At 54.6% G+C, this 132,418-nt stretch overlaps 3 protein-coding genes across 8 annotated transcripts; 1 reads left to right on the top strand and 2 right to left on the bottom strand.

Moving 5' to 3' along the window:
- The first annotated feature begins 24,922 nt into the window (after positions 1–24,922).
- On the top strand, positions 24,923–27,789 carry PHOX2B (paired like homeobox 2B). The gene is given in 4 exon segments (XM_029076376.1): positions 24,923–25,163; positions 25,981–26,168; positions 27,209–27,520; positions 27,523–27,789. Coding segments are annotated over 4 exon segments (1,008 nt in total).
- Positions 27,790–49,915: 22,126 nt separating this feature from the next.
- Positions 49,916–125,497, bottom strand: LIMCH1 (LIM and calponin homology domains 1). Of its 6 annotated transcripts, none has more exons than XM_029076717.1 (27): positions 125,281–125,497; positions 103,946–104,016; positions 100,480–100,549; positions 93,747–93,853; positions 93,335–93,365; positions 92,728–92,829; positions 87,898–88,093; positions 87,518–87,776; positions 79,140–79,175; positions 77,303–77,438; positions 75,283–75,440; positions 73,166–73,628; positions 70,939–71,301; positions 69,091–69,184; positions 68,084–68,256; positions 66,914–67,019; positions 66,229–66,347; positions 64,642–64,725; positions 63,893–63,985; positions 63,581–63,688; positions 62,638–62,765; positions 61,629–61,750; positions 61,310–61,412; positions 60,920–60,997; positions 57,995–58,103; positions 56,173–56,275; positions 49,916–51,789 (listed from the first exon to the last, which is right to left on the bottom strand). In XM_029076717.1, the coding sequence occupies exons 1-27, from the start codon at positions 125,350–125,352 to the stop codon at positions 51,764–51,766; spliced, it is 3,510 nt and encodes a 1,169-aa protein (XP_028932550.1). In that variant the 5' UTR covers positions 125,353–125,497; the 3' UTR covers positions 49,916–51,763. The 6 variants fall into 6 exon arrangements, with proteins under 6 accessions (XP_028932550.1, XP_039769628.1, XP_039769630.1 ...); XM_039913694.1 differs by having other exon boundaries at positions 61,629–61,747; XM_039913696.1 differs by having other exon boundaries at positions 66,229–66,260.
- On the bottom strand, positions 82,415–87,227 carry LOC120638726. Its single transcript, XM_039913698.1, has 3 exons — positions 86,314–87,227; positions 83,095–83,313; positions 82,415–82,869 (listed from the first exon to the last, which is right to left on the bottom strand). The coding sequence occupies exons 1-3, from the start codon at positions 86,529–86,531 to the stop codon at positions 82,482–82,484; spliced, it is 825 nt and encodes a 274-aa protein (XP_039769632.1). The 5' UTR covers positions 86,532–87,227; the 3' UTR covers positions 82,415–82,481.
- Positions 125,498–132,418: the final 6,921 nt, after the last annotated feature.

Genomic DNA, 132,418 nt, shown 5'->3' with positions numbered 1-132,418 from the left:
TCGGGATTTCGGAGGGCCACTCTGGAGACCAAATGATTCTCAGTTTTGGGAGAAGCAGGAGGGGTCCCTCTGGAAAGATGGCCTAAGTTTTTTGAGTCATGCTCGTGGAAGGTGTCAAAGAGAAGCCCCGGTCTTGGGGCTCCCTGGGAGCCCTGTATGACATTGGCTGCAGGGCCCAGCTGCCCTGCTTCCCCAACCCCCAACAAGGGAAGAATCTTCACCCCCGAGTCCATCAGATCACTGACTTCCCACAGTCAGACCATCTGTGGCCATTATAACGGGGAACTGCTCACAGAGGAAATGAACGTTAGGGTGACTGTCCGCCTTCTGCTGTCCCAGCATCATCGCCAGTAGTATGTACTGAGCATCTAAAGTGGGCAGAGTGCTGTACTGGGTGATTACTGGGAGCAGAGTGCTGTACTGAGAGCTTACTATGTGCAGAGCTCTGTCCTGAACACCTTCTGTTTGTGTGCAGAGCACTGTGCTGGATGCTTTGGAGAGTGCAGTAGAGCTAAAGGACATGTACCCTGCCATCAAGGAGTTGTCAGTGTAATGGAGAGACAAGACACTAACCTCTTTTAAGGTGCCACTAGAGAAACCCCCTGGAATGTTATTTCTAGTTGGGTGGCCAGAGAGAAGAAAGGGCAGCCCTGCAGATGCCCTGTAGGGCTGAACCCCGAACAGTGATGACATCAACATTCCCTTCGATCCTGGCTGGATTAATTTCTACCTCACGGGCCCGAGAGTGCTCACTAAAGTCCTTGCCCAGACCCAGGAGCCAGGAGGTGAATTCGTCCCAGTTCCTTCCAGCTTAAAGCATGACCTTGAGCCCTTTTTGGCTAGTTCACGAAACAGCTGAATGAAAAGCTCCAGCCCAAATCGCGGCCCCCATAATTTGATCAGCCTCCAGATGTCCCGCCCAAGACCATCTGCTGAGAGCAGCAACTCATCATGTGTGCGGGCTTGAGTGCGTGCAGGGGGATGCATGTGTGTGTGTGTGATATGTGTACGTGTGTATGTGTGTGTGTGTGCATGCACACATGAGCCTCAAAGCATATAAAGTGACCAGCTCTTTTCAAATTGATAACAGACCAGTGTGAAAGTCAATCAGTGGTTTCATACTGAGCACTTACTGTGTGCCAGTCACTGTACTAGATGACAGTAGCTTCAAACTGTCTGGATCCCATCCAGAGAGTTCAGAGAAACAACGATCCTCTTGGGTAGGAGGCCGGGTTTACCAAGCTGCTGAGAAGCCATTCCAGTGTGGAGCCATGACTGGTTTTGCGGCAAATTCAGTTGCTGGTAAATTCTTTGAGGGCAAGGGCCATACATAGTTACTCTACTGGACTTTCCCAAACGCTTAATACCAGGCTCTGCACACACCAAGCACTCAATAAACACCATCATTGATTGAGTCACTGAAAGAATCCTAGATTTTCCCCACGTCCAGCAGCTCTCTGGACAAGGCGGAGAAAGTTCTCAGCAATCCACAGCAACTACATTTGGACAGTGTGTTGGATGGGTGAGAATTATGAGGTGGGGGCCTGATTCTGTCCCCAGCCACTCACTGGGACCTGCTATATCCATTAGGTAGTAGCAGTGCTATTTACTGAAGGCCCACTGGGTGCAGTGCACTGGACTGAGAATTTGGGAATTACAAAATATAGAAAAGGCACATTCCTTATCCTCAAGGAGCTTACACTTTGGAGGGGGAGATAGAGGTATATTATATGTCTTTTCACTCCAATAGGAGTTAGTGAATGTAACTTAGGGTGAGAATGGGGGTTAGGCTGTGGCATCCCTTTGTCGGGGGGCATAAGGAAGAGATGATCCAGTCCACTGTACACTCTGCTAACTAGATGATACCAGTGCCTGCAGTGAATCATCTCAACCACTTCATCCAACATCCCATAGTTGCTAAATGTCATCCTTTGGGTCAGGGCCTGGGTCTTTCCAGCTGAAGAGCTATGGGAATAGGGTAATAATAATAATAATAATAATGAATAAATAATGACTGTGCCATTTCTTAAGCCCTTACTATGTGCCAGACACTATACTAAGCACTGGGGTGGATACAAGCAAGTCCCTGGCCCACGTGGGTCTCACAAGCTGAATCCCCATTTTACAGATGAGCTGAGGCCCAGAGAAGTGAAGTGACTTGCCCAAGATCACACAGCAGGCAAGTGGCGGAGCCAGTATTAGAACCAGGGTAGTCTAGTGGAAAGAGCCTTGGGACTGGGAGTCAGGAGACTCAGCTCCTAGTCCTGGCTCTGTCACTGGCCTTCTGGACAAGTCACTTGCCTCGGTAGAGCCTCGATGAATGCCGTGGCATGTCACCTCTCTGGGCCTCAGTTTCTGGATCTGTAAAATGGGAGTGATAATCCCTGCCTCTCCCCATTCCACAAAACCTTTGGAAAGAAGAAAAGTGATCATCAGATAGAAGTTATTTGGGAAGATAAACTGGCCATCCAGATTCAAGGCATTATCATTTTCATACTTGGGATGAACTGGAAATGAGAAAGTAATATTGATTGGATTATGAAACAGAACAAAAAAACACTGCAAACCTACAATTCATCTTGACTGGACTTTACTGAACTGGCTCCCCTTACAAGCCACAGCTTAAAACTATTTTGAACCAAGATCCATCACCTCCACCCACTCCATTCAATGTGTGTGTGTGTGTGTGTATGTGTGTGTGAGTGCATTCAGGCTCTGTTGTATGTACTCTCCCAAGCACTTAGCACAGTACTCTGCACACAGTAAGCACATACCACTGATGGGTGATGATTCAGGCATCTACTTTCATGAACCCAGTTGACTCTTGGAGGGGAATTATGGAGCTGGGTCACTTAGCGGCACTGCATTGGTTTCAGGGGCTGGGGGGATAAGATGCAGTAGGAAAAGATCTAGTAGGAGATCATTTTTTGAGCCAAGAAGACTGGAAGTTTGATTACTAGCCACATGTGGGGTTCAGTTTGTATTTTTCTCTACCCTCCCTTCTCCCTCAGTTTTGCATGGGATAATGCAGTTACCCTGCCCGGTAATGGGCTGTTTTGGGAGATGAAGACAAACTGCTTAGACCCTGAAAAACACATGGGCCACTCGGCTCGATGGCATCGGAGTGGACGGCCAACTCCCTCCACATTCTATAGGGAAAAACAGAACCAGGTGCGTTGCTGCCGAAATCCAATTAGCTGCAAGATGCCACATCCAATTGTAGCAAATTGATGTGAGAGTTTGTGATGTCTGTAGCAGATCTTACAACAAAGGTCAGTGGGTGGGGGGGGGTGGGGAGGTGCAGGCGGGGCAGAGACGACAGGCTAGGATGCAGAAACGTAGAGAGGAGTGGCTCACACAAGGCCTGGGAAGAGAGAAAATGCAATCAGAACTTGCAGAAGTTCAGGGTTTTTAACATGTGGTAGGTTGGGAGGGCTGTTCATTCATTCTTTCAGTTGTATTTATTGAGTGCTTACCGTGTGCGGAGCACTGTATTAAGCACTTGGGAGAGTACAATATAACAACAATCAGACATTCCCTGCCCACAACGAACTTACAGTTTAGAAAGGGAGACAGACATTAATATAAATAAATAAATTACAGATATGTACATAAATGCCATGGGGCTAGAAAGGGAAGGATAAATGAAGGGAGCAAGTCAGTGTGATACAGAGGGGAGAGGGATAAGAGGAAAGGAAGGCTTAGTCGGGGAAGGCCTCTTGGAGGAGATGTGCTTTCAATAAAACTTTGAAGGGGGAGAGTAATTGTCTGTTGGAATTGAGGAGGGGGGTGTTCGAGGTCAGAGATAAGGGCGAGGGCAAGAGATCGATGATGAGTAGATGAGATCGAGGCACAGTGAGAAAGTTATCACTAGAGGAACGAAGTATGTGGGCTGAGTTGTAGTAGGAGAATAGCGAGGTGACGTAGAAGGGGCAAGGTTGTTGAGTGCTTTAAAGCTAATGGTGAGGAGTTTTTGCTTGAGGTGGAGATGGGTGGATAATCACTGGAGGGTCTTGAGGAGTAGGGAAACATGGCCTGAACATTTTTATAGAAAAAAGGTGATCTGGGCTCTCTTTGCCATCTCCAAAGATGTCAACATGGAACTAGCATTCATTGAAAAGTCCATACTTGTCGACAGCAAATTATCTCAGTTCCCCAAACCACACATCCAAAGTCAGAATTCCATCCCCATTTGGACCATCTCTTTAACCCACCTGTTTGTTTATCATTTACTGCTCTATCGCTAGCTTTTGGAGGGCAGAGATCGTGTCTACTAATTCTACTGTACTCTCCCAAGAACTTAATACAGTCCTCTGTCCACAGTAGATGCTCAGAAAAATCTAGTGATTGATTGACTGATCGAGAAAAATTAACCCAGAGGTGGATGACTATGCCCTCTTCTTGGTTGTGGTGTTTAACTATCACCCTTGACTTTGAGTTCATGTTGCGTTCTTTGACAATCCATTCATCATAGGTTATTTCATTCGTCATTCAGTGATAAGAATTGAGTGCTTCCTGTGGTCCAAGTACTGTTCTAATGTTCACTGTACTTGATATTCAGCCCCCTCAGCCCCAAGGCACTCATATACATATCCAAACCTTATTTATATTAATATCTGTCTCCCCAACTAGACTATAAGCTCACTGTGGGCAGTGAACCTGTCTACCAACTCTGTTGCATTGTACTTTCCCAAGTGTTTAGTGCAGTGCTCTGTGCACAGTAAATACCACTGATTGATTGATACTAAATGCTGGGGAAGACTACAACTGAGGAGAAATAAAACGCAGTCCCTGGCCCTCAGCTATTTCATGTCCGCTAAAAGACATCTGCAACAAACTAAGAGTTTTCTGGAATAGGGTGAACAGCAGACAGTTGTGAGGTATGTACTTTAGTGGGTGCATTGAGCTGTACAGGGCTTATGTCTCAGCACAGGGAACAGGGTGATTGATGGCTATTCAGTGTCCCTTGATTCTGAATAGACCGAGAAGTCCATCCTGCCTGACGAATGGAAACATTTGGAGAGCTGTCCCTTTCACAGGTCCAGGACCCCCCATCCCTTGCCTAAATAATATGCTTTATGCAGCTCTCTAGCCCCTCCTTCAAAGCCTTCCTAAAAAACCTCATCCTCCTTCAGGAAGCCTTCCCTGATTAATCATCACCCACCAACCTGTCATGCCATCAGCCATTTCAGTCAGCCCACCTGCATTTATCTGCTTATTGAACGATTGCTGTATTTGTCTTCTTGGGTCTATTATGGATATCTACTCTCCCTCTTAATCAATCAATCGATGGTATTTATTGTGCTCTTACTGTGTGCTGAGCATGGTACTAAGCATCTGTACAATCGAGTTGGTAGATATGATCCCTGTCCTCAAGGAGCTTACAATCCACCAGAAGAAGAGGCAGACGTTAAAATAAATTATGGATTGGGGAAGCAGCAGAGTATAACAATAAGCAGATAGATACCATGGGGGTGAGAGTAGGGTGAATATCAAAGGCTTAAGGGGTAGGGACTTAAGTATATACATGATGATGCAGAAGGGAAGGAGATAGAGTGGAGAGGTGAGAGGTTAGTGAGGGAAGGCTTTCTGGAGGAGCTACAAACTTAGTATAGATTTTAAGATAGGGAGAGTGGTGGTCTGTCAGATGGTGTTCTGTCTGTTGAGGGAGTTTTAAGCAAGAAGGAGTGCAGTGGATAAGTGATCACAAACTGATGACTATCCAATAGGTAAAAAAAGGAAATACCAAGTGAATCAGTATTCAATAAATCACTACCAAATCAATAAAAAAGACAAATATACTAATGCTGAGGAAATAGCACCCATATTCCTATTTAAATCACACAGATTGAAAGCTCCTTAAGGACCGGGACCTGGGTCTTACTTCTGTTGTACTTTCCCTACACTCAGTGCAATGCTTTACCCTCAGAAAGAGTTCAGTAAATACCACTGATCAACTGACCGCACTCAGTACAGTGCCCTACCACAGTAGTTGCCCAGTACAGCACTCTGAATACAGTACTCCTCAGCGACACCCTGAAGCCATGCCCACAGGAAGTCCTACTCCTAAGGGACCCATTTTGGCTAGGCCAAGACATTCCCTCTCCCATCCCGCTTCCTCGATAGGTGACTGGCCCAGGTTCCACAGAGAAGGATAAGGGCCAGGAGCTTCCCGGCAGCCCTGAAATGGAAGAACCGCAGATGCAAGGCTGTGGCATCCCTGCAAGGTGACTGTGGTGACCATGGCTCGTATAGTGGCTAGAGCATGGGCCTGAGAGTCAGAACATCATGGGTTCTAATCCCAGCTCTGCCACCTTTGTGTTGTGTGACCTTGGGCAGGTCATTTCACTTCTCTGAGCACCAGTTACCTTATCTGTAAAGTGGGGATTGAGACTGTGAGTCCCACATGGGGCGATTGGCTTGTATCTACCCCAGCCCTTAGTACAGGGCCTGAAACATGGTAAGCACTACACAAATACCATTATTATTATTATTATGGCGGCTGACAAAGGCTGATAATAGCTGACCCTGGCCAACTACCACCTTCATTCTGGAGGGACAGACAGGAGGGGTGGGGGATAGCAGGGAAGAGGCCACCCCCTCCCTGGAGAAGGTTGCAGGTACCCCAAAACCCAGAAGCAGATGCCAAGAGGTGCGGGGAGGGGGTTGGGGCTTGGGCTTCTGGGTCCCAGCTGGCCTCTCCTCCTCGGTCGGTGGTGCTTTGGCCTCTACAGTGTACCTAGGACGGAGCGGGTGGATGGGAGGAGCGCTCCCCCGGCCGGAAGGAAAATGGGAAATTCTGGTTCCGCAGAGTCGAGGCGGGTGGCTAATGTCCCCCTTTGGAAGTCGCACGGCTGAGACTCCCGGTGCAATTACCCCGCTTGGTGGCTGACAATCGCCCCTTGTGCTGACCTGCTCCTGATCAAGCGGGGTATTGTGGGGGCGCGCGGACGGAGCAGGGCTATGAATTGCATTTTTGCTGGGCTCTGGGAAGCATCTGGGCACCCTGTCAAGCCCTGCCCCCAGGAAACCCCTGGACCTGGTGGCTGAGGGCGAGACCTGCCATTGGCTGGGTGGGCTCTGGTCCTGGCTGTGCCTGGGGGCGAATGGGGGGCGTCTGGTGGGGGCGCCAAGCCGTTTCCCTCCCGAGTCCGGCCCCAGAATTCGGCTGTGTTTCTGGAAATAGTGGGATGTCTCGTGCTGGCAGAAAAGCTTCCACACATCACCGCTCCCACGTCCAGTTATTCAGGAAGCTACAACAAAAGGCCAAATGCCGTGGTCCCCATTTCTCCCATCCTGGTGAGGGCAGGCAGTGAGGAGCCCCCCAACCCTCTCCCCTGCCAGCATTTCACTCAAAATCCACCTCTTTGCCTTCCAGACGGAAGCGAGTGCTGATTGTTCCCAAATTTCTGGTGAGCTTCGAGCTCCTGCTCACTCTGGTGACACTGTCCCACCCGGCTCCCTGGCCTTGCCTCAGACAAGCGGCATCGGGCCTACCGTTTCCCCATCCCCACTGGTGTGGCTTGGGCCTAAACTGGCTTCAAGGGAAGAAGGCACCCAACCCTCAGGCTCCAGTGTTTCCCATGGAGTAGTTCACTCATCTCACCACTCCGCAGGGATGGCCCCCGACTACGAGAAAACACGTTTGGCCTTTTCCAAATGGCTTAGCCACCCGTTCTCGCTTCCAGACTCTCTTCTCTGTTGGTCGCCGGGAGCCTGGCCGGGGCCGGGGGGGCCGCCGTCCGGAGGAGATCAGAGCGCCGCCCTCTAAGGAAATGCTTCCTTGCAGCTTTTTAGATTTCCTCTTAAGTAAAACGTCCCCCACTTCATCTAAATTCAACTTCCCTGACGATTTACATTAGACAACACGCTCCATCAATAAAACCATCAAAATGATCGACTGCGCCGTAGACAAAAGTTATTGTGTCAAGTTGACACTAATCGGCTAATTCCAGTAAGACCTTCAGATAAACAAAAGCTTGTTGTCTATGACTGATGGGCGAGGACTAGGCCCCTGGCGTCCCGGAGCTGTGCGCACCGAAGGAGATGGATCTGGTGGGTACTTGGCCTGAGGGGTCTGTATGTAAACCAGGACAGGATCTATAGTTAATGATGTTGACCCTGATTCTCCCTACAGGGACCGGATTCAGGCCTCATAATATCTCCGCAGCTGATATGGATACGGCGCTAATAATGATATCAATTACTTACGCCCGGGTTAGCGCCGCCACAGAGACTCCGTTCTCTTCCCCCGAGGAGCCGATCCCGGCTTGGGCTCTTTCGCAGACGACTGCGAGCCCCCGTCTTCCCGGGAAGGGGCAGGTGGGATCTCTGCCATGGAAAGGGGAGCGGGGGGGGGGGACTGAGGGGTTGAGGGGGAAGCAGCCGGCTGGGCTGGGCCGGGGGCCGTAGGGAGGGCGAGCTGGAGGCTGTGTGTGAGGCTGAGATGGGGGAAAGGCAAGAGGGGGTTCCAACTAGCTACCCCTTGGGCGGCCTGGCCTGGCAGGGAAGCGAGTGACCGTCCACCCCCACTTGGGGCCTCCTCCCTGTGCCCTCTACGCCCATGGCCACTGGAAGGGAAGGCTTGGATGGGCGAGGCCTAGGGCGGGCTCTCGGATAGAGGGGGAGCCGGGGGGGCGAGACGATGACAGGGTCCACGAGTCAAAATTAAATCCTGCCGCATTTTGGGGACAATTCTTGCGAGTCACATTCGTGAAGAAGAGCGCGAGATTGAATGATCGCGTATTTTTGATCTTATTTCCCCCTCGGTCGATGGCAATTCTTTTCTGTTAATGTCGACTTAGAGCTCAGAGTAATTTAGTAATTGATTCTCGGGCCCGGCAGCTCGCCAGCAGCGGCCTTTGGAGGGGGAGGGGTGGAGGGGAGGGAATCTGCTAATTTTGTCCATCAGAATGAGATTACCATGCTAATCCCCCAGCCCCCTGCCCCGGTGCCCTGCTCATCTGGACCTGCTGATGCCACTGACGTCTCTGCCCATTTCCGGGTTGGGGGCGGGGGCAGGATCAACACCACGGCTTGTATCCAGCCGGCTGCCCCTCCCAGACCGCTGCCCACCCCCAAGATCCCTGCCCCTCCCAGGCCCCTGCACCTGCCTTCCTAGGCCCCTACCCACCCCCAGACCCCTGCACCTGCCTCCCCAGGCCCCTGCCTCCCCAGGCCCTTACCTCCCCAGGCCCTTACCTCCCTGGGCCCCTGCCTCCCCAGGCCCCTGTCTCCCCATATCATTACCTCTCCAGGTTCCTGCCCCTGTCTCCCCAGATCCTTGCCTTCGAAGGCCTTGCCCCTCCCTTTCCCAGACCCTGAATCCCCAGGCCCCTGCCTCTCCAGGTCCCTGCTTCCCCTGGGCCCTGTTCCCAATACCACAAGGTAAAATCCTAAGCATCAAACTCCCAAACTGGAAGGCACAGTCCAGTGAGAAGGAGAAAGACAGCAGCAAACCTGGAAGAAGTAGATAGCAGGGCACAGCCTGGGAGGGATAAGAAGAACTAAGGTGGAAGAGGCTGGCAAAGGCCTGAGCTATAAATGGAATCTGGCATTTCCCGAGCCAGGGGACCTGGGAACCTCAAGGGCAGAGAAGGTCCAGGAATAGATGCAGCAGCAGCAGCGGAGAGTCGATTGGCTATGGTGGGGGAGGGCCTGGGTTGCAGTGGGTCCACACAAAGGGGCATTGTGCTCCGGACAGGACAGGGGCCAGCTCGGTCTCTTCATGGCCCCTCGGCCCACGCAGCCTCCGTGGTCCCCACACCCCTTATTCCTGGACTGACCGGTAATGGTCAGCACAGGCTAGAGATCTAGTAGGAGGAAAACTCAAAATCATGAGAACTTGGGGTGGGGCTTGTGGCAGGGAGGGGAGGGAGGGTAGACTCTAGCAGGGATCGGGGTAGAGGCTGTGGGCAGAAAGAGGGGTTTTCTGGTATTTTTAAAGCACTTACTATATGCCAGACACTGTACTAAGTGCTGGGATAGATAGTAGATCATCAATTTGGGCACACTCCAAGTTCCACTTTGGATTCACAGTCTTAATCCCCATTTTACAGATGAGGAAACTGAGACTCAGAGCAGTCAAGTTTTTGCTTAAGGTCACATAGTAGGCAAATGGGGGAGCCAGAATTAGAGTTCAGGTCCTTTGCTTCCTAGGCCCAGACTCTTTCCACTAGACCATGCTACTTCCCAGGAAAATAACTATCCCAGCACACAATAATAATGATTTTATAGACTGTGAGCTCACTGTGGGCAGGGAATACGTTGAGTAGCGTGGCTTAGTGGAAAGAGCACGGGCCTGGGAGTCAGAGGTCATGGGTTCTAAGCCCGGCTCTGCCACTTGTCAGCTGTGTGTCTTTGGGCAAGTCACTTCACTTCTCTGTGCCTCAGTTACCTCATCTGTAATATGGGGATTAAGACTGTGAGCCCCACGTGGGACAATCTAATTACCTTGTATCTACCCCAGGGCTTAGAACAGTGCTCGGCACAAAGTAAATGCTTAACAAACACCAGCATTATTATTATCATTATCTTGGACTCTCCCAAGCACTTAGTATAGTGCTCTGCACTCAGTAAGTGCTCAATAAACATGATTGAATGAATAATTTAGTGCTTGCACTGTGCCAAGAGCTGTTCTGCATGGTAGGGTAGATACTGAAAAACCAGGTGATCCACAATTCCTTTACCACACGGACTCACATTCTAAGGGGGAATGGGAAGAGTTACTTTATTCCCATTTTATAGAGGAGGACAATGAGACCCAAAGAAGGTAGGTGACTTACCCGAAGCCACAGAGCAGGTTGGAATAGAACTGGGACTAGAAAGGAGGTCTCCTGATTCCCATCCCATGCTCTTTCCTCTAGGCCATACTGCCTCCAAGCGTCACCCCGTTGCCGCTGAGGGAGTCCTGGGCCGGATGGATCGTGAGGCTGAGCCAGTAATGACCAGCTGCAAAAAAAAATAAAAATCGTAATACTGATAATTGTCTGGCAGGAGCTGGCCTACCTCCCAGAACGAAGAGAAGCTTCCATTCTGGACTTTTAAAATTAGGCAGAGCAAAACTCCATGTGATGCATTCATCTTTATTACATTTTCATTTCTCAGGTTATTCCAGTGTTCACACACTAACAGCCGGAGCATTAGCCAAAGACAGAATAATCAGCTGTTGTTGACATTACAAGACATCTCCAGTTTATGGGCCAGGTATCCAGTCGAATCATTTTCTGAGTCTGATTTGCATGTTGAATGTCCAGTTGCGTAGCCCGTGGACAGCAGCGGCCACCCTGCTGGCTGCAGCCCCGGTTGGGATGGAGCATTTTACAAGATGTCCTGTAGCACTCTGGAGAAAGGTGAAACTCAGCACCTGCCCTCAAGGTGCTGGGATATTTGGGGAGGTGAGGCTTCCCTTCTGCACCTCCTAGGCCCCAAGGCAGTATTGGACTCAACCTTAATAATGTAATAATAATAAATAATTACGGTATTTGTTAAGCGCTTACTATGTGCCAAGCACCGTTCTAAGCACTGGCTAAGTCAATCAGGTTGGACACAATCTCCGTTCCACATGGGGTTCATATTATTTATCCCCATTTTACAGATGAGGTGACTGAAGCCCAAAGAAGTTAAGTGACTTTTCCCAAGGTCCTCTTCCCAACCTTCATCCCTACTTTTATTCTGTTCCTCTCCAAGACCCACAAGTTCAACTGAGCCCCCTCAAATGAAGACACTTGGATTTTATGATGCCTCCTTTAGTAGCAGACACTTCTGAATCAAAAAATAATTAATTCTTCTGGCTTTTAAAGACTTCCAGTGTGCCAAGCTTGATGCTAAGTTCTAGGGTAGATTTGAGATCATCCCATTGGACACAGTCCTCATACCATATGGGGCTCACAGTTGAAGGGGGTGGGGGAAGCAGACATTATTATCGACATTTTACCGAGGAGGAAACTGGGCCCAGAGAGCTCTAATGACTTGTCCAAGGCCACAGAGCAGATCAAGGTAAAGCTGGGAGTAGAATCCAAAGCTCAAGACTTGCAGTCCCAAGGCCTCTTCACCAGGCCATGCTGTGTCCGTACACCTTCCTTTCCACAGGCCCACGTGTGTGGTTGGCCTCTGGGCACTATTTTTTTTAAATGTTATTTGTTAAGTGCTTACTCTGTTCCAAGCACCATACTAAGCACTGGTGTACACACAAGGAACTCAGGTTGGACGCAGTCCCTGTCCCACAGAGGGCTCCGAGGCTTAACCCCTGTTTTACAGATGAGGTAACTGAGGTCCAGAGAAAATAAGTGACTTGCTCGAGGTCACACAGTGGACAAGTGGTGGAGGCCATGGCTGTCGTGGACTTCCCGCCAGGGCCGGGACTGGAAGGCAAACGATCTCAGCTGTAGTATGCTGGATGAGGTGAGGACAGGGATATGAGGACAGAGGATCCCTGTCTCTGCTTAACTCTATGGAGAAAAGTAGCATGGCCTGATGGAAAGGGCATGAGACTGGGAGCCAGAGAACCTGGGATCTAATTCCAGCTCTGCCACTTACCTGTTGTGTGGCCTTGGCAAGTCACTTAATTTCTCTGTGTCTCAGTTTCTTCATCTATAAAATGGGTACTTGATTTCCATTCTCCTTCCCCTTTAGACTGTGAGTTCTGTCGGGGGGCAGGTACTCCCTTCCTCCTCTCTCGCCCCGCTCCGGTCTATTCTTCACTCCGCTGCCCGGCTCATCTTCCCGCAGAAACGATCTGGGCATGTCACTCCCCTTCTTAGACAACTCCAGTGGTTGCCTATCGACCTCCGCTCCAAACAAAAACTCCTCACTCTAGGCTTCAAGGCTCTCCATCACCTTGCCCCTTCCTACCTCTCCTCCCTTCTCTCTTTCTACCGCCCACCCCGCACGCTCCGCTCCTCCGCCGCCCACCTCCTCGCCGTCCCTCGGTCTCGCCCATCCCGCCGTCGACCCCTGGGTCACGTCCTCCCGCGGTCCCGGAACGCCCTCCCTCCTCACCTCCGCCAAACTGATTCTCTTTCCCTCTTCAAAACCTTACTTAAAAATCACCTCCTCCAAGAGGCGTTCCCAGACTGAGCTCCTCTTCCCCCTCTACTCCCTCTGCCATCCCCCCTTTACCTCTCCGCAGCTTAAGCCTCATTTTCCCCTTTTCCCTCTGCTCCTCCACCTCTCCCTTCCCATCCCCACAGCACTGTACTCGTCCGCTCAACTGTATATATTTTCGTTACCCTATTTATTTTGTTAATGAATTGTACATCGCCTTGATTCTATTTAGTTGCCATCGGTTTTTACGAGATGTTCTTCCCCTTGACGCTGTTTAGTGCCATTGTTCTCGTCTGTCCGTCTCCCCCGATTAGACTGTAAGCCCGTCAAACGGCAGGGACTGTCTCTATCTGTTGCCGACTTGTTCATCCCAAGCGCTTAGTACAGTGCTCTGCACATAGTAAGCGCTCAATAAATACTATTGAATGAATACTGGATCAGATTGTACTGTACCTCCCTAAGCACTTAGCACAGTGCTTCGTACACTACAAAAACCACAGTTATAATTATTATTGCATTTCCCCAGTGCTTAGTGCAGTGCTCTGCACACACTAGACATTCAGTAATACCACTGAGTGATTGAGATGAGAGAAGAGAATAGGGATAAAAAGAGAAGGGACAGAGAGAATGAGAGAGTAACCTATCAACCAATAGAGTTTACAGTGTAGAGGGGGAGATAGGCAAGAATATGAGACAGTAACCTATCAACCAATAGAGTTTACAGTGTAGAGGGGGAGACAGGCATTAAAATAAATTATGGATATGTACAGCAGTGCTATGGGGCTGAGGGTGGGGAGATGGGTGGAAAGGGGAAAGCAGGAGAGAGTGGGGGAGGAAGAGGGTTTGAGCCCAATTCCAGCGGCTCCCATTAGCAAAGGTCTGGCTGTCTCACGGCCCAACACTTCTGTGGTGTTTCCATCATTTGGCTCATTTCTACTTCTAATCGTTCCCTCGGACATTAGTCAGCGGGTCGCTGGGGGCCAGTGGTCTTCACATCCTTCTGCCAACGTGGCACCAGGCTGGCAGGAGCTCTGCCCTCCATTTCAGCTTCCCACATCTCGATGTGTCTGGTGTCATCCCTCTACTCCGAAAGTGGCCTGTTGGCTACTGGCCTGTTTTCTTTCCCCTTATTTCTTTCCCCTTTCCCTGATAGCCAAATCCATTTTCTCCTACTGTGTGTGCAAACACAAATTTACGTGTGTGCATGCAAGAGTGTGCACGCACATAACCACACACGCACCCCAGATCATGGTGGGCAGGTAACCAATTAGGAAAAACAGACAATTACTTTCGCTGTCTTCAAAACCTAATTGAGAGCACATCTCCTCCAGAGGTCTTCTCTAAGCCCTCCTTTCCTCTTCTCCCACTTCCTACTGCATCACCCTGACTTGCTCCCTTTGTTCATCCCTCCCTCCCAGCTCCACAACACTTATGTACCTATCTGTAATTTATTTATTCATGTTAATGTCTGTCTCCTCTCCCCTCTAGATTGTAAACTCGTTGTGGGCAGGGCATGTGTCTGTTTATTGTTATATTCTCCCAAGAGCTTAGTACAGTGCTCTGCACACAGTAAATACTCAATAAATACAATTAAATGAATGAAATAAATAAATGAAAGGCAACTCCTCAAGGACCCAGCACTGATGGAACATATTTCTTTGTCATTATCAGAGACCTAGATGAGGATCAGTGTTGTCAACAGTATTTATTGAGCACCTACTGTGTGCAGAGTGATGTACTGGGAGTCTATTGTGTGCAGAGCACTATACTGGGTGCCTCTTGTGTATGAAACACTATTTTGGGAGCCTCCTGTGTGCAGAATGCAACTGAACTACGAACCTACTCTATGTAACTGGAAACCTGATGGACTTTCCTGTCAAATGATGAACGGACCTCGGTCCCACCACAAAGACTGGGACTGAGACCCTGCACGGAGGAGTTGATTCTAGTGCTATTGGCTTGCCCAGCATCCCCCAGTAGGAATGTTCCCTACTGGGGCGGGGAGTGCAGCGAGGAAGTAGGCTGGCAGGGGGAAGCACACGGCAAAATACACTGCACTCCCCAACCACGATGCAGTGGAGCCAGACTTTGGTCGAAGCCAGGGGGACCAAATTGGGAAGGCTGGGAACATACAATAAAAGGAAAAGATGTGATCCCGGCCCTCAACTACTTTAAAATAAAGTACCAGGCTACCAGCCACTCTTCTGATTAACGTTGTGAGGATGGCTACTAGCCCTGGTTGTGAAGCACCCAGGAGTTTGGAAGCTCCTTTTGGGCAGTTACTGTTCTCATGCTTCTGTTGTAACTTCCCAAGAGCTAAGTAAATACATCGCACCTGTGGGTGCTCAGTAAACCATAACTACTTCTACTACCACCTGCTGGAACTTTTATTTTCCCAGTGATATAAAAAAAAAAAACTTCAATACTAAGTCATCCACGATTCCACCTAGACCTCACTCTTCCTGATGATATTTCCCCTAACACCTCCTTACACCTATTTAATAAAAGACCTGAAAATTCTTGTTCTTTGTGCCAGATCTGGGAAGAGGAGGGGGAGGAGGGGAATGGAGAGAGAAAACAGGATCTTCTTCTTCAAACAGCTCTCTCCCTATTTATCCACTCTCCTCTCCCATGATGCCCCAGCTCGTACTCTCCTCCTCTGGAGCCAACCTTCTCACTGTCTCTCATTCTTCTCTCTCACCACTGATGGCAGATCTCTGCTATCCCCATCTTCAAAGCCCTTTTAAGATCACATTTCCTCCAAGAGGATTTCCCTAATTAATGTCTTATCTAGCCTTTCTATTTTCCCCTCAGCACATCCACACATACAGCACTTAGGTACCTATTTTGTAACTCGGTTGCTCCACCCTACCGGAAATTTATTTTAAATTCTGTCTCCCCAGCTAGACAGCCAGCTCCTTGAGGACTGGGGATCATGTCTACTAAGCGTATTGTCCTCTCCCAAGTGCTTAGTACAGTGCTCTACACAGTGTTCAATAAATACTATTTTTTATGGCATTTGTTAAGCACTTACTATATGCCAGGCACTGTATTAAGCATCTATTAAGGAATAGATACAAGATAATCAGGTTGGACACAGCTCATGTCCCACAAAGGGCTTACAGTCTTAATCCACATTTTACAGATGAGGTACCTGAGGTAAAGAGAAGTTAAGTGATTTGCCCAAGGTCACACAGCAGACACTTGGCAGAGCCAGGATTAGAACACAGGTCTTTCTGACTCCTTAACCCGTGCTCTGTCCACTAGACTACACTGCTTCTCCGAGGATGCAACTATTAACTGGGGTTGGGAGAGGATGGGAGGCATAGGGGGGTTGGGAGCTTCTTCCTTTACCTGATCTCTTCCTGAACTCAGAAACAACAGAGTCTGTTGATAGGTTGGAGTTGTGAACCGCCACCTGGGGTCAAGCTCATCTTCAAGGTCAGGTAAGAGGCAGAGGGGGTTAATACCACTTCCTCCACACCCCAACCCTGGAATTCCAGGACATGGGAAAGCATTTCCCTCACAGCCAGGACAGGCCTGGACTTTGGAAAAGGGCGGGTGACCAGAAGATGGGCTGGAAGATAGAGTGAAGGAAAAGGCTGGGGGCCGGGGTTGGGGGAGAGGAAGATGGGAAAGGAAGAAGAGGAAAGGGTGGGGAAAGAAGAGGGAGAAGGTTGGAGGGGGTGTGGGAGAACCCCTCCAGTCCTCTGGCATTTCAGGAGCTCCTAGGACACTGTGGGGAAAATACTTCAGTTTGCTTTTTCTGTTTGTTAAACAGGTGGATCTTTTGGCAGCAGGGGAGCAGTGGGGCTCCCATCCCCGTGCTGACACAAGTGCCCACAAACACTTATTGTTCTTACTGGTGCCAATAGCCAGCGACCCCTCAATTCTCTCTGCTTCAACCTCTGATCAGATCCTCACTCCGCTGCAATCATAAGGTGAAAAAAATCCAGGTTCCCCACTCCTTCATTCATTCATTTAATTGTATTTATTGAGCACTTACTGTGTGCAAAGCACTGTACTATGTACTTGGGAGAGTACAGTACCACAATAAACAGACACATCCCCTGCCCACAACGAGCTTATAGTTTCCTGCCTGTAACCCAAATCCAATGGCTTCTACTCCATCCTAATCCTCCTTGACATCTCACTTCCCCTCCCCATTGTCCCCACTTGCTCCCTCTGCTCTACCCCCCTCTCTGCCCCACAGCACTTGTGTGTAAATATATATATATATATTTATAATTCTATTTATTTTATTAATGATGTATATATATATATAATTCTATTAATTTATATTGATGCCACTGATGCCAGTTTTGATGTGTGTCTCCCCCTTCTAGACTGTGAGCCCATTGTGGGCGGGGATTGTCTTTATTTGTTGCTGAATTGTACTTTCCAAGCACTAGTACAGTGCTCTGCACACAATAATTGCTCAATAAATATGATTGAATAAATGGATGAATGAATATCCACTAGGCCATGTTGTTTCCCAAGGCTTTGGGCACCCAAGAGTCCAGTGGGATCGGGACCCTGAACCTCAGGAAATGGATCATGATCTCATTCAAGGTCGGATGAAGCAGTCACGGGGAGGACTCACTGGATTTTTCACCAAGATCTTCCAGCAGCCCGTAGGGCTTTTGGGGGAGGGGCAGAGGGAGGGGAAGGTCATGCAGCCAAGAAAGAAAGATCACAAAAGGACTTTGTAGGGTTTTTGTAGAGTTTAGCAATCAATCAATCAATCAGTCCATCAATCAATGTTATTTTCTGAGCTCTTCCTAAATACAGATTTCTGTTGTCCCAAGTGCTTGGGATCAATCAATCAATCAATCATATTTATTCAGCGCTTACTGTGTGCTGAGCACTATACTAAGTGCTGGGGAGAGTACAATATAACAGAGTTGGTAGACACGTTCCCTGCCCACTACAAGCTTTCAGTCTAGAGGGGGAGACAGATATTAATATAAATAAATAAATTAGAATAATACAAACGAAGCCCAACACAGAGTCCTTGCCCTAGAGGCTTACAGTCCAAGAGGGGAGACAGCCAGAAATAGGGGAGACATACAGGTAGACAATGAGGGGAGATGGGCCGAAATGGGGGAGACAGGCAGCAATGGTGCTTTGTCCGGAAGTGGAAGCAGGAAGAAGGATGTAACCAGAAGTGGCAGGAGGACTTCCGTGACTTTGGGCTCAGCCTCTCCCCCAGCATCAGAACTGACATCTGCCAGTTTTTCTCAACCCCCCCCCCCTCCCCTTGTGTCTCCAGTTCAGCTTTCATCTTCATCCCTCCCAGATGCATATGGTCCAGCTGTGACCACGAGGATGGGTCCAGGAGGGCAGTCTGTCCACGACTCCTCCGTGCAGACCCCAGCCTCAGGGGATCCCAGCAGAAAAGCCCCTGTCTCGGCCCCTCCGACTGCTGGCTCCCCATCGTATCCCCCTGGAGGGCTCCCTCCTTTGTGACCTGGAGTGGGGAACCCCAGGACCATGTGGAGCACCCCACCGGGAATGTGAGAAGTAGCCTGGCCTAGTGGAAAGAGCACGGGCTTGGGAGTCAGAGGACCCGGGTTCTAATGCCGGCTCTGCCAATTGCTTGCTGTGTGACCTTGGGCAAGTCATTCTATTTCTCTGTGCCTCAGTTCTCCTTCTTACTTAGACTGTGAGCCCCGTTTGGAACATGAACCGTGTCCAACCTAAACTAACTTGTCTTTATCCCAGATCTTAAAACATTGTTTGATACATAGGGAGGGCTTAACAAATACCATATAGAAAAGCAAACAAACGTAAACAAAAAACAAATCCATTTCCCTTTCAAACTTCAGTCCCCCTGTGGTTGGGGGGGATTAAAGAGCTGGGACCCGGGGGGAGATTGGAAGGGGCCCAGGGACTCGAGGGGCTGGGCGATGGAGGGGCTGGGAGAGGCTGGAAGAAGAGCAGTGAGCGCTTCTTTGCCTGTCCCTTTTTTTTGTGTTCTGGGTGGCGGCAGACAGACAGCCATCCCTGGCTAATTGAATTTTTCTTTTCCTCCTTTGTCCCGGGCAGATGTCACGGCTACATCTGTGGGGCTCTCCGAGAGTCCCAGGCTCCCCCTACCCCCACTCTTACCCTCACTCTGCCCCCCACCCCCCACCCCAGCAGATGTTAGCTGAGTTAAGAAAATTCCGGCAGCGACAAGGTGAACCACGGTCGGGGGGACGCAGGGGGAACCTCACCGAGCCCATCCCCGCCCCTGCAACTGATCCGAATCCGGAGCCCGTCTCCCCGCCCCCCTCGAATCGAACCCGGCCCAACCTTCCCGCTCCATCGATCCGAATCCAGACCCAATCTCCCCGCCCTATCGATCCGGATCTAGTGCCAATCTCCCCGCCCCATCGATCCGGATCTAGAAAGACCTGCCCGGAGGCAGACCACAGAAACTCCAATGTCACCCACAAACTGGAAACCAAATCAAGTCCTTCCCGCTCCCCTCCCGTGTATCTGCCCCCAGTCCCGGTCACCCTAGACTCACACACACACACAGACACACACAGACACACACACACACACACACATACGCGCGCGCGCAAAGAGAACCACTCTGACATGCCCAGCCTCCGCCCGTTCCGGCTCCGGGGCTCTTCCCTCCCGTCGGTTTTCCAGCGTCACATTCCGTTTCCTCTGACACTCTCCTCCGCTCTACTCTCCCTCCCCACTTGCAAAACAAAAAAATGTCATCAGAAGAGGTCGGGGGACAAGGAGGCCCAGGGAATACGCCCCCACCACCTCCTCCATCCACCGCCCCTCTATCTAGGGCGCTGGCTCCTGGCTGCCCCAAGAGCAAGGGTCAGCGCTCTGCCCACAGCGGCTTAAGCCACACAGAAACCGCTGACCGCGTTGCCCCGGGCCGGTCCCACCCCCGTCGATCCGGAACCAGATACCACGGGGCGCCCGGGAATCGTCCCAGCTCCATTCCCACTCCATTTGAAGTCGAGGAAGGGGACGCTCGGGGACCCTGGCGGCTCCCACCGCCGCCCCCCCCCCCCCCGGCCTGTATTCCGGGCATGGTCAGGGGGAGCCAGGGGAATCGCAGCATGGCAGAGTGGGTGGAGCACAGGACCGGGAGTCAGAAGGTCATGGATTCTGATCCCGGATCCGCCACTCGTCTGCTGTGTGTCCTTGGGGAAGCCACTTCACTTCTCTGGGCCTCAATTACCTCATCTGTAAAATAGGGATTGAGACCGTGAGCCCCACGTGGGACAGGGACTGTGTCCAACCCGATTTGCCTGTATCCAACCCAGCGCTTAGTACAGTGCCTTCCACATAGTAAGCGCTTAACAGATACGCTAATTATTAATCGCGTTCGCGTCCCCTCTTCAGCGGGGTGTCCTGGGATTGTGTGCGTGGTGGGGGATGTCAGAGTTTATTCCTGGACGGGCCCAGTCCTAAGGGAACATCCACACCCACACCCACACGCACACACCCCACAATGGTGAGGAGATGGGACACCGGATCCTCGCCACCCGGCCCGCTGGGGCAGGTCCTGGAGAAGGGGCCGGGGGGCCGCAGCGACTAATTCTATTTGCGCCACTGGGAACCGGGCGGGTTTCACTTCCCGTCGGTTTGATTAAATTATCCCCGAGCTCTGATGCTCCTCCCCGCCCGGGCGCGTGGTGGAGGCTGCGGGAACAGTTGGGCCCGGGTTGGACTAATCGGATTAGCCATTTGGGACGCTTTGAGGGGAGAGAGCTCGCGTGCAGAAAGGACAACGGGAACAGCCCGGACCCGGGAGGGTGGGGCCGGGAGGGGGGGGGCGGGAAGGGGGCTGGGGCTGGGCTGGGGTTGGAGGTTGGGAGTGAGGTCGGGACTGGGACTGGGGGTGATGATGATGATGGTATTTGTTAAACGCTTACTCTGTGCCAGGCACTGTACTAAACCCTGGGGTGGATACAAGCAAATCGGGTTGGACACAGTCCCTGTCCCGTATGGGGCTCACAGACTCAATCCCCACTTTATAGATGAGGTAGCTGAGGCCCAGAGAAGTGAAGTGATTTACCCAAGGTCACACGCAGACAAGTGGTGGAGCTGGGATTAGAACCCTCTACCTTCTGACTCCCCAGGCCCAGACTCTATCAACTGGGTCATGCTGCTTGTTTGGGAGTGGGGTCGGGACTGGGACTGGGGTTGGGACTTGGCTGAGGGTAGGGATTGGATCAGGGTCTGGGAATGAGGTTGAGATTGGGGTTAGGCTTGGGGATTGGGGTTAGATCTAGGGCTGGGGTTGAATTAGAGTTTGGGTCTCGTGGTTGGAATTGGGACTGGGGATTAGAGATGGAGTTGGGGTTGCATCTAGGGGATGGGGTTGGGGTTCGGGCTGTGTCTGGGGTCAGGACTGGGCAGGGGGCTGGAAGTCAGAGCCAGGGCTGAGAATTGGGGCGGGGGTTGGGAGTTGGGGCCGGGGCAGGGCTGGGCTGGCCCGGAGGGCCGGGCAAGAGGCAGGGCTAAGGCCATCGATGCCTTTCATCTTCAGGACCGCGGAAAACGCGCCCCAAAGAGTGGGGGCAGGGGCAGAGGGGTTCACTGCAGAAATGAACCTCCCACGGACAAAGGGGAATGAAGTCCGGCGCGTTTGCTCGCTGGACCGTGGAGGTCAGAGGCGGCGAGACCCGCCCCGACTAGAGGAAAGAGCTCGGGCCCGAGCGGCCCGGGTCCGGGCAAAGTTGAGGCCGAGAAGGGGTGTCGGAGGGCAGTAGCGACCGGCTTTGGGGAGGAGTGGCCGGTGGAGCAGGGGGGCCGGGGGACGGGGCTCCGGGCTCTAGGACTGAAGAAGTAGGAGGAGGAAGAGGAGCAGAAGGCAGGCAGGGAAGGAGGTTTATGGGCAGGGTTGGTCCTGGGAAGGAGGGGAGGATTGGGAAAGGGTGCGCCCCTCACCTCCACACATCCCCAGGGACAGCAAACACACTCAGACTCACACAAACCCGTTGTGGGCAGGGATTGTCTCTCTTTATTGCTGGATTGTATTTTCCAAGCCCTTAGTACAGTCTTCTGCACCCAATAAACTCTCAATAATTACGACTGAATGAACAAGTACACACTGAAATATCCCAATACCCACACCCTCACACCTCCCTGTTTTGGAGAGAAGAAACTCCGAGCACAACACCCCCCCCCCCCAACACACAGCCCCATAAGAACCTGCCCCCCCAGCCCAACTCCCACCAGGATCCGGCATTCCCAGCCTGGCGTCAGGGAGAATGGGAAGGGAGAGGGACCGACGGGCGTCGGGGCCGGTGTTGGAGACGAGGATGCAAAGGAAACCAAGTAGGGATTAAATGGGGAATAAGACTGTGAGCCCCACGTGGGACCACCTGATTACCTTGTGCCTAGCCCAGCGCTTAGAACAGTGCTTTGCATATAGTAAGCGTTTAGCAAATTATTATTATCATTAAGTGTCTCCGCCCTGCCTGCTGCATCCCCGGGAAGCAGACTGGGTTGTCGCGGTGCCCCCTACCCCCAGCCCCAACTCGGGTTGGTTGGGATCGGGTCGGGCCGGGCCGAATTCTCGGTGGTGTTTTTCTCCTGCAAAAAAACCAAAAAAAAAACCCGCTTCCAGCGCTACGGTGGCTTCCTGGAACGAGGATGCTGTGGTCGCGTTGATTTTCGTTTCACCGGGACCGACGACCGGACCCGACCGGCGAGCGACTCCAGCAGGTGGACGACTACCCTGCAACTCCCCCCGGCCGGGGACCCCAAAACTCCCGTGCCCCACCCCCCAGAAATGGAAGGTCTCTTTGTCTCTGTGGAGCCGTCTCTGTTTCTGCGTCTTTCTGACTCTGCATCCGTCTCTGTCTCCGTTCTGTTTCTGTCTCTTTGTATCCGTTTATTTCTGTCTCTCTGCCTCTGTTCCTCTCTGGGGATTGGTGTCTCTGCATCCATCTTTTTGTCTCTGGGTCTCTGTCTCTGTGCCTGTGTCTCTGTCCCTTCTAGACTGTGAGCCCGTTGTTGGGTAGGGATTGTCTCTATCTGTTGCAGAATTGTACTTTCCAAGAGTTTAGTACAGTGCTCTGAACGCAGTAAGCGCTCAATACATACGATTGAATGAATGAATGAATGAAAGTCTCTTTGGATCCGTTCTGTTTCTATCTCTCGGTCTCCGTGGCTCTGTTTCTCTCTGTGGGATCTGTGTCTCTGCATCCATCTTTTTGCTACCGGGTCTCTGTCTCCGTGCCCCTGTCTCTGTCTCTTTGTATCCGTTCTGTTTCTATCGCTCTGTCTCTGCGAGTCTCTCTATCTCTTGGTTTTCGTGTCTCTGCCTCTCTGTATCTGTCTCATCTCTCAGTCTGTTCGTCTTTCCGCCTCGGTTTCTGTCTCTATCTCTCGGCCTCAATGAATTTTCTCTCTCGCTCTCCCTGAGAACGGCTCCCCCCTCCCATCGGGGAGCCCCGGACCCAGGAGCGAGGTCCCCCCCCCACCCCCCACCTGACCTCCCCTTCCCCCGGTCGCGAGAAGTGTCTTCTCTCGGTGAACGCTGGGGGCCTCGCTCGCCGCCCCCATAAAAGCTTTACGAGTTCGTTACTTTAATTACTGACTTGTTACAGAGCCCATAAAGGGGGGTAATGAATGTAATAAAGCTAATTAGCTACCCATTGAAATCATACCAAATATCTTTCAGACCACGCGCAGCGCCTCTCTCTCGCCGACCGGCTTCCACCAATTCGCCAGCCCCCCCGGGCTCCACACCCGCCTTGCACCCCCAAAACACAGCCTCCCCGATGAGACACAGAAGCTGCAGTTCCCCGCACCCTCCTCCGCCCCCATCTTCGAAAACATCTGGTTAGACTCCAGATGCTTCTCTCTCTCTCTCTCTTTTCAAAAGCAGTAGGACTCGCGGGGCCGCGGCCTGCCGGAATTTTTTCGGAAGGAAACAGCGATTTTTCGAATCGGTTTCTCTCTTTTCTCCCTCTCCCGCGCTCGGCCAGGTGTATTTTAAAGAAACCCTCTCCGTCTTCCAAGCGAGCCCCCGCTGGCTTCGCCAGCTCTATTTTACAGGGTGTCTGAGCCTCGTCAATGTCGCAACGCTTTATACCATTTCATGCACTTCGGGGGGGGAAGCTTGTTGTTAAATTGAGCGTGTAACGGCCTTACAAAACAGGTTCTCTATGACATCAACGTTTCTTCTTCCTAAGCGAGCATGGAAAGGCCCTTTTAGGGGAGGGGGCGGAAAGGGGCGGGGGCGGGAAGGGAGAGATGAAGGGGGCGGGGGGGGGGGCGGGGAGGGGGCAGGCACACCCACACACGCGCGCGCGCGCGCGCGCGCACACACACACACACACACACACACATACCCTATCTCAATTTATGCCTAAGGTATATGATCAGTTAAAAAGGCTTAAAAGCTCGGGGAAATTGGATCAGGGAAAATCGTCACCCAACTTTCATTATTTCCAAGGAGCGTGATTGAATTAAAGGGCAGGGAGCTGCTTAGGAGTGAGCGTCGGGGCTCGGTGCGTAATGGTGTGGTATTAAATTCTAATTAGAGATGCAGGAATCAATGATAGGGAGGTTAGACAGCTTAGGTTCCCCCCAGTGCCAGCCCAATAGACTGATGAGTTATTGTCATGTAAAAAGCGCCAGCAATAAGACCAACCGCTTTGCTATTGTCCAAGTGGAAAGAGCCGAGTTTATTATGAGGACTCTATGCTCCAGAGACCTGAGGCTAAGCTTCTCATAGGAGGTCTTTTCATAAAAACTAGGCTCTTCTGCTAGCGAGGAGGCCAGTTTGGAAGCGGGCGCGGAGCTGTACGCATCTCTCGCCACCACAGCCACCTTGCCCAGAGCCGTGCCGAATTTCCACCCCCACCCCCCTCGGCCGAGCCCTTTTCCCCGAGCCTTTTCAATGTATAAAATGGAATATTCTTACCTTAACTCCTCTGCCTACGAGTCCTGTATGGCCGGGATGGACACGTCGACGCTGGCTTCAGCCTACGCCGACTTCAGTTCCTGCAGCCAGGCGAGTGGTTTCCAGTATAACCCCATCAGGACCACGTTCGGGACCTCGTCCGCCTGTCCGTCCCTCACACCCGGGTCCTGCAGCCTGGGCAGCCTGCGCGACCACCAGAGCAGCCCCTACGCGGCAGGTAAGCGCTCCGGTTCCCTGCGCCGCCGAAGGCGCCGCGCCGCCGGTATATAGGAAGTCTTGATTGCATTTGAAAATGGAAATGTGTTTAGTATTTACCAAACGAAATTTGCTTACACAAATGAAAGAATTTATCACGTTAGAAGCGATTGCAGGGAGAGGTAATTCACTTATAGGGTTACACTATCCTAGTCACACCCGAACCGCCAACAAAATTATCTTAAGCTGCCAAAATGATAGGCATAATTTATTTACTTTGCGATGAGACGTAAAGCTTAGAAAATAATTAAATAACGAAGAGTAAAGCTCATTATGTCGCGGTCTTTAAACCGAAAGCCCGCCGCCGCCGCCGGCTACTCTTCTTCCTCGGCCCCTGCGCATTTGGCGATTTTTTTTTTCCTCCGCATTCTGGGGAGGGGGGCGGGAGCCTTGCCCCCCCTTTTTTTTCGCAGCACTCTCCCCAACTTCTGAGCGACGACAACTTCGGAGAACCGAAAAGTTGCCCGAGCATCAGGGGGTCTTCTCCCCGCCGGCCGGCCCGCCCCGCTCCGTGGAAGATGCGGGCTTTCCCACGCCTCTTCCCGCGCCTCCCGCTTTTTTCGGCCTTTCGGCTCGAGGCTCGTGGGTCCCTCCCGGGCCCCCGCAGCCGGTCGACGGGCGGGACGCGGGGTGCGGGACGCGGGGCGCGGCCCCCACCCGGCCCCGCGCGATTCCCCGCTCCCCGCCGTCTCCCCCGGGGACCGCTTCCCGGCCACCGGCCGCCCCCCGGGGCCAACGCGGAGCTCACCCGTCTGTTTCCCCTCCGCCCCGCCCCGCAGTCCCGTACAAGCTCTTCACCGACCACGGCGGCCTGAACGAGAAGCGCAAGCAGCGGCGGATCCGCACCACCTTCACCAGCGCGCAGCTCAAGGAGCTGGAGCGCGTCTTCGCCGAGACCCACTACCCGGACATCTACACCCGCGAGGAGCTCGCCCTGAAAATCGACCTCACCGAGGCCCGGGTCCAGGTAACGTGGACCGGAGGCGACCCCCGCCCTGCGGGACCCCCAACCTACCGGATCCCCCCTCCCCGCCCCTTCCCAGGCGGGTGCCCCCGCTCTGTCCCAGACCGGCCAGGCCCCGGAGTTCACGGAAAGGTCAATCCTCCGGCCCTGCACTTCCAGCGGGAGGGATCCGGCTGTGGCCGCGGGGATGGCCTGTCTTCCGGCTGGATGCGAATTCGACCCCCGCCCGGACCCTCCTGGGGAGAGGATCTCACCCCGCTCAGGGCATCCGCCTCCACTCAACATCCGAAATCTCCCTTCTCCCCGGGTTGAGCCGCCTCTCCACCCCGCTGTCCCTCTTCCCGCCGGCCTGTCCGTCCCCTAGTCCGACTAGGCCCAGGTGCGAGGGGATCTCTCCTCGCTCAGGGCACCTCCCCAACCCGAGAACTCCTTTCTCCCGGGCTGGGCCGCCCCTCCACCCCCCCAGTCCCTCTTCCCTCCGGCCCGTCCGACCCCTAGTCCATCCAGGCTGCTTGAGGCCGGCCGATGGGCGGACAGCTGGACGGACGTCCCTAAGGGAAGGGGACGTGGATTTCGGTTTCACCTGGGATGAGCGTTAACCTGGCCTTCGCTTTTTCTCTTGCCGGTCCTTGTCTCCCCCTAAATGTCCCCTCCCCACAAACTTCTGCTTCACCCCACCTCCTCCCCTATCTCATCTCTCTCGACCTCCACCTCATATCCCCCATCTCCTCTTTCCTGTCCCCTTCACCCGGCCTTCCTATCCGCGGCCCTTATCTACCTCCCTCTCCCTCCACATCTCCGACGGGCCTCGATATCTCCTCCATGACGCCATCCATCCCCGCATCCCTGCTCCCTAAATCCTCCGCCGCATCCTGCTCCTGTTGGTCCCCCGACACCCACGTTTTCCCGTGTCCTTCTCTATATCCCTCCCCCGGCCTCGACCCCATCCTCTCCCTCGTGTCTCTGTCCGGGTCCCTCCCTTGTCCCCCGGGTCCCTCCCTTGTCCCCTGTCCCCGTCGGTGTCCCCTGGCCGTGTCGTCCAGGTCTGGTTCCAGAACCGGCGGGCCAAGTTCCGCAAGCAGGAGCGGGCGGCGGCGGCGGCGGCGGCGGCGGCCAAGAGCGGTTCCTCGGGCAAGAAGTCGGACTCGGCCCGGGACGACGAAGGCAAGGACGCCAAGAGCACCGACCCCGACAGCACGGGCGGTCCCGGGCCCGGGCCCAACCCCAACCCCGGCAGCTGCGGGGGCGGCGGCGGGGGCGGCGGGGCGGAGGGGTCGGGGGAGGGGCGGCGGGGCGGCGGGGCCGGGGCGGGCGGGGGCCCGAGCCCGGCGGGCGGCCCGGGGGCGGCGGGGCCCGGGGCGGTCCGGGCCCGGAGCCGGGCAAGGGGGCGGGGGCGGCGGCGGCGGCAGCGGCGGCGGCAGCGGCGGCGGCAGCGGCAGCGGCGGCAGCGGCGGGCGGGCTGGCAGGGGCGGGCGCGGGAGGCCCCGGGCAGGGCTGGGCCCCGGGCCCCGGGCCCATCACCTCCATCCCGGATTCGCTCGGGGGCCCGTTCGCCAGCGTCCTGTCGTCGCTGCAGAGACCCGGCGGCGCCAAGGCTGCGCTCGTTAAGGGCACCATGTTCTGACCGGGCCCCGTCCGGCCCGGGCCCCCCTTCCCCCCTCCCCGCACCCCGCACCCCCCGGACTCCGACATTCTCGCTGTCCCGCACCCCTCCGGTCCCAATCACCGAGGCCCGGGGCCGCCTGGGGTCTGGGCATTCGGGTCCCGCAGCGGGGGCGCCTGGGCGGGGCGGGGGGAGAGGCCGGGGCGTCCCCGCAGGGGCGACCCCGAGGGCCGGTGAGCCGTGGCTGGTCCCGACGGGCGCACCGGCCTGGGTGCCAGCCTGGAACTCCGCGGAGGTGCCAGCCCGGATCTCCGCGGAGGTGCCAGCCTGGATGTCCGCGGCGGTGCCAGCCTGGAAGTCCGCGGGGGTGAGACGGGGCGGGAGAATGGGTGACCCCACGGGCCAGTGAACCGTTGTGTCCGCCGGGCGGACGCGGGCGCCGTGGCATCTCGGGGTGGGACCCTCTCTCCCACTCTCAGCGACCTTTGCCTGGCAGAGAAGGGTGTCCCGGGGTGGGTGGGCAAGGGTGGGGCGCCCAGAGGGGAGGGGGTGCCAGGGGGTGAGGGCCCCGAAGCCGGCTGGGCTGCGTAAGGTGCGCTTTCACCCGGGCGGACTCCGGGCTATACGGAGAGAGGGAGAGAGACCGCAGCCGAAACTACTCAGTGACTTTGCTTCAAACACAAACAAACAAACGAAAATCCCAAACCGGGCGGCCACTACAGGGACAGAGGAAACGAAAAGAGAGAAACAAAAAGGAATCCAAATCGACCTCCTGCGGCGAGGGCAAGCCGCCGCCGGATTTCTCCTCCGGGCCTTCGGCCTGGGACCCCGGCTCAGGGTCGCCAGGGGCAGCCTGGCCCTGGAGGGGCGGTGCGGGGCTCCCCCGCAGCTCCCCACCCCGACTCCTTCCCCGCTACATCCCACCCCGTCCCGCAGCGGCGACGCCCAGAGACTTGCACGGGTCCAAGGGTCTGCATCGCAACCGCTTGCCCGCCCGCCTCGCTGTACTGCGCCCAGTGACTCCGATGCTGCCACACCGCTTCTCGCGTTAAAACGAAAACACGAGCCCACGAAAGGAAACTCCCAACTCTTGCAGGCTCTTCCTGCTGGAAGATTGCTCAACAAACGATTTTTTTAAGGCCTTTCATCCGTATCGTCTGCAAAACCGTTTTTTTTTTCCAGGGTGTCTCTTATTCTGCAGGACCGTCTCTTCTTCCTACCTCCTTTCTTCTTTCCTTCGTCCCGTCCCTTCTTTTCCTTCCTTCCCTTTTCCTTCTTTTCATTTCCTTCCTTCCACCTTTCCTTCCTTCTTTCCTTCCGTTCTTTTTCCTTTCTCTTTTTTTTTTCTTCCTTTCGATTCCTTTTCTTCCTTTCCGTCACTCTGGCTTCAGCTCTCTACTTCTCGATCTCTGTCTCTCTTTAGCGCTCTCTGGAACACCCCCCTTCTTACCCCCCCAAGCCCGCTAGTCCTTTTCCTCTCCTGCCTCCTCCACCAGCTTTTACCGAACTTTTTAGCACTGATTTTATTTTTATTCGATTGCAGTCCGTGCAGCAGACTGTTGAGGAATATACACTGCGCAGGGACCGTGCACAAGGATGCGGGCTCTGTCCGAATTGTCCCTCTATGGACTTACATCCTTTATGGTGGATGGATTGTATATTTATTATTACCTGGTTCACGCAGTTTAGACCTCTCTGTTGGGATTTTTTTAATTTTAAAAGGCACAAAAATATAGATATTAGTTGAATGTTGATGCTTTAACTTTTTTCTGTGTCTTTCTACAACTGTGCTCTGTGACTCAATTGTATAAGTGTTGATATCAGTATCAGGACTGTCTACGCTAGTTGGTCGTATAATGTTTCTTCCTCCTCGTAGTCTATGGCGTGTCTTTATGGGATAACAACGATTCTCCCGAATTCGATTCCCTTGCGTTTCTAGAGACCATGGTTCAGACGATGGTATATATTTTTCTTATCCGTTGCATGTCTGTCTCTTTTTTTTTTCGTTCGTTTTTCACTTCTGTTGGACTATGTTCGTGAGCATAATCATCATAAATTACGTTCAGGGTTTTCAGGTTTATTTCTAGGTGGTTATAATGAATGCTTCTATTTAAAAGGGAAATATTTCTACATGTGCATATAGTTTTCCAAAAGTGTACCATTACCTTGATTGTTGATAATAAAAACGAAAAGCAAGACAGATCCCGCAGGTGCCGCGCCTTTTACCTATTTTTTCCCCCAAAGAACAAGGTAAGGAGTTCAGAAGCCGAACCAAGGAGCCGCAGCGGCAGCGCACGGTAGCGCTCACACACACGCACACGCACACACACTTATTCACCAACATATTCACAATTATTCGCACACAGCTCTGTATTCATTCACACAACCCACAAAAAATTCATTTCCCTACCCAAAAGTCATCCCACACGTACCTAATTTTTATATCCACACATACAGGTTCACATTAACAAGCGTACAGACACACATGCAATCACACCCAATCACAAGCCCTCACAAGCAGCCACACATTCACCCGCACGGAAAATCGCGCCCACAATCGCATTGCGGCACGAGGTCGGAGGCCGGAGCTGCCGAGATGCCGCCACTCCGGATTTCGGGTCCAACGAGGAGCGCAGCGACAGAACCCCCCTTCTGCCCTGCTGCTGCCCGGCTTTTGCCCCGTTCCTGCCCCGCTCCTTCCAGGTGCCGCCCGCTGCGGGTCACGGGCTTGCGAGTCAGAGGACGTGAGTTCCAAACCCGGCTCCGCCAGTAAGTCTGCCGTGTGACCTTGGGCAAGCCACTTAACTCCTCTGTGCCTCAGTTACCTCATCTGTAAAATGGGGATTAAAATTATGAGCCCCACCTGTACAGCCTGATTATACTGTATCTATTCCAGCGCTTAGAACAGTGCTTGGCACATAATAAGCGCATAACAAATACCATCATTGCTATTATTAGTGTTAGCTTTGGCCACTTGCAAACCCGGCAGAAGCTCCGAGGGCTCCGGATCCCTCGCCCCGCAGCCAGAGGAACCCGGCCGCCTCGAGAAGCAGCGGGAAAGGGAATCCCGACCTCACAACTGGACGGGTGGATGGATGGATGGATGGATGGATGGATGGATGGATGGATGGATGGATGGATGGATGGATGGATGGATGGACGGATGGATGAATTGATTGATTGACTGGAGCCCTCGACGGCGGAGCGGTAGCTGTCTTTGTTTCTGACTCTGCCCCAGTCTCTGCTTCTAGATCTCCGTGATTCTGTCTTTCTGCCCCCACCTCTGTCTCCATTTCTACCTCTATGTCTCTGTTTTTCCATCTCTCGAAATGTTTGCGCCCGTCTCTGAGTCTCTGTCTTTAGTCTTTCTGTCTGTCCCTTCGTCTCCTGGTTAATCCTGATCGGCCGTGCCACCTCCCCGAAAGAGGAGCGTAGCCTGGCGAGCGGGGGCCGGCCGTGCCCTCCTGCTCCGAAACCCAGGCCCTGCCCCTGCCCCTGCCCCACGGGACAATGTGGGTCCCCCTCCCGCCGGCGCCCGGGGTCGTGGAGGCAGTCGCCAGCCATCCTCGACTCAGTGTCTGAGCCCCGGGCCCGGCTTCCCCTGATCGGCGACCCTGCCCCAGCCAGACCCCTGCCCCCCGGGTGGTGGGGGGGGCCGGACACAGGGGTCCGCACAGCCCCTCCGGAAAGGACCGCGCACGTTCCTGCCGACGCCCCCCGCCCCCCACAATTTTCGTCTCCCGAGCCGAGGCCGGGGTCCAGGACGGAGGGGGATTTCCCTTAGTCTTTTTATAGAGAGCGAACCCGGGTGGGCCGCCGCCGCCCCCCGCCCCTTTGTCCTGGGACAATGAGGGGGCTTGTGTAGGGCCGCTTAGCGGGCTCTTTCCCCCCTCGGCCCCTCCAGGGCACAAGGACAGGGATGCCCGCTGCGTGGGGGGCCAAGAGCCGATGTCTCCCGGGTCCAGGGGTGGGGACGATGGGGCCCGGCCGGTGCCCAAGCGTTCCACTGTGGGGAGTGTAAGTCTTGTCTTCCCCCTTCTCCAGCCTTGCTCCCCCTGGGTCTCCCACCAGATCCGAGGAGAGTTTCGCAGAGGGCCGGGATGAACCCCAAATCCCTCCTGCCCTTGCCCGTCCCCCCCGCCCCACCTCCCAGACTGAAATGGGAATTCGGTCCTTCTGGCTGATGGCCCCCAGCCCTCCCGGGGTGGGGGGCAGCAGAGTCGGGGCCTGGCGGGGAGACGCTCCCACGGCCTCTGGCACAGACGATCTACCCTCGCCAATCCCGGAGAGGTCGCGGTCCTGTCGGCGACGATCTCAAACCCACCAGGTAAGGGAAGCGGAGCGAGGGTCGGAGGGAGCCCCCACCCCCTCAGAAACACCCTCTCCCAAGGGGGAAGAGCGGTGGATTCCTGCTGGGGAAAGAGACTCTCCAACACCACCCTCTTCCAGCCCCCATGGCTAGGCAGAGCTGGCACCCAACAGCCGGGAAGGGGGTGCCCAGGGAGGGCCAGGGTCCCAGGGCTCCGTGGGGCTGAGCAGTTGCGGGGAAGGGGCTACTTTTTCTTTCCAGTTGGGCTCCTGAGTGGTTTGAGAAAGAACTCACCACCCTATCCTGAGGCGGGTGGTACTTCCACTGCTTCTGAATCAACGGCAACTGCCTTCAGCTATTTTTAATCTGTTCCCTACAGTGCTCTCCCTTTTCCCCACGGTCCCTGTCCCACAGGGGTCTCCCAATCTAAGAGGAAGGGAGAACAAGTATTCTATCCCCATTTTACAGATGAGATTATAAACTTGTTGTGCTTAGTACAGTGCTCTGCACACAGTAAGTATCCAATAAATATTTGATTGACTGATGGAGAGATGGAGGAGACCCAAGGTCTCACAGCAGACCAGTGGCAAAGTTGGAACTAGAACTCAGGTCCTATGCTCTTTCCACTAGGTAACAGGGCTCCGACCCTTTCTTGCCCTTCCCTTTGGCCTGCGTGGAATGCCTTTTAAATTCTCCTGAAAAGCTACCTTCTCCAAAATACCTTCCCAGTTTGATCTCCCCAGCTTCCCCATCAAGCTGTCACATCAGTCATTTTAGCACTCTTGTGTATCTATTTATACGTTATTGATTTATGTAATCACTTTTATCTTTTTTATGGTATTTGCTAAGTGCTTACTATATGCCAGGCACTGTTCTAAGTGGTGGAGTAGATACAAAGTGTTCAGGTTGGACACGGTCCATGTCCCACTTGGGGCTCACAATCTTAATCCCCATTTTACAATTGAAGTAACTGAGGGCCAGAGAAGTTAAGTGACTTGTCCAAAGTCACACAGCAGATAAGAGACAGAGTCAGGATTAGAACCTATTATCTATTCTCTCACTCTTAATTATGGTATGCTTATCAAATACATCTACTCCAAATGAGCCTAGTCGGTGCTTTGCACACAACAGGGCATTCATTACAGCACACTGCACACAGGGAGCACCCAGTACAATGCTTTGCTCAGAAGAGGCATCTGGGATAGCACTTTGTATACAGTAGGACCCCAGTACAATGCTTTACAGAGAGGTGTCCAGCTTGGTGTTCCTTACACAAAAAGTGTTTTAAAAACAGTAGATACTCAACAAATACCAACAATGGTAATAGGTGAGGCCTACTGGAAAGAGCTCCCCTCTAAAGTTGGCACCTGGAGAGTTTCCAGAACTCTACCAGTCTTGGCTACAGGAGGGAGAGTCAAGCAGAGGCATACCCATTCCGTTCCTAGTCTGGGCAGTGGCTAGCAAGTGGGAGGCTGGACAGCAGCGGCATGGGAGGGAGTGGAGGGTGGAGACTCAAATTTGCTGCCTGGAAGAAGGCAGTGGTAATCCACTTTCCTATTTTTAACAAGAGAACTCTGTGGATACACAACCAGAACAATTGCAGACGGGGACTGGGGCACTCTGGGAGAGATGTGTCCATGGAGTCGCTATGGATTGGAAATGACTTGATAGCATAAGATAAGACAATGGTAAGAGCGTGGATTTAGGAGTCAGAAGACTTGAATACTAGGGCCAATTCTGCCATCGGGTGACCTTGGGCAAGTCACTTAACTTCTCTGTGCCTCAGTTACCTCATCTGTCAAATGGGGATTAAGGCTGTGAGCCCCATGTGGGACAACCTGATCCCCTTGTATCCCCCAGCACTTAGAACAGTGCTTTGCACATAGTAAGCGCTTAACAAATACCAAAATTTATAGGACTTCATGTACATCACTTACCCTCTCTGGACCTCAGTTTCCTCAACTGTAAAATGGGGAGTACAGTACTAACTTTTCCTGCCACTGCTCTGGGGTGTGGATGAAATGAGATCATCAATGCAAAAGTGTTCCAAGAACATAAAAGCACTAAGTAAGATATGATGATGATGGAGGAGCAGCATGGCCTAGTGGAAACATGCCGGGCCTGGAGTACCTGGACTCTAATTCTGGCTCAACCATATGCCTTCTGTGTAACCTTAGGCAAGGCACTTTATTTCTCTGTGTCGCAGTTATTTTATTTGTAAAATGGGGATTCAATCATGTTCTCCCTCCTACTTAGATTATGCACCCTGAGTGGTACATGGATTATATCCAACCTGATCATCCCTAGAGCTTAGAACAGTGTTTGTTAAGTAGTAAGGACTTAACAAATACTGCAGTTATTACTATTATTTTGATGGTGTTGATGATAATGCTCCTCCAAGACTCTGGGGTGAAAGAGAATTGCTCTGCATTGGCACAGAGCAGCCAGCTGGTGATAGCTTTCAATAAGCACTCACTATGTGCCAAGCACCATGTTATGTATACATTAGGGTAAATACAAGATAATCAGATTGGACACAGTCCCCGCACTGGGCTCCCTGCCTGAGAGGGAGGAAGAATAGGTATTTTATCTCCATTTTACAGAGAAGGAAACTGAGGTACAGGGAAGGTATATGACTTGCCATAGATCCTCCATCGGATCAGTGATGAAGGTGGAACTAGAACCTGAGTCTCCTGATTCCCAATACCATTATTGTTACTATTGTTAATTTATTCTTTCCTCTACATTGGCTGTGTGTTTTCTTTGTGTGGCTGTGGTCAGTCCCTTTGAGAATAGGAGGGCCCCACGGGCCAGAGGGATGTCTGAGACAGTGCTTTGAGCCTTCTTCACTGGACAGTACCCCCTGTAAATGTTAAACCAATGAACAAATAGACAGTGATGTGGATGACGACAATAATGTCAAAGACCATGATGACATAGACAACACCATTTAATTCTAAACTGGTTCTTTAATATAAGGTTGAGAGCCAGGTTGCTAAATGGATCAGTCAAGCCTATTTACTGAGCGCTTACTGTGTGGAAAGCACTATACACTGTGGAGAGTACAATATAACAGAGTTGGTAGACATGCTCTCCACCCACAAGGAGGTTACAGTCTAGAAGGGGAGACAGACATTAAAATAAATTATGGATATATACATAAGTGCTGCTGTTTGAATAAAGGGAACAAATTAAAGTGCCAAGTTTATCCCCCTAGGCTGTAACCTTATTGTGGGCAGGGAATGTGACTACCAACTCAGGTATATTGTACTCACCCAAGCGCTTAGTACAGTGGTGCTGTCAGGCAGGGCTGCTCCCAAGCCTCTGGGGTTGTTCCCAAGCCTGTGGGACTGTTCCCAAGCCTGTGAGACCTTAGCTGGGAGGAGGAGGAGAAGAAGGAGGAGGAGGAGGAGGAGAGTATCCTGGAACCTCGATCCCTGATTTACATTACCTGTCGCCCCAGGCCCACCCTCCTCTTTGAAGCAGCATGGCTTAGTGGTTAGACCCCTGGTCTAGGAGTCAGAAGGACGTACACCCAACTCCACCAACCGTCTATTGTGTGAACGTATGCGAGTCACTTCACTTCTTTGTGCCTCAGTTACTTTATCTGTAAAATGGGGATTGAGACTGTGAGCCCCACAGGGTACAAGGGCTATGTCCAACCCAATTTGCTTGTATCCACCCCAGGGCTTAGTACAGTGCCTGGCATATAGTAAGTGCTTAACGAATTCCACAATTATTATTATTATTACAGTGCTCTGCACATAATAAGTGCTGCTGCTTGCGAAATTATGCCTGTTAGTTGCTCTGCATGGCCAATGAGATGGATACATGATTTTATTCTTCAGAATAGTCAAACACCACACCTCACTTTTTAGGTTACATTTATACCCAAGCAATAGCCTCCTTCCCTCTCCCCCACTTCCCCTATATGCACATTTAAATCACTGACATAGGCATCTTGATTCTCAGCTACGGTTATCTTAAGCGCCTAACTCTCTTCCCCTCTTCAAAGTCCTACTGAGAGCTCACCTCCTCCAAGAGGCCTTCCCAGACTGAGGCCTCCCTTTCCCTCTGCTCCCCCTCTTCTCCCCCCCACCCTCTGTTCCTCCCCCTTCCCCTTAGCATTATGCTCATTTGTATATATTAATTACCCTATTTATTTTGTTAATGAGGTGTATATCCCCTTGATTCTATTTATCTTGATGATGTTGTCTTGTTTCTGTTTTGTTCTGTTTTCTGTCTCCCCCATTTAGACTGTGAGCCCATCACTGGGCAGGGATTGTCTCTATCTGTTGCCGAATTGTACATTCCAAGCGTTTAATACAGTGCTCTGCACATAGTAAGTGCTCAATAAATACTATTGAATGAATGAATGAAGCACCAGGGCTTCTTGACATGCTCTCAATGGTCAGCAGTAAAATTAAGCCACTACAAGGTTTCTCTGAACCAGATGGAATCTTTTCAACTTTTCGTATTAACATTTTAAAAGTTCTCTTCCCTGTTACTCAAAAAGGTGTTACTTCAGCTAAGGGCTATGTTTTCCATCGCTTTCCAAAGCACTAAATAAATACGATTGATTGATTGATTGATTGATTGATTCCCTTTCCTCCAACTTCCCCGATGGGGGAGCTCAGTCCTGCCTTGCCCAACCCTCAAGTCATGGGTCACAAACCCAACTTTAGGAACCCGAAGACACGTGCCCCGTCATGTGTTCCTCATGTCTGGGCTGCGAGCCTGGCTCCTCGTGGCCGACTGAGACAAGGTTCTGCTCTCTGTCTTTCCAGGCTTTGGATCACTCTCACTGTCCCGGGAACCTGACATTTCCCAGAACGCCCTGGCAGAAGCTGACTCTCCTAGAAGCCCCCTCAGTCCCAGAGGATCTCTTCCCACTCCTCCCTCCAGAATGGTTCTTCTCTCTGCATCCCTGGGGCCTCGGGACCCCCAAACTCATCACCTGCAAGCACCCAAATGGAATAATGATGTTCCAGTTTTCCAGTAACAAACCCATCTCCCTCATTAAACACCACATTATTCTTCTAGCCTGAGCTAGAGCCTAGCCTGAGCTAGGATTTCTGCTTATATTAAATTGTTGCTTAATAAATTAAAAACTCTCATGGTTATGAATAAACTAGGTCAATCGCATGCTTAGTAAATTAGTAGTTTCCTGTATTTACTCTCCCTTGGTCAAAGTTTAAGAGGGTGGTGGTGGGAGGTAAAATGATCTTTATTGTTTTATTGCTTTCGAGCACAGTGTTCTGCGTGTCACCCCCCCCCCCCCCAGAAATCAGAGAGTAACCAACCTCTCAGAGCCTTCAGGGTGGATGGAGCTCAGGGTGGGTGGAGCAGAGGCTGGGCAAATTTGGGGTCCTGAGCCCTGGGATTGAGGGGCACAGCATGGCCTAGTAGATAGATCTTCTGGAAGTCAGAAGATCATGAGTTCTATTCCCAATTCTGCCTCTTGTCTGCTGTGTGACCTTGGGCAAGTCACTTCACTTCTCTGTGCCTCAGTTACCTCATCTGTAAAGTGGGGATAAAGACTGTGAGCCCCATATTAGACACAGACTGTGTCCAACTTGAGTAAGCTGGTATTACCCTAGCTCTTAGTACAGTTCCTGTCACATAGTGTTCAATAAATACCCTCTAAAAAAACCAACAAAAAACCAAAACATGCTTGCTGGGACACCTGACTCCTCCACCTCTGGAGTTTGGAGCTTCTGAACAAATTGGCCTGGGAATGTCCACTGGGAAGAGTGTTGGCAGAAACTAGAGCAGAGGCCTATAGCAAGAGGGAAAGGTTAAACATCCCTTGAGTGGTTCTATGAATAGTTTTGGCCTGGAAGCTGGGAGATGTAGGGGCTGCCTGAGAGTGGTAATAGTAATATTTGTTGTATTTGTTAAGTGCTAACTCTGTACCAAGTGCTGGCATTGATTTGGGGTAATCAGATCAAACAAAGTCCCTGCCCCAAATGAAGCTCACAATCTAAGTGCGAGGGAGAACAGGGATCGAACCCCCCTTTTACAGAGGAGGTCGCTGAGGCACAGAGAAGTTGATGTTTCCAACCTCATATGGCAGTCAAGAGGTAGAGCTGGGCTCAGAACCCTGGTCTCCTGGCTCCCAGGCCCGTACTCTATCCACTAGGCCCTGCTTCCTCTCCAGGAGGTTCTGGGCCCCTTCTCCAAGCACCTGCTGGAGCTAGGATGCCCCAGGAGGAAGTAGCAAGTTTGTGGCCTACACTATTCGATTCTCTGTCCCAGATGGTGGCATCAGTCAACACTCAGGACGCCTCCCTACTTTACCTTGGCCTGGGCCACCCCAGGGAGGCCCCCTGCCTCTCCGGCAGCCCCCAACCTCCTTTTACTTTTCCAACAGATTGATTTTGGCCAGAAGCAATGTGCGTTTGCAATTTGAGCCCATTGATATTCTTCTCGTTAAAGTTCTTGGAATAATTGATTCCTCCCCGTGGCTGTGGCCCTGCAGTATCCGAGAACTCACAGCAGCCTTCCCCTCTCGTCTCAATCAACCCCCTCGCTGCCCTCTTCTCCCATCTCCATTTACTAAGGATAAAAATCCTCCCGTTTCCCTATGCTGCCATCTCCTCCTCCTCTCCCTTCCTATCTCTTTCCTTCCTTCCCTCCACCTCCTCTTCCTCCAATACCTTACCCTTCCTCCTCCTCCTCCTCCTTCTCCTTCCCCATCTCCAATCTCTCTCCCTTCCTCTCCCTCCTTCATCTCTTCTCTTTCTTCCCCCTTTCTTCCCTCTCCTTGCTTCTGTTCCTCCCCAACCCTCTCCTTTCCACAGATGAAGTGTTTCTAATTCATTCAATAAATCGTATTTATTGAGCACTGTGTGCAGAGCACTGTATTAAGTGCTTGGGAGAGTACAATAGAGTAATAAACAGACACATTCCCTGTCCACAATGAGTTTACAGTCTTGGGGCAGGGTATGATTTTGCTCCCTTTCCCTGCTTCATGGCAATTTGCTTCATGGTGGCAGTTTTAGTGCACGGGTCTCCAACTCTCTGCAAGGGTCAGGTCCCTCAGGGCTGGACCCCCTGTGGGTCACCCTTAAATCAGCTCCTGACCCAAAGTGAGGGGTCTTCACCAGCCCAGTCAATAGGTCAATTGTATTTATTGAGTGCTTACTGTGTGCAGTGCACTGTATTAAGCGCTTAGTAGCCCAATAATGGTGGCCACTGCTCAGTGACCCTGCCCTCTCTCTGACTGGTGGGCCTGGGCAGGGCTGGATGGGGAGTTTGCTGTTGTCACAGTCTCCCCCGTCCCCCAAACTGCAGCTATGTTTGTCTCCCTGCTGACTCAGCCAGTCACTTATTCAGAGATTATAATGATCCAGCTATTCAAACTGGGCTTGGGGGTAGGGGGTGGTAGCTGCTTCCACAATGGAGTTGGGAGCTGCCACCGGGTCACCAAGAGGATCCTCAGAAGAATGGGCACCCCGAGGCAGACGTGTGCCAGGACCCTGGGACACCTTCTCTATGAATGAACAGGAACGTGATGGGGTGTCCAAATTCAGTGTCCAGGGAATAGCTGACAGAACTTCTGGCTTCTGGATCCTTGCTCCAGGGGGAGGACCAAGAAGAGACTCCCTGGAACGGGGGAGGGCAGGCAGGCCTCTGCACACCCATGGCCCACCTGGGCAGGTGAAATTCACCTGTGGGGGGGTGTGGGGCTGAAAAGGCCGAAGTGGGACTCACACATTCACATCGTCTCTCTCTCTCTCATACACAAACACACACACACATATTCTGTCCCTTGTGCTGTCAGGTTTGTTGTTTGCAGCACCTGGTACTATCTGTGCTTGTGCCTCCTTGTCTCTTTATCTGTAAAAAGCTTCTGCTCGTAAAAAGTCGTTCTTTTCTGGATTGCAGAGGGTGGTGTTGCTGCTTGATTCCCTGCAGCCACTGTCTGGGTTTCAGACTCTGCCCGAGGCTCTGTTTTAAAACGTTTTCTGTCCCTTCTTTAAGCTTCCCAATTTTGTCTGTCTTACTGTAGTTTTTTGGGTATCCCACTGTCATCTACTCTTCCACTTTGTCCCACGCTGCCCTGCTGTGTTATGGGTGAGCATGGGTTCGATGTTAGAAGACTGACTTTGTTCTGAGACTCTGTGGTCCAGGATCCCATCCTACCATTTGATATTGAGCCTGGACAACAGCTACTGCTTTAGGAGCCAGATATTATGTGGTGCCTGTGTGTAGTTCTGGTCTCCCCAGATTGAGAGAACCTCTGGAGACCTTTCCTTAGCTCTGGAACCAGAGACCCTGCTGCTGCCTCTCTCAGACTGCCTCTCAACAGATGTGCTGGCCTTCTTGATTTAGTTTTCTACTTCTGTGTCTATCATTGTGCTGCTGATCAGTATGTCGCTTAGATAACGGAATTCAGTGACAGCATTTAGTTCCGTGCCACCGATATGGATTATTGGTCACAAGCGTGGCTTCCTTGGTGCAAGAGGATGCATTATCTTGGTTTTCTTTAGTCATGGTGTCCTCGTGAAATGCCTGGCTGACTTGGCAATGTGGCTTACAATCATCTGCAAGTCTTTTCTTGGGTGTGGGCCTCATTGGGTGGCTTACTGGGCTTAGTTGTCTTCTCTCCCACCTTCTTCAAATCTGCCGGATTTATCGATCAGTCAGTAAATCAGTAATGTTTATTGGGTACTCTACTAAGCATCTGGGAGAGTACAATTCAATAGAGGTGGTAGGCACGATCTCTGTCCACAAGAAGCTTACATATAACGCTCCCCAACCTCCAATCCCTCCTGAAATCGTACCTCCCCCAGGAGTCCTTCCCTAACATTTTTTTCTGATCACCAGGTCCTTTCCTTGCAACTTCTACCTCAGTATTTTTGTTCCACCTCCACATTCATTTACTTACAACCCCCCAAAACTCTCCTGGACAACTTAACTTGCAGATGCTACTCTCTCGGCACTTTATTCATGCACTAATCCAGCCTTACATTCTCTTCTACCTCCTGTCTGTAAATTACTTCACAACAGTCTCCCCTGCTAGATATTAAGTGAAGGGATCTTCTAACTCTTATTTGCAATAATATTTATTGAGGACCTTTTGTAGGCAGAGCACTGAATTAAACACTTGGGCTAATATAGTAGAGTTAGTAGGGAAGATCCCTGTCCTTGAGAGACTTATGATCCTGCTGGGGCAACAGACACAAAATTGTTTGCAAGCATTTAGTACAGTCTTCTGCACAGTGTAGACATTCAGTAAGTATTGTTGAAGGATTTGTAGAAGAGGCATTTGAGGGGAAGATGAAGAGCTCAGTTCTGGACATATTGAGATGCTAGCTGATCACCCATTTAGAGATATCCTGGAAGCTTGTGGAGAGGCAAGATTATAAAGGAGAAAGGTTGGGGCTGGAGAGGTAGATTTGGGAGTCATCAGTGTGGAGAAGCAGCCTGGCCAGTGGAAAGGTCACTGGCCTGGGACTCCACTGGGGGACTGTGGAATTCCATGGTGTGGAGAACCTGGGCGGATTGTGGAGTTTGGTGGGGAACTATGGGGTTCTGTTGTGAGGGGGGAACCTAGGGCATTGTGGGGTTCAATTGTGAGGGGGAGCTAGAGAATTGTATGGTATGGGAGATCCTGGGGAATTGTGAGTTTCCATGGTATGGGAGACCCTGGGGGGATGTGGGTTTCCTTGGTTAGGGTGATCCTGAGGGACTGTGAGGTTCTCTGGTGAGGGGGGACCTGAGGTACTATGGGTCTTTGTGGTGGGGTGTTGAGAGGGGCTGAAGGACTGTGCATTTCTGTGGTTAGCAGGGACTTGAGGGAATGAGGAAAGGCATTAGGGAATTGTGAGTTTGAAGTGAACCATTTTGGAATGTCATTTCAATCAGTCAATTAATGGTATTTATTCAACGCTTACTGTTCGCAGAACCCTTCAATGAGTGCTGGGAAGAGTACCATAGAATAAATAGCAATGATTCCTTCTCTCAACAAGTGTACAATCAAGTGGGAAGCAGATCCTCTAATCATTTACATATTGATGGATTAGAATCCAGATTTTCTAATTAATTAGAGTTCCTGAATTAGTGCACGAGTATGTATGTGAGTTATATCTGAGTATGTATATGAGTATATGCATGCGTTAGTGCTTATGTTATAATGTGCATAAGATACGTTAGTATGAAGAGAAGCAGCATGACTTGGGAGTCAAGAGATCTGAGTTCTAATCTTCCCCAGTTTCTGCATCTGCAAAATGGGGATAAAATGCCTGTTCCCTTCATTGGACAGGGAACTCTGTCCCATCTGCATATACCATATCTACCATTTCTGCACTTTGTATAGTGCTTGGCCAGTGGTAAGCATTTAACAAATGCTACAGTGGTAATTATTCTTTTCCGCAGAACTGCCACAGCCAGGTGTCAGTCTACCCTGACTTAGGACGCACTGAAGTGCTCCACTGGCAGCTGGGGGCTATAATCTGTGGAGATCAGCTATTCATCAGGGAGGAGTGATTGGAATGCCATTATGGAACTGTGAGGGAACTGGGGGTTGTGGGGTAGAGCTGGGATTAACATCCCCTGCATGTCCTCCTGACCAGGACTTCACCATACTGCTGTTCTAGGCTTTGAAGAATCGTTCTTGCCCCACGGTACCTCAGTTGCTGCTCCCCTTCAAAGCAAAGTGGCCAAGGGATTTCCACTCCTGCCCCAAACTGACTGGAGTTCAGTGGGGCCTGGTCCCCACTCTGTCTTCCTCGTAGTAGCCCTGGCAGCCTCAGCGGCCCAGATCCACAGCACCCTGCTGGGTAGCGGTGTCGATTCCTGGCATCAGCCGCGGAGTTTGGGCCCCTGCCCTGGCCCCGCCTCCACCTTGTGTAGGATAATTAGCAGGAACTCCTGCCCAGGCAGCAGTCTAAGAGGAAGCCAGGCAGACAGCCCTGTTAATTTAGCATAGAGGCTTGGAGGAAAGTCCGACATCCATCATCTCATCAAAATTCAATTAAAACTTGGGGCAGCAGCCAAGAAGGCCCAGTCAATTCGCTTCTGGACGAAGCGCGGCTGGAGACTCCAGCCTTCTCCAGCCCCCTCCAGCCCCCTCCCCAACCCTCTCCCTCAGGAGCCACTGCCAAGGAGGAGCCAGTCCTGGCCCCTGAGGCACTTTATGGAACAGTGGAACTGGAGCATGGGTGGTCCTACTGCTCACTGCCCCCTCTGCCCTCTGTTCTGCCTCTGTTTTGGCCCAAGTCAGTGGACAGAGAGGCTCCAGCTTGACTTAGGGTAGATGTTCTCGTCTTTTTTAAAAAATGACATTTGTTAAGTGCTTATTACGGGCCAGGCACTGTACTAAGCACTGTACAAGCTAATGAGGTAGGACACAGTCCCTGTACCTCATAGAGTTCACAGTCTCGACCCCCTTTTTTTACACATAACTGAGGCACAGAGTAGTTAAGTGACTTGCCCAAGGATACACAACTGGTAAGTGGCAGAGATGAGACCAGAACTCAGGTCCTTCTTACTCTGAGGTCCATGCTCCATCCACTAGGCCGAGCCACTTTTCGTTCAGACATTGGATCTCGGACAGGCTCCGGAGATGGGATGGCTGGAGCAGCCCACTGACCTCGAGAAAGGTGGGCATCTGCACCTACAGCTCAGCCCGGGGTTTGCGGGTGGGCAATCCACACTCGCCAGTCAGCCATTCTGTAGGAGGAAATAATTCATTGGATGATTTGCTGAGCTGAGACAACACATTCACCCTCTTAACCCACCTCCAGGGCTGGGGACTTCAGGACCCAGAAGATCAGCTGGGCTCAGATTTTGTTTTTTATGGTATTTTTTAGGTGCTTACTATGTGCCAGGCACTGTACTATGCACTGGAGTAGAAGAAAGCTAATCAGGTTGGACACAATCCATGTCGCACATCCCCACTTTACATATGACTTAACTGAGTCACACAGAAGTTGATTTGCCCAGGTTCACACAGCAAGCAAGTGGAGGAGCTGGGATTAGAACACAGGACCTTCTGACTCCCAGGCCCGGGCTCTTTCCCCTACCCCACTCTGCTGCTCAGAGTTTCCTCAGGGTTTTACCCTCAGTCACCTTGTGCCATTTTGCTGTTTCTCTCACACTGGTGCCGGGCTATGCTTGGCTGTGGCTTCTGGTCAGTTTGTACTGGAAATGCTGGGCCTCTGCAGCAAGCTGTGGCTGAAGCCACGGGGCACAGAGGACACCCCTGAAGGTCCTGTTTGCAGCATCCACCTCATAGGCCAGGCCAAGTCTAGCCTGGCTCACACTTTCCAGCCTTTCTGGTCTGCTTTTCTGCCTCCTTGTGTGCTGAGAAGTGCCTTCTAGACTATGAGCCCCTTGTTGGGTAAGGATTGTCTCTGTTGCTGAATTGTACTTTCCAAGCATTTAGTACAATGCTCTGCACAAAGTAAGTGCTCAATAAATACAATTGAATGAATGAATGCTTTGTAGGTACTCCCCAGCCAGCAGGGAATTCCGGGATCACAGCAGAGGATTCACCCAGAAAAATGAATCCACCCTAATTCCAGTTCCCCATCTTGGTACAGTATGGTGGGGAGGTGGGCCAGTAGTTGGAAGGGAGAGGAGAGGCAGAAACAGTGGTCCGAGAGTGAGGGCTTGCCGGGTCCCTACCCCGAAGGCCCCTGGCTTGTTCCCCTGCTACCCGAGGTTGAGGCGAGTCTGGCCAGAGCTTCTGCAACTGGTCCTCCTGCACTGCATGTGTGCTGGGAGTCCAGACGGCCAGTGCTGGACCAACAGCTTCCCTTGGCTGCCAGAACTGTGGTCCGTTCCTTGGTTGGGCCGGAACAAGGGTGGCCTACAGCTCCCGGCTCCGTGCACCCTTCCTAATCTTGCTCACCCCATCTTTCCAAATGATTTGCTGCCAGAGTTCTTCCACTCACCCCCGCCCCGCCCCTCCCACTGCTGACCGTGGCCAGCCTGGCTAGTCTGTCTGTACCGCTAGTCTCCCAGGCGTCCGCAGCTCTGTCGCCCTGCCCCACCCTGGGCATCTCCGGGCCCCAGACACACTTCTGTTCCCCCACTCCCCTGGGCCAGCTCGGCATCCTGAAGCCATCCTCTTCTGTACCCAGAACCTCCCCAGTGAGGCCTGGCAATGCCCACCAGGACCTTGTTGTGTGACCCTGTCCTGCCACTTGGCGATGCCACTGCTGATCTAGAGGTGAGGGGTGGGGGGCTCGGACACCACCTTGGTGTTCTTGACCTCTGGTTTAATCTGTAGCCAGGAGGGTGCCACTCTCTGCCAGGTGCTTGAAGGACTCACTCACCTTCCTGATCTGGCTTGGCCATGCTGGCCCATGGCTGGACCCTCGTCCTGCCCTTTTCCTGGATCATGGCCGCATTATCAGATAGTCGCTCGTGCCCTGTGGGATGTTGCTTCCCCCCACAGTTCCAGGATGCTGCCTCTATTTGAGTCCTTTCTGGGCTGGAGCAGGGGCCAACAGGAATCTGTCAGTCAGTCAGTCATATTTATCAAGCACTTACCGTGTACAGAGCACCTTAATGAGAGCTTGGGAGAGAACACTATAACAGACACATTCCCTGCCCACGAGCTTACAATCTAGAGGGAGAGACAGACATAAAGCAGCGTGGCTGAGTGGAAAGAGCCTGGGCTTCGGAGTCAGAGGTCATGGGTTTGACTTCCAGTTCTGCCACTTGTCAGCTGTGTGACTGTGGGCGAGTCACTTCATTTCTCTGTGCCTCAGTTACCTCATCTGTAAAATGGGGATTAACTGTGAGCCTCACGTGGGACAACTTGCTTACCCTGTATCTACCCCAGCGCTTAGAACAGTGCTCTGCACATAGTAAGCGCTTAATAAATACCAACATTAATAGAAAGACATAAATGACAGATATGTTCACAAGTGCTATCGGGCTGGGAGGGGGGATGAATAAAGGGAGCAATCAGGGTGCCGCAGAAGGGAGAGGAAGTTGAGGAAGGCCTTTTGGAGATGCACCTTCATTAAAGCTTTGAAGGCAGGGAGAGTAATTGTCTGTCAGAGAGAGGGAGGGAGGACATTCCAGGCCTGAGGCAGGTCATGAACAACAGTAGCTCCCCTTGGGGTGCCCTTTCCCACACCCAATCAGAGGAACAGTGCTTAGTGGGAGATTGATTCAAACTGAACCTCCTCACAATCGGCCTTAAAGCCTTTGATCACCTTGCCCTCTCCTACCTCACCTCTCTACTCTCTTACTCCAACCCAGCCCGCACACTTCATTCCTCTAATGCCAACCCACTCACTGTATCTCGATCTCATCTATCACACCATCGACATCTCCCCCACGTCTTGCCTCTGGCTTGGAATGCCCTCCCTCTTCATATCCGACAGACAACCACCTTTCCACCTTCAAAGCCTAATTGAAGGCACATCTCTTGCAAGAGACCTTCCTGGAGTAGTCCCTCATTTCCTCTTCTCCCACTCCTTTCTGCATCATCCTTGTACTTGGATTTGTACCCTTTATTCACCCCTCCCACAGCCCCATAGCACTTTAGTACATATCTGTAATTTATTTATTTGTATTATTGTCAGTCTCCCCCTCTAGACTGTAAGCTCATTGTGGACAGAGAATGTGTCTACCAACTCTGTTATACCGTACTTTCCCAAGGGCTCCAGCTCTCTGTATACAGTAAGCTCCCAATAAATACAATTGATTGATTGATTGATTGATTGGCTTGGAACCAAGGTCAGGTACTGTATTGTTACTAAAATCCCCCAGGACTCTGAACTCTGACCACCATAGATGAATGACTCATTTACTTTATTCTCTTTACATTGAGTCAGAGCCCACGCTAGAGTAGCCAACTCTACTACACTGTCACATCAACCCTCGCCGGTGACCCTGGCCAGTGATCAGGGACCCCACTCCCTGCCCCTCCTCCTTTCCCCACGGTGCCCCAAGCTCATGCCATAAAGGGGGCGGGCAATGTAAAAGATGAAAGCGGGGCCCTTTTTGACAAGTCTTAAGAGCCTTTTGCCATCAAGCGAAATATCTCTGAAGCCAAGGACACCTTTCTCTGTCTTAATTCCTTCGTCTTCAGGGAATGCATCTACCAACTCTGTTGTACTGTAGAGAAGCAGAGTGGCCTAGTGGATAGAGCATGGGCCTGGGTGTCAGAAGGACCTGGGGTTCTAATCCTGGCTCCGCCACCTGTCTGCTCTGTGACCTTGGGCAAATCACTTAACTTCTGTGGGCCTCAAGATATCTCATCTGTAAAATAGGGATTAAGACTGTGAGCCCCAAGTTGGACTGTGTCCAACTTGATTAGCTTGTATCTACCCAGAACTTAGAACAGTACTTGACACTTAGTAAGCACTTAACAAATACCATCATCATCATTATTATTATTAATGAGTGGAATCAACTGGACATTCAGTCATTTACAAGTAGCGGAAGCAGGGCAAATGACTGAATGTTCAGTTGACTCCTCACACAAACCCCAGTGCTAGTGGTATCGGTTGGGTTCTTATGGCTAGGGGTGGGGGCAGTTAACGCAAGGAAGGCTTGCTTAAGTAGCTGGGATTTTAGGAGGTCTTTGAAGACAGAGAAAGCTGATGACTGGTGTAATTTAGAGGAAGAGGATTCCAGGCTAGGGGAGCCCTTGGAGGTGAGGTTAGGAGGTGAGCTGGGGTGAAGCAAGTGAGGAGAGCTGGTGGAGGGCTTTGAAGCCAAAGGTCAGGATGAAGTACCATATTCACTTGCATAATCACCTCACTGCCAAATTCCTTTCTGAATTTTGAGAAATCAGTACAAGACTTAAAAAAAAAAGTGGTAGCCACACGTTCCCAGGAAATGGTAGGAAAAGGTAGGATCAGAATGGCCCGGCTACAGGCTCAGGCTTGAGCTCCTTTTCCTTCTCCTTTCTTTTCTGTCCCCCCACCCCCCACCCCACAACTTGCTTGGGTTAATTATCCACTCTGCTGCTGATTTTGTGTTAAAAAAAAGGGAGGTAATTATGCAGGTAAATACTGTAGCCAAATTGATAAGTGGGAGTGGGGGTGTGGGGATGTGGTTAACATGTCAGAGCTAACTGTGGGCCCAAGAATTATATTTTCAGCACTTAATATTATTATCAAATGTCACCGAGTTGTTTCCAATTCATAGTGACTCTATAAATTAATTTTCCCCAAAAAGTCCTATCTTCTGCCACAATTAGTAACCTTGCTAATGGTTCTTCGGCTATCACTGTTGTGGTTTCTATCCATCCAGCTGTTGGTCTGATTCTTGCACTTTTCCCCTGGACTTTTCCTAGCATTAGTGTCTTCTCCAAATAATTAGCCCTCCAGCACTTATACATGTGTATATTTTAATTTGTATATACAATTTTTCATCTATTTCATTCTGATGTTATCTTGTTCAATCAGTCTCTCAGTGGTATTTATAGAACACTTACTATGTGCAAAACACTTGGGAGAGTACAGTACACTAGAATTGGTAAATACAGTCTCTGCCCACAAGGAGCTGACAGTTTACATGGGGAGACAGACAATTTGCCTCTTGCTCCAACTCTCTTTTCCCATTAGATTTCAAGCTCCTTGAAGGCAGGGAGTGTGTATTTTGGTTCTGTGGTGCTCCCTCAAGGTTTCCGCACTTACAAAATATCATCGATGGAAGAAAGGGAGAGCTGGAGGCTGCAGATTTGGTAGAGGGAAAGATCAGAAGCAAGAGTATAAGACCAAGGAGGTGAACGTGGGAGGAGTCAAGAGGGTGAGCTGGGGGGTAATGGAAATTGTTATGGGAGCTGCTGCATAACATGGAAATAATAATAATAATGGGGGTATTTGTTAAGTGCTTACTATGTGCCAGGGACTACATGTATAAAGTATTGGGGTGGACACAAGCAAATTGGGTTTGACATAGTCCCTGTCCCACATGGGCCTGTCCCATATGGGGCTCACAGTTTCAATCCCCATTTTACGGATGAGGCCACTGAGAAATGAAGTGATTTGCCCAAGGTCACAGAGTAGACATGTGGCAGAGATGGCATTAGAACCCAGGTCTTTCTGACTCCGAGCCTGTGCTCTGTCCACTAGGCCATGAGGATTTGAAGCTGCCAAAGTGTTTTTTGTTTGCTACCAAGGGAGCCGGTTAGCTGTGGGAGAGTTTGGGAAAAGAAGAGATGTGTGCTAAGTGTCTTTTTGGAAATGAGCCAATGGGGAGAGCCTGGAGGCAGAGAGGCCAAAGCAGTAAGGAGATTCTGAAAATGTTTTGGAGGCAGAATCAGCAGGATTTATTGGTCATTTGGATTTGCTCCTGCCTGAAACCGTTTGTTAGTCTAGTTAAAGAGTAGCTCTTGGTTGGGAGGCTGAGGACCCGAGTTCTAGTTCTCATTCTGCTCCCACTTAGCTGTGTGACCTAAGGTGAGGCACTAAGCCTCTCTGTGTCCCTATGTCCTTTTGTGACCGGAGCTTGTGCCTCCATCCCTCCCAAGAGCAGCGGCTTGGAGGCCGAGCATGATGCTATTTGTGAGGTGGCTGGGAGAAAAGCTAGAGCTCCAACTCTATTTGTACCAAGCCTGGGTCAGAAGAAACTTGGGCTCAGGGGATGCAGGCATCCGAGAAGGTAAGGTGATAAATACCACTACTCAATTGACTGGCTGATGGCAGACCCCTCTGAGGCCTCCTTCCCGTCCCGTCCAGCACCTTGGTCCAGCAATGCCCACGCCCTCTCCCCATTGTTGAAACTAGGCATCCTGCACCCGCGCATCTTGCTGTTTAAGCTAAGGGTGAGGAGGTGGTGTCTCGGGACCCCGACCTTGGGCCCAGCCATCCAGGGACTTTCCCTGTGAGAAAAAGGAGCAAACAGGTCAGCCCAGCACCAAATCCACTGGCACTGTTTATTTATAAATGTACATGGACTAGAAAAGCGCTTGATTTTTTAGACAACTTTTTTCCTTTCATTCCAGAGGCATTTTAGAATAAATATTGTAAATGAAGGTTAGTGAAAAATGAGAAAATGCATCTCCCTGCCCACCGTTCCCCACCATGGCGTTTCCCCAAACGAGGCTCAGCCCTCACGGCTCCTGCAGATGGTTGCGGCTCCCTGGGTACCTAAAAGTGGGGGGTGGGTGGGAGGAGGAGAGCAGTCAGTTCTGGGGGTCTGAGGAGTGAGAGAGACACACAAGAACAGGAAACAATTCGCTTTTGGAACATCTGTGAAAACTCAGGCTTTGCAGGCCTGTGGAGCTGAGCCATGGTTCAGATGGTAGCAGTGTTGTGGCTCTGGGTGGGAAACGGGGTCCTTTTCCCCTCCCCTAAAGATGGGAGACAAGGAAGGGTCGAGAGGGGGTGTAGTCGCTCGGTGACAAACGGACACGGGGCAGGCCGGCATCCACCTGACCCCACGGGGCCGCCCACGCGGATCGGACAGAAGCGGTTGGCAATTAGAACATAGACCGTGCCAGCAGCAGGGGCTCCTAATAGCACACGTGTGTCTTGCTGCCTGAGGAGGCAACATTGTCGTTGGCTTCGCTCAGTGCCAGGGTGCGAGGGAGGGCGGCGGTGGGTTCTGTGCATTTTGGCACTGCTGTCTTCCCTCCTTGGCCCGCCGCCCATGTGTTCTAAGGCACAATTTTTGCGAGAGGACATAGAAGTCCCAGAGAGAAGCAGCACTGCTCCCCCAGGCCTGACCGCCCTGACCGTATAGCTGAACTCTCACTCCTCAATCCCTCTCTTACAAGAGATTGCTCAATTCACAAAGAAATCCCCCCAGGATTCCCATCCTCTCCCTTCCACCACAGCACCCCCAGCCAGGCCAAGGACTCCACCTTCTCTACAGGACCTCCTTGGCATTCAATTTGCTGGGGCTTCCAGACCCGGTAAACAGATTTCCTGTCCCTTTAAAGGAAGGGGTAGGGACAGGGCTGTGCTCTCTGACCCTGACACCCGCTTGCTCTCAGATGGCGGAACTCCATCCCGGGAACAGTCAGTGGAGTTGGCCGGATCCCTCTGGGAACGACAGGGAGATGGATAAAGTCCTTGTGGCTGGAACACTAAACAGGGAATGGCGTGGGACGGATCCCAAACCACTTCCCTGATGGCAGCCTGGGGGGAGGGGAGGAGTGAGGAAGGGAGGGAGGGTCTGCACCTCGTCTTCCCCAGCTTGGGGCTGCTGCTTTTCCCAGCTGACAAACATGGCTTTACTTCCCTCTCCTGGGCACGTGCCCGGGTTGGGGAGGGCAGCCGGTCGGCCCCTGGCCCAGCTCAGTTTTCTCTTTCTGCCCCCAGAGCCCTCTTGGAGTGGTAACATATCAGCAGGACATCTCCCCCTCTGAAGGGGAGGCGACTGTGGATGCGGGTGGATTCTCAGGCAGATTGCCAAAGCAGTGCCTTTGTGAAAAAAAAAAGCCAAGGGGGGCCACTTGGGGTCAGAGGTTGTCAGGTGGGACATTTAGTGTTTCACGGGCGTTAGTCTGATGCTCCTGGGATGCGAGGAGCTAGAACAGTTCTGTAAACGGAGTGGGTTTAGTGTCTAGAAATGTTAAAACTGAACGGCTTATTGCATCTTCGACCATGTTAACGATGACCCCTTCGATTCGAACCACACCGGCCCCGCAACTACCGGCCAGCAGAAATGTGCAGTCACAGGCATCGGGGCAGAGCTGGGCATCGAGCCCAGTAGGGAGGCCAGGAGTGGGAAGGGACCGTGTGCAGGCGGGGACTCGGGTCACAATGTTGTGGGCTGTCCGGCACCTAAGAGACAGAAAACCAGAGGTCCATTAGTGGGAGAGCCGAGCTCAGCCCTGCCCTTTGGGGAAGAATTTACACTTACCCCACGTGGGCCATGGCCTGCCTGGAAGAAGTCAGGGATGGAGAGGGGAGCTGCGGGAGGAGGGGTTGGCTCGTCTATCTCTGACCATGAAGGCGGGTGTCCAGGAGAGCAACTGGCACACAGACCCTCCTAGTGTACTGTGTGTCCCTTTTGGGGCAGCATTCCGGCTCGGGGAACTGACCCTTTCACTAATCTGATAGCAGGAAGGCTCACTGAGGACAAAGGTGTGAAAGAAACTGTGGATTGGAAGCATCCAAAGGAACCTCGGTATCCATCCCCTTTGGCAGGGCAACGTTGATTGAAGGTACCAGATGAGACGAGGGCCACGAATGGCCATTTTGGCTGAGGACGTACCCAGAGCTGCTGCAGGGGAGCTCAGCTCAGAGGAAAGGTCTTCCATATGGTGAGGCTATTAGGATTCCCAGTCTCTGATGCTGCCACTGGGAAAGGCCTGAAGTTTCTCCCCTCACCCTTGTCCTTTCCTCATTCTCATGGTCCTGCCCTGTGGGAACCAGCTGGATCTGTGGGCAATCCGGGCAGGGGCCGTGCCTTCCCCTTTGAATGGGGCCCCCAGGAGGTGCCCAGCAGCCTCCTGGTACCGAGGACAACGGTAGCGATGTCGGGTGCTCCGGGCGGTCCCGAAAGCCGGCAATCTGTGACTCTGGACAGCTAACGCTGCCTGGAGCTGACCTGCCGGCCAAAGACCCCACAGACCTGCAGCCACATGATGCATCCCTGCCCACCTGGTCACTCGTTGCACTCCATAGGAACACGCCGGGCAGGAGCGAGGGTGTGTGAGTGGTGCCGTGCAAAGCCCCAGGGCTAAAATCAGTTCCTCTGTTGCCAGACTCAGTCCTGGAGCTGAGTCGAGGCTAGTCAACCTTCCCCAAAGATCACTGGCTCTCCCTCTAAAGTCCAAGGAAACAGGTCTGTGGGATCACAGGGAAACGCCTCACCACGGGCCCTCAAGGCTGAGCTACCCTCCGATGTACCAGCCACAGAGCTGAATAAACGGGTAAATCCCCTGCTCCATCAGCACTCCATTGGGTCATCAAACCCTCTCTCTGGTGCAGCGCCCCTCACTGAGGGCCAGCAGGAAATCACTGCAGGGTAGGGGCCTGCAAGCATTTCTCACTCGCCCTCTGCAGGGAGGCTAGACAGCAGACTGGGTAGCTTCCCTGCTCCTGAAACTCCAAACCTCAACAAAACCCAGGGGTCCCAGGGGCCTCGGCCTTCTGTCGGCTACACAGCTGGAGCAGCAATGGACCCGTGCCCCTCCTCTGCAGCACCTGTCTGAGAGAAGATGGCAGAGAGGCTTTTTGGAACTCCTGAAGCTGCCGGTCCCGTCCTCAGTAGGTCAGCTGGGCCAGCCGCCTGTCTCGGGCCAGTGAGTGTCTGCTATTTCCTCTAGGGCCGGACATGCTATCACCCTCTGGTGAGGATGTGCCTGACCGTTTCTGCTGTCGCATCAGACGCCCTCAGTTTGGAAGCAGGAGGCTAATTTGTCTTCACCAAAGGGCAGGTTGCAGCTCAGAAAATGGGCATGAGCGGGCAGCGGCTGGGCAGCACCGCCCCCTGGTGGCAGATGCCAACAGGACTGGTCCCCCCTTAAGGTCAGTGAAGATGTGTAGAACACTGAGCTAAGTGTTCGGGGGAGTTCAATAGTTAGTAGACATACCCCCTGCCCTCAAGGGTCTTAGAGATCAGAGGGGGAGGACAGGCAGAAAATAAATTATAGGAAGGAAGAAAAAGTGTTCCATTTCTATAGACAGGGAGATAGGTTTGTACGAGGCTGCAAAAGTGTTGAGAGAAGGGAGACTGTGACCCAGGAGGAAGACAAATTAGTCTTAGAGGAGGTGGGATTTCAGAAGGCTTTGAAATCCAGGAGAGCTGTGCGTTGTCAGATTTGAACGGGAAGGGAGTTGCAGACAGGAGGAAGGGCGTTAGCAAAGGGGTTATATGTTGGGTAGAAGAGTGGAGAGAATGAGGCCCAAAGAGAAACGGAGCTTGGATGGAACACAGAGTTCAAGCTGGGGTGCTGTGGAGAAGAGGGTGGAAAGGTAAGAGGGAGAGAGCTGATGGGCTGCCTTGAACCCAAGGGCCCGGAATTTCTGTCTGACGCAAAAAAGAAAGGGCAACCACTGGAGGTTTTTAAGGAGTGGGGATACTGATGTTCAATGGCATTTTAGAAGGTTAATCTGAACAGCAAAGGGAAGTATGGACTGGAGGCTGGAAAACCAATGAGGAGGCTTGATACAGGAATCTCGCTTGACGAGGACAGGGGCCTGGACAGCGGGGAAGGCTGTTTGGATGAGGATGTAAAGGCAGATTTTGAAAATGGGGTGGAGGAGAAAGTGATGAGATTTAGCAACAGATCAAATATGGGAATTTTTTATCATGGTTGTTTAGTGCTTACTCTGTACCAGGCACTATATTAAGCACTGGAATAGATACAAGTCAATCAGGTTGGACACACCCATGGAGCTCACAGTTTTAATCCCCAATTTAAAGATGAGGGATCTGAGGCCCAGAGAAGCTGACTTGACCAAGGTCACACAGCACACAAGTAGCTGAGCTGGGATTAGAAACCAGGTCTTTCTGACTCCCAGGCCTGTGCTCTATCCATTAATAATAATAATAATAATGTTGGTATTTGTTAAGCGCTTACTATGTGCCGAGCACTGTTCTAAGCGCTGGGGTAGACATAGGGGAATCAGGTTGTCCCACGTGGGGCTCACAGTCTTAATCCCCATTTTACAGATGAGGGAACTGAGGCACAGAGAAGTTAAGTGACTTGCCCACAGTCACACAGCCAACAAGTGGCAGAGCTGGGATTTGAACTCATGAGCCCTGACTCCAAAGCCCATGCTCTTTCCACTGAGCCACGCTGCTGAAAGAAAAGTAGCAGTCGAAGATGATGCCAAGGTTGTGGACTTTGGAAACAGGGAGGATAGTGGTGGTGTCAACTGAGTTGGGAAAGTGAGGGGGAGGAGAGGATTTGGAAGGGAAGACGAGGGAGTTTAGTTTTTGACATATTGACCTTGAGATTGCTGATGGGACATGCACATGGAGATATCTGCAGGCAAGAGAAGTGTGAGATTGCAAATGGGGAAGAGAGGTTGGGATGAACAGGATATATTTGAGGTGTAGGTGAAACAATGGAAGTTAATACAAAATGAAAAGTTTAGGAGGTCCAAAACAGAGCCTTGAGGGACCTCCAGTTTGGGGTGAGAGGTAAAAGAAGAGCCTTCAGCAGAGGAAAAGGAGGTCAGAAGAGTGGGGTGTTATTGTTTTTTCAAGGGGAGAGGGTAGATTTTGAAAGCAGGCATTTCTTGAGAGTAATTTTAGTGACCAGAGGAAGTTGGGGAGGCCAAAGAACTTTAGGGAGTTTATTCCTCACGGTTTCAATGTTTTAATAGCTGGTAAGGTCAGACATTGGGGCCCTGGGAGTTAGAAGTCTGGCACAATTAATAGGAGCCTCCAAGGAAGAGAGGTAGTCTTGTTGCACTGAAGAGGGGGCAGGGGTTTAGCAAGGGAGGGTGAATCTGAGGACTCAACCCACTCTACTGCACAATCCTAAGTGCTTAGTACTGGACTTTGCATAATGAGTGCTCAATAAGTTCCTTTGATTGAAGTGGCTAATGTTGGCCAGCATCTAGATTTACACCAGCAGTGCTCTGAGCTTGAGCAGAAGAATCCTACTCAGGAGGTGATCCAGGACTGGAGAGAGTGAGTTGGGTTTAGTGGGTAGAATGGGGCTGAGGATGTGGAGTTGTGCAGCAAGCGGGAAGAGCGGATGAAGAAAATCTTGGGGGGCAAAGAGGAGGGAAGGTCTAAAGAGCAGGGGTATCTGTGGGGAGGAAGGACCTATGGGGCAGTTGGGTGACAAGGTTGTGATCAGAGAGTGGGATTTCAGAGTTGGTGAGGTTAGTGACTCGTGGGGAGCTGGATCCAGTGTGTGGAGCAGAAGCTTGCCAGAGTTGAGAAGGGAGAGGAAGTGGGTGGTTGAAGGAGAGAAGAAAGGAGACAGAAGCCAGGGAGCTGTAGACTAAGAGTCAGACCTGAGTGATAAAGGGTGGGAGACTAGGGATTCAAAAGAGGAGACGGGTTAAAAACCTGGGTCCGAGGGTCCACTGGGCCCTTCCCTCCCCTCTCAACCTCTTGCCCAGGGGAAGGGGTGGAAAAGCCAACTCTGCCCCTACTGCCGGGACACCCACGTGGGAAGCAACGCGAACAGGACAGCCTGCCACTGAAAGGTCAGAGCCAACAAAGCACCAAGCCCAGAGAGTCCCACGCTCACTCACTTCTGGAGCGGTTGTAGCAATCATTGCAGGTGAGAAGGCCGTTCCGGATTCGGACATCCGTCCCCTGCGCGGCATCGCCAAGCTGCCCCCTACACACTCCACACTGTGGGCAGAGAGACGGGAGACAGACAGGAAGTTTCTGAGAAACCTGGCCCCGGACCACTTCCCCACAGCTGAAGAGGGGGCTGGGCCCCAGAGATTCTGGGCTGTGAAAAGGGTGGGGGGAGGAACCAAACCTGGCTCCTTGTTGGTATTTCTATTCCATTACCCCCTGCCACATTGGCTCAGCCCGGGAAAGGGGATGGGGGACCTCTGGGAGGGCTGGTCCCCTCCTCCTCATCTCCTGGCTGTCTTGCTCATACTAGATGCCATTTCAGGGATTTTCACCTGGGAGGGGGAAGGGAGTATGTGAGGGGTGGGTCTGGACTCCCCATATTTTGCTGCTTCCCAATCCAACCCCCTCAGCTCTCCAACACGTCTAGTACGCTGTGGCCTTACTACCCCTAAGACACAGCAGGCACTCATAAACACCCTCCCCCAGGTCCCGATAAGCATCTCCAATGTGTGCTGGGAGAGAGAGTGCGGACGGCTCAGCGCAAGCCATCACCACGACCGCAAACCCAACTCAAGCCCTGGTTCCCCTGCCTGTGGGATACCCACCCCGTTCCCGTATGCAGAGTCCTCCAGGAGGAGGCAGTTCAGCGCCATGCAGCGGCACCCTGGATGTCTGAGCATCCCTGCTCACCCCAAGTGTGGAAGGAGACTAGAAAAGGAGAGCAGTGCAGTCTAGTGGATAGAGCATGAGCCGGGGAGCTAAAGGACCTGGATTCTAATCCCAGCTCTGTCACTTGCCTGCTGTGTGATCTTGGGAAAGTCACTTAACTTCTCTGTGCCTTAGTTTCCTCATCTGTAAAATGGGGCTCAAGATTGTGAGCCCCATTTGAGACAGGGACTGTGTCCAACCTGATTAATTTGTATCTACCCCAGTGCTTAGAACAGTACCTGGTACATAGTGGTTTAACAAATACCATAAAAAACAAAGTCTCTCTAAAAACCACCTGCCTCCCACAAACTTGACTGTCCAGGAGACGGGCACTGCTGAGCTACACACTTGTGGTAGGAAAAACAACCAGAAGAGAGACTGGCACTCAGGAAAGAATCATCAGTGCCTTGGATTGCCAGGATACTAGGTGAGGATGAAAATCGTTATCGGTCAACAAGGTGACCAGCTCTACTAGCGCATGACCCAGCAGGCGAGCGCAGTTCATGTCTCTGCCCCAAGGGAGCCCAGGCCACGAGCCCAGGGTATCGGGCGCGGGACAGTGCCCAGAAATGGCTCTCAGCAGGGGTTTGCTTTTAGAAAGGCGGGCACCAGCGTTGGGCTGGCCAAACTCCCCAGGGCCCTTGGAGACCAACTGGTGGTGCTACACCAGATCCTGACCTGTAAGTGTGTTGCCATCACCACACGCCTGTGTGAGCCCCTACAGAGGTGAAGAACGCTTCCACCGCTGCTGTTCAAGTGCCAACACTGGGCAGACCTAATTGAGAGTGCGCAATTTTGACCCCAAAATGGCAGTGATACCCCCACAGGCAACAAGGCATTGGCATGAGGAGCGCTGGCCCACCCCTGTGGAGAGGACATGACAAACCTCCTGCCTCCACCCAGATGGTATTGCCCGCACTGGTTGGGCACAAAACACTGGTAGCCCCATGCCACTCGAAGGCGGGCAAACCAGACATGCCTTATCTGGGGAAGAGCCCGGACCATTTTTGCCAGGGGAGTCCGAAGAGGGAGCCTGACCCTGGACCCATGCCCACGTACCCTGAAGCAGTGAAGATGGAAGTACAGGTGGAGCGTGTCGATGATCATGGCTGCCCCTTTGCCTAAGGGAAGGCCACACGCAGAGCACAGCTTCTTCCCACTGACCGACCTGATGGGGACAAACACATTAAAGGCTGTCAGGAGGCCAGTGAGCAGCAGGCCAAGGCAGTGGTCAAGGTGGGGTCTGACAGGTGTCTGCAGCAGGGTGAAGAGGAAGGAGAGGATCTGGGAAATGTGGAGGGAAACTGATGGGATTTAGCAACAGACTGGATGTGAGACTTAAAAGAGGGAGGAGTTGAGGATTATGCCAAGGCTCTGGGTTGAAGTGATGGACAGGAGGGTGGCAGGGGTGTTGACTGTGAGGTGGACAGGATGTGAAAAACTCCATAGTGCTCAGTGCCTAGCCTGTCGATGCCGAGGACCTTGCTCTGGCCCCTTGGAGGAAGAACTGGTTCTCCCTGCAGGTTTCTTGGCTAGTGTTGAGGGGGCATTATCCATCGTCCCAACCCCATCAGCGTCTTGTCCTGGCTGACTCCCTGCCAACGCCCAGGCTCCTCTCCTCTCTTCCTCCACAGTCACGTGGAGACTGGGGATGGGCAGGGCGCGGCTGTCTCGCCAGGAGAGGCGCCGACTGAATTACATTATTAGATTGTTGGTTCCAGCCATCGTAATCACCGCCCTGGCAGGAACACGGCCAGGCCGACGTGCAGGGCTTCACCCTGGTCTGGGCCTGGGCCTGGTCCAACTGAGGCCGAACTGGGTGGGCGGCAGTGGGAAAGGGAACGAGATGGCAAGGGAAAAACCAGTATTGATACTGGTGTCTCAGCCAACAATCTCTGCTCTGTTCTTTCCCCTCCTTCCCAACTGTTTCTCAAGAGATGTCCCGCTTGCCCTCTAAACTACTCTCACTGATATCTGTCCTAATGACCCTACCCTCTCTCACTTCCTAAACACATCTGCTCCCATACTCCTCCCTGGAACTCTCTCTTCCTTCACACCCGCCAGACCACAACTCTTCCCATCTTGGAAACCCTTCTGAAATTGCATCTCCTCCAGGAAGTCTCTTCCCTTATTAATCTTACATGTTGCCACCCCACCAACTAGCACTTGGATGCCCCTTTCTCTCTTCCCTTTTTCACATATTATATATGCTTCCTTCTACCCAAGCCTCACGAGGGACAGGGTCCGTTTCTAATTCCCACTTGTGCATTCTCATCCAGCACAGTATAGTGTTTCGCACACAGTAAGTGCTTAATAAATACTATTACTACCTGTAATTTATTTTAATCTTGGTCTCCCCATCTTGATTGTCAGCTCTTTGAGGGCAGGGACCATCTCTGTTGTCCTCTCCCAAGCGTAGTAGAGCACCCCACACATCATAGGTGCTTAATAAATAAGACATTTATCCTTTTCTCCTTCGCTTTCAACTGCTCCTTCTCTATGGCGTCTTCCCCTCTGCCTTCAAATATGCTCACATCTCCCCCACCCCATCTCCTACTGCCTAACTTTTCCCAACTTCTCCCTCATCAATTCCCTTGCCCATTGCCTCCACCAATTATTCCAGTCTTTTAACTCCCTTCTGAAGCTCCCTAGGGTCTCCTCCCTCCCTATCTGGGTCCCTGATGCCTTCACCAACTATTTTAACAAAATGAAAACCATCCAGGGTACCACCCCCACTTCCCTTGCCACCTCTCACTTTTCCCAGCCATCAGTCAGAGATTCTGAGGTCTGCTTTCAAAATCTACTCTCTCTCATCCTGTCCCCCCGTTTCTCTCCCTGCTCACCCTTTCAAAACACTTGCTCCCACTCTTCTTCCTCCTTCTATTTCCCTCCCTGCCATCCTCAACTGCTCACTTGCTGATGGCTCCTTCCCCTCTGCCCCACTCTCATCTCCCCTAGTTTACAAAGAGCTCTGAACCCCAATGCTCCACCCAGCTATTGCTTCATCTCCCTCTTCCCACTCCCTTCCACTCCTCCAACTGGTTGTAACACACCCGCTGCCTTGGAGGGGAGGAGTGGACTTCCTCCCCTCCAACTCCCTCCTTGACCCTCCACAATCCTGTTTCTCCCCTACTCCCACTGTCAGGAGCTCATCCATTCACAAGTCTTTACCAGCTCTAATATGGATGGCTCTCAAATCTACTTCTCCAGCACCAGACCCTAAACTCACCTTTCCTCTTATCTTTAGGAATGCTGTATGGACCATTTTCTTAAACTATCGCTTAGCATGCATCTCCCCACTCCTCACAACCAGCCAGCTACCAGGCTCTCCAACAGCTCTCCCCATCTTACGTCTCCATTCTCTTCACCCGCTCCTTTCCTCCCGCTGCTCCCGCTAATCTACCAGACCACAGTCTTCCCATCTTCAAAGCCCTCCTCCTCCTCCAACAAGCTTTTCCCAATTAATTCCCTATAGCCCAGCAGCCACTTTTCTAGTGCATCTGTGTTTATTGGGCACGGACTTGGGAGTCAGAGGTCGTTGATTCTATTTCCAGCTCTGCTATTTGGTCGGCTCTGTGATGGGCAAGTCACTTAACTTCTCTGTGCTTCAGTTACCTCATCTGTAAATGGGGATATAGTAAGCACTTAACAAATATCATCATCAACATTATTATTATTATCAATAGCATCATTATTATCTCCATCCTCGGCACCTGGATACATTCAATTGTGCAACCAGTTAGTTATCTGTTATGTTTTTATGCCTGTCTCCTTCATTAAAGTGGAAACTGTAGTGTGCCACATTTGGCGGGCGCTCAATATGTACCATGGCTACTACTTACCGTAAGCCTCCCAAAAGAGGCTGGGGCCCCAGAGGCCACAAATTGCCCCTGGTCCTATCTGACCTGCTGGGTTGGTTGGGGAGAGGGGAGCCTGGCTGTGGTAGGGTGAGTGGCTGCGTGTGTTTGTGTGTGTCTGTCTTACCTGCTGGGGGACTGGCCTGGGGGCGTGGGAGAATCTGGCGATGGCAGTCCAGCTCTAAGCCTTTCTCCGGGGTTCCTCCTGAAAAGGAAAGAAAGTGAATGTTTGACCCCTGCCTTTCATGGCCCGCACCCTACCAGAGCAAGCCAGTGGCTCATTTAAAAGGATGTGTCAGAAGGTGAGCTGGGGTCCCACCCTCCACCAGCAGGCTGCTTGGAGCAGGGACTTCAAAGGTGCAACCTCCCCTCAGTCCAAAATGATTCCCTTTTGTCCGAGCCAGTTTCCCTGAGCTCTGCCCGGAGTGGTAGCCCGGCAGCCCATTGGCTCTCCCCAAAGTTGCCTCCATCCCCTCTGCGCATCCCCCGCCGAGCTGTTGTCCACAGCCTCCCTCACCTCCTCGCTTCGCCAGGAGTGTTGGGCTGGTGGTTGTCTCCCATCTCCAGCAGAGCCCCTTCCAGTTTCCCAGTTGTGGCAGGTGGAAGAGTCCACATTACCTCTGAAGGCAAGGAAGGGGGCTCGGTCACCACGGTGTGAGGGAGAGCGGCCGTGGTCCACCTGCCCTCCCTCGGACATCACCATCCTGATGGCAGGACCCGGCTGTAGATGTCGTCCTCATCACATAAGAGATTTTTTACACCCACAGTGACTTGCCAAAGCCCCTTCCCAGGCCAGTGGGCCCCTGGGACCAAGGGGGAAAGAATGGCGTGTTTACCTGGGGGCAGTGGCATTGGGCCAGGGGATGTCCGCTCCGCTAGGGTTAAGCTGGGCTCCTGGAGACTCTCCTTGGGCAGAGGAGTCTGCAGTCCTGGGGAGTTGGTTCCTGTGGCCACCCTGCTGATCAATGGACCAGACTTAATTTTGGTTTTTGTTTTTATGGTGTTTATTAAGTGCTTACTATGTCCCAGGCACTGTACTAAGCACTGTGTTAGATACAACCTAATCAGGTTGGACACAGTCCATCTTCCTCGTGGGGCTCAGTCTTAATCCCCATTTTACAGATGAAGGAACCACGGTCCAGAGAAATGAAGTGACTTGTCGAAGCAGCATAGCTTAGTGGAAAGCACACGGGTTTGGGAGTCGGAGGATGTGGGTTCTAATCCCGGCTCTGCCGCTTGTCTGCTGTGTGACCTTGGGCAAGTCAGTTAACTTCTCTGTGCCTCACTTACCTCATCTGTAAAATGGGGATTAAGACTGTGAGCCCCATGTGGGACAATCTGATTACCTTGTATCTACCCCAGGGTTTACAACAGTACTTGACACATAGTAAGCGCTTAACAAATACCATTAAAAAAAAGAAAAAAGGTCACCCAGCAGACAAGTGGCAGAGTCGGGATTAGGACCCAGGTCCTCCTGACTCCCAGGCCAGTGCTCTATCCACTAAATCCATGCTGGTTCTCAGCCCCACCAGAGGGTAAAGTGCCAGAGAGGGTGACCTGGCAGGGGCAGAGCAGGTGCCACCCTAGCTGACCCTGCTGTGCCAAGCCAGCATCCACATCACCCCCTCAAACCCTCCAGAGGCTGAGATGCTCAACCTGGTGGCACTGCAACTGCTGCCCAGCAGAGGTTGCCCAGTGTGCTCAGTCCTCGGGCCTGCAGTGCTGCCAGCAGCATCACAACACTGCAGAGGACGTGGGGGAGAATGAAAGCTGGAGCCTGTTTTCGGCCAGACTCCTTTCCCGGGGGGTGCATACGACCCTGTCTCTCTCCAGCCCCGCACGAACCTCCGCTCTTTGCTCCCGGATTCCGCTGCTCCGTCTGATGGCAACAGTTCTGCCCCTTGCTGCTGCCGCCGCCCCCGGGCTTCACCTTCTTGCTCTTCCTCGGGCCAGCTTCCTGGCACTGCCTTGTCCTGGGGCAACAGAGTGGGGAGACTGAACTGGTGAGGGGCCAGGGAACCACAGTGGGGAGAGGGTTCTGTGATGACCTCCTCGGGTCCAGGCTGCTGAGCCATCAACATCTCCGACACGGACCAGATGGATTTCTCATTTGCCGCCTCCAAAACCAAATCAAACGGAAAATCCTACTACCACTACTATTACTAATTATTATTATTATTACAGCATTTATTAAGGGGGCAGATACAGGATAATCAGGTCCCACGTGGGGCTCACAGTCTGTAAGATAAGTTTGAACAGGATAAGTTTGAGCACAGGTATTAAATTCCCATTTTGCAGATAAAGGAACCGAGGCAAAGACAAGTTAAATGACTTGGCCAAGGTCACACAGCAGGTATGTGGTAGAGCTGGGGTTAGAACCCAGGTCCTGACTCCCAGGCCCAGGATCTTCCTACTAAGCCGTGCTGTTTCTAAGAACCCTCTCTCCAACCACTCTCAATTATGAGGGTTATGGCTTATCCAGGACCCTTGAACCCCCTGCCATGCAGAGAGGTGGGGAAGATGCACTGTCTCTCCCTGTGAAGGACAGGATAGTCCCTCCCGCAGAGGGCACCCATAATTCCTGCTTCCTGCTGGCACAGAGGGACTGTCCCGTCCACCAGAGGAAGACTACTGGTGATCCGGGGTTAAGACCCAGGCAGCGTAGCCCTCTCGCCTGCTCCTCCCTCACCACACACCCCTCCCACACCATCCTCCCCACTTTCGGCCAGCCCTGCTAGGCTCAGGTCCTGAAGCCCCAGTGCCTGCCCCAACAGATCCACTGTCTCACCCCGGTCCCGGGTCCCTCTGTCGCAGTGGATGAGGAGGAGGACAACTGATCCGCAGAGCTTGAGGACACCGACAACGGCACCACCGTGTCTTCGATTATCCTGCGCTCCTGGAGGCAGGAGTAGGATGAAAGAGTTGAATGCACCCCAGATCCCACAGTCCCAGAAAAGGGTCCCCCTCCCCAAGTGGGCAAGGGCCCGGGGGGCAGTGGGGGAGGGGAGGCCCACCATAGGTGGCTGGGGCAGATGATCTAGACGGCAGTGGTCATGGCCACCCTGGCTCTCCCTCCCACCGAACCCCAGCCTGCCTTTACCTCTTCATAGTATCTTTGCTCTTCCTCTTCCACCTCCCTCTGGGCCCGCTCCCACTCCTCTTTCAGCCTGTCCTGCTCCTTCTGGTACCGCTCCTGTAGGTCCAATAAAGCAATCAATCAATGATATGTACGAGTGCTTACTATGTGCAGAACTCTGTTAATAATAATAATAATAATGATTACGATGGCATTTAAGTGCTTACTATGTGCCAAGCTCTGTTCTAAGTGCTGGAGTACTTAATAATAAATATGTTGGTGTTTGTTAAGTGCTTACTATGTGCCAAGCACTGTTCTAAGCACTGGGGTAGATACAAGGTAAACAGGTTGCCCCACGTGGGGCTCACAGTTCTAATCCCCATTTGACAGATGATGTCACTGAGCCACAGAGAAGTGAAGTGACTTGCCCAAGGTCACACAGCTGACAAGTAGCAGAGGCGGGATTAGAACCCACGACCTCTGATTCCCAAGCCCGTGTTCTCACTAAGCCATGCTGCTTCTCCATGCTGTTCCAAGCACTTGGGAGAACAGAGTATGAGAGAAATTAGCAGACACGTTCCCTGCCTATAATGAGCTTACAGGTCAGACAGTCACATTTGCACTCGCTGCTCTGGACCAGAGGAGCCTCTCGGGGGCCCAGCCGGCCAAGACCCCTCCCCTTGCAGCATCACATTGAGACGCGGGGGCTGGAGGTGGGAGGTGAAGGGGAAATGTACCAGGTGTTCCCTGCCCCCAAGTCCCCCCAGCCCCACCTGCAAGCGGCGCTCCTGCTCCTGCTGCCAGCGCTCCTGCCGCCGCCGCTCTTCCTCAGGGTCCCACGGGCCGAAGCTGAAACGCTGGGGGGGGGGGGGGGAAATGGGTGGGAGGATTGGTCAGGCCATGGGAGGGCAAGCAGCTGACCGTGCCCAGCTGGCCCCATCCCTGGGTTCCCTCCTGCTGACTGGTGTGGGACCCTGAACCTAGGGACTGAGCTCCCTGGGTGGAGCAGGGACCTTGGTCTGGTCAGACTGGCCAGGGGTGGGTGCTGACTAGCATGGGGCTAGTGGCCTAGAGCCAACAGGGTAGGGACCCCCATTTGGGGGTCTTTCCACCCTCCTTCAGAAGCTCTCAGGTTCAGCTGGAGCCTTGGGGAATGAGTCTGAGAGCCAAAGCCTGAACAGCTGTTGGGGAACACTGAGCCCATCACCCACAACTGGGTGGCTGAGGACACCAGGCCCGCAGCGCCACAATTGGAATCTTGGGGCACCGGTCCCATTGCTCCCAAACACTCAGTCTGGTCCTGGTAGGATTAGCTCCATTCTCAAGAAGCTTCGGCTACCCAAGAGCAGATCCCAAGTGAAACTGGGTCGATCAGAATCAAAATCCCCAGAACCTTCAGCTCTCTTCCTCCTAGCTAAACACTTTCTTCTCCTACTGCACCCCAGCTCGTACTCTTGGTTCCTTTCAGACCAACCTATGCACTGTACTTTGTTCTCACCCCTCTCTCGACTGGTCTCTTGCCTATGACGTCCTCCTTTCTGGCTGGAACTCTCTCCCCACTTCACATCCAGTGGCAGACCATGGCAGACCACCCAGCTCTATCTCCAGGGCCCTCCCCTCCTGAAATCACAACAGCCCCAGGAGATCTGTCCTGATTAATCTGTTTCCCCACTACCAGCCAAGTTACCTAAGCACTTGGGTAAAACTCACCCCTCCCACTACCCTTCCACTCAGTTCTTTAAACTCTGTTGCTTCCCTCTACCTGTAATTTACTTTTGCAAACATGCCCCCCGCTAGATTGCAAACTGCTTGAGGGCGGGGATTTTGCCTTCCTACTTGGCTATTCTCTCTCAAGCGCTCGTTCCAGTTCTCTGCACACAGTCGATACTCAGCGACAACTAAGTCGGGTGAGATCAGGGCAGTGCTATTCTCGAGCCTGACCAGTAAAAAAGGGCTTCGAAAACTGGGCCACAGTATCTCTCTGCTGCAGCTCTAGAAACCATTGGGGGCGGTGGCCGCCTTACAGCCGGGGCTTTCAGGGCATCACAGCGTCCTGCCCAGGGTTGCTCCCCGACCAAACCCTCTATACAGTAGGTGTTCAGGACATAGCGGAAATGGTGGTTACTGTAAGGAGTAACGAAAAACCACCATCACCTTGTATAGCCAGTCACCATCCCAGCCAAGCAGGCAGGCTTCTAGCCGTCTCAAGCCTTCGGGATCCAGATGGCCTGGGGGTTTGGGGGTTTGGGGGTCTGGATTCCCCAGGGGTAGGTGGGCTGCACGGGCAACCGCTCACACACATCCCCCCCGGCCCCAGCTGGCCCGACCAGCTCCCGGCACAGTAGGGCAGAGTTACTCACTGGGGACTTCTCATCGCCACTGGGTTCCGCTGCTGGAAGATGGAGGGAGGAGATTTGTTCCATATCTCGGTTCATCTCGGAGGCTTCTGCCCCTTGGCTTGTCCTATGTAGGGAGGGCCCTGGGCCACAGGTAGCAAGGGGAGCCTTCACAGCCATGAGCACACCTGTCTCTCCCTCACCACCCGACTCGCCACAGGCCTATCTGGGTGACACCCCTTGGACACTGATGCCACCCCGTTCAGGACCCAGCATGCCTCGTAGCCTGATTTGTGGGGGCCTGGGTTGAGCTGCTTGACTGACTCGGGGAGAAGCTGATCCGGGGGCAGGCCTTGAGTACAGGCCTGTGAGTGTTCATGGGAGGGAGCTTGGCGGTCCCCTGAACACTTGGCTGGAGGGAAACTCCTTCACAGAGCCCCCCCCCACCTTCTATTTCTTAGGGTCCCAGAGGAAGGATGCTGTGGTGTCCAACTCAGGAGAGGGCTGCCCCCCGACCAAGCCTCTTGGTACCAACGAGGGGAGTCTTCTGGGAGAAAGTCCTCGCTATCCACCCCCCACCCCCGGGGCTCCCGGGAAATCTGGTGGAAAGAGGCCACCTTCCCCCAGACTCCACTGTCTCAGTTTCTGAGCAGAAGGAGCGAAAGCGATTTCCCAGAGCAGGTGTCTCCGTAACCAAGGCGTCTCTCACCATGCAGATCCAAATCGGGCAAAGTGAGCTGTGGTACGCCAGGCGCTCGGGGCGAAGACGGGAAGACCACGCTGGCTTTAGGTTCGGAGGACTTTGGAGCTGCCGCCTGTGGATTCAAGTCCAAACCCGGTGTGAGATCCACCCACCCAGGAAAGATGGGGTGCAGGGGGCTTTGGGGTGATTCTCTCCCAAACAGAACAGTCTCAGGACTTAGGGCACTGAGGAGTCACAGGTGGGTCCAAAGGCATGACCTCAAAATGGTCCCCCTCTGTGTCCCCTGTTTGTAGTACCTCACTCTCTCCACCACCCCCATTCTCATTCTCATTTTTTTCATTCAGCGCAGGCTGGGACAAGGCACTGCACCTCTCTGGGCCTCTACATGTGTAAGATGAGCCAGAGGATGGAGGGGTGAAAGTAGAGTTCTGGGCTGGCTCGCTCTGGGGGAGGCTGGTGCTCCCACTGTCCTAGGGCCATCACCCAATTGGGTTTGGATCCCGAGTTTTCCAGAGGTGCCAGAACATCCCAGCTGCCAGTTGGTGCTAGAGTTCAGGGTGCCAGAGTTCCCTAGAGCCAAGCCTACCTGCCTATAGTCCCTTGTTTCTGAACCTCCAGGGTCCCTGAAGCCCCTTCTCCAAACCCCTCTCCAGGGCCAGCTCAGGCCAGCAGAGGTGGAACCCCAGAGCCATTGGCGGGAGCCATCAGTGAAGCTGGGCCCCCCAAGCCACCCCTAGCTCCTGAGGCAGTATGGCCTCACCCAACAGCCTGGACTCTTAAAGGCCCCATCTATGGGCTTTTCACTGCACCAAACAGCCCGAGACACCTGGGAGACCAGGGAGACCTGAAAGCCCTCAGGGGAATGGTGCTCTGGGGGGCAAGGGAGACCAGGGATCAGGTCCTAAGGAGAATGGTGCAGAGGGATCAAGGGGCCTGAGAGCGGTGCTGGGAAAAAACAGGGGTCCAGCACTGCTCAGGCCTGCTACACAGACTCTGAGCCCCATTTTCGTGAGTGAAAGGCCAGCTTGTGGCACCAAGCCAGGTTCCAGAGACTAACCAATGCTGCCCGTGCCCAAGCCCACTGCTGGAAGGGCTGTTTCCTTGGAAGACAGCAGCAAGACTCGGTGCAGGAGCCTATCTCTTCAGGCCAAGCCCGCACCACCTCGAGTACGTTACCTTCTGCGACAGCACCAACTGGACTTGGCCGCAGGCTTCGGTGTCTGGTCCCCTGGCTGCATCTTGTCTTCCCACAGCGGTGGCAGCGTCCCGGGGTTGGCGGCGAGTGGAAAACTCCACCGAGGCCACGGTCGGGCTGGTGCATGTCACTGTTGTGACAAAGTGCTGGTGCTCTAAAATGGGCCCCGCAGGCAGACAGACCGACATTGGTGGGCACAGGCAGCCAGCGGCATCTCTGGGGTTCTGGCCTCCTCCTGCCCAGTTCTTCAAGGTGGCTCGGGGCAGGTTCCCGGGGAGGAAAGGTCTGTGTGATGTTCAAACCCAAGCGGACCTTCCCACCCTCGCTGCCGAGTTTGCCGGTGACAGAGACAACCGGCCCAAAGGCCCTTCAGATGCCCCAGACTGGCGCAGCATTATTGGCAGGGCCAACCTTCAGAAAACTCAAATGAGAATATTTGAATTGGGGGGGGGGAATTAAATACTAGTTTTCAAAGGATTTGGGTGATAGAAGTCGGGTCCACAAAGGCAAAAACCCTAAAGATCCAGCCTCTGCTGTAACAGCTTGCTTTTCTCTGAAACGCGGATGCAGAGGCCTCAGGGGAACCAGCAGGTGCCGTAACTAGCAGGGGATGCAGTGTGGGCTGCAGGCTGCCGGCTTACAGAGTGACAGTATTGGAACGAAGGCCAAATGACAGAACTGCCAGTGGGGCACCTGAAAGCTGGAAAAATGTTTCGAGAATATTTTTCTGGCTAAAGTCCTATCCTGGGAAGTGGAGTGAGTCTCTTAGGGAGGTGTGACCCACACAGGTTCGGAGAAGGAGATGGACAGACTATCCATCCACCAATCTATTGGGGAGACAGTAATGACTGGGCAGACAGTCCCCCAGGTCTATCCCACATAGGGTACATCATACCCTGGGGAGCCCTGGGCAGACCTGCCCACGGTGTGATGGACGTGGATACTTCCAGACAGCACACCCCACCCACCCTGGCAATGCAACACCAACCTGGAGAATTGGGTTTTGCCGTGGGCTCCCCTGCCAGTCTCCAACCTGTCTCATCCTCCTGCCCACTCGGTTTCACTTCTCTGGTGGTGGCAACCTGCAAGACAGATTGTTTTTGGTCAGGCCAGGCTGACAACAGCCTGCCAGCCCCACGGGCCGGTCTGGAATGGGGCTCGCATGGGCCAGTGGGTGGGAAGCAACCAGGCTGGAAGTGCTGAATGGTGCTACACACAAGGATGAACTGCTCCCATCCCCACAAGGATTTCCTACACTGACAGTCTGTGCCAGGCGCTGGGATGAACCGTGTGCTCGTTGCTCTCCTGGACGCCCACTCTTGTGGCTAGGGACAGGTCCACTAAAACTCCTAATTCTCCCTTCTCCATCCCCAACTCTCCCCCAGTGACCCTGCACAGACCATTCCACAGACCATTCCACATCCCTAACTCTTCCCTCTCCATCCCTGACTCTCCCCCGGTGACCCAGAACGGACCATCGCACACTCCTGACTCTTCCCTCTCCATCTCCGACTCTCCCCCAGTGATCTAGCACGGCCCAACCAACACCCTTGACTCTCCCCTTCCATCCCCAACTCTCCCCCAGTGACCCAGCATGGACCATCCCACACTTCTGACTCTTCCCACAGAGGCCCAGCAAGGACACTCTTCCAGGGATGTCTCCAGACTGGAGGAACCCAAGGTCGGGCAGATTCTGGCTCTACGCCACCCCCTCACCCCATTCGCCAGCCCCAGTGCTATGGTCAGTGGCAACTACTCCCCTCTCACCAAGGAATGGTGACATTTCAGGGGCGGGGGAGGAGAGGCAGCATTCAGGCCAGAGGACAGTGCTTCCTTTGAGGGCCAGGCAGAACCAGCCCAGTGGGCTGCCAAGGAGAATGGATCGGGCCTTCCTGCACTCCCTATCTATGGGTGGGTGGAGGGTTCGGGGGAGAAGTCCCACGGCAATGGCAGCAAGAGACAGGCAGGGTCAGCAGCTCCAAGGGTCGATAGGAGCCACAGACACGGGACCGCTGATCTGAGGGGTGGGTTTCTGGCCCCCGCCTCAGGCCACAGCTTCTCCCAGCTGTGCAGGGGGCTCCCGATCTGCAACACAGAGAACTGGGGCTCCCGGCACCTGGGAGAGCCACCCGCTTCCCTGCCAGCCTGGCTCCGAGGTAGCGCCGTGCCACACTGCCAGGGTGTGTCCACCCACACAGAGTGCTGCACACAGTTAGTGCCTAGTACAGCACTGTGCATACAGTAGGGGTCCAATACTGCTAACTGCCTAGTAGGTGTCCTGTACTGCACTCTGCATTCAATAACAGGAGCCCCAAAACAGCGCTCTGCTTACAGTTAGAGCCCAGTACAATGTTTTGTCCCACAGCAAGTGATCGGAACCACTACCTGGAGCCCAGTCCAGCTAAAAATGCAGAACTTTATGCTAAATTAGGTGACAGTCCCAGGGCAGAATGGACAATGAAGGAGGGACCCAGGCCGGACAGACCATGGGGTATTAATGAACGAATGAATCAGTGGTATTTGTTGAGTGGTAAGCGCAGGGCTGGGGAGCAATCCGCTTACTGTGTGCAGGGGTCATGCCATGGTCTGCCAACACCTGCCAACACCTCCAGCCGCTACCCTGCTCTGTCGAGTCCGAGGGAGCCAGGCACCGGTCCTGGGCTGGCCACGCAGTGCTGGCTTCACCTTGCTTCCCATCCAGAGGAAATAGCCGTGGACCCGCCCTCCACCTCCATCCCAAGACCAGAATGACGCGTGCAAATCCCTTCCCTATTCCCGGGTCTCTTGACCCCCATGGTCTGTGCTGGAAAGGTTGTGAGCTGATGTAGGTTCTTACCGTTGGCTCTGGGGGAGCTCCACGGGAGTCTGGCCTCTCCTCAGAGATCTCAGGGGCTGCGGTGGGGTTCCTGGGGGGTGTGGCCGGCGTCTGAGATACAGTCAGAGGCAGGCATGGCCTTTCTGCAGAGATCTCAGGGGGTAGCGTGGGGTCCCCTGGGGATGTGGCCAGCGGCTGAGATATGGTCAGAGGGGGGCTTGGTCTCTCTGCGGAGATCTCAGGGGCTAGGGTAGGGTCCCCCGGAGATGTGGCCGGTGGCTGAGACACGCTCAGAGGTGGGCACGGCCTTTCCTCTGGACACTCTGGCTCCTCCTCTTCCACTCCGTTGATGGCTCCTCTGCCGGGGCCGGGCTTTGGCTCTTCCTGTGGGTGTGGGGACAATAGCAGACCTCCCACCAATGGGGAGGATGGGACAGACTTGCTGTAAGGCTTAAAGTCTTATTAAAATCCCATCTCCTCCAAGAGGCCTTCCCCAACTAAGCCCTCATTTCCCCTACTCCCTCTTCTTTGCCTTTGGATCTGTGCCCTTTATTCACCCCACCCTCAGCCCCACAGCACTCGTGCACATATCCAGAAATTTATTTTAAGGTCTGTCTCCCCCTCTAGCCTGTAAATTCCTTGCGGGCAGAGGACGCATCTACCTACTCTGTTGTTCTGTACTCTCCGGAGCACTTAATATGGTGCTCCGCAAACAGTAAGCGCTCAAGAAATACCATTGATGGATTGAATGATTGCAAGGGATGGACCCCTGGAGTGGCATGACCCCTGCTGACCCTCCTTGGTTTGAGACAGGAAGGATGTTTAAGGTTCAACTGTAGGGCTAATCCATGCTACCACCTGCAGATTCACTTCCTTTAAATGAGCATTAACTCCTTCTTCCCCCTCCCCAAAAACACCCCCTGCAGGGTGCTTTTACTTCAATAACTCATTGGCGGCAGGGGCCGGGGTGGGGGGAGTTCGCTCCATGCTGGGATAATGGATTGGCTGAAGGGGGTCTGAATCTTGGCTGCACATCTGCCTTCAACTGTATAGTCTCATACTCAGTCCCCGCTACTGCTAAATAATGCAGTGCCTGTCACCCCTGCTATAGGGTGGGCACAGTCTGTATCTCATGTTTTTGTTGTATTTTCCTAAGCACTTAGTGCAGCATGTCACTCCCAGTGGGTGCTCAGTAAATACCCTTGATATTATTACATGCGTGTCATGAGGGAGGTTGCAAGGAGTCCAGCTCAGTGTGAGTCCCAGGGGGCCTCTGGTTACAACCTCTGCCCTCCCTGCCAGTGGGGATACGACCTGGTCTCCTGGGTCCTGCCAACTGACTCAGCCTGTGGCTCTGGGAGGCGAACGCAGGCCCAGTGGCCATAACAGTCCCCTGCCACCTTCCTGGCCCCTGTGCTATTGACAGGAGGCTGAGGCAGGGCAGTAGCGTCCCCTCACCTTCCCTACACCACTGACAAGAGGCCAAGGCAGCACAGGGGCCATGACAGCACTCTCTGCCCAGTCCACAGATTTCAGGGGTGAAGGGTCTCGTCCGGCTCCGGCTACCACTCAGAGCCCATCCATCCATTCCTACTGAAAAGCTCAGTTCCCCAGGCCTGGACTCTCCCAGTCTTGGTGATTGTGGTGTGGGGGCTGGATGGACGGGGCAGAGAGGTTCTTGGATGGCCAGAGTGATGCTGCTCCCTCAGACCAAGGCTCTTCCACTTGGTAACAGGCTCTGCAGCCACAACCCTGGGGGCCAGGAGGGGGCTGGGAACTGGACAGGGAGCTGGATGCTCAGATTTGCGCAGTGAAGCTGGGAGTCATGAGACTCACAGTGGTCAAGGTCCAGCCCAGCCCCTGACCTACTGGGCCTCAGTTTCCTTAGCAGTAAAATAGGTGTAAGATACTAGATCTCCCATGCTGCTGCCCACATTCTATGAGGATGAAATTAAACAATTCCGGGAAAGATAAAAGGGGTATTCACAAACGCTTGTGATTGTTGTTATTATCACTAATAGCAGTCACCCTGGGACAACCAATCTGTGTTCCTGAGAAACAGCCCCTTGCATCCCCTTTAGCACAAGCTCCTTTCTCTTGTCAGCTGGTCTGCCAGCAAACCAATGGGCGGAGAGCCCCGTGCTGAGCACTTGGGTGAGGGCCCCAGAAGCAAGACATGTGTGCTCCTCTACTGCCCCCCAACGCAGATGCCAGCTTCCCGGGAGAACTGGGCCCCGGCCCCTCCTACCTTACAGGTCTGGAGAGCCGGCCGTGGGGTGTAGGGCCGGGGGGTGTAAGGCCGGGGGGTCAGTGCCGACATCACTCCAGCTCCAGCCACTCCGCTGGGAGACCTGGGAGCTCCAGCGGTGCTGGGGGCTCCCGGGGCTGCGACCGTCGCCTGGACCGTGGCGGTGAAGCGTGGGGGAGGCAGGGACTGTTGGCGCAGGTACTTCCAAGGCCGGGGGTCCTCCAGGAGTGGTGAGCAGGGGGAGGAGGAAGGAGAGAAAGAGGGGGAGGGGAGGGGCGAGGGAAAGGGGGAGAGGCCGGGCTCTGTGGAGCGGCTGCGCTCCAAGAGGTGAGGCAGGTGCAGGTGCTCCAGGACGGCCTCGCTGACAGTAAACCGCTCGATGTACTGCTGCAGGATGCCCTCGGCCTCCTCGTGCGAGCCTGCATTCTTGTACGCCTCGTGCAGCTCCTTCTCTCTCCGCTCCCTGTAGGGCCAGGCGGTGGCAGACACAAGGTCACCTGGGCACGACTCTGTAAGTCCTCACCTGGGCCCGCTCTCCTCCTGCCCACAGGCCCAGCCCACACTACTCCACCGCACACCTTCTCACTGGCTGCTCCCTACTCTGGGAGTTCCAGGTGGGAAAGGCTGAGGGGAGGGAAGAGAAGGGGAGATGGGGGGACAAGGGAGGAGGAAGAATTGGGAAGGAGAAGCAAAGGAAGCAAGAAAGGGACCAGAGAGGAGAAGGAGGACAGGGAAGGGCACCAAGGGAGTTCTGAGGAGCAGCAAGGCCTAGTAGAGAGAACCTGGGCCTGGAAGTCAGAAGGCTTTCATTCATTCATTCATTCATTCAATTGTATTTACTGAACGCTTACTATGTGCAGAACATTGTTCTGTGTGCTTGGAAGAGTACAATATAACAATAAACAGACATTCCCTGCCCAAAGTGAGCATAGGTCTAGAGAGGGAGATGGACATTAATAGAAAAAAATAAATTACAGATACATACATAAGTTTTGTGGGGCTGGGAATGGAGATGAATAAAGGGAACAAGTTAGGGCAATGCAGAAGGGAGTGGGAGAAGAGGAAAGGAGGGCTTAGTCAGGAAAGGCCTCTTGGAGGAGATGTGCTTTCAGTAAGGCTTTGAAGCAGGAGAGAGTACTTGTCTGTTGGATTTGAGAAGGTAGGGCATTCCAGGCCAGAGGCAGGACGTGGGCGAGGGGTTGGCAGCGAGATAGATGAGATCGAGGTATAGTGAGAAGGTTAGCATTAGAGGAATGAAGGATGCAGGCCGAATTGTAGTAGGAGCGTAGTGAAGTGAGGTAGGAGGGGGCAAGGTGATTGAGTGCTTTGAAACCAATGGTGAGGAGTTTTGATTGATGTGGAGGTGAATGGGCAACCTCTGGAGTTTCCTCAGGAGTAGGGAAACATGTCCTAAACATTTCTGTAGAAAAATGATCTGGGCAGCAGAGTGAAGTATGGATTGGAGTGGGGAGAGACAGGAGGCTGGGCGGTAAGCAAGGAAGCCGATAGAGTAATCAAGATGAGACAGGATAAGTGATTGTTTTAAGGTGGTAGCAGTTTGGATGAAGAGGACTTGGACTTGTATTGTCAGCCCAGCTCCGCCAGTTGTTTGCTGGTTGACCTTGGGCAAATCATGTCACTTCTTTGGGCCTCAGCTTCCTCATGTGTAAAATGGGGATTCTATGCCTGTTCTCCCTCCTACTTAGACTGTGAGCCTCAAGTGGGCTAACCAAGCACTTAGAACAGTGCATGACGTATAGTAAGTGCTTCACAAAGATAATAATAATGATAGAAATAACAAAAACAATGAAGGGAAGGAGAGGCAGGAAAGGGGAATAAGGGATGAGGAGGGGAGGAGGAAAAGAAGGATAGAGAGCGGGGAAAGAGGGGAGGAGGGACGGGGAAAGGAATGTAAAAGGGATTGTAAAAGACTAAGAGGGGAGAGGAAGGAGGACTAAGAGAGGAGGATAAGGGATAGGGAGGAGAGGAGGGCCAGAGGAAGAGGGGAGGAGGGCAGGGGGAGTGGATTCCTGCCCACCCATCAAGGCTGGTGAGCAGTGCCCAGGCCCACCTAGGGCCCAAACCCATGGGGCTGGGGAGGCGGGCCTCAGACTCACTTTTCCTGCACAATCTCTCGGTACGTCTTGATGCTTTTTCTCCGCTCACTCGTCCTGTTCCCTTCGGCCAGTAACTTCTCCATTTTTTTCCTCTCTGCTTCCTTCTTGATGAGATCTTGGGAGGCATTTCTCCTGCGGCTCTTCCACCGTGCCAAGTCCTACAGGGATGGCGGGGGAGGAAGAGGGGGAAAGGCAGGAAGGGGGAGGGGGAGGAAGAGAGAGGAAGAGGGGAGAAGAGAGAGAGAGAAAGAAATAACTGTTTCCTTTCGATCCCGGATTCTCCCTCCAGGGAAGCAGCACAGACCATAAACCGCCCCCTCTAGATGGTAAGGCTTATTGTGAGCAGGGAATATGTCTCCCAATTCTGTTGTCCTCTTTCAACCGCTTACTTCAGTGCTGTGAACATAGAAAGTGCTCAGTAAATACACTGATTGATTGATCTGACATGCCTGACTCTCCCCTCTCCAGCCGACTCTCCCAAAGTGCTCCAGCACGGACCATCCAACACCCCGACTCTTCCCTCTCCATCCCTGACTCTCCCTCAGTGACCCAGGATGGACCATCCCTCACCCTTGACTCTTCCCTCTTTATTCTGGACTCCCCCACAACACCCCATGCCCAACACAGACCATTTGACACCCTTGAGTGTGTGTGAATGTACAAGCACGTTCAAGTGGATGTGACTAAATGAATGAGTGTACGCACTTGAAAGCTCTGTGGACGTCAATGAGAGAGGATGTGTGAGTGGCATCGTATCTGGAGGTGATTTCTGTTTATTCTGTGGGACTTTGTCAGGTGAAAAATGGAGGAAAAACTATACCGGCAACACCTCTAGGCCTACGTCGGTTTAAAAGAGAAGCCAGGGTGGAATGGAAAGAAGCTAGGTGAGAATGGAAAGCAGAACGGTAGAGATTATTTGGTATTTGTTAAGTGCTTACAATGTGCCAAGCACTGTTCTAAGCAATAAAATAAATAATGGTATTTGTTAAGCGCTTACTATGTGCAAAGCACTGTTCTTAGTGCTGGGGTAGATACAAGGTAATCAAGTTGTCCCACATGGGGCTCACAGTCCTAATGCCCATTTTACAGATGAGATAACTGAGGCACAGAGAAATTAAGTGACTTGCCCAAGGTCACCCAGCAGACAAGTGGTGGAGCCGGGATTAGAACCCACAACCTCTGACTCCCAAGACCATGATCTTGCCACTAAGACATGCAATGAGGGAAATACCATTTAATCAGGTCAGACACATTTTTGTGCCACATGGAGCTCAAGGTCTAAGTAGGAGGGAGAACCAGGTAGTGAACCCCCACGTGACAGTTGAGGAATGAAGCCCAGAGAAGTGAAGTGACTTCCCCAGGGTCACACAGCAGGCAACTGTCAGAGTCAAGTTGAGAAGCCAGGTCTTCTGAGTCCCAGGCCCAGGCTCTTTCCACGAGGCCCCGTTGCTCCTCCAATATTGGGAAGAGCCTGGGAGTGACAGTCAGGAGACCTGGGTTCAAGTCGTGGCTCCGGGACCTAGGGCCAAGTCACTTATCCTCTCTGAGCCCCAGTTCCCTCATCTGTAAAATCAGAATGAACTACCCAACCTCCCTTACTCTCAGACCGTGAGCTCTGGCGGGGCAAGGACTGGGCCTGATCTGATTATCTTACACCAGGACTCAGCACAGTACTTGGCACCAAGTGGTACTTAATCAGTACCCTGATCACTGGTGAGAGCACTAGCCCCCGGCCGGGTGGACTGGAAGCCCCTCGTGGCGAGGAAAGCCCCAGCTCGGTGCTCCATTTCCTCCCCAGGGAGGTGAACGGAAGGAGTGGGACCTGGTGCGGAGAGCACACAGAGCTTGATTCCGGCAGTTGGGAGACCTATGTCTCAGTGGCGGCTCTGCCCCGGCCTGCCCAGTGACCTTGGGGAAGTCGCCTCGGTCTCCCCATCTGTGAAATGGGGACAATTATGCCCAAGGACCTGCTCTGTGACCCCCCACCAGTCACACGGACCCCGGCCCGCTCCCCACTCACGTCCTGCCACTGGTGGTCCTCTTCCTTCAGCTGGGCGTTCATCTGCTGCAGCTTCTCCTGGTGAGCCCTGCTGTGGGGCTGCACAGCCGTAGCCGCAGTCGTCTCCTCGCTGCGCACGTCCAACATGCTCCTGCTCCTGGGGCCGGGGCAAGGGCCACCATTCAGCCCCCGGTCACACGGGGCATCCCTCATGCCTTTCCCGGGACACGGACACGGAGACACGCACGAACACGGACTTCCAGACGCAGGGGCACTCACAGACATCCAGGGACATGGACGCTCGGACACACAGTCTACCGACTGAGCCATTGTCCCCTTGGGCAACCTCAGGGACCCCGTGGTGAGATGGGCTCATACTCTCCAAACCGAGACTCGGCTTGTCTTCTAGGAGATCGAGGAGGTTACCATCACCGCCAACACGTGGCACTCGTGATAATGCCCCAGGGGGTGGAGGGGCAGGACAGACACACGGACGTCCGCAGTAAATGTTGGGAGTTTGGACTGAGACCCTCGTGCCGCATGAGCCGGTGACTCAAACCTGTTGTACCCTGGCTGGGTCCAGAGGGCCACCATCTGCCCCGATGCCCCCAAGGTGCTGGCTGAGTAAACGGAGAGGGGCGGAGGGGAGTGGCCGGGTCTGGGACTGGACCACTCAAAAGTTGTGGGCTCCTGGCAGCAGAGCTGGCTCAGGGTCCAGGTCTTCACCTCCTGTCAGGGAGGCCACTGGACTGGACCTCAGCATCTCCCCAAGGGGAGCCGAGGAGCCAGGCCCCCGAGGCGGAGGTTGCAGCGTGAGAAGCAGATGTTAGGGAAAACTGCCCCCCTCCCCCCCATGCAATCCCCACCCTTTCAAATGGAAGGTTTGGGACAAAGGGATCAGGGGCTCTGTCACCCTGGGAGAGGCTCCTGGGCCTCGATGGGATCTGCCCTGGACCTGGGTTCAGGTCCCAGTTCTGCCAGCAGCCTGCCAGGTAACCTTGAGAGAGTCTCAACCTCTTTGGGCCTCAGTTTCCTCCTCAATAGTCCCTGCCATTCCCTCCCCCGCCACCTCCCGGGGATCCAGCGTTAAGTACAGTGCCTGGCACATAGTAAGTGCTTAACAAATACCATTATTATTATGTTGAGAGACCAAATCAGACAGTTGAGGTGAACATGTCTTGGAAAGAAAAAAATGGCACCAAACTCACTGTGGTCTTGTTCTGGGGCCAGGGGCCAGGGGTCCCACTCACACCCTCCTGGGAGCTTACGGCTGGGGCCGAGACGCAAAAGTGTAGCCGAAATTACGAAGGGCGTGAGATAGACACACACACACACACACACACACATCCATAGACACCTTCACCTGACCAACACACGCACCTGTGCAGATATGCCCCTGGTAGAGATACAACTCCACATTCAGACATCCCTCCAAGCACACACACTCCCTCGCAGACACCTGCCTCACTCCCCCACTCCAAAAAGCATCATCCCCAGATTGTCCCCGGAGGGGAAAACTCATCCTGGGAGTTTACTTTTTCTGGTTAGAAGGTTTTCCCTTTTTGGATGGGGAGAGGGTCTGGTCCCCCCACAGGCCACAATCAGGCCACCCCAGACCAACTTGGAAGACACGCACACACCCCACCCCCTTGTAGCTCTCCCAGGCCCTGCAGGTGAGCACAGAGGCAGCGGCCGGTCAGTGTCATGCAGCAGTGCCCTGCCCCTCTCCCTGCTGCGGCAGACATCCGTGCAGGCCGGAAAGCGGCCGGGGCAGCCCCCGCCCCCTGCGTTTGCGGCAAGCTGTGGGCGCATGCCCCTCCGCCACCCTCCGGCCCCCACAGGCACCAAAACCACTTACTCTGCATCGGCAGGCCCAGCTGCCCCGGGGCTGTATCTGCGAGAGCAATTCCACAGTTAGAGGCCGGAGGCCAGAGGCTGGAGCCTGGAGCCCAGAGCCCGGGCAGGGCCCACGTTGCCCGCCCATGCCCGGTGGCATCCCAGCAAAAGAAGGAACTCACGGCACACACCACCATCAGGCTCTCTGGCCGGGGATGCCAGGGTAGGAAGGGGGTGGGAGGGGGCGGCGGGTCAGGGAGGCCTGCAAATCACTTGGGGTCCTGAGGCCTGCCCCATAAGGCCAAAGCCAACAGCTGGGTAACCTGGGGCACAGCACAGTCTAAGACAAAGCTGCGAGTCAGAAAGCCCAGGTTTGAGGCTCAGCTTCATCCTCGACCTGCTGTGTGAGCTCGGGGAAGTCTCGAGCACCCAAAGACCTGCCCAATCCCCCATGGCCCAGCCGAGCATTAGCTGCTCAGACAGCAGGAACCTGTCAGCACCGGGTGCTTGTCTGAGTTTCAGACCTTGAGCAGGGTCTCTGGACTCCAGTCTGGATAGACTCAGGGACAGAACCCACCTGGGTCCCCAGGGAAAGGCTCATCCGACCTCTATCTCCACCGGGTCTGCCCCCCCTCCCCTCAACCCTGCTGGCCAGGAGGGCCCTGAGGATACAGAAAAAGCCACCAGAGATGGATGAAATTGAAGGCACACATTGCCCCCTCTGCTCTAGGCCTCCCGGAAGCCATCGCTAGGGACGTGATATCGTGCTGAATACATTTCACAGAACTGGCCCAAGTTGCCACACGATCAACTTGCTTGCGTCTGCCTCACCGCTGATCCTGGCCCGAAACCCCCTCCCTTTCAAATATGGCAGACCATCTCTCTCCCCACTCTCAGAGCCCCCCTAAAATCCCATCCCCTCCAAGTGGCCATCCCAGACTAAACCATCATTTCCACTTTTTCCGCCTCCTGGCTCCAACCCCGTTCCAGCCTGGTTGTCTCCCTTCCCCGCCATGGTGCGGTCCGCCCTGGGGGATGTCGGCCAGACCGCACACATCACCCCAGCACACACTCGGGGTATCAGTGGTCCAGGGACCGTGAGCGTCGGAGCCGTTAGTAGCAGCAGTGCCGGGAGCAGGGGACTCCTCCCTGAGGGTAAGGGTCCACTTGCAGGGGTCCGGGGCGGGGCCAAATCCTCATCGGGGAAATGTCTTCCTAGCACTTAGTAAGGTAACCGCTTAACAGCTACAACTTCTACAGCTCCCCCCATCTTCCTTATCATGAAGACTGAATCAAACAGAACCCATGACTGCTCACATGCACAGACCAAAAGTCAGATTCCACAAGGAGCTGTGACTTCAGGCCTTCTGAGACCCTGGGGAAAGGGAGATGGAATGAGGGACCTTTTCCTGGGATTCTGAGAAGGGCCCCACTCTCCATACCCGCTTTCCAGAGAGGGCCACCCTAGGGTCCCGCCCCACCAAAAGCTAGCTCAGGTGTTAAACGCTCCCCCTGCTTCAAGCCCACCCAGTTTGGAGTCACACAGTGGGGCCCGGCGGGCAGCTCAGGAGGCAGCTCAAGGTGGCTGACTGTCGCCCCTGGGTCTTTCAGCTTCCTGCCTAACCTGGAAACCTCCTGCAACCTCTTCCTCCTGCTCCCGTAGTGGGGACTCAAGTGAGCAGGAGTCAGCACTGCCAAGTTCTCCCAACAGAGCTGTGGCTGCTGGGACCCTCTCAACCTCTGATAGCGCCACGCCGCTGGGGCCGTCCTGGTCAGGAAAGCCAGGAGCCCACAGGGCCTGGGGCATCTGGCCACCAGAGAGCTCCCTGCACCTGGAGACCCCCAACTCCTGGGTGTAAAATGGTGTAAAATATTGCTATTAAGTTGTCTTGTTTTTGTCCGTCTGTCTCCCTCGACTAGACTGTAAGCCCATCAGTGGGCAGGGATTATCTCTATCTCTTGCCGAATTGTACATTCCAAGCACTTAGTACAGTGCTCTGCACACAGTAAGCGCTCAATAAATACCACTGACTGAATGAATGAATGAATTAGGGAGGGGCCACGGGAGAATTTATCCAGCCCAAGGTGTGGGAAGGAATTGAATCTACCCACTCTACTGTATTGTATGTTTCCAAGGGCTAAGCACAGAGTTCTGCACACTATAAACGCTCAATAAATACCATTGACTGATTCCCTAGAACCAAGGGGCAGAAATGGTGTGTGGGTTTGCCCCACCTGATCCTGGGGTGTGGCCAGCCAAGCCAGCTGGCAGGAGGAGGAGTTGTGGTCACCTATGACTCCCAGAGTGAGTGACCCATGGCCAGGGCCACTCCACCACAGGAAGAGAAGCACATGTGCACGTGCATGCACGCACACACACACACACACACACACACACACACACACACACACACACCCACCCACAGTGGGAGCCCGCAGTTAGATCAAGCGGCAGCCAATGGCACGCGATCAGTGTCTGACCCAGAGGGGCCACCGAGCTCTCCGATACCTCGACTTCTCCAGAGAGGCGGCCGGGTCCTGGCCGTGCTGGGGGAAGATGGGACCCCCGGGGCCAGTCTGGGCTCGGCCCCCGCTGTGACCACCCGCCTCTCGCCCGACATCAGCGCCCGATGGCCCATCCTGGCCGGGGCTGAGTCTCCACCACCCGTCCCGGTCCGTGTCCGCCAGCAGCCCAGAGAACACGCACGCCCCTGTGGGGCCCGGGGCTTTGGTGCTGGCTCTGGCTCCGGCCCTGCGCCGGGCGAAGTCGTCCCGGAGAGCGACCGCCTTGGGGATGTCGGGGGTTGGGGACTGCGGGGTGGTGGCACTGTTTGGAGCAAAACCAGAAAGGAAGCAAGGCGACGGTGAGGGGAGAGGCAGGGATGGGAATGGTTCAGGGTGGAAAGTGAGGGATGGCAAGGCCAGGACCCGATCATGGAACACTAAGGCAGACGCGAAAGAAAGTCGTTTCCAGCCCAAAATACCTGCCGGCCCTTCAGAGCCATCTGGGGTGGGAGGGGGCTGGTCCCTTAGGGGCCACACCGGAGAATGGCCGGGCCCAGCCAACATTTGGCAGATTCCAGAGCTGGCCCAGGAAAGGCCATACTGATGATGGGTTTTTGGCGATCCAGACCCTGGAGTCAGATGATCGAGGTTCAAACCCTGGCTCTTACATGTCCCACTGTGTGACATGCGACCTGTCCCTTAACCTCTCTGGATTTCAGTTTCCTCCTCTGGAAGATGGGGAGAGCCGGGCAGAGGCAGGCACGCTCTTCCCCATTACGTGGCTAAGAAAACTGAGATCCAGAGAGGTTAAGGGACTTAGCTGAGGCCCCAAAGAATCCTGGTGGCAGGAGTAATGGGGTTAGAACCTGGGTCCCCTGCTTCCTCCCCATCCCATGCTCCCTCCACTGGACCACCCTGCCTTCCCTGCTCGTCCATCTTCGAGAGTTAAAACTCTTGCCCAGGCCTCCCCGACCCCGGCCCAGGGGCGGGGATGGCATGTGCCACACCTGGTCTCGGCGGACACCTGGAGCCTGTCCCACGTCTCCTGGTCGGCCGCGGTGATCTGCGCGGTGGCCGGCACGAAGCTCCAGGGAAGCCGCCGGCACCGCTGCTGCCCCTTGCGCTGGGCCATGTCATCTCTCTGCAGGTCGGGGCCCGGCCCAGCCTCCGCGCCATCCGGCTCCCGCTCCGGGGACCGTGCCCGTGGGCCTGCGGCCCCCACTGCTGGACCCCTGAGGAGTCTCCCACTTTGGAGAGGAGCAGGGGAGGGGCCGTAAGAGCACACTGAAGTCCTCATTCCCCCCACCCCTCTCCCAGGCGTAGCACCAGTTCTACCCTGGAACCACCATGGCCAGTGGACAACCGGCTCCAGGACGGCCTAGCCCTACGGGGGCTGGCATGCTGTTCCTCACCTCCCAGGAAGGGCCGGCCGATCCCAGGGGAGCCCCCGTGGACCGTGAGTTGATGCTGACCTGTGGGGCCCCAGCTGGCCCTGTGGGGGCTCTTCCGAGCTGGTCTGCCCGGAGTTGACCGGGCCATTGCCTCTGGACCCCCGACACATCCTGCGGATGGCGAAGTCATCTCTCTCTGGGTCAGGAGCCACGTGGGCACCACGGCCAGCCCCCTGCAGCAGGCTCTCTCCACGGAGCACTGTGTCTGTGGAGTCTGGATCTGTGCCCGCGGGCTTGGGGCTGCCAGAACATGAGGGATTGGAGCTGGGGGGCACCAAAGGAGACCCTTCCCTGCCCCACTACCCACCTGGAACCCCCAGAGCAGCACAGACCAAGGGTAGAGGGGATGGGAATGGGGTGAGGGGGAAGTCGCACGGTTTAAATTTCACATTCAGCCTGGCACGTGCTCCAAAGCATTAGTGCAGCCACTGCCCTCGTGCTCAGAATGGACCTGGCCCCTACTGAGTGCTGACCACTCTGCTGGGTGCCTGTTGTGTTCATAGAGGTAGCATGGCCTAGTGGACAGAGCACGAGCCTGGGAGTCAGAAGGACCTGGGTTCTAATCCTGGCTCTGCCACCTGTCTGTGGGTGACCTTGGGAAAGTCGCTTCACTTCTCTGTGCCACAGTTCCTTCACCTGTTAAATGGGGATTAAGACTGTGAGCCCCATGTGGGACACGGACTGTGTCCAACCTGATTATCTTGTATCTACCCTAGCGTTTAGTACAGGGCCTGGCACATAGGAAGCACTTAACAGATACCATAAAAAAAAAGTTAGAGAAAGAGAGAGAGCTGTGCTGGGAGCCTACTATGTGTCCTGGGAGCCCTGTGCTGATCAGAACAGTCCCCTGCATTCCGTGGGTGTTTGATCCCCGCTATTGATGAAGGTGATGAAGATAGGGAGGGGTGGAGGAGCAGGCCAGGGGCCGGAGACAGATGGGACAAACATCCTTGGGTGGCGGGACACCTTCAGGGGCTGGCGGGTGTCAGGTGGATTCGGGCCAGAAAGCCAACGGGTTTGGCCAAAGCTTTCAGGCTGGGGGGATGGAGGTTGGGGATTCAAGCACGAACCAGGGCAACCACAACAGGACTTTTCCAATGGTCACAAAGCCCTCAGACCCGACTCCCCACTCAGCTTAGCCAGGGCCCGCCTGCCACCGGGCAGAGGGAAGACATCACCCTACAACTAGGGAAGACTTCACCCCACAACTAGGGTGGGCCATTCATCTACCTCCTGGCCAGCCAAGGAAGCCATTGGAGTTTTACATCTACCGTACACCACCCCTGCCCCCGATCACAATCGCCCTCACCATCAGTGCCCCATTCGCTATTGCCCACTCCCGATCACTATGGTCACACTCTATCGCTGCTCACCATCACTGCCCAGATCACTAACATCACTCACCATAAATGTCCCAACCACTATGGCCACTCAAACTACCACCACCCATCACTACTACCAATGGCTACCATCGCCACCCCCATCACTATCTCTGCTCATCATCAGCATCTCAATCACTATCGATGTTAACTATCAGCATCCCAATCCCTATCACTGGTAACTAGCCGACCCCGATCGCTATTGTCATCCATTTATTCATTCAATCGTATTTATTGAGCGCTTACTGTGTGCAGAGCACTGTACTAAGGGCTTGGAAAGTACAGTTCAGCAATAAAGAGAGACAATCCCTGCCCACGAAGGGTTTCACTATCATTACCTCTACTGCTCTCTACGGCTGCTCTTCAGTGCTCACTATCACTGCCCAGATCATTATCACTGCTCAACATCAGTGCCCCAATTCACTCTTATCGCCACCCCTTCATTATTGCCACTCACTGCCCCCACCATTCCTGGTCACTACAGCCACCCTTCAGTGCGTGCTGCTCACTGTCACACCTCAATCACTATCGCCACTAACTCAGTCGCTAAAAGCCAATCACAGCCTTCACCATCTTGATCACTAACGTGGCTCAGTGGAAAGAGCCCGGGCTTGGGAGCCAGAGGTCATGGGTTCAAATCCCGGCTCTGTCACCTGTCAGCTGTGTGACTGTGGGCAAGTCATTTAACTTCTCTGTGCCTCAGTTACTTCATCTGTAAAATGGGGAATGAAGACTGTGAGCCTCATGTGGGACAACCTGATTACCCTGTCTCTACCCCAGCGCTTAGAACGGTGCTCAGCACATAGTAAGTGCTTAACAAATGCCAACATTATTATTATTATTATTATCACCATTGCCATTCACCACTGCTACCTTGATCACTATTGCTGCCCTCCGTCTTTGCTCCCTCTCACTGCCCCATTCACCACTCCTGCTCACCACCACTGCCCCCTCACTAGCACCTTCACCTAAAATCACCGTCACCATCCTCATCTCCCATCATTATTGTGGCTCACCACCGCTGCCATATTTACTCTCGTTGCTCATCCTGAGCACCCCAGACATTAAAACCAGTCATCACCATCTCCACCACCAGTCACTATCGCCAACCATCATCACCGCCACTATCGTTATTACTGTTCACCACTGCCACCCCCGGGGCTACTGCCGCTCTCCACCTTTACTTACTATCACTGCGACTCACCAATGTCCCATCTACTCACCATCAGCATCCCCAACACTATTGCTACTCACCATCAGCTTTCCCCATCACCATGGCTACTGACCCTCACTGCCCAGATCCCTATCACCATTCGGAATCATCATCCCCGATCACTATTGTGGCTCACCATCACCGCCCCAATCGCTGTCTCAGTTTATCATCTCCACCCTAACCACTATTGCCAAACACCGTTTTAGTGTCTACGTAGTGCTCCTGCTTACCCACAGCACCCCTGCTCCCCACTAATGTCCTCTAAAACACTCCATGCCCCATGCCCAGCACTGTGCAGAGCCAGGCAGGTTAGGCTGGAGCAGGTGTGGCTGCAATATGGGGGGTGAAGGGATGGGGAGGGGCACTAGCTGCTTTCCAGTGAGGCTGTGGTCGGGTCAGCTCCCAGGCCAGCTGCGAGCAGTGCCAAGCCCCCACTGGACAGCCAGCTGATCACACCAGCCCGCTTTTCAAACAGCCACACGACCCCGCACAGTTAGGCGGTGAGCCGAGGACACTGTAGCCCCCGGCAGGCACCAGCCAAAACAAGTTCCGAGCACCACCCCTGTGCTAGGGGCTCCGCCCTCACGCCTGGGGCCTGGCCCCGTCACACCGCATGCACTCATCCCATGGCTCGGCAGCCCCGCTCACCTGCAGAAACGCCGAGCTGCCGGCAACACCTCTATCCCAGCTTTCATGAGCCTCCGGAGCTTCTCGGCTCCCTCAGACTCTTCACCTCGTGGGCCAGAGACCGGGGCCCCGGGCTCTACCTCCGGGGGAAGGGCCGGGCCACCACTAGCGTTTCCCAGGGTCCGGACGAAGGCCTCAGTGGTGGAGGGAATCTCCCGGTTTGCCCGGCCACCCTCCATGGGCTCCTCGGCTATGGACTCCGGGGGGCTGGCGGGTCATACACCGGCTTACCTGGCTGCCCAGCCCCTCGGACGGCCACGCCACGCCGTGGCCCAGCCCAGCTTGTCCCCTTGGGAGCAAACTCCGGAAATCCCAGGTGTTGGGAGGGGAGCCATGCAAAAAGAGTCGGCGCCAACCCCCCAGCTATCATGGAGGCATGCAGTGGGGCAGGTGGTTACGGTTCTCTCTTGCGGCAAGGGCTCGGCTGATCGTCCAGCCGCTGGGAAGGTCAGATGACACACGGCACGAAGGGTGCTAGATTGGACCCCACCGTGAGTCCCCAGACCCCCCCAAGGCCGGTCTCTCCACACATTTGCTGGACCCTTGGTGGTCGACAGCCAGATCCTTGGCCCTGGGCAATCCCTGCGTGGCAGCTGAGCCCCTACCAGGCCCACAGAAGGCCTTCTGTCTGCCCCTACCCCTGGCTCTCCCACGCACCTTTCTGAGGCCTTCACCACCTCACAACCTTGGCCACCCAACGCTTAGAACGGTGCTTTGCACATAGTAAGTGCTTAACGAATATTATCATCACCATCATCATCACACCCCGTCGGCTATCTCCCATGGCTCAAATCCCCTGCTGTCCAGTCACACTGCCACGTCCAGCCCAGTGCACGGTTGGATGCCTGGCTTCCCCGCACCCCGATCTACCTTCCCCTCTCGTGGACCACCCAGGAGTTGATGGCACAGAGGAATGACCATCTCCCCTCCACCCACTTTCCCCCGTAGGGCCCCAGCACAGCCCCCTCCCCACTCAGTCCCCAAACCACAGAGAGGCCAATCAGAGAGGCTAGAGAAGAGAGCGGGATGGAAGGGTGTCTCTCCCAGCGGGGGGAACATGGCCGGGTTTGCACTCCACAGGTCCCAACCTACCGGGCATCCCCCTCCCGGCCCCGCTGGGGGCCGGCCCAGCCGGCTCCGAGTGGAACCCGGTCCCGGGGGTTACCTGAAGGGCCGTTCCGTGCCACGGGGGACGGCGGCGGCGGTGGTCCAGCTCCTGCGGAGCTCCTCACGCTCCGCTCGTCTCCTGCGCAGAGGGGCGGGTACGTAGGCAGTCTGGTTGCTCTTGTTGGGCAGGTACTGGTTGAAAGGCACCGCGGACTTGGGTTCGCCACCGTGGGCCGTCCTACGCGCGGACATGTCGTCCTTCCTTACGTCGGGCAACTTTCGGCGGGGCAGGTCCGGCTCCGAGTCGCTGCCGCGGCCTGAGGACGGTGAGGAGAGCGGAGGGCACTGGGAGGGTCCCCGGGCCCTCAGCCTCACCTGCCCCCCCGTGGTGGGAATGGAGCCCAGGGCTCGAGGCGGGAGGGGATCGACCGCACTTACCATCGCTACTGCCCCGCAGCACCACATCAGGGGAAGGCGTCTGCTGGGCGCGGGAGCCGAAGGAATCCAGGCTGTCGAAGGAGTCATCTCTGGTGTGCCGTGGGGGGGACAGAGAATCGCTGCACTCCGATTCCCAGCAGTCCACGTAGCCACTGTCCCGGACACTGCGCCTCGGGCTGTCCGGGCCGTCGGCTTCCTGCAAACACACAACCCCAATGCTCGGTACAGTGCTCTGCCCACAGTAAGCGCGTAATAAATACGACTGACTACCTGACAACCAACGATGGGTGGACCCAGAGGAGCCTCGGAAACGATGATCCCTGGGCAAGAGCCCCTTGGGCTGTGCCTCCTGGAGGGCAGAGTGCAGGGGTCAAGGGGCAGGGGACAGGGGCCCGGGCTCCACTTACATCCTTTTAATGCTACATCTTTGTATCGCAACTAGAGCTGGGGCCGAGTTACTTAGAGTGTTCTAAGAATCACCCACGGCGGGTGCCCAGCACACTGTTCTGCCTGTGGCTGGGCACTGGCACAAAGTTCTGCACACATTTGTAACTAGGGAACACGCACTAGTTGGGCACCGCAGTCTCTTGATGGGGGCCTGCCAGGTCACCCTGCAGCGGCTCTGAGCCAGCTGGGCTCTCTCACTCAGATCCACCACCACAGCCACCCAAAGAGAATAATAAGAATAATTACAGTATTTGTTAAGTGCTTACTATGTGCCAAGCACTGTTCTAAGAATTGGGGTAGATATAAAGTAATCAGGTTCCCACGTAGGGCTCACAGTCTTCATCCCCATTTTAAAGAGGAAGTAACTGAGGCCCAGAGAAATTAAGCGGCTTACCCTAGGTCACACAGCAGATACGTGGCAGAACCGGGATTAGAACCCACATCCTTTGACTCCCAAGCCTGTGTTCTTTCCACTAGGCCACACTGCCACTATTTCCCCCCACCTTGAGGAAGAGGAGCAATTCACATGGTGCCCACAAATCACAGAAGTTGCACAATTCATACAGTACCCGCAGTTCACAGCATTTACACAATTCATACAGCGCCTACAATTTAGATCACTTGCACAGTTCATATGGTGACCACAATTCACAGCAGTTGCACAATTCACACGGTGCCCACAATTCATTGGAATCACACAAATTCACACGGTGCCCGCAATTCACAGCAGTCACTCAATTCATACAGTTTCCACAGTTCCCGGTCGCACAGTTCATATGGTGCCCACAGTTCACAGCAGCTGAACAATTCACAAGTTGCCCAAAATTCACAGCAGTCGCACAGTTCACACGGGGCCCACAATTTACAGCAGTCACACTACTCACTCGATGTCTACAATTCACAGCAGCCACATTTCACAAGAGGCCCAAGATTCAAAGCAGTCACACATTTCTCAGAGGGTCCACCACTCGCAGAAGAAAACAATTCACAAGGTGCTCACAACCCGCAGCAGTCCGCAAAATTTACACAGTGCTCATAATTCACAGCAATTGACGAATCCCGCGATGCCTACGATTCACAGCAGTCACACAATTCACAGAGTTGCACGATTCACACGGCTCCCACGGTTCGCAGCAGTCGGACAATTCAGACGGGGCCTACAATTCACAGCATTCGCACATTTTAGAAGGTGCCCACAACTCGCAGCCGAAGACACAATTCGCCAGGGGCCCATCACTGAAGGCAAGTTGCACCATTCGCCCAGGAAACCAAATTCACAAAGTGTCCATCCAATTCACCGCTTTTAGACAGTAAAAGCCTAACCAGTGGACCTGGCAACCGACCCCGCAGCCCACCCCTCCAGGCATCCACACGCCACGGCTGAGTTCCCCTTGGCCCCACGGGCCCCAGACAGGCCGTTGGAAGCTGCACCTCGGAGCGCCGGTCCGAGTCCATCGCTCCCCGCGGGGTGGACAACTGGGCCCTCCTGGCTCCCGGGGCGCCCCGCAAGCTGCCGGCCCACGTCCCGCTGCTGCGGGGAGGAGGGCTGGAGAAGAGGTGCGGGGGTGCTTGGATTGGACTCCACGCCCTGTGGGGAGGGGAGGGGGAGAATGCGTCTTTGAGTGCCCGGCGACACTGCATTCTTTCCCGCAGCGCAGGCCCGGCGAGAGCTTGCAGCCGGGCAGGCACAATGCTGCCCTTGTCTTGGCCGCCGCGGGGCCCACAATGACTCCGGCCATTCACGGCTCGGCCTCCACGTCAGCGCTGCCCGCCTGGGCCGCCCCGGCCCCCGAGCCTCCGGCCCCCGCCCACTCAGCTCGGGGGCTGGCCGGTGGCCCTGCTCAATTTAGGGGCGCTGGCAGCCAGGAGGGGACTTGGCTTGAGGTTCTTTCGAGGTCACAGGTGCGCAAACATCCACGGGCAACACACGCACACACACACGTGTAGGCACTTACACACACACGCACCCACCGCTTTACAGAGAAGCAGACCCCGGCTGAGGGGAGCGCGGGGCTCGGACAACGCCCACTGCCATCCCTTTCCTGCTCGACAGCGGGCCGGACCGGTCAGCGTGGACCCACTGGTCTGGACCGCAGTTGCCAAGACTGTGGTCCCAACCCTCCCCCGACACAATCAAGCAAGCGATCGCATTTATCGAGCGCTTACTGTGTGCTGAGCACTGCACTAGGCACTTTGGAGAGGGCAATATAACAGGGTTGATAGCCTCGGTTCCCTGCCCTCGACAAGGGGGAGACAGACATTAATAGAAATAAATAATGGAGAGGGACAGAAGTGCTGCGGGGCTAAGGGGGGGTGAATAAAGGTTGCAAATCCAAATACAGTCAAATCCAATTCCCCACACACACCTCTGGGGGGGCACAGGTGTACGCCACCGTCCATAGCAGCACTGCCAATCCACCCCCGTCCCCCAAGTCCACCTGCCCCAGGGACCGGCCCCGACCCCTGACCCTCCAGAAGAAGCCCAAATTAGGGTGGGGAGGGGGATGGAGCTGGGCCACTTGGTCCCGATCAAGCCTTGCTTTTAGGAGCCACTACACATCGGGGCCACCCTAGTCTTCCCAGCTCGGCTGATTGATCAATCAATCGACTATTAACTGAGAACTAAACTCCACTTTTCTTCAGCTCCCACTCCCTTCCTCGTCACCCTGACTTGCTCCCTCTGCTCTTCCCCCTCTCCCAGTCCCACACAACTTATATATATATATATATATATATATATATATCTATCTGTCATTTTACTTATTAATATTGATGTCTTTATTTGTATTGATGTCTGTCGTCCCCACCAGATTGTGAACTTGTTGTGGGCAGGGATTGTCATTCTTTAGTGTTGTATTGTACTTTCCCAAGTGCTTAGTACAGTGGTCTGCACACAGTAAGTGCTTAATAAATATGATTGAATGAACGAATGACTGAGGAGCTGTGTTCAGCGCACTCATTTTCCTAGGCGCTGGTACAGTATAACAATCAATCAATGGTATTTATTAAGCAATTACTATGTGCAGACCACTTGTTCTAAGCGCTTGAACAGAGCCTGTAGGGACAATCTCTGCCCTCAAGGGGCTCATCTAAACTCGGCGAAGGGGCGGTGGGATGATTGACACTTCAAGTCCAGAGAGGAGGAAACAGGGCTGCATAAAAATAAGGAGTCTCTAAGTGATGGGGGGACGAGAGTTGAGATGGGGAGACTGGGGAGCAATCAGGGAAGGCTTCCCGGAGGAGTCTTAGAAGAATTTTGAAGATGGGGAGAGGGTCACCTCGGGTTAGTCCTCGTGGGTCCCAAAGGACAGCAGATCAGGGTGAACGGGGACAGGTGTCACCTCCCCACTCCTCACCTCCATTGGCTGTCCATTTCCCCCCACCCAATACACACACACACACACACACAGCAGAAACCTCTGAGACCTGGCCCCCAGGCTCTCTCCCTATCACTTTTTGTATCCTCTTCACCCCAGACTCCCAGCCCTCGTTCTACACTGCTCCGAGACCCTTCTCACCGCCCCTTGCTCTCCTAACTCTGGCCCTTCTTTCATGCCATTCCCTCAGCCCGCCTGGATCTGCCACACCACGGCTCTCTCTGACTTCAAAGCCTCCTGGACTCACCCCTTCTCCAAATGATTTCTGCCACAGCAGCCACCTTGGACTCTTATGCCCATATGAATGTGCATACTCAAATCTGAGGGCCACCGTCATCTTTCCCAGCTCTGTCCACTTTTCCTCTTTACTGTACATAATTTCTGTCAGCCTGTCTTCCCCATTAGACTGCAAGTACCTTGAGGGCAGGACCGTGGGTCTCGCCTCTGTTGTACACTCCCAGTCACTTCGTGCAGCACTAAGCACACAGTAGACGCTCAGTAAATACCACTGACAAATGGATTAGTCTGGGGGCCATCTGCGATGGAGTTTCAACTCCACAAAGGCAATTTCTCTCCCTACCAGGGTGGCCATCACTGTGGATGCCAGATCCCCTATGTCGCGAGTCCCAGCCCGGAGGAGCCTCCGGCCACCGGCCCCTCAGAAATGTTCTCCCAGAAAAATGTGCCCATTTCAGATTCCCAGTGTTCACCTGGGGCTGCAGCAAGACATCTGTGTCCTGCCCAGAACCATCACTGCCCAGTGGACAGAATCCTGGATGCCAGGTTCACGTGGAATTTTCACCAGAACTAACCACTGCCCTGCACCAGGCCCCGGGATCCTGCCCCTGTGAGAACACCCTAACACAATCTCTCACGCTCCACACACACAAACCCCACCTCCACCAGGGCCCAGCCCAGTTGAGCTCTGAATCTCGAAGCCAGCACCGTTTGCCTTCTCCCGTGGGCATCCGCCATTGAGGAGGAGGAGTCGCGCCATTTTTCTCACCTGGGCCAGCAACCCTTCAAATAACTTCAGGTCCAGCGCTGCTCCGCTGAAGGTGGGGCTGTTGCCGGCCGCCTTCCCCAGCCAGTAAATGGTCACCAGAACCTGCAGGGGTAGGACAGGGCAGGGCAGGTGCTGGCGTTAGTAATGTGGCTTTCCCTGCCAGCAGCTCTTAATAATCACCAACAAGAGCAGTGATCTCTCCCGTGAACCTCAACCACCCGTCCACTCCCCCAATCGCCTTCACTGGCTTCAGCGCATCCTTTCCCAGTCCTGGGTCACAGAGGAGGAAAGTGGAGATCCAGAGAGGTTCAGGGACTTGCCCTAAGTCACACAGCAGCCCAGGAGAAGAACTGGGACTGGAACTCAGGACTCCCGGTACCTACACTGGTGTTTAATTGCCCCCCTCAACCCGCAAACAGCAGGAGTCTCCCACCTCTGGCCAATGCCATCTCCCTTCCCGAGAGACCGTGTCCCATCGGGGTGCCCAGAAGGACTTGCCCAAGGGATGGACATACGCCAGCGCTGGCCATGCTGTCCAAACCTTAATGGCCAGCCCCCAATTCCACCGCCACTTCTGCGGGAGCAGAGGACTTGGGAAAACACTTACATTCTTCAGCTTCCTGCTGCAGTCGCTGTTCCTGGGTCACAAAAGAGAAAGAAAATTACCAGAAGGGACAAGTCTACTGGATCAGCTACTCACGGCCCCCACCCCTGCCCCTTTCTGGTGCTTCCAGAGCACCACGGTTGGGGTCACTCGATTGTCAGTGTCCCCGGGTTCCAGCTGTGGGTGCAATGAGGCCTGGGCTCTCTTGCTGATCACAACCCCTCTCTGCCTCTCCCCACCCCATCCCACCCTCTCCAGGGCCTTGCCAACAGCTCCAGCTGTGGTGCCCAAATCACCACCTATCTCCTGGAACCCCCACCTGCTTGGCTACTTCTCTTCCTTCTCCTCCCAAGTCTCAGCAGAAACAGTCCCAAGTCCTAAGAGCCAAGCACTAAGGGCCCAGGCTGCTACTTACGTGACTGTTAGTCTACTTGCTGGATCCTGGAGGTCCCCGGGATCGAAAAGTTGGGATTCCTTCAGCCCCACTTCTCTGCAGCCTCTCAAGAACAAGATGATATTGTCCTGGAAACCAAGGCAGCCCACTCAGCTCTTCCTCATCCACGGAGAGTCTCTCTGTAAATCAGACCCTTCCCCACAGGGATTCATCTCTGCCAAGATTTGCCAGAGATCAGCAATACTCCCGGGTTTGAGAGAGCACAGCCTTGGCCTCACTGGGCTGAGCCAAATAGGCTGGAGCCTCGGTCATTCCAGGATTGCTATTTCGGCCATGAACAGAATGGGAAAAAGGGATCCGTACTTAGATTTGGAAACATCTAACCCAGGTCCCGCTCTGTGCTGTCCGCCGCTATGTGGAATCCACCGGTCACCTGCTGGTGGTGTTATTGCCCTCAGTCGCATTTCGGACGTCCCAAATGGGGCCGGTTCATTGTGGGAAATCACTCCACCGCAGGACTGCACCCCAGCCCCACCACCCCGCCACCCAATCTTGCCCCTAGGAGGTTTGGGCCCTTTGCCAGCTTAGGCTGGGAAGTGGCCCGGGCCTGGGTCTCAGGGGCAGAGATCCTGCCCGACCTAGCAGGCATTTGGGCAAGAATCCCACCATCCCCCAAAGAGCAGCTGGGCATGAAGTCCCGCCCGCCTCCCCATGGGGACCCCCACCCACCCTGCTTCCATCTAAGACCCTGGAGCCTCTGGCTTGGGGAGTCTTCTCATGGCCAGCCTTGGTGGGGGCCACCGAGGGGCCGTGTTTGGGGAGGGAGAAAATGCAGGGGGCCATTTCGGCCCCCTCCGTTGAAGGGTGGGACTGGACCCCTCTCCCCGTCCGTTCCCCGCCCGCCCTGGCCCCGCCCACAATCTCCAGGGGTCCAGGAGGATGCCACCATTTTCATACTGAGCCTGTGGCCAGAGGGCAGGAGGGCTGAGTCTTGTCAGTCCCCGCATACCTGGTCTATTTTCTACCCGGTGACGGGCAGATCCAATTGGCAGTCACATGGGAACCAACCGGCGGACGGGGAACGAGACAGGCTGCACTCCGAGTGGTGTTACTCCCGGCCCCCTCCCCTGGCTATGCTCGCTCCCCGAGAGTCTCCGTCCACTGCTGGTCTATCCCTGCATCCTCCAGGTGCCACCACCCAGAACCGTTTGCATGAGCTAACCCAGAGCCCTGCCCGCCCATCCTGCCTCCCTTCCAACCCCTTAGCATCATTCTACCTCCTAGGACCATGGTGGGGCAGGGACTGAGCACGGCACCCCCATGACAGTCGTTTCCTACTCACCCTCCAGCACCATCCTGGTCACTTGGACCCTTCCATGGGCAGCCCGCCGGGCCACGAGCACCACTCAGAGGGCACCCCATTCAGAACAGGGGCCCCGTGGGCGTGGGCAGGCGCAACACCCTCTCAGAGTCTGGAGCTACCACTCCGAACGGGCGGTCCCCCAGCCCGGACAGACAGCAGCTGTGTGGCGTCTGCCCCCTCCCCTACCCGCCTTCAGAAACTCCTCCCCTTTCCCCAGTCCTTCTCCTCCTGCCCCCAAGGCGTCCTGGGGATGACAATTCCAAGCGTCCGAGATCTCGGCTCTGGGTCAGCACCAGCTGTGGCATCTCCAAGGTGTGAGCGTGTTTTCTGTTTGGAGGTCTTTGACGGGGTGGGGTGGGGCCCGAGGCAAACGGAGAAAATTACTCCTCCCCTCCCTCCCTTTCTCCCCACTGCCCTGAAAAGCACAGACAGTCCAAACCCCTCAACTCTCTGCGAGGCACTCTCCCCAACTGCCCCCATCTGCCCACTTACCCACCCACTTCGTCCCATCCCATTCCTGACTGGGCCCTCCCGGCCCCACTCTCCCTTCCCCAGGGCTCGTGGCCTAGTGGAAACAGCACGGGTCTGAGTTCCGATCTCGGCTCTGCCATTTGTCTGCTGGGTGATACCAAGAAAGTCATTTAACCTCTCTGTGCATCGGTTCTCTCCTCTGCGTAATGGGGATAAAATACCCGCTCTCCTTCCTACTTAGACTTGCGAGCCTGGTATGGAACAGGGTCTGCGTCGGACCTCATAAGCCACCGCACTCCTGGCTCTGGGGATGCTGGGGCACTGGGCACGACTGCTCACTGAGCGAGGATGGGGGTCTTAGGGCCCGGGAGAAGGGAGGGGCAAGGGAGAGAGAGAGGTGAACGGCTGGAGGATTGAATGGATAGACAGAAGGACAGAGGGACATTGTGTTTGGAAGGCCTGAGGATGGGGGCCCGCATGGGAAGACGGCTCAGACTCCCGTTTCCTTTTCACACAACACTTAAAGGGAATGCCGGGCCCCGGGGGACTGGCAGGACACTGACGTCACATTATGGACTCTGCCGAGGACTGTGGCAGACAAAAGATAAGGCAGAAACCCGGGGTTTCTTTCCTCTCTGAGAGACATTCTTCACAGGCAGGAAGGAACATCTAGAATACTTTTTAAGTTACGCCAACTCTCTTGCTGTCCCCAGACCCACACACTTATTCTCCCTCTGCCTGTGCACAAACACCCTCCACTCCTCCCAAGCTGACCCGAGCCGCTCCTCCTGCCTGACGTGCCATCTCTGACCCCTCACTCCCGCTCTTCCCGTCTGGGACCAATTCCCCCTTCAAATCCGCAAAGTCCTGGCCCTCCAAACCTTCAAGGCCCAGAAGGTCCACTCCTCCTCGGGAGAGCTTCCCTGAGTCCCGAGGCAGGCAACCAGTCGAGCTCTGCACCCAGATGACGCCGGCACCCGGCTCCCTACACAGTGGACACCCGATAAATACTCCTGACAACAGTGTGGTGAGGATGGTTTCCATCTGGTCTCATTCCTTCCGCCACCCGCAGCCACCCACTTTCCTGGGTTCCTGCACCACCCATCCCTCCTCTGAGCACTCCGCCACTGTTAAGAGAGCCTATGACTGTGGAAGGGTCCAGGCCACTGACTGAGATGATCAGGATCTGGGGAGAGAAAGGGACCAGCCAAGCTAGGGTACTAGGCCCCGAGGGCATTAACCTGAAAAATGATCCCCAGCCTATCTCTTCCCAGGTTCAGCGAGCCTTCGGGGGGATAATGCTCCTTGGGATGGGGATAACGGGATAATGCTCCTTGGGACTGGAATTCCCTTTTCTTTCTTTTCTTTTATGGCATTTAAGTGCTTACTTTGTGTCAAACACCCTTCAGAGGCCCCACTGTGATCCCTGGCCCCAGTCAAACTGGGGAGAGAACTGACTGCGGCCATTGCCGGGGTCTCTCCCTGGCCAACAGCCGGCCTGGCTTGGCCACAGCCTCCTGTGGCAGTGAGGAATGTGTCTGTTTACTGCTATATTGCACTCTCCAAAGTGCTTAGTACAGTGCTCTGCACACAGCAAGCGCTCAGTAAATACAATTGAATGAATTATTGGTGCTGAATTTGCTCAAAAGCTTCTCTGTACACATCAAGTTCCATAATAATTATGGTATTTGTTAAGCACTTACTAAATGGCAAGCACTAGATTAAGCTCTGGGATAGATACGAGGTAATCGATCAGTTGTATTAATTGAGCACTTACTATGTGCAGAGCACTGTACTAAGCACTTGGGAGAGTACAATACAACAGGTCGGACACAGCTGCAACTATTATTTAATTCATCTATGTAGCCAGTCCCCTCTTCATCTCTAAATTAGGTTATTAATGGTTTTCCCCACTAAACTGATTCCTTCCCTCAAGGACTTTTCACGTTTATTAACTCTACTGCACTCTCCCAAGTGCTCGGTACAGCCTTCTGCACACTACAGGTAGTCAGTCCATACCACTGATTGACAGGCTGGTAGAACACTGCAGGGCCAGGAAGGCTCGGTCAGGACACCGCACGGCAGGTTCAGGGAAGATCAACACCGGATATCCCCAAAGGCTTACAAAACCACAGGCTCTGAACACCCCTCGCCAGCTGTGTCCGCCGGGAGAAGCCCACGCTTCTCCCGAAGCCCCTGCCCACCCCTGAGAATTTGGCTGGCCGAGTCTGAGCTGCAGGGTCCGGCTTGACCTTTTCCCTCAGTTCTGGACACGGGAATCCCCGCCGTGCCCAGTCCGGTCCCACGGGCCGCCTGTCTTCTGCTGACGGCCGGGCTGTCCGTCGGCATGTTGTTCTGTTGAGCAAGACCTGACATCTGGCCCACTGTGACGGACTGCGGGGGTTGGGAGGGTTGGGACCCCTGGAGGGGGAGCTGAGAGGTCTGGGATTCGGTCAGGAGGACTGGGGTCTCGTGGGGAGAGCCGGGGTGGGGGAGGCTTGGCTCTGTGCTGGGAGCCGTAGCCTGAGGCCGTCCCTCTGTGGTCACAGCTAATAGCATCACAGACACCTAGAAAAGAATGCGACAGGTCCCGGCCCTCGGCCCAGCCCCATCCTCCCGCAACCCAACTACATCAGCTGTCAGCAACTGTTAGCGAAGAGACCCAGGCCCTTAACTCTGGGCTCCACTCTAGGTGCAGAACTGGAGCTCAACGACTTGGTCTTAACCCTGTCACCCCCACCAGTCACCCACCTCCGGGCCCGAGGGACTGAGATGCGCCCTTCTGCCCCACTGGACCTCGGCCGGATAAACGTTCCTGTTGCCCTCCATGGCCGGCTGCTGGGGCACCGGCCTGGAACGCGCTTGGCACCGCAGCTTCAGAACCCTCTGCTGGGAACTCTGCCATCTGTGCCCGCCACCCCTGTGGATTCCAGGGATGTTTGAGAGGGGACCGGGCACTGTGGACCAAGCACCGCCCTGTCTTCCTTCCCTCCCAACCCCCACATTCCGTCTGTTGACCGATCCTGTCAGCCCTTCCTCCACTATCCATCCCGCTTCCTCTCCTCCCCAACAGCCACCACTTCAGGCTGGGAGCTTGTGATATCCCGAATGAACTATTGCATCAGTCTTCTCTGGGACCTCCCTGATTCCAATCTCTCAGGTCCGGACTTCATCCTACTGCCCAGATCGTTCTTCTAAAGCATCAGTCTGCGCACATCTCCCTACTCCTTCAAAACCTCTAACAGCCACACATACTCTACAAAGCCCCTCACCATCGGCTTTAGGGCCCTCTGTCAGCTCTCACTCACCAGCTCTCTTCTCCCACTTCACCACACTCGCACAGAAGCGACTCTCCCGACCCTACCCCACACAGCCTCCGGACGGCCTCGGCATCGGGTGTGGGATTCCACGCTCCGCCGTCACGCTCCGGCCTGGAGGACTGAGCCTGCCCTACCCCCACTCCCTTGTCCTGCTCACTGTGGGGAGGGAATGTGTCTATTTATTGTTATATTGTACTCTCCTAAGCGCTTAGTTCAGTGCTCTTCACATGGTAAGTGCTCAATAAATGAATGAATGAATGGTTGAGACCTCCCATGTCACGGTCCTGGGGGCAGCTCAGTGAAATCTGGGCAGCTCAACAGAGAGTTGTGTATCCTCAGCCCACACCAGCCACCCGTAGCCTCTCTGTGCCCTTAGCACAAGCCAGTCACCTGCTGCCCCTCTGCACTCTTAGCTCATGGCAGCCATCTGCAGCCCCTCTGCACCCTTATGTCACACCTGACACCCACAGATCCTCTACCCTTATATCACACCAGACATCCGCAGCCCCTCTGAGCCCTCAGCGCACACCAGAAACCCGCAGCCCCTCTGTGCCCTTATGTCATGCCTGACACCCATATCCCCTCTGGACCCCTAGCACATGCCAGCCCCCCACAGCCCCTGCCCAACTTTAGTACACATCAGCCACTTGCATGTTCTGCATGGTTATATAGGAATTCCCCAGATTACGATGATTCAATAAATGCACTGGATTGCTTGGGACAAGGCCACCCCATGGAATGTTCATAACTGTAGATAACTGCATCATGTACATAACTGCAATTGATTTATTTATATTAATGTCTCTCTCCCCCTCTAGCTTGTAAACTGGTTGTGGGCAGGGAATGTGTCTATTATATTGTGTTGTATTCTCCCAAGCACTTAGTACAGTGCCCTGCACATAGTAAACACTCAATAAATACGATTGATTGATTGATTTACTGATGGAATCCCCACTTCCAAGTTCTTGGTTCTGGAAAGTCCTCAGCCATGGTCGGTCACTATCCCTGAGTAACTACTGTGGTTAGTTAGCTGTCATCCCCTGTTCCGCTCCACGCCATCCAGCTATGTGGAGGCCCAAACACAGGCAGACAGTCACAGGGGCCCCAAACGCCTCTGAGACGGGGTTGTTTCAGAAGAACCAACGAGGCGGACCGGGCCCGGGGCAGGCCGGCCCGCTGGTTCAGGCTAATGCAAACTAAAGTGACCCTTGCTCCTCCCCACTCCAACCTGACACGTCTTTGGCCACTAAACCATGGTGAAGGCGGGTCATCCCTACCTCAGAGAGACTCACCTACTGCTTCCCAGATGGGATTTAGGACAAAATCCCAGTCCCTGACTACACCCACACTTTCCCTTCTTTCATCAGTGTCTTCCTCTCCCTCCCCACTGGTCACCTGGTGGAAAAGCTGGGCAGACTGTTTCTCCACTGCTGGGGTCGGTCTCTGAGGGCTGGTGGGACCCTGATAGCAGGAAGTGTGGTGGCTGTGGACAGCTTTAGAGCCCACTGCCGCTCGTCCTGGTCAAGACCTTGGGGTGGGGCAAAGTGTGCAGAGCAGGGAGGGGGAGAGGACGACACGCATGATGATGCTAGGAACTCACCAGACCCGCGATGGGCGCTGCCAGCCTGTTGGTCTTCTTCACTAGACCTGGTTTTATGGCATTCAGCAACCTGGAAGGAGGAGGAGAAGAACCCTGCGTGAAAAGCTGCTGCTCACGGGCCATCAACTCCCCACATCCCAGCTAAAAACAGAGTGTGACCCCCAGTGGGGGCCTGGCTGGGAGGGGTGGGGGGACCTCCTGCAGAACTGGGAGGCTGCACACCTTGGACAGTGTGTAAGACAGGGAGGGGTTTCCCTGGGCGGGGACGTTACAAGTCCGATCCTCACCCCGCAATCCTGATTCCTGCACTGCCTTCCACCGGGGTCTTTCTGCCTCTACCTTCTCCCTGCCCCGTCACCCCTAGCTGTGGCAGCAGCACGGATTACAGCCCTACATGTACAGGCATAGACACCCCACTTCCCTCTCACCCCTCACCACACACACACACACAGACACACGCAACCCTAAGAAGCCCACAGTGAATCTCTAGCCTCTCCCACAGAGAACTGGCCCTCACTCTGTGTGGCCAGCGTGGCTCAGGAGAAGCAGCGTGGCTCAGTGGAAAGAGCACGGGCTTGGGAATCAGAGGTCATGCGTTCGAATCCCGGCTCGGCCACTTGTCGGCTGTGTGACCGTGGGCAAGTCACTTCACTTCTCTCTGCCTCAGTTCCCTCATCTGTAAAATGGGGATTAAGACTGTGAGCCCCCACGTGGGACAATCTAATTCCCCTGTGTCTCCCCCAGCGCTTAGAACAGTGCTCTGCACATAGTAAGCGCTTAACAAATACCAACTCTGGGCACCCTTCCTGGGCTCTCAGAGCTCAAAGGTCAACGGCCCCTGCTGTCACGGCATTGCCCCGAGCAGGAAATGGGGGTAGGGGAGCAGCCGAGATCCATTAAAAAAAGCTCTCTTGCAGCTGGCTCTGGGGTGTGCTGGTTCCCATGGCCTCAGCCAGTCCCAGCGCAGGCCGGGCTCAAACAGTAGCTCTATATGACACCATTCCAGGTGCTCATACAGGCCTTGTGGGTGAGTGAGCATGCCTGCAGCATTCTGGGCCAGCCGGGTGCATGGGATGACTTGGATCAATCGGGTCCAGGAAACACCTGGTTTGGGCCAGTTCTGGGCGATCCGGCTACAGGATGAAATGGCCCAAGACGGTGGAGAAATGACCCCTGTCAGAGAGGTCAGAGAGCCCAAATAAGGGGGGGGGGGGAGAGAAGAGTTTCCATCCCATGACGGCAAAGCACTCTTTCGCTAGCTCTCAGGGAAGGAGTTCGGTATTACCCACTTGCACACCCCCTAACAGCCCGGTGCTTAAAATCTTCCGGACCCACCCTGGGCTGCTCTGCCGCCCACCCACCCGCCATTGCCGGCCCTTGGCTCCGCCTGGCCCGGGCACCCTGCCCTGGGGAGGAGTGGAGGGTGGACACACACCAGGCTGCGCTGGGTACCCGCGGCGTCTGTGACGCTGGTCCAGGGCAGCGGGGCTGGCAGAGAATGAATCTATTCATCGGGGAGGGCGTAAACAAGTGTGGGCCGACGCCAATCTCCGCAGACAGTCCTGGACAGCCGCCATTAGAATTCCTGACCGGTGGGGTCAGCGCGAGCCCTGGCTGGGGACCTGGGGACTGGCTCTCGAGAGCCATGCCCACATTGCAGCACAGCGCTTAGTACAGTTCCCTGCACACAGTAAGCACTCAATAAATACTACTGATGAAGAAAAGGGGAGGAGCGGCTGTAGAGACACCAGGCCAAATATGGGGATCAGGTGCCTTGTGGGTGAGGGGAGAGAAGGGGTGAGGGGCCTTTGGAATATTACAGGAGTGGGGAGTTGGAGCTATCATGGTGAAAAAAAGACATTTGGGGTCTTTCCAGCCCAGCTTGGAAGTTCTCAGGTCTGGTCAGAGCCTCAGGGGGAGCTTGGTTGGTATTTCCGTCCAAATAGCTTTGAGAAGACAGTCAGTGGCTTTACCCCCCACAGCTGGGAACTGGGGCACCGGTCCCATTGCCCCCACGGAGCTAGTTCCCGAGAAGCCAAAGTCAATCCCTGTGGATGCCATGCCGTATGCCCCCTGGATGCCCACTGTTACCACCAACCACTATAATAATGCTTGGGGCCCACCAAGCCCTGTTTGGTTGGGAGGGAAACACTGCAGGGTCAACAGCCGCCCCACCCACCCTCCCATAACCCCATTCCACAGGCTGGAAGCCTGACACCCCCCATTTGCCCCTCTTCTCCCGGCCCTAGCCCAGCCTCCCCTTGCCCCGCATCACTCCTGTTCTGCTTGCCCTTCCCCATCTCTCCAAAACTGCCCACGATCCCTTTTGGGATAGTGTGACCCAGGGCCCAACCCAATGTGTCCACAACTGCCCCTAGGGCCCCATCCCACTGTGTCCACAACTGCCCCCAGGGTTCCGCAGCCCCCCAAGGGGTCCTGCTGCTTGAACAAGAAGAAGAAATCTTAAAGCCTGTTGACAGTGTGACAGTCCGCTTCCCCCTGCTAACAACACCCTCATTCTGGGAAACGCTGAAAGGCCGGGGGGTGGCCGGGGGTGTCCTCTAACCAAACCCCACCAGAGGTGTGGACTCACCGGCCAAGCTCTGTCCTGGCCACCTCGGGCCTCTGGACCCCAAAACCTAGCAGTAGGAAGACAGGCCCCAGTTCGATTCCCACAGAGGGGAGGGAAGGAGACAGTGGGCAGTGTCCAGCCTGGACAGAGCAGCAAGGGTCCGTGACTCCCCCTTCAGCCCCTGGGTTGGCCCATCCCGCTCCCTCCATCGCACCCCGGGATGAACTGCTTTCCTAAGCCCACCCTAGAAGCCCTCCTAAACATCCCCATCCCCACACGACACACACCGCCCACCCCATGCCCCACTTTGCGCATGCGGGTGTTGGCTTTCATTAGTCATCTGTTGCTTCTCTGTGTTATTAGTAGCGTCCCTATGCTTCCCCTCTGCTCCCGCTGTACGTCTCCCGCCCGCATATACATTACACGCGCAGCCCACAGACGCATGTGAACCGTCAGCTGACACCCCTCCAAGGCAGGGATCGGGGCTTTGACATTTTGGACACACTCCCAAACACCCAGTGCAATCCTCTGCCAACAACAGGTGCTCAGCACAGCACTCCACCCACAGCAAGTCCTAGCACCGCCCGCTGCCCACAGTGGGTGCCCAGCACTGCACTCTGAGCCCAGTGAACACCCAGCACCCAAATGCTCCCCTCACGGGCCTGGAGAAGATCTGTCGGTTCAGCTCCCTCCTGCTTCTTCGGAGCCTGACGGCTCTGGGCCAGGCCGACCTGGGCCAACGGGTGCAGAGAAGGCGTTGCCCTCAGCGATGGCTCTGCTGCCTCACCGGGGTGGCCCCAATCTGGGTTGTAGGGCGGATGGTCAGCCCAAGCCCCGAGCCAGGCCACCAGTGACCCGACCTTCAGGCCGCCCAGGTACCGAAATGGTACTTACTCACAAAGCAGGACGCCGTTCTCCAGTGCCGTCCGAAAATCCACATCTCCAAAACTCTTGCCCGTTACCTGCTGAAAAGGGAGGGAAAAGGGAGAGATTAGGGGAGAATCGAGGGAACGGGGGGGTAGGGGGAGGGACCCAGACGGGAAGAGAGAGAGAGGGATTGGGGGAAGGAAGAGGGGCAGGACGGAAGGGAGACCCCAGGTAGAGGATATCCAGGGGTCATCGTCAAGTATCCGAGCTCCCAACCCTATCCCTCACTTCCTCCTCCTCAACCCAATTTGCAGCACTTGTTTTCATTTCTCTAACAGTTTTTCCAGACAAGTTTTAAATTTCTAAATTTCATAAAGCCCAGGCAGCCTAGTGTCATGCACCAGTGAGAAGCAGTGTGCTTTAGTGGATAGAGCACGGGCCTGGGAATCAGGACCCGGGTTCTAATCCCTGCTCCACCACTTGTCTGCTGTGTGACCTTGGCAAGTCACTTCACTTCTCTGGGCCTGTTACCTCATCTGTAATATGAGGATTAAGACTGTGAGACCCATGTGGGACAGGGACTGTGTCCAACCTGATTAGGTTGTACCTACCCCAGTACTTAGTGCAGTGCCTGGCACAGAGCAAGAGCTTAACAAATACCATTGAAAAAATGCACTGAGTTAATCGCAAGCTACACCATTTGTGTTCCTAAATCCCACCAAGTAACTTCTACAACATGAGGCTCATCCCTGGTGGGCTCCTGCCGGCCCAGAAACCTGAGCCAGAGGCCCGTGCAATCGACTACAGGCTCTGGATCGGGCCCGGGAGGTCAGTGGTGACGCTTGAAGGCCGAAGGGCTCGCTACATCAGAGACACCAAGAGCCGGTATCGTGGCCGAGGGCCCAGGCAAACTCCCCTGAACTCAGCCACGTTAGAGGCGAGGGCCCGAGGGAGTTTCTTCCTTGTTGAACAGTTCCTCGTGGGCCCGATGCAGCATCAGATGGCACGACAGACCATGACCCTCTGGAACGGGGTCGGTCTCCTAGCACCAAGCTCTGCTCACTTCAACCCAGCTCCCTGGGGAGGAGAATGGGGGACAGCAGGAGACCCAAACAGCTGCTCTACGGAGAGCTCGAACAGGGAAACCCGAAGCCTGGAGGGCAATCGATCCATCAATCCTGTTTATTAAGCACTTTCTGTGCATAGAGCACTGTATTAAGAACCTGGAAAAGTACACCTTAGCAGTCATACTCAAATTCCCTGCCCTCAAAGAGCTCACAGTCTTAAAGGGGAGACAGACTCTCCCCTGCTTCCAAGTCTTTTTGAAGGCACATCTCCTCCAAGAAGCCTTCCCTGCCTAAGGCCCTCTTTCCTCTTCTCCCATTCCCTTCTGCGTTGCCCTGACTTTTTCCTTTGTTCACCCCACCTCCCAGCCCCACGGCACTTACGTCCATATCTGTAATTTATACTAATGTCAGTCTCTCTCTCTATACTGTGAGCACGCTGTGGGCAGGGAATCTATTTATTATTGCTGTATAGTGCTCTGCACACAGTAAGGGCTCAATAAATATGATTGAATGAATGATTGAACATTAAAATAAATGACAGAGATGGACATAAGTGCCGTGGAGCTGAGAGTGAGGTGAATAAAGGGTACACAGCCAAGCTTAAGGGCAGAGGAAGTGTTTCAAGGACTCAGTAAAATGAAACCTCAGACAATGCTGCATCCCAGCTAGAAGCGGGAGTCAATGGCTGAGGGCGGACCAGGCGGGAGCACTGCTGCCAGGACTGCTGGGTGGCCTTGGGCAAATCATTTCACTTCTCTGGGTCTCAGTTCCCTCATCTGCAAAATGGGCATTGAGCCCCACTTGGGACAGGGACTGTGTCCAACCCAGTTTGCGTGTATTGACCCCAGAGCTTAATACAGTACCTGGCACATAGTACATGCTAACAAATATGACACTCGGGAAAGGAGCAGCAAGCTCCCTTCGAGCAAAAGCGAAAGTACCTCCTACTTCCATTCTCACGACTTCGACAGTCATCTGCACCTGATGACTCCCAAAACTCCCTCTTCAGCCCTGGCTTCTCTGCGGTCTCTTGCCTTCTCCGGCCTCCAGGACATATCTATCCGATGTCCCACCGACACTTCAAGCTCAGCATGTCCAAAACTGAACTCTTCTCCTCTCCCCAGTCCTCTCCTCCTCCCTTTCCCATCCCTGTTGACCACACCAGCATTCTTCCCAACTCTCAAGCCCACAACTTTGGCATTAGCCTCCACTCCTCCTTCTCTATCACCCCCATATCCAGTCAGTCTTCAAATCCTGTCAGTTCTCCCTCTACACCACCTCCAGAAACCACTCCTTTCTCTCCACCCAACCTGCCTCTGTGCTGGCCCAAGCATGTGTCGTAGAGAAGCAGCATGACGGAGTGGATAGAGCACGGTCCTGGGAGTCAGAAGGTCATGGGTTCTAATCACGGCTCCGCCACTTGTCCGCTGTGTGACCTTGGGTAAGTCACTTCACTTCTCTGTGTCTCAGTTCCCACATCGGTAAAATGGGGATTGAGACTGTGAGCTCCAGGGGGGACAGGGACTGGGTCCAAACCTATTTGCTTGTATTCCCCACAGCACTAAGTTCAGTGTCAGGGTATTTAATTGTACTTAAATTACACAATTATTATTATTACTATATCCTGCCTCCCTGCTGTCCTTCATGCCTCCAGCCCCTGCCTTCTCCTGTCAGACTCCATTCCGCTGCCCGGATCCACTCTCTAGAACATCATTCTGCGCTCTGGCGGTGAAGCTCCCGTCGTCACCAGGGAGGCGGCCACTCCTGCCTCCCAGGAGCTCCGTGGAAGATACCGACTCAGACAGGGTTTCTCTTCCATGTTTTTGGTCCGAACCCCAAACCAGCGAACACACAGGAGTTGTATGAGCTCCACACCCTCAGTGGGGCTCCAGTCACCCCCTGGCAGAGCAATGACACCAGAAGGAAATGGAAAATTCTCCCCACGCCTGGCTGACATCTGTCCACAGTGACTTTTCAATCTATCCATGGCATTTCCTGGGTGCCTGCTATGTGCGGAGCACTGTAGGGGGTGCCTGCTGTGTGCAGAGTGCTGTGCTGGATGTCCCGGGGTCATTCACCATCCACGCGCCTCCCAGCCCTGGGAGCGGGGAGGGCTGCCGAGGTCCTGAGCTCTGCCAGACCCACCGCCCCGGCCCCTCCACCGCCCCACGGACCCTCCGCCCGGTCGCCCCTCCTCCCCACCAGCCAGGCCGCCCGCGGAGCTGAAGTGTTAGCCGGCTTTCCCTGGGCCCTGAAGCCTCTTGTAAAAAACGTTTATATGCGTGATATTCCGGTTATTAAGGTTTAACGTTCCACAAGGACTTATGACCACTCTGTGTCAGTGTGAGTGTGTGTGTGACTGTTTGAGTGACTTTGCCCTGGCAAAAGTCTGAGGGTCTGAGTTCCCAGAGACGTCTCTCCTCAAGGCAGCGCCAGCAGTGCTCTCCCACGACCTGCCCAATTCCTACCAGTACAGTGAGTGTTGGGTCCACCCACCCTAAGCCCTCACCACATACCTATACCACACAGCACACATACACCACACACACACACACACACCCCACATTCACCCATTCACCCACACTCTCCACATCCACAGCACAAACATACACACCTCACATCCACAAATCACCCATAGCGCACACACACCCTCAAACACACTATATACACACACAAACTATACACACACACTATATACATCCTCAAACATATCACATACACACACCCACAGTACACACACACTCTCAAACACACCACACAGTACACACACCCCACACAGCAGTCAGCCAAGTCACACCACAGTGTACATACACACCACACACATACTCTTCCCCCATCACCCACAGAGTTATCCTGTCCCTGTTCTCACTAGTCTGATCTGAACACTGATCAGGGATTCTCAAAAAAATGTATTCAGGAAAGTCCAGGGAAGATTGAAACATATGGAATTCCTCTCATCCTACCCAGATTAAAACACCCAAACAGAGGCCAGGAGACCTCGTGAGCCAACAGGGCCCCGACCCGTGTGTGTCTCAGGTTCCCCATTGGGGAACATCAATTCATCGCCCCCGGCCCAAAGCTCAACAGATCCAACAAATCAACAGAACCCAAGCCCCAGAGACATCCCCCCCACCCACCGCCGCCCAATAACCGGAGCAATCAACCAATCAATGGTATTGATTCTCACACAGTTGACTCAATGTTATTGCATCAAGCAATCAATCGATCATATTTATTGAGCACTTACTGTGTGCAGAGCACAGTACTAAACATGTGGGAGAGTAATAATAATAACAGTAGTATTTGTTAAGCGCTTACTATGTGTCAAGCACTGTTCTAAGCACTGGGGCAAATACAAGTTAATCAGGTTGGACACAGTCCCTGTCCCACAAGGGATTTACAGTCTTAATCCCCATTTTACAGATGAGATAACTGAGGCGCAGAGAAATTACATGACTGGCCCAAGGTCACACAGCAGATGAGTGGCTGAGTTGGGATTAGAACTCCGGTCCTTCTGGCTCCCAGGCCCGGATTCTTATCTACTGGGCCTTGCTGCTTCCGGGGAGTACAATATAGCACTATAACAGAGTTGGTAGACACAGTCCCTGCCCATAACGAGCTTGCAGTGTAGAGTGTAGCTTGTCACCGGTGTAAAGGAGTAGGCTCTCTGTCCTGGAGGAGGAGGGGTTCCCCAGCGGGGAGACGGGGCAAGCGGTGGTGCATGGTCCAGTGGCAAAACGACAGAGAGAGAGCGGACAGGTTGTCGGAGACGGGCCCGGGGGATGGAGTACGATCGGTACCCTGATTTCTAACTTGTTTCTGTCCTCCCGGGTTTCTGTCATTGTAGGTGTTGGGCTGATATCACTACCTAAACCCTTAAACTCCTCACCCTTAGCTTTAAAGCCCTCAATTACCTCACCCCTCCTATCTCTCACCTCACCACCCTCCTACTACAAACCCACCCGGCCCACACACTTCACTCCCTTAATGCCAATGATGCCAAATATTATCGTACCCCATCTCCTCTGTCTTGCCTCTGGCCTGAAATGCCCTCCCTGGTCATATCCGACAATCACTCTCCCGCCCCTTCAGAGCCTTACTGAAACCACAACTCCTCCAAGAAGCCTTCCCTGACTAAGCTCTGCTTTAATCTTCTCCCACTCCCCTTTGCGTCGCCCTGACTTGCTCCCTTTATTCATCCCCCCCCCGGCCCCACTGCCCTTGTGTACATATCTGTCATTTATTTATATTAACATCTATCCTCCCGCAACCAGAACATAAGCTCGTCGTGGGCAGATAATGTGTCTGTTTATTATCGTTTCACATTCTCCCAAGCGCTTAGCACAGTGGTCTGCATACAGTAAGTGCTCAATAAATATGATTGACCGAATGACATACGCATGCTTAAACTGTACCTACCCCAGTACACTGTACCTACTCCAATGCTCGGCACAGTCCTCGGCATATAGTGAGCACTTATTATTAGTAGTAAAATTATTAGTAAATAAGTTCCTTGAGGGCAGAGAACATGTCCATCAGTCAACCATTCCATGGTATTGAGGGCTTACGGTCTGCACATCACTATACTAAGCGTGTGGGCAACTGCAATACGAGTTGATAGACATGATCTCTGCCCGTAAGTGGCAAAGATTTATAGTCTGGGGGGGAGACAGATATGAAAATAAGTTAGAGATAGAGGAGTCCTCATAAGGGCTGGGGGGCTGAGGTCTGGGTGAATATCCAGTGCTTAAGGGATACAGGTAGGTATCGCAGAAGAGATAGGGCATAGGAGAGATGAGGGCTTAATTGAGGAAGGGCTCTTGGAAGAGATGTGACTTCAGTAAGGCTTTGAAGGAGGGGAGAGTGATTGTCGGGTATGAAATGAGAGAGAGTTCCAGGCCAGAGGCCCGACGTGGGCAAGGGAACGGCGGTGACATAGACGAGATCGAGGCACCGGTGCGTAGGCTGCCGTTAGAGGAGCAGAGTGTGTACGGGCTGGGTTTTAGTAGGGGATCGGCGAGGGGAGGTAGGAGTGGGAGAACTGATCGAGGACTTTAAAGCCGACGGTAAGGACTCTCTGTCAGACGTGGAGGTAAATGGGCAGGCACCGGAAGTTTCTGAGAAGTCCTGTTTCTCCTGCCCACTCCTCCAAGCTCACTTCACTGGTTGCACACAGTAGGCACCCAGGAGGCATGACTCGCTGACCGATCTGGGCGCCTCTTCTTCCCCAGTTGGCCTGGTACGCTGTTGGGGGTGGGAGAGTCTGAACTGATTTTCCTGGATTCATCCCGGTGCTCGGTATAGTGCCCTGTCAACATCAGTTGCTCAAGATAGCACTCTGCTCACAGTTGGGATCCAGCATAGTGCTCTACCCCAGAAGGTGTCCAGCACAGCCCTTTGCCATAGTGTTAACCCAGTACAGTGCTCTACCCACAGCAAGTGCCCAGCATGGTGCTTTGTCCACAATTGAAATCCAGTACAGTGTTCTGCCCACAGCAGGTGCCCAGCACAGTGCTCTACCTCCAACAGGTGCCCAGCCCAACGTTCCACCCACAGCAGGTGCCAGGCACAGTGCTCTATCCCCAACAGGCTCCCAACACAGTGCTCCACCCACAACAGGTGCCCAGCAGAGTGCTCTACCCCCAACAGGTGTCCAGCACAAAGCTCCGCCCGCAGCAGGCGCCCTGCAAATACTGACTGCGGCAGCCTGAGCAGAAGCCCCTTGGGGCCGAGCTGGCCAGAAAGCAGGCCCTAGAACAGAAGACTCTTGCAGGCCAACAGAAGGAATGCTTCAGACATCTGGGGGCAGCTGGCAACGGGCGCCTCCTTAGGAAAAGAAAACAGGAAGAGAAGCGGGCACGGCTCATGTCCGTGGACGCGGGACAGCTGTCCCGCTGTCAAACATCTCCCCGCCACCTCCCCGGGGACGGGGAGATGATCAATTCAGGGTGGGACCGCAGCCAAGGTGGGGAGCCGGGGGGGGGTGTGAGCCCGCAACCTCTCTCCAGCGGCCCAGAAGCCACAGGACCCACCACCGATTTGCAAAACAGTAACGCTGCTGGGGTAACTGGCAGGTCAGAATCCCGGCTGCTCGGAGCCGGGCTCTTTCCACCGTTCTCTGGCTGGAGAAGGAAAGGGAATGTCCCCTTGGGAGCTTGGAGGGGGTGAGGCGTGCGGAGAGGGGAAATGGGGTGGAAGGGAGCCGTTTAGGTAAATGAAATCCTCCAAAAACTGAAACGCCAGGTGGCACAATTGGCCCAACGTAGATTTAATCGATGGCATTTATTGAGCGCTTACTATGTGCACAGCACTATATTAAGCACCTGGGAAAATAATAATAATAATGATAATAATAATGATGGTATTTGTAAAGCACTTACTGTGTGCCAGGCACTGTACTAAGCACTGGGGAGGATACAAGCAAATGGATACAAGCACAGTTCCTGTTTCATGTGGGGTTCACAGTCTCAATCTCCATTTTATAGATGAGGTAAATTGAGGCACAGAAAAGAGAAGCGACCTGCCCGAGGTCACACAGCAGACAAGTGGCAGAGCCGTTTTTAGAACCCATGACCTTCTGACTCCCAGGCCCGTGCTCTAACCACTAGGCCATGTTTCATTGCAACAGGGTGGTAGACACGGCCCCTGCTCTCAAGGAGTCTACAGTGTAGTGAGGGAGACGTCTAAAAGTAAATTACGGGGAAGGAAGGCAGCAGAGTATAAGGCTCTGGACACAGGGCTGTGGGGCTGAAGTGGGATGAGTATCGAAGTGCTTTAAGAAGCACAGACCCAAGGGCACACCTGATACAGAGGGGAAGGCGAATAGGGTGGGGAAACGGTGGGAAGAGGTGGGAAAAAGAGAGTCAGGGAAGGCTCCTTGGAGGAGATACGATTTTCATAGGGCTCTGAGGATGGGGAGAGTGTGTTCTGTTGGACACGAAGCGGGAGGGGGTTCTAGGCCAGAGGGAGGAGGTGGGCAAGAGGTTGGCAGAGAGATAGATGAGATCGAGGCACACTGAGTAGGTTGGGGTTAGAGGAGTGAAATGTGCGGACTGGGCTGTAGCAGGAGATTAGCAAGGTTATGTAAAAAATGGAGAGAGGTGATTGAAGGCCTTAGAGCCGACGGTGAGGAATTTGATGTGGAGGTGGGTGGGCAGCCTTTGGAGGTTTCTGGGTGGGGATACATGCACAGAATGATCCGTTAGAAAATTATCCAGGCAGCAGAGCGAAAAACAGTCTGGAGAGGCTGGAGTTAGGGAGGGCATCGAGGAGGCTGATGCGGTAGGTGAGGTGGGATATGATACGTGCTTGGACTGGGGCCTTCCTTCCAGGAGAGTAAGCTCCACTCTCCCTCCCAGAAGACCCCTGAGCTCGCCCCAAATCTGAGGTGTCCCCCAACAGATACACGATGCTGCAGAACGGACTCCCGTCGCCGTGTCCACCTCTGCCCTTCCGGTCACTGGAGGCTCCCTCTCCCTCCTGGTGGGGAGACGTCTGCCTCTGTCTGAGCCGAGTCAGGCACAGTCCCTCCTACGGGCAGCCTGGGCGCGGGCTTCGAGAGACCCGAGTTCCGACTCTGCCCCGACCTGCTGCGGGACCTCGAGCAAGTCACTAAACCTCTCTGGCCCTCAGTTTTCTCATTTATTCAATGGGGATAAAAGACCCACCCTCCCACGCTCTCCCTCCCTCTTGGTCTGGGAGCTCCATGAGGGGCAGAGATTACACCAGTTGCACCTGCTTCCGGGATGTTTCCGCCTCAGTCTGCCTGATGCCCCTAATAAATAATAATAATGGAACTTGTAAAGTGCTTTCTATGTGCCAGACACTGTTCCAAGCCCTGAGGTAGATACAACTTAATCAGGTTGGACACAGTCCTCATCCCACATAAGGCCCACAGTCAGATGAGGTTACTGAGGTCCAGAGAAGTGAAGTACCTTGTCCAAGGTCACCAACGGACATGTGGCGGAGCCATAATTAGACCCCAGGTCCTTCTGACTCCCAGGCCCGTGCTCTACCCACTAAGCCATGCTCCAGCTTCTCGAGGGCAGTGCCCGCGGTGGATAAGTTGGCGGCCCAGCCTGGCCACAACCCCGCAGGAGCGTCTCGCCCCACGGCCCGGCACCGCGAAGACGCCGAGGCTCGGGGCACCCAGCTGGGCGTCCGGGGGTGGCCACAGGCCGGGGCTATGAGGCCATCGCACGGAGGCCGCGCTGGCGGGAACACGGGATGCTTGGTGCCCTTTGACCTTCCCCCCAGTGACCTTTCCAGTGGCAGCATCAGCTGGCTGGTGGGTGGGGCTCCCGAGCGGTCCTGGTATTTCTGTCTCAAATCCCGTGGCCTTTTCTGAAGAACAAACATCGCTCTGCCAGGCTACTGAGAGACTGAGTCCGGTGAGGGGATGGGGGCGGGAAACAACCTGGGACAGAGGAGAAACCGAGGCACTCAGCGCTTAGAACAGTGCTCGAACATAGAGAGGCAGCGTGACCTAGTGGATAAAGCATGGGCCTGATCTTCGGAAGGACCTGGGTTCTAATTCCGTCTCTGCCGCTTGTCTGCCGTGTGACCTTGGGCAAGTCACTTTCACTTCTCCGTGCCTCAGTTACTTCGTCTGTAAAATGGGGATTAAGACTGTGCGCCCCATGTGAAACTGGGAGTGTGTCCAACCTAATCTACCCCGGCGCTTAGTACAAACACCTGATACAGACTAAGCGCTTAACAAATACCATAAAAAAAAACCACTTAAATGTAATTATTACATTCTGTCAGCTTTGCGCTTTTGAAATATGCAGACGGGCCTTTATCGCCATCGTTACCACCGGGGGTACCTGAGCAACTGCTTTGTGTTGAGCACTGTGCTGGGCACCTGAAGGGGGTGGAGCACTGTAGTGGATGATTGCTGGGGGCAAAGTGGCGGGTTGAGTGCCTGCCGTGGGCAGGGCAGCTTCCGTGAGCAGACTGCAAACAAACAGTGGGAACGAGAGGGACACTGATACAACACGCAAAAGCAGACAAATGATGCAGTCCTCAAGCCTGTAAACTCGTTGTGGGCAGGGAATGTGTCTTATATAGTTCTCTCCCAAGCGCTTAGTACAGTGCTCTGTACACAGTAAGCGCTCAATAAACACAATGGACTGATTGAATGATGCAAAAAAGAATTAGTGAGGAAAACGGCAAGGCCCAAGTGCGGAGGGGATGAGCAGAGAAGAGGAGACCGGTTGGGACAGGCCTCCTGGAGGAGGGGGCCTTCTAGACGGCCTGGAAGCTGGGGAGGGACATGGCTGTTCCCGCTTTAGGAGAGGAAAGAAGGCAAATCACCCGGGAACGGGAAACCCTGAAGAATCCGGCCAAGAGGGAACCTTCCCAGGAAACAAAAGCTAGAGCCACCTCCTTCCCTGCCCCCACCCATCCCCGTTTCCAGGACTCCCGGGAACGCCCCCTTGGGAACGGGCCCTGGGGATGGCGGGGGTGGGAGGGGGCGGAGAACATCAGTCGACCAGCACCAGACCCCAACGTGGTGGGTCTGTCTCCCGCGCAGCTCCGAGGCCTAGCTGGGGGTTTCCGGCTCCGGGCCCGGGCCTCGCTGACCCACTTTCTCGGCCTGAAAGCACAATCCCCTCTGCTGGCGGTCCCAGTGGCCGGGCCCCTCCGCCCGGCCGAGGAGGAGGGGAACGGGGCTGAGCGCGGTGCTGGCGCTGTGCTGAGCAGGGTGCTGATGTGGGGCTGAGGAGGGGGCAGAGCCCAGACCATCAGCTCAAACCCCATTTCAATGACCCCGGCCTCGCAGAACGGGAGGCTCGGGGTGAGCACGATGAGGGACCTGGAAACGGTTCTCAGCAGTCACGGTGTTTACGAAGTGTTCACCGTGTTGTGCTCAGAAAAAGGACAGAAGTGGGAATTGGACACATTCTTTCTTTGACGCCGTTCGTTCTGGGGCAGCATGGCCCACAGGGCAGGGGGCACAGGAAGCCAGATTCTGCAAACTGGAATCCCTCCCACCAGCACAAGAGGGGCCCGGGCCAGGCTGGAGAGCCCATGACAGCTGGATGGCCCTGAGGAAGGGGACGCCATTTAGAAAAGAAGTGCCAGGCTGGGGTGGGGGGAGGGTGTCCCTCTTTTTTTTTTAATGGCATTTGCTGAGCACCTTCTATATGCCAGGCACTGCACTAAGCACCGGGACAGATATGAGGTAATTAGGTTGGATACAGACCCCATCCTACACAGGGCTCGGTCTAAATCCTCATTTTACAGGTAACTGCGGCACAGAGAAGGTAAGGGATTTGCCCAAGGTCACACAGCAGAAAAGTGGCATAGCCTGGATTAGAACCAAGGTCCTCTGATTTCTAGGCCCGTGTTCTTTCCACTAGGCCATGTTGCTTCCCTCGGGCAGGCGGTGCTCCTCACTCACGTCCCAGGCCCTCTGGCCCATCCCTGGCAGCCCAAACCCAGACTGGGGCAGAGAGGTCCTCTCCAGCAAGTCTTTCCTCGCACCACTATCAATATGCTCAGTTTGCCTTTCCCACCCTCCTTCTATCCCAGCTGGCACCTAGTTCAGCCGCTTGCCCAAGGCAGGTGCCCAGTCCAGTAGCCCACCCACAGCAAGCGCCCAGTCCAAAGAGTTGAGGATCGATCATATTTATTGAATGCTTACTGGGTGCAGAACACTGTACTAAGCATTTGGGAGCATATAACACAACAATATAACAGACACATTCCCTGCTCATAGTGAGCTTCAGTCTGGAGGGGGAGGCAGGTACTAATATAAATAAATAAGTTACAGATAGGTCTATACGTGCTGTGGGGGTGGGGAGGATGGATAAAGGGAGCAAGTCAGGCAACGCGGAAGGGAGTGGGAAAAGAGGAAAGGAGGGCTTAGTCAAGGGAGGCCTCTTGGAGGGCCTCTTTGAAGGTGGGAAGACTAATTGTCCGTCATATATGAAAGAGGAGGGAGTTCCAGGCCAGAGGCAGGACGTGGGCAAGAGGTCGGCAGCGAGATGGACGAGATTGAGGTACAGTGAGTAGATTGACATTAGAGGAGAGAAGTGTGTGGGTAGTAGGAGAGCAGCAAGGTGAGGAGGAGGGGGCAAGGTGACTGAATGCTTTAAAGCCAGTGCTACGGAGTTTCTGTTTGAGGTGGAGGATGATGATTGCTTTGTCCAGAACCCAGTAGCCTAACCCTCATCAGATTCAGAGACAACACCCTCTTCCTCTCTGTGCTGAACCCCACAAAACCTCCAGAATTCAGCACCGACACCAGCTTCCCCATCTCAGCCCACAATGGGTCTTTCCTCTAGCGGGGCTAAAGGAAACTGGCCCATAGGAAACCGTAGACCATGGCAGGGTCTGAGCCAGTGAATTTTGCTCGCGTCTCGGGGTTTTATAATAAATGGCCCTGTCCGGAGGGAATTTAGATGCAACCCGAGAATCCGGACTCCAACTGAGCCGTCGTCATCGTCCTCCTCCCTCAAGGCAAGGCCCAGGCCCTGGACCAGAGAGCCGTCTGGGAGGGCGGGTGGGCAGCTGGCGGATCCTTCCTCAAGGTGGGTGTGAGTCCCTCTGCTCGCAAAGATCGAGGCTTTAGGTTTTCTTGGAGGAGAGAGGGTCGGGGGCAGGGCAGGTCCTCTCGGCTGGAGTTGCTACCCCCATCACCTACCCGGGAACCACCAAAGCATCATTTAATTTATGGTATTTGTTAAGCGCCTATGTGCCAGGCACTGTACTAAGCGCTGGGGTGGATACAAGCACATCGGGTTGGACAAAGTCCCTGTTCCACATGGGGCTCACAGTCTCGATCTCCCCATTTTCCAGATGAGGTAACTGAGGCCCAGAGAAGTGAAGTGACTTTCCCAAGGTCACACGGCAGACAAGTGGCGGAGCCGGGATTAGAACCCGTGACCTTCTGACTCCCAGGCCCGTGCTCTGTCCATTATGCCATGCTGCTTCATCAGGAATGGCAGGGTGCCTGCTCAGAGCAGGGTGCAGAACCGGGCATAACCACAGTAATAACTGTGGCATTTGCTCACCGCTTTCTGTGAACCAAGCACTGCTCTAAGCGCTGGAGTAGATAAAAGTCAGGTTAGACACAGTCCAGCTCACAAAGGGGGCTCACAGTGTAATGGTGAAGGAAGCAGGTCCTGATTCCCCATTTTACAGATGAGCAAACAGAAGTTAAGAGACTTACCCAAGGTCACACAGAAGGCCAGGCACAGAGGTGGGATCCGAACCCAGGTCTCCTGACCCCCAGGCCCGGGCTCTTTCCACTAGGCAACCACCGTTTCTCCTCTGAGCGTCAGCCGGCGGGCAGGGTGCTGGGAGCTGGGCACCAAATAAGTATCTGACTAGTTGGACAATACCAAAACCCGGCATCTCTCCTCACTGATGACCGGGGGACCCCAGCCTAACCGACCCCCAGGTGTTTGGTCCCAAGGCCTACGAAGTGAGAGAGAAACAGAGTACATGGCTTCTTCTGGGCCTCTGCCCTTGTACTGGGAGTTCCAGGGCACGGTCCAGGTACGTGTTCGGTTAAAGTACTGAGTAAGCGCTTAACCTGTGCCCAGCACTGTGCCGAGCTTTAAAGTGGCCACCGATAATCAGATCCGGCACAATCCCTATCCCACGGGGGCCTGAAAAATCTAGATTTGCATGGAGCGGGTATCATATTCCCATTTTACAGATGAGGAAACTGAGGACAAAACAGATGAAATTCATTTATTTATATTAATGCCTGTCTCCTCTTCTAGACTGTGAGCTCCCTGTGGACAGGGAATATGTCTGTTGAGTGTTATATTGTACTCTCCCAAGCGCTTAGTTCAGTGATTTGCACACAGTAAGCACTCAATATATACAACTGAATGAACGAATGAATAAATGACTTTCCCAAAGAGGAAAAGCTGGGGCTTGAACCCAGGTCTCCTGACTCTCGCGCCCTGCCCGTTAGGAAGGTGATGCCTCTGCGGCAGGGGCAGCGTGGTGCCTCTTGGGCGGCTGAGGGGCGGCGTGGCATCCGTTGGGCGGCCGAGGGGCGGCATGGCTGAGATTCTCCGGGAGGAGGAACGGCTGACTGGTTGATTTTTGACCGGGCAGTGATTTTCCCCGTCTCCTGTGGAAACAGGAAGTGTCTTCCCTTAATGCCACAGGGAAGAGGCTCCAGGTTTCTGACCGCACAGGCACCCGGGGCTTCCGTCACCTGGAAGTGCCAGTCTCCGGCTTGCCCCTCACCCACGCCCCCGGAGTCCCCCTGCCCTGGGCTCCTCCCCGGACAGAGATTGGGCAGAGCCCGGGAAGGGATAGCAACAGCCCAATCCAGGGCTATTTTTACCCACCTCGGGTGGCCGGGTAATGCCAGCCCTCCGCCTGGCGCAGCTGGAGGTGCTAATCCAGGACCCAGGACCCTGGAGCCACGGCGACAGCCGTCGCATCCACTTTTAGAACGCTCTAAAGGAGAGGGCGGGGGGGGGGGCAGAGAGGAGCTGGGGCTGGGGCTGGAACCCCAAGGCCAGCCTGTCCAGGGGGGGAGAAGGGGAGGCCAGCTGGATATTACGGTTATCTCTGTAAACTGCCGTTTTTGGTGCCCATGCTGGCCCGCTGACCGGTGGTCCGATTCTTGGGGTGCAGGCAGTGGTAAGAGGCCTGGGGCTTTCTAGGGATGGCGAGGGCTCCCCGAAAGCCCCGCGGCCCCAGCTCAATTGATCGACCAATCAGGGGTATTTATTGAGCACTTACTATGAGCAGAACACCTAACTAAGCGCTTGAGAGAGTACAATACAACAGATTTAGCAGACCTGTTTCCAGTCATAATGAGCCCCCCAAAAATCTGTACTATGTCAACGAGAGGGTGTGCCCAGTCCCGGCTCCCCTGCAGGCTCGGGGAGAGCCCCCACTGCCAGCGATCGCCCTTAGTCCCTGGGAATCTCCTCCGGCTTCAAAGGCCCCACGATCCTGGGAAGCGGACAACCTGCTTCCTCTCCACCGCCGCTTTCACTTCCTGCCGAACCCTGCGTCCCAGGACCCCGGTTCCAGGATGGGGCACCCCTCGGCCAATGAGCAGTCTGGCACAGTGGAGAGGGGCCGGGACTGGGAGTCAGAAGGTCGTGGGTTCTAATCCCTGCTCCGTCACTTGTCCGCTGCGAGACCCTGGGCTTCGCTTCTCTGTAAAATGGGGATTTTACAGATGAGCCGCATGTAGGACAGGGATTTGGTCCAACCCGATTTGCCTGTACCCACCCCAGTGCTTAGTACAGTGCCTAGCACATAGTAAGCACTTGGCAAATACCACTATTATTATTATTATTATTTGAATGCCTACTCTGAACAGAGCACTGTACCAGACCCCTACTCTGAGGAGAGCACTGTAGTGGATGTCTGCTTTGGGCAGAGCCCCATTCTGGGTGCCTATCGTGTTCAAAGAGTGAGAGCCTGGGTACACGGGATCATGCAGAAAGAAATCAACAACAACCAGAAAATGCCCAGACAGGGGAACGGAGCTGGCGTGAGACCCAGGAGGGGTACTCATAGGAGCCCCCGGTCACCCCCTGGGACTACAATTCCCAGCACACCCCAACAACGACAACCCCAAAAGCATGACCCCCGGGTTGGGTGGAAGCCGGCTCCCACCCTGGCTCGGATGGTGGTCTGGCCCACTCCCTGGTCATTAATAGTCAACTCTGGGTATGCTCAGCCCCTCCCAATGGTGGCTGGAATTCAAGGCCAGTCAGAGAATCAGACTTCTTGCTGGGAAGGCAGAATCCTCCCGCCTCCCCACCCCCAGCAACTAACCCCTCGGCCTTCCCAGGCTTGGGCCGGGGGCCGGGGCTAAGGCAGAGGCCGGGGCCGGGGCTGGAACGGACGTGAAAATTGCTGATGAGCGGTCACACTCGATCCAAGCTGCATTCTCAGCTGGTGAAATTCCGGGCCAGGAAAAGCCCCGCGGGGGGGGGGGGGGGGGACGAGGGGGAGGGGGGTACGTCGTGGTCACCAACTCCAATGAAATCAAAGCGGGGAATCCTGGCAGCTTTTCACACCTCCCTCCCTCCCTCCCTCCCTCCGCCCCGACTGGCAGAAGCCTCGCAGAGTTGTGCTTCATCCGCCCCAGGGCAGCCACTGGGGAGGTGGCCCATCCCATCGGGTACAATCCATGGGTCTGGCGTCTTTATTCCCAGGGCCTGGCCTCCCTCCGCTCTGGATCCTGCCACCGAGCGCCACAGCTCAGAAAGTGGAGATTGTGTTCACAGCAACCCTGGTGTTGGGGGGGAGGCGGGAACGCTGACTTTCTGGGGCCAGGGGTGGGGTCCCGGGCTCCCACATTGGCAACCCACTCTAGCTTCGGCAGGTTTCCGCAGAAGGTTGCAGTAGTTCGAACAACATAGATCTCTCCCGGTTCCCTTCTTACCTCTCCGGCGGCTCCTTCTAAGTCTTTCTAGCTGGCTCCTCCTCTGCCTCCCACCCTCTGACTGTGAGGGGTCCCTCAAGGCTCTGTTCTGGGTCCCCCTTCTTACAGTCACTCCCTTGAGGAGCTCGTCTACTCCCACAAATGGAATCACCACCTCTATGTGGATGACCCCCAATCTCCCTCTCTTGCCCTGACCTCTCTAACCTAACCACTTGCAATCTCACAGTTCCTCTTGTCTCAGCTTCCCTCCCAATCCTCTCTTCCCACCTAACTATCCCTTCAGAGTGGACAATGCCACTACCCTCCCATCCCGAAAGTCCACAAAGTCGGTATTATCTTTGACTCCTCCCTCTCTTTCAACCTACATATCCAGTCACCAAATGCTGCCAGTTCTACCGTCACATCATCTCCAGAACCCGCCCCTTCCTCTCCATCCGAACCGCCCCCATTCTGGTCCGGGCCCTTATATCTCGACTCGATTACTGCATCGGTCTCCTCACCGGCCTCCTGTCTCCGACCTCTCCCCTCTCCATTCACATTCATGTTTTTGCCCAGACCATTTTTCTAAAACATCCTTTTGTGCTATGTCCACTCCCAATGGTTGCCCATTCCTCTCTGCGTCAAGGAGAAACTTCTGACTACTGGATTTAAAGTTCTCAATCTGCTCTCTTTTCCTTCTACTTAGCCACTCTCTTCTCCCACTACATCCCAGCTCACACTCTTTGTTCCTCTCCAGTTCACCTAGTCACTGTGCCTCGCCCCTGTCTCTCAAAACCATTTGAAAACCCCTGCTCCTCCAAACAGACTTAGCCCTATATAATTTCTCTTCTCCGCAGACGCTATCCCACAACTCTCACCTCGGCGTTTCTGTTCTCCCTGCCACCTGAGCAGCTTACCCTATTCCTTAAGCACTCTCTCGTCTACATACCCAATTTTCCCTGATCCTAATGTTTTTTAATTATTTTTACTGCCCTTCTCCCCTTCAGATGGCAGGGATTGGGCCTATTAGCTGCATGGTACTCTCTCACGGGCTCTTAGTACAGTGCTCTGCCCACAGTAGGTGCTAAGGAAATATCATCGATTGTTGGCGCCATTTTATTCATTGTAAACTGCATGATCCTCATAACATAATGAACGCCCGCTACTTCCGGTCGGCAAAGGTGGCATCGAGGACCACCTGAAACGTGACTCCATCCTCCCCGAATCCCCCTTTTCATCTCTGCCCCGGCTGTCTCGGCTTCAAATCCCCAGAATTACACCCTTCCTCCCCTCCTCTGGAACCCCATACAAAGCCCCCTCCTTCCTGATCAGGTCACCTCTGTCCCCACTACCACTTCAGCAATCAATCAATCCGTGGTACTTATTGAGAACTCACTGAGTTCAGAACACCATACTAGGCGCTTGGGAGAGTGTGCCGCAACACGGTCGGTAGACATGATTCCTGCCTTCGAGGAGCTTCTGAGTCTAGCAGGGGAGACAGGCATTAAAACAAATGACCGATAGGAGAATGGACACAGATGCCAGTCTCTGTTTAGTCATCTATTTGGATACTTTCATTTTTTATCATTTTCACTCTGCCCTTAACCCTTTTACCTCTTGATAGTTGGCAATTTTTGGCTAAAGCCACCCCTGTTGGGAGTCTAAGCCCCTGGAGGGATGAGATCACAAGGAATGTTCTCAGGCACCCGGCCAGGGCCCCCTAAAGCACCCGTCTGGCATCCAGAGGCCGCCAGCCCGCCAGCCGGTGCCCGTCGGTGCTGTTGTTGGAGCGCTTTGCCACCCCCGGTGCCCAGGAACCAAATCCGTGCCCGTAACCAAGCGGTAACGAGGCCCCAGGAGGAGGCAAAAATCGGTCCCAGAAGAACATCTCCTGCCAGAACTGCGCTCACACCAAACCCGTTTCTGCTCCTTGGGCTGATCGGCCTGCGAACCGCGGCAGGCGGCGACTCTGCGCCCCAAAGCCCCGCCGAGACCCGGGTCTCTAGGGTTCCGAGGGCGAATCTGGCACCCGGGCGTGGCCCGACCCGAAGAGGGGTTCACCGTTAAGCTGGCGTGGACGGGCCAGCCGGCGAGCCCAGGCTGTCTTGCAGGGAATCCGAGATCCTGCCGTGGAAACGGGATCTGTCCCTCGATAATGCACACTCGCCCAAAGGAAGCCACCGGGCCGACCGTGCTCAGACTCCACCGTGCGACCAGGGCCCCCTGCTCTGTTAGAAGCGGGAGGCCCAGCCTGCGGAGAGCACCGGGCAGGGCCCAATCCCACCCAACACCAACTCTACCGCAGCCACCACAGGCGACGACACCGGCTCCGTGCACGACGGGAAACGAGCTTCCGATGCCCCGGCCACCGCTAAATTAGGTTCTCACCTCTCTCTGAGATTTTAGTGTACGGGGTGGTAGGTCCAGAATGAGTTACGATGAGTGGGACAGGGGAGTCGGGGATGGAGAGGGGAGAGTCCGTGGTGTTGGACTGTCTGTGCTGGGTCACCGGAGGAGAATCGGGGATGTTGGATGGTCCCCGCTGGGTCACTGGGGGAGAGTCAGGGATCTGCTGCCGTCGTTTTCGGTCCTTAGAGCCGTTATTTCACCCCATGAATTCTAATCCCGGTTCTGCCACTTGTCTGCTGTGTGACCTTGGGTGAGTCGCTTCACTTCTCTGAGTCTCAGTTACCTCATCCGTAAAACGGGGATTGAGACTGAGACCCCCACGTGGGACAGGGGCTGTGTCCAACCCGGTTTGCCTGTATCCACCCCAGCGCTTAGTACAGTGCCTGGCACGTAGTAAACACTTAACAGTAATAATAACGATGGCATTTGTTAAGCCCTTACTATGTGAAAAGCACTGTTCTAAGCGCCGGGGAGGATACAAGGGGATCGGGTTGTCCCACGTGGGGCTCACAGTCTACATCCCCATTTGACAGATGAGGGAACTGAGGCACAGAGCAGTGAAGTGACTTGCCCACAGTCACACAGCTGACAAGCGGCCGAGCCAGGATTCGAACCCATGATTTCTGACTCCCAAGCCCGGGGTCATTCCACTGAGCCACGCTGCTTCTCGCAATAAATACCACATTTTTCATTATTATTACCACCATATTTATATTATTACTATTATGAAGAGGGAAGAGTCGGAGGTGATGGATGGTCTGTATTGGGTCAGTGGGGGAGAGTCCCGGTCAAACAATATATGGTTCTTCCGGGCACCCTGGTGGTCCCCTTTGAGATGGAGAACCGGGCTGGGTAGACAAGGGGGCTGTCCTGGGATAGAATCGGTCAAGGTCTTACATTCTCAAAAGACATCATGATCACTGTGGCATTTGTTAAGCGCTTATTACACGCCAAGCTCTGTACTGGGCGCTGGGGTAAATACAGAATAATCGGGTCGGCCACAATCCACGTCCACATGGGACTCACGGCCTCAAGGAGATGAATCCCCATTTTACAGATGAAGCAGCCCAGGTGCAGAGAAGCGACTCGTACAAGGTCATTCATCAGCAGGAACGTGGTTGAGCCGAGTTTAAGACCCAGGTTTTCTGACTCCCGGGCCTGTGCTCTTTACATTAGGCCACGCTGCTTCTTACCACGGAGAGGGGAGAGTCAAGGGTTTTGGATGGCCCATGCTGGGTCACTGGGACAGAAACAGGTGGAGCGGGGAGAGTCAGGGATATTAGATGGTCTGGGCCGGGTCACTGAGGGAGAGTCGGGGGTGGCGAGGGGAAAGTCAGATTGGACGGACCGCGCCGGTCGCCGGGGGAGAATCAGGGTCGGAGAGGGGAGAGTCGGGGGTGGCGAGGGGAAAGTCAGATTGGACGGACCGCGCCGGTCGCCGGGGGAGAATCAGGGTCGGAGAGGGGAGAGTCGGGGGTGGCGAGGGGAAAGTCAGATTGGACGGACCGCGCCGGTCGCCGGGGGAGAATCAGGGTCGGAGAGGGGAGAGTCGGGGGTGGCGAGGGGAAAGTCAGAGTGGACGGACCGCGCCGGTCGCCGGGGGAGAATCAGGGTCGGAGAGGGGAGAGTCGGGGGCGTCCGATGGCCCGTGCCGATTCTTATAACGAAGCGAATGCACAGACTTCACAGACGGGGGGCAGCTCTTCCGTGAAGTTCTCCCCAATCCCCAGCGGCGTCTACCGGGCTCCTCCTGAGAGCCGAGCACACTAAGTGGGGGGGCGGGGTGGGGTGGGCGCCGCCCGGGCACCCAACACGAATACGCTCCTTGCCCTCGAGGAGTTCGCAGTCTAAGCGGGAAGCCAAGAGGAGACCAAATGCCGAGCTCCCGGTAGGTAAGGGAGACACAAAGGATTCATCCCCGGAGTGAGGAACGATGTCCGCAAAAGCCCCAGCCCTTGGTCACCCTGAGGGCCGGGGCGTCCGGGGTCGGGGGGGTTCCAGTGAGGGACCCCGCGGCCCCCTTCTTTCCGCCGGGACCCCGGCTCGGGATGCGCTCGGGAAGATCTGGGACCCTTCGCACCCGCCCAACCCGGCCCGGAGACCCCTCGTCCGGGTCCCACCGGACCCGCGCAGAACGGGGGGCGACACGGCCGCCCGGGGTCGTTTGGGCCTCACCGGGGCCCGGGGGACCCGGGGGACCCCGGAGGGGGGGGGGGGTCGGGGGAGGGCGGTGCCCACCTCCCGGCCGTGTCGTTTCGGGGAGATGTGGCCTCCCCCCTCCCCCTCTCCCCGGTCACCCCCGGCTGCGGAAACGCATCGTCCTGAATCAGCAGAGATGGGCCGGGGGGAGGCGGGAGGGGCCGGGGGCCGCCCGCTCTCCGCCAAACGGCCTGCCGGGCCCGGGCATCGCCGGCCGGGGGCAGAGAGGGCCAGACCGGGGGCCAGACCGGGGGCCAGACCGGGGGCCAGACCGGGGGCCGGACCGGGGGCCGGGGGAGGCCGGAGCCGCCGCGGATGCTCACCTCGATCCAGCGCCGGGCCTCGCGGGCGGCAGGGTCGGGGGGCCCCGGGTCGGCGCCGTCCGCGCTGGCCATCGGTGCGGCCGGGCCGGACCGGACCGGACCGCCCGCAACCCGGGGGTCCTGCCGCCCCCCTCCGCCCCGCTCCGAGGAGATGCCGGGAGAAGCCCTAAGCGCCGCCGCCAACGCTCGGCGGCTCCCGCCGGCCCCGCCGCCCAGGACCGACCGGCCGGCCGGGGGAGGGGGCGGGGAGGAGGAGCCAGAGCCACCGGGGGGCGGGCCGGGAAGGGGACGGGGCGCCACCGGCCACGGCGGCCGGCGGGGAGGAGGGGCGAAAGACGCGGGGGGCGAGGGCGGGACCGGAGCCACGCGGGGAGGGGGCGCGACGGCCACGGGGGGAGGAGGTGCGAGAGCCACGGGGGGCGGGGGCCCGAGAGCCACGGGGGGCGGGGAAGAGGCGCGAGAGCCACGGGGGACGGGGAAGAGGCGCGAGAGCCACGAGGGGTGCTGAGGGTCGCGGGGAGGGAGAGCGAGAGCCACGGGGGGGCGGGGGCGGGGGAAGGGAGGAGGTGCGAGAGCCACGGGGGGGAGGGGAGGATGATGACGATGGTATATGTTAGGCACTTACTGTGCGCCGAGCACCGGAGGAAGAGCGACAGCCGCCGGGGAGGGGAGGAGGTGCGAGAGCCACGCGGGGCGGGAGAGGGGAGATGGATGTTGATGACGATGGTATCTTGGAAGCGCTTACTCGACGCCAAGCACTGCAGGAGGAGCGAGAGCCTCGGCGGGCGGGGGCGAGGCAAGCCACCAAGTCTGGTTGGGCAAGGGGAGGCCTCGCTGAGCCTACCGGGCAGAGGGGGGCATGACCCGGAGGGCCGACAGGGGACGCTGCGGCAACGGGGGGCAGCGGGGAGGCTGATTCGCTGGCAGAGGGGCCGCAGGGTTCTTCCCTTTCTGGTTCCCGCGGCCCGTGGGGGTGGCGTCCCCCGGGGCCACTGGACCCTAGCGCTGGAAGACGAAGAGCAGGAGCAGTGCCCCCCTGGGTCAACTGAGTCAGCCCCCTACCTCACATTCGATCACCTAGGCCAATGTAATAACAGTAATTAAAGAAAATAAAAAATAAACGGTGGTGTCCGTCAAGCGCTCGCTATGTGCAAAGCACCGTTCTGAGCACTGGGGGATACCAGGTGACCAGGTTGTCCCACGGGGGGCTCCCGGTTTTCATCCCCATTTTTCAGAGGAGGTAACTGAGGCACCGAGAAGTGAAGTGACCTGCCCAAAGTCACCCAGCTGGCAAGCGGCAGAGTTGGGATTAGAACCCACGACCTCTGACTCCCAAACCCGGGCTCTTTCCACTGAGCCACGCTGCTTCGGTGGAAGCCGCTTTAAATATCATTATTTAATAATAATAAGTAACGATTATGGCACTTGTTAAGCGCTTCCCATGTGCCAAGCGCCGTTCTAAGCGCTAGGGTGGATTCGAGTTAATCAGTCCCTGTCCCACACGGGGCTCACGGTCTTAATCCCCCCCTTTTACAGATGAGGCCCGGAGAAGTGAAGTGACTCACCCGAGGTCACGCAGCAGACAGGTGGCAGAGCCAGAACTCAAGTCTTTCTGCCGCCCAGGCCGAAGCCACGTCGCTTCTCAAAACGTCTCCCAAGGGGGCACCCAGGATGTTTGGAGGAATTATAATGTTGGTATTTGTTAAGCGCTTACTATGTGCCAAGCACTGTTCTAAGCGCTGGGGTAGACACAGGGGAATCAGGTTGTCCCACGTGGGGCTCCCGGTCTTCATCCCCATTTGACAGATGAGGTCACTGAGGCACCGAGAAGCGAAGCGACTTGCCCAAAGTCACCCAGCTGACAAGTGGCCGAGCCGGGATTCGAACCCATGACCTCTGACTCCAAAGCCCGTGCTCTTTCCGCCGAGCCACACTGCTTCAACTGTGCGCTGGTTGCCCTCCTGGACAGCCCCCAAGGTGAGGGTGGACCACCCAGCACCCCCTATCTCTCCTCACTCTTCTGCTGATTCTCCCCGCAGTGACGCAGCGTGGCTCGGTGGAAAGAGCCCGGGCTTCGGATTCAGAGGTCATGGGTTCGACTCCCGGCTCTGCCACTTGTCAGCTGGGTGACTGGGGGCGAGTCGCTTCGCTTCTCTGTGCCTCAGTTACCTCATCTGTAAAATGGGGATGGAGACTGTGAGCCTCACGTGGGACAACCTGATGACCCTCTATCTACCCCAGCGCTTGGAACGGTGCTCTGCACATAGTAAGCGCTTAACCAATACCAACATTATTATTATCGTGGACACTCATTCACAGATCTACCCTCGGGACCCGCTGGTGTTTCTGGCTGCTGAGCTTTCTGTGCAGAGCAGTAGCGGGGCCTACCAGCAAGAGCCCAGGCCCGGTAGTCAGAGGGCTTGGATTCTAGTCCCGGCTTCTCCCCTTCCCTACTGCGTAACCTTGGGCGAGTCATCTCCTTCCCTGGGTTTCAGTTTCCTCATCTGTAAAGTGGGGACTCAATTCCTGTTCTCCCTCCTACTTAGACTGTGAGCCTCGTGTGGAACAGCGACTGTGTTGGACCTGCTTTTCTTGGATCTACCCCAGTGCTCAGTACAGCGCTTGGCACATAATAAGAGCTTAACAAATCCCACAACCATCATTTCTGTGGGAACAGGGTGCCCAGACTCATCTCCTGCTGTTCGTTCCGAACGTGCCACCTCAGCTCCAGTGATGTCCCCGGACTTGGTGCTGGGGGATTTGGGGAACAGCAACTCTGCGGCAGAGGGGCCGAGACGGACATCGATGCAAGTAAACGGGCATCAATATAAATAAATAAAATCATAGAGAGATGCGAATAATACATAAGTGCCGGGGCCGGGGGAGAGCAAAGGGAGTGAGTCAGGGTGACACGGAAGGGATTGGGAGATGAGGAAAGGTGGGGTCATCCTACCCTAGGGTATCTACTCTAGAGCTTAGAACCGTGCCTGACACATAGTAAGTGCCTAACAAATACCATTAAAAAAAAACCACATGGATCTACTGACTGACCGGTTGAAGTGGGGAACACAGAGGCAGGGAAAGCAATACCCTCCTTCTTGGGCCCCGTCGACGGCCCCATCTCTTGCCTCTTCCAGAGCAGTGTACGTGCAGCGTGGCTCAGTGGAAAGAGCCTGGGCTTCGGAGTCAGAAGTCATGGGTTCGAATCCCTGCTCTGCCACTCGTCAGCTGTGTGACTGTGGGCAAGTCACTTAACTTCTCTGTGCCTAAATTACCTCATCTGTAAAATGAGGATTAACTGTGAGCCTCACGTGGGACAACCTGATTACTCTGTATCTACCCCTGCGCTGAGAACAGTGCTCTGCCCATAGTAAGCGCTTAACAAATACCAACATTATTATTAGTGGGGGCTTCCCAGTAGCCATCTAACCCGAGGCTGACCGGCCGGCACGCACTGACCTCTTGCGTCTTTTCTTCATTTCATTTGCTCGGACGATAGTCTTATTGCGCACTTGCTCTGTCCTAGAGAGCTATACTAAGCACTTGGGAGAATAAAATGGAGTAAGAAAACCTGACCCCCGTCCTCAAGTAGCTTCCAATTTAGCAGGGGAGATGGACCCGAAAGTAAATTACAGGGAGGAGGACACAATATAATATAAAGGTATATACGTAAGTGCATCAAGGAGGGGAGAGGGGTTCAGCATCCAAGGGCTTGATTGACTTGGAAGTGAGCTCACTGAGGACAGGGAACATTTCTGCCCAACCGGTTCCACTGTACTCTCCCTAGCATTTAGTTCAGTACCCTACACATAGTAAACTCTCAATAAATACCCTGGTTGATTGAAAGTGCTGGAATCGCAGTGGGGAGTGGGAATCCGGCGGGAAGTTGTGAGAGATTAGTCAGGAAGAGATATGATTTCAGAAAGGCCTTGGAGATGGGGAGAGGAAGAGTCTGCCCTGTGCGAAGGGGGAGAGTTCCAAACAGAAGGGAAGGCATGAGGTTAGAGTGAGGCACAGTGATTAGGTTGGCCTAATCTTGGAGCTGATGGACAGGAGTTTCTGCTGACGTGGAGAGGAATGGGAGGATTTTGAGGAGTGGGAGACCTCCGGGCAAAAGCACGAAATATGACTCAGGAGTGGAGCGGTGGAGGCAAAGATACTGATGCGGTGGTCGAGCCGGGATATGATGAGAGGCTGGACCGGTATGGGGGGCGGTTTGGATGGAAAGGAAAAGGTGGATTCTAGAGGTGTTGGAAGGAAGAGGGCTGACAGGGTTTGAGGCCTGACTTGATCTGTGGGTTGAAAGAGAGAAAAGCGTTGAGGATAATGGCTGAGAACGACTTAAATGATTTCAGTGCCTATTTGCGATTACACCCTAAAACTCTTCTGTTCTAGGAAAAAAAAACCTTCCTCTGTCCATCTCTCTAAGCCCTTAAGGTTTTAAGTCGTGCCCGGCCACACTCCCCAGGGTCTCCAAGAATGTAGATGCCGGGGCTAAATGCTTCAACAGAGGTGCCAACTGCATTCGGGGCAGATGGGGCCAGTGCCCTCCCAACTTCCCAGCTGCGGGGGCTGGTGGGGTCATTGCCCACATATTCCAGCTCTGGGGTGCCGGGGGCCGGTGACCCCGATACCAGCCGTAGGGGAGAATTGTACCCCCCAGGCCGGGAAGCTATGGGGACGATGAGGTCAGGGAAGGAAGATTGGGTGGGCACCCCCCCACACTAGCTGGGCCCTGTCTCTCCCCCACCCCCCCAGTGGAGGTCAAGCCACGGTCTTCCCCACAGCTGACTGGGCCGGCCTCTCAGGCTCACCCCGCTAGGTCTCCGACCAGACCCAAGAACTTCCCCAAGGCCGGCGCACCCCCCTAACCGGAGGGTCCCGCTCCACTAGAGCGGCACAGCCGGTCCTTGCCCCTGCCCTCTCTGTTCCCCCCTTAGAGTCGGCCCTCTTGAACGAGGGCCTGAGAGCACCTGGACCCTCTGCCCAGCAGGGCCGGACCGGGGAGGGGGCGGCCCCTGGTTAGAGGGTGTGGGGCCCGGTCCCAGCTGCGCTGGACGGCCGAGTCACCCTCGCTGAAACGCGGGCGGCCTCTCCTCCCCGGAGGACTAGCGGCCGGCTTCCAACCCAGCCCGAGCTGCCCTGGGGGGAGATGGGGGGAGGGACCCCCCAGGTGGCCACGTCATTAAACCCCAAATCCCCCGGTCGCTTCTTTCATCCGCTATCGAGCCGGACTGGGTGGCCGAGGGAAGGGCCCTATTCCGGCCCCTCCGGGTGTCAGGTCGGGGAGGCCCGGGCCCAGGACCCGAGCCCGTGGGGGTGGGGGGAGTCCAGCCGGGGTGGCTCCCACATCAGGGTGTCTGGCCACCACGGGGATCCACGGGAACGAAAGGCGGTGTCAGGCTGCCGAGCAGAAGCCCGTTGGACGCCGAGCAGTCCCCTGGCCGCGGTTAAAAACACAGAACGGCTGTGTCTCCCTCTTCCAAACTCTCCGGGACCTCCCATCTCCCCTCCCCTTTACTCTCCTCCTCCTCCTCCCCCCTCTCGGGCCACTCCAGCCCAACTCCTCGGGTCCCCTCCTCTGCCATGTGACCGCTCCCTGGAAGAGGGAGGCCCAGGCAGAGGGGGGCACGGGGAAGAAGGGAAGGAGGAAACCGGGCCCGGGCCTGTTTCCTGCAGGGCGGGAGTGGTGGCTTCCTCCGACACTATGGGGATACGGCCTCATGGCCCGGCCGGCCCACTGCCCGCTGGACTCCCCCCAAACCCCCTACACACACGCACTCACCGCCCACTGCAGCCTGGGGGTGGCTGAATCGGTGGGGGCCTCCCGAAGGTAAGAGGGGACACACTTACACACATATATACATATACAGCACTTACACGAGGTACACATGCATGTACAAACTTACACACTCGCACATCCACACCGCCCATGTACATAGATACACAGATCCATACACACCACGCATGTACACACTTGCACATACCCCTTCATACGTGCACGCACCCAGAGCACAGATTTGTGAGTAATGTGATTTTGGCAAACAGTTCTCACCTACACACACAGAGGATAAGCCTCCTCCCTAAAATCCACTGCTCTCCCCGGGGGCGGGGCTAAGTGGGTTTCAGCCCATCTCGATTTTTTAAAAAAAATACGATATTCGTTAAGCGCTTACTATTTGCCAGGCGCCGTTCGAAACCCTGGGGTAGATACAACTCAGTCGGGTTAGACGGGGTCCGTCTCCCGATCAGTCAGTAATTCCCATTTTCCTGATGGGGTAACTGAGGCCCAGAGAAGTGAAGTGACTTGCCCAAGGTCACACAGCAGACAAGTGACAGAGCGGGGATTGGGACCCAGATCCTCTGACTCCCGAACCTGGGCTCTAACCATTAGGCCACGCTGCTTCTAATTCAATTCCCAGGTCTCCCCCGCTCTGGCCCCTAGGCTGCAGGTGCCACCGGGAGCTTCAGCTCCCTTCTGCACCGGTACAGGCTGATGAAGAGGGGCAAGAGGCTCCAGGCAGCCCTGGCACCCCCTCCCCCGCCACCCCTCACTCCCACCCCCTTCCCTCCCCTCCGACCCCCCACCACTGTCTCTGCCAACGTGGCCGCTTTCCTGCCCTCCCCGGATCTGAGGTTCATTCTCTAACCGACCCCCCCCCCCAAAAGGATACTAATAATTGTTGAAATGGTTAAGCGCCGTACTAAGCGCTGGGCTAGAGACAAGGTAATTGTTCTACTTCCAGCTGGAGTGCAGAGTCTAACTGGGAGGGAGAACAGATATTTGACAGATGAGGAAACTCGGCACAGAGAAGTTAAGTAGTTTACCCAAGTCCTGTGTGGAGCAGACAGGAGCTTACATCCCACCACGGATGAGTTACCGGCCAATAAACACTACTGAAGGCACACCTACTGTGTGCAGAAACTGCCTTGGTGCCCTTCTAATAATAATAATAATAATAATGTTGGTATTTGTTAAGTGCTTACTATGTGCAGAGCGCTGGGGTAGATACAGGGTAATCAGGTTGTCCCACGTGGGGCTCACAGTTAATCCCCATTTTACAGATGAGGTAGGCACAGAGAAGTGAAGTGACTTGCCCACAGTCACACAGCTGACAAATGGCAGAGCCGGGAGTCG

The sequence above is a fragment of the Ornithorhynchus anatinus genome, chromosome 12, assembly GCF_004115215.2.
Source record: "Ornithorhynchus anatinus isolate Pmale09 chromosome 12, mOrnAna1.pri.v4, whole genome shotgun sequence".
NCBI lineage: Eukaryota > Metazoa > Chordata > Mammalia > Monotremata > Ornithorhynchidae > Ornithorhynchus > Ornithorhynchus anatinus.
This window is presented reverse-complemented; position numbering and strand designations above follow the sequence as displayed.

Bases quoted from the DNA above. Each gene is read 5' to 3' on its own strand.
- LOC120638726 (XM_039913698.1), bottom strand. From the start codon at position 86,531: ATGGAGGGTGGCCGGGCAAACCGGGAGATTCCCTCCACCACTGAGGCC. The intron at 83,314-86,313 runs GTGAGCGGGGCT...ATGTTCTGGCAG, and splicing joins GCAGCTCGGCGTTTCTGCAG to CCCCAAGCCCGCGGGCACAG. The intron at 82,870-83,094 runs GTCAGCATCAAC...TCCTCTCCAAAG, and splicing joins GGCCAGCTGGGGCCCCACAG to TGGGAGACTCCTCAGGGGTC.
- LIMCH1 (XM_029076717.1), bottom strand. From the start codon at position 125,352: ATGGCCAGCGCGGACGGCGCCGACCCGGGGCCCCCCGACCCTGCCGCC. The intron at 88,094-92,727 runs GTGAGAAAAATG...GTGTGTTTGCAG, and splicing joins TTGAAGGGTTGCTGGCCCAG to GAAGCCGACGGCCCGGACAG. The intron at 58,104-60,919 runs GTAAGACAGACA...TGTCCCCATCAG, and splicing joins CCAGGCCAGTCCCCCAGCAG to GTCGGTCAGTGGGAAGAAGC.